Source organism: Lagenorhynchus albirostris, chromosome 2 (genome assembly GCF_949774975.1).
Source record: "Lagenorhynchus albirostris chromosome 2, mLagAlb1.1, whole genome shotgun sequence".
In the NCBI taxonomy this organism is placed as follows: domain Eukaryota; kingdom Metazoa; phylum Chordata; class Mammalia; order Artiodactyla; family Delphinidae; genus Lagenorhynchus; species Lagenorhynchus albirostris.
This window is the reverse complement of record NC_083096.1, coordinates 98,768,249-98,912,427: the sequence shown is the minus strand read 5'-3', so window position 1 is coordinate 98,912,427 and position 144,179 is coordinate 98,768,249.

The following is a 144,179-nucleotide window of genomic DNA, read 5'->3' as shown; positions in this document are numbered from 1 at the left end:
CATATTTGGAGGGAGGTGGAGCAAAGAATTTAATCCACCAAAATCCCATCAAAGGACTTTAGATTGTAAAGTTCCTTATCAATAGCAGAAAAAGTATGGCTTCTTTTGATAATGGACTTTTGAACAGAGGCCTTGTTCTAATATGAGTTCAGTTTATCATTTACTATTTTTTTTTCATTTTAAAAAAAACACTACAATTTATTTAGAATCCCTTAGAAGTAGTCTTAGGGGGAAAAAAAATTAAGGGACTCTTCCAAAATCCCAGACTATCCAGATCAGGATTCCTATCTCTAAACTGAGCTTTTAATCAATTTCTAACTTTTTTGTTAATTGATGGATACCAGGAGCACAGCAGGAGCCTATGCCTTCATATGGTCTCTGAAATGTTCCCAGTAGGTAACCATCACCTTTCAGCTCTGTTATCCCTGCTCTGTCCGCTTCCACACATGCCTTGCAAGACCCTGGAGCATAATCATTGGGTAGCTTCATTACCAAGTCAGAGAAATTCTTTCAGTTCTTGTGGTCTAGATTGTTAGATATATATAAATATGTGGTGTGTGGGTTTGTGCATGCCTGCTCATAGCCTTTAAGAGAAAACATACACCTCGTAGTATGTTAGTTGAAGCTTCTAAGTAGTGGGTGTATGAATATTTCATGTTTCCTCCTGGCTGTTGCTTCTGTAACCTGTTTCTAAAGTGATAAAAAGAGAGAGAGAAGAGTGCAAGAGAGGTCGGTTTCCATAGGAACGAAGGTAACCATGGAAAAAACCGGTTAAAGCTAGAGTATTGCCTGTAGGGAAACTGAACTCGCACCACCAGCGTGTTAGGAACAATACATTTACCTAATTCAATTGCATTTTCAACAGTCATATCTAAAAATCTTCCATAGTGAACTACCATACAAACATGAATTATCTGGCCTCTGAAAATAAAAATATTTTAAATCAGAAAATTAACTATATTTTTATTTGGGCTAGTACCATTTGAATATGGTGTGTGTGGCAGGGAAGCCAGCTGAAGCATAAATATTCTAGGAGAAAATTAAGGCATTACAAAATAATTACTTTTTCTTAAATAATAACTTTGTAGTACATCTAACTATAAAACACACTAGGTACTTGATAGGGAACCTGAAGAATCAAAAATAAGAATAAAGTAATAAATAACTTGTAAAGCTTTTCTAAATTTACAAGATGAATTGATAGGAAAAATTCAATTTAAAAGAAAAATTGGTAACTTACAAATAACTTCTCACAATCAATATAAGAAAACAAATCTGATCTGTAGTATATTTTAAGGGCCCAGAGGAAAAGTTCCATTTTAGAAAAATCTCTAATTTCTCACGTAAACTTTAAAATTTCTGCTTATAGCTTTTGAAGAGTATTTAAGTACTAAAATAATGACAACAGTTAAGTTCTGGAAACCTCAGAATTATCTTTCAATTCTTCTTCTTTCCTCTCTCTCCACGCCCAACTCCTCATAAAATTCTGTGTTCTGTCAATACTCATCCTTAACCCATGACCTCGCTCGAGTACCCCTTTATCCCAGCTACTCTAGTTCCCCACCCGGCAAGCTTCCGCTCCAAGCAGAACCACAATTCTTTCTTGTACTTACTAGCCCACGCTCCCAGTCCAAATTGGCCAGTTTCTCATTTGTTTGCCAGGAGGGACTGATAAAATGATTTTACAATATAATGTAAATGACTGATAGGGCAGTCAGTGTGTTACACTTCCCACCCAGGGTGATCTGAATTTAAAATGGAGATTTATAATCCAAAAAAATTAATTTGTTGATTCAGATCATTTAGAAATGGGAGAAACAATTTTTTATTTAAGTAAGTAAACAAATGAATATTCATAGGAAGAATAAATCAATGATGTTAGAATTTCAGCAATAACACAACTGTAGACTGCAATAGTCTCTTAATTTGCACACTTTTGGCAACTAGCTCTTTACATACAACCAACAGCTCTGCAACAAAATTTTGGAAACTTAGAAGCAACGTGATTTCTTCTTCACCACCTCTCCCACAATGCTGAGCTTGCAGCACTGGGTACATTTTTTTTTTTTCCCGGGGGGGTACCTTTAAAATGGAGACAAGGTGAGGCTGAAAACAAGAAGTTGTTCAAGAATCAGCAAGAGCCACCAAATACTGTTCCTCACAGTCCCTTCCCCACCTCTGCAGAAGACTGAAAATTTGTCCTTGAGATGGTGAGACAGAGGCTTATTTGAGAATAAGAAGTCTGTCCCTTGGACACATCACAGATGGAGGCAGGAATCACGTTAAAAACTCAAAGTTAAGTGAAAGGCTGTTGGTCATATACTGAATTTTGAAAACCCAACTTCTTCCCCCATTGGGATCTCAGAAGGATGGCAAGTAGACTTATAATCTCCAGGTCAAAGACTGAAAAATTCATTTTGAGGAATCTGATTGGCACAAGAAAAAAGAACTAAAGGTACTGATGTTAGACCAGCCAGATGAACCAGGCCAGAGATCAATGGATCAAGAAGATATAATAACAAAAATTAACACTACTAAAGGGAGAAATTAACAAATCCCCATTCACAGGTGGTGATTTTAATATCCATTTCTTTGTAATTGATAGAACAGGCAAAAAAAAATAAGTAACAACATTGAAGTTTTGAATAACACTGCCAAACTTGACCTAACTGATACTTACACATTACACAAAACTGCAGAATATACATTTTTCAGGTGCACCATGAAATGCTCACTAAGACAAATCACATGCTGGGCCATAACACAAGTCATGATAAATTTTTAAAAAACTGAAATCATGTGTTTTCATATCACAACTGAATTTAATTAAAAAAATCAGTAAGATATCTAGAACATCTACAAATACTCAGAAATTAATTAACTTCTAAATAATTAATGGAGCAAAGAAAAAAACACAGGGAAATTAGAAAATATTTCCTATTAAATGATAATAAAAACACAACAGACCCAAACTAGCAGGATGTAGTTAAAGTAGTACTAATGCAGTACTTAGAAAGAAATGTATAGTTTAAAATGTTCATATTTAACCGCAAAGCCAATTATCTGAAACAAGGCACTCTGTTGGACACCAGAATACAATGGGAACAAAAATACAGTCCCTGTCCTGATGGTGAATACAGCCTGTGCGAAGGTTGCCATATATTAGCATGAAAAATCACTACCAGGGGTACTCATTAAAATGTAGAATCATTAACATGTAAACCAAATTACAGATTTCTCTTCTGAAGCAATCACTGTTGTGGCATGCCCTTCACAGCAAGGAGATCCATGTGGCTAACATACATATGCAGAAGTCTTCAATTTCATCACATATTAGGAAGGTGCTAATTAGAAGCAATGAGAATTCACTACATACCCACCAGAATAGCTAGATGAAAAGGACAGGAAATGCCAAGGTTGCAAAGATGTGGAACAACCAGAACTTTCAGCTACTGTTGGTGGGAGTTTAAATTGGTTTAAGCACTTTGAAGAGTTGTTTGGCAGTAACGGCTACAGATGAATATGTGCATAGCCCATGACTCAGCAGTTTACTTCCTTAGTGAACACCCTGCAAAATGTTTACATATGTTGACCAAAAACTGTGTATGTACAATCATATTTGGAGTAGTGCTATTTGTGAAAGCCAAAATAAAAACCACCTAAATGTCTGGCAACAGAAAAATTTAAAAAAAAATATGACATAGCCACACAATTAGATACTATACAACAATAAATATGGATAAAATACAAATGCATGCAAAATTAGATGAATATCGTAAAGGTAATGTTGAGTAAAAGGAACCCCACAGATAAAGTAGTATGGACAGAATGATTCTATTCATATAAATTTCAAAAACAGGTAAAACTATTTCATGGTGGTAGAAGTCAGAGTAATAGTATTAGTAATGTTTAGCCTTGGGAGTTGTGGGTAGTAACTGGTAAGGGGCATAAAGCTAGCTTTGGGATGCTGGCAATGTTCTGTTCCTCAACTTGTGCACTGTTGACATTTGAGTGTCCACTTGGTGAAAATTCACTGGTCTGTACACAGAATTTGTTCACACATACTGTCTATTATATTTCAATTAAAAGCTCAAATAAAAACAAAAGAAATATTTTCCTTTGTCTTTAATTTGATTCATAAAAGTCACCACCAAAACATCTTCATTATCAGGATTTCTTATGCTGAGAATTGCCAGCCACCGTTCTTTTTCTAATTACACTTAGTTAAAATGGCCTCTATTGTTCTATTAGTTCTCATACTTACCATGTACTGTTTGGGTGTTCAAATGAATGGGAGACCTTTACCATTTTCAAATAATAAGTCAAATAATAAGTTTACTATTTCAGTAAGAGAATTTTTTTGAGGTGAACAACTGACTCTGAAATTCCCCTGTCCTCCTATGTAATCCTTTTTGAATTACAGTGTAACGTAGTTTATAGCTCCCTGAGTATGGTGGTAGCTACCTGAGCTATTTCCCTTTGGGAATGGAATGCATTGTTTCTGCAGCTGAACAAGTCTATATTGAGTCATAATCCTACTCTTGACCACTGGAGATAGCTAGTATAATTAAATATCTATTCTTGCACTCTAATCATTTTCCTTTTCCTTTAGTAGACAGATGGGAAAGCAATCACTAGTTGCTGGTTTTTCCAAGTCAACTTTTGTGAAGCCATTCATTAAACAAAAGGATATTCACAGATATATGAATTATCTTATGCTCCTTAGTAAATTATAAACTTTCTTCGCTATTTAGGAAAAAATCCAGGTACTCATATTGGTTTATGTGAGATTCAATTACAAGTTGCCTTGGAGTTTAGGGTAACTGATATTGACTTACTGAATAAAGAATCTCGACTCTCTGACATTCCCTTAATACAACTCCATGTTAAAACACTGAATACCCACAAGTGAGAAAAATCCATTCGTTTAAACATTTATGAATGGAATATTTGCTTTCTTTTCTTTTACCTTTTATAAATTAAAAAATATTTTTAAAAGGGAAAATAAATTCCATTCCTACCAGAATTACCTGTAATTCTTACTGCAGTCTTATCAGTGAGTCACAGTCATGAATTCAGGAATGATTGCATTAGTGCACCAAAAGTGCCCACTGAAAATACAAATGCAGTTAATCTTTATGGGATTTTATCACTTTGGTGGTGGTATATTATGCTTCCTAACCTCTTCTTCAGTTTCAACCAGTGGATTTAACACAAAGTCTGTGTAATGGTAGTTGCAAGTGTGAGTTTGGGTCAAGATATCTCTCCATCAAATCAAAATGATTTGGAAATTGCACTTGAGATAAGTCTAATACTGGAAATTAAGAGAGAAGAATAATAGTGGTTTGTCTTAAGATTTAGGCCTCTCAAAGTACAGTAGAGTTTTACATTTATCCAGTTTCTTAAAATAACTGATTTCTTGACAGCATCTTAAAATGAGAGTATGCCAAACTTCTCTGCAGTTGCACGAATTTACACTAGTGGATAAACCATAATTGTAAACTGTTTTTCCTTCTGTTATCATTCTTTGAAAAAAAATTCTATGTTGCATTTTTTCTAATAATTATGAGGGATTTTGTGTTTTATTGCTTTCTATTCATAATACTCACATCTTTACTTACACTTTTATGGTTTCTAAATTGATTGCTGTTTTAGTTTCTATGGTAACTCTGCCAGTTGCATTTACCTATAAATAGATATTTTATAATAGCAGGCTTATGAAAGTTCATTTCTTGAATACCCTTCTGCAATAAGAAGAATTGCTAGAAAAATAACATATGAATCAAGGTTTAAGGAAACAGATATCTTGTACCTGACAGTGTGTAAAAATAGAAGACTAAAATTAAAAATTCATGTAGATGCAGGCTGGCAAGTTACATGGTGAAAAGAGAGAATACATTGAATATTTTAAAAGAAAAATGTAGAGTTGGGCTATACTTTTTATTTTAGCCCCCACAACAAATTTCACAATACCTTTAAAAAAACATTTATTAACCCCATATAAACTATCTAGACTCCATTTCTTTCATTGGCATCTTAATATGATTTTGTAGAAACTCTCTCGTACGAATATTATCCTTTGAACATATATATATAATCTCCCAATCTATTCTTTATCTTTTAACTTTCTTTGTATTATGGTTTTATTTGCCATATAGTTATCCTAAGTTATGTAGTCAAAATATGTCAGTTTTCTTCTGTGGTCTCTGAGTTTGTGTCTCACTTAGGAAGTCTTTCCTACTTCAAGACTATAAAAAAATCCCCCTATATTTCATTTTTTCTTAAATAGTCTTTAAATTATATTATGCTTTTAATTGATCTGGCATTTTTTGTGTGTTTAGTGTGAGGTAGGAATTTTTTATAGAAAGTCAGCTGGATTTCAGCACTTACCCTTTTCCTGATAATTTTAAATATCTTATTTATCATGAATTAAATTTCAAAGGTACATGGATCTATTTTTAGACCCTGTACTATGGTTCCTTCATTTGTTTTTCTGTTCCCACACTGACAGTCTTTAAATAGCATGTTTTAATATAAATGTTTCAAATGTGTATTAGTATCCTGTTTATTTGCTCATCTATATGAGTTTTAGAAGCAGCTTGAAGTCCCATAAAATCCCCATTACTGTTTGCATTTAGTCTATTATTTAATTAAGGAAAACTTACATCTATAAACCCTTTAGTCTTCCCATTCAGAGACACAGGAAGTATCTACATGTACTCTGCTCAGTTTTATGTTCAACAGTACAGTGACAAGTTATTCAGATAGAATTGTGTAGTTCAGATAGAATTGTGTAGTTTCTGTGCTATTGTACATGAAATATAATAATGCTAGCATGCTTATCTTGCACTGCATCATTCAACTGTACTCTGTTATTAGTTCTGTTGGCTTTTCAGTTTTATATATAAATATTTAAAGGCATGTTAAGATATGCTTTACTTTGCTACCCATATAAGTCATGTAAACCATTTTTATACTCCTCAAGTATTTTGTAAACTTTTAAGAATAATCAAAAGTACCAAAATCTTGAGGAAAAATAAGATTGTACATGTACATAAATGTATATGAGTCTGTATGTACTTGTCCCAATGAATATGTGTGTATCTAGATAGAGTGGGAAATGTAATTCTACAAAATAAGTAACATTATCACTCTTTCTTATAAAAATTATTAACTTCAACTTTTTCCTAGATTTAAAATGCATTATAAATTTTCACATGATATAATCACCAATGGATTGCGAACTCAAGTTCTGTGGATCCACCTAATCTTGTTAGCGTCCCCAAGCACACCCAGTGATCTCATTCAAGGCTGTTGGAAAAATCGACCAGTCCTCACTACCCTAACTACTTTTGGTCAGCAAAGAAAGCCACAGTTTGATCGAAGCCTATGCTTATAAATTTTTCTCTGTTTTGAAAGAATTGTATTTTTGTACCACATTGGGTCTTATTCCTAAATGCTTTTTACATACCAGATAATCGTGCATTCAACTGAAGAAGGGGCTTTTTCACCCTAATCAGAATCGGAGCGCCATCTGTAGGTGTCTCACACGTAAGAGAACAGAAAGATCAAAAATTACTATGCTTGAGCTTCCCTGGTGGCGCAGTGGTTGAGAGTCGGCCTGCCGATGCAGGGGACACCGGTTCGTGCCCCGGTCCGGATCCCACATGCCACGGAGCGGCTGGGCCCGTGAGCCATGGCCGCTGAGCCTGCGCATCCAGAGCCTGTGCTCCGCAATGGGAGAGGCCACAACAGTGAGAGGCCTGCGTACCGCAAAAAAAAAAAAAAAAAAAAGACTACGCTCAAATATGTCTAATTTTCTAGAAAAAAAAGTTTTGAAACAAAACATCAATATCCTTTGAATACTGGTCGTTTTCCTTTTCTTCTGAATTTTGACTGTAACCATCATTAACATTATGCTTTCTGGGTAGATTCATGACACAAATCAATAAATTGTATTTCCTGTGCCCTTTTAATATAAGGAATGCATGTTAGTGTAGACAAATATAAATACTCCTAACAGTTAAAATTCACATTAATCACTCCTTTTGAGGTTTCTTGAAGAACGATTGTAATAGCATGAAGTTGCAAGACAGTAACTTGATTTTATTGCATTCAGTACAATGTTCCATTGATGGATGCATTTTTGTGTTCGTTTCAGGGCAGACTGTGTATTGAAATGTATGCCAGACGTTTAATGTCTATTAGACATTTAAACTGCTTTGTATTTAAAAGCGTAAGTTGACCTTATCAGATGCCTAATAAGTGAAGTAATTGTATCTTGTACTAATCAAAATATCTTCTATTATAATGGAAATGAGATTCAATTACTTCATGAAGCTATTATTTCTGAGGTTCAGTAGCTTATAATTAAATACATATTTCCGGTGCTAAAGAAACTCAGCCATTTCTTCAAACAGTTATATTGGATATGCATACAACAAACAATACTTTTAAAACATATAATTGTTATAAGTATGGGAAGGAAAACATAGAATAAAAAATCAAATATCAGCAATGGCTTCCATTTTCTGATCTGTTCAAACAAGTGGTATGTATCCAAAGCAGAACTTATTCGATCTAAATCCCTGTCAATGGTATTTTGTTTGAATAAATTATCAGAAAAACAGTGATTTTAAAAACAGGTTGTGATACTAAGAAACAGACCTTAATATCTGTGAGGAAATGGCTAGTTCTAGAAACTAGAAATTATAAGACATGTCACTACGGTAAATTAGATTCTCTAGTGCTCTAGTTATATAAATGTTATCTCTGATGCCATATTTGCAATGTTGTCAAGTTCTAGCTAGATCAAAAGCCTCCCATTTGTTCTGTCTCCAATTCACTTTCTGATTGACTCTGCACTGCTCCTGGTCTGTATATACCTGTAAAAACAGCCTTTCCATAACTCTGTGAATTTCTTACAATTCTCTTAGTGTTAGACATACTCTCTTTTGTATATGGTCCAATCCTTTAACTCTCTGAGGGCTTTAAAATATGGAAATATTAAATTCTAAATGAAAAAAAACAGTATTCTCATTGGTACAAAAGTATATTAATTATGGGAATTCTCTTTAAAAATATGTCTTATGAGGTCTTATCTAATATTAAATGATTTACCTCTGATAAGGCTTAGAGGTCTTAGAAAGCTTACAGCATTTTTCTTAAATAGCTTTAATATACCTTATCCTATTTGTCTTTGTCCTAAGGCCAAACTTCAGTTCCAGGATTTGTATTCCAGTATCAGCCTCAGTTCTCTCAACCCCACCCTGGCATTCTTCCTTACAGGACAGCTTTTGCATTTTGACCATCCTACAATACAGGTGACTTTTGACCTTTTTGATGTCCAAGTAGGAAGCACAGATGAGAGGCTACTAGGTCAGTCTCCACCCTTCACCGTGACATGTACAATTTGCCATTATGTTTCCTCCTGCTCTGCATTAGTTATTCCTATCACAATACTCAGACGGGTTCTCACTCACCCACTATCTTTGTAGTTAGGATCCTCTGACTGCTCCCTTCTCTCAAGATGATCCCCAGCCTTCTCTAAAAGAGAAATAGTTTAACTCTGGTTGAGAACCCTGGATTCTGCTTCTGCCAACATGTAGACTCAGCTAGCTTTGCTGAACACATCTTTCAGACCCCAGTTTCCCCATGGAATACAGCATTGGTTACATCGTATGAACTCTGACTCATTCTAAGTTCTATTTTGGACTTCTTCACATGGCTCATACACCTCTGGTTTTTAAGGCTTACTTTACAACCTGTGCATTTCTTTTATCTCTGGTATGCTCTCCTACCCCACTCAAAACCAACAAGTGTTCACTGAGCAACTTACTATGTACCTGGAATGTGCTTAATACAAAGACATGGTCCCTGGTCCAAGAAGCAGACTTTTCAAAACCTGTGTTCCCTCCAAAGCATTCCAAAGTCCAGTTTATGCATGTTTGAAGGATCGGTGTAACAGAAGGGAATGGAGAGATGTGAACCAATAATTTTCTTTTTTTTAAAGTATATCTATCATGTACTCAAGTACTGAAACTTGAGATTGGTGAACCATTCATGTTCATCCAGAACAGTTTGGGGGTAAACTATTTTTAGATTGTATGGAAGAGGCAGAACTTAAATGAAAACTTTGTCTATAAATGTATAATCTAAAATTGTATCTGATTTTACTTAATTTTGAGCTACTGTTTAACCTGAATCTGGATATTGTGCAAGGCTCTAGGAGCACTGAAGTGAATTACATATAAGGGAAAATCAGAACTTGCCTGCATCAGAAAACTCCAGTAATGATAATAATCTGTAAACGCAACAGGAGAGTCTAAAAACAATACAAATTACCATCCAAAGAAAAGACAGAAAACCTACTGGGCAAGAGGTTCACAAAAAAGCAAACAAAATAAGGTAAATCTGCTTCCAACCCTCATCAAGTAGGAGGTGTGAGACAGTCCTAAATTACTGTATAGCTGTTTTTTGAGTGTGGGTGTTCAAGGGTTTTTCACCTGCACAAATGAGAGGCTTTGAAACAAAGAATAACAATATCTCTTTCCATGTCTGAGCACTTTTTTTTTTTTCTTTTTTTTTTTTTTTGCAGTACGTGGGCCTCTCACTGCTGTGGCCTCTCCTGCTGCGGAGCACAGGCTCCGGACGCGCAGGCCTAGCGCCCACGGCCCACGGGCCCAGCTGCTCTGCGGCACGTGGGATCCTCCCGGACCGGGGCATGAACCTGCACCCCCTGCATCGGCAGGCGGACCCCCAACCACCGCGCCACCAGGGAAGCCCTATTGAATTTTTTCTTAAGTCAAATAACCATGAGATTAATTTTCTTAGTGTCACAATAATGAAGTTAATTGAGTCTATATTTTGCATCTTTCTTTCCTTGTGACTAAATTGTTGTTTTGTTATTTAAGCAGCAGTGCTAAAGCAAAGTTAAACAATATATTTAGAATTGACTAAAAATGTCCAATTAATTTGCTAATGATTCTCTCATTTTGGTCTCTCTTCATTATTTGATTATATATTGTCTTTGCCTGGTTTAAAATATAGCCTTTCACTTTCTCCTCTAGAGAGTCCAGCAATTTTTTGTTCCAAAATAGAGTAATGAGGGAACTATGTACATAATCTCTGTCCTGGTCCACACTAAGCTAAGTGACTCCACACTAAGCTATGTGACCCTCATTCCTCTTTAGGAGAACTACTCAGCAGTCAGTAGAAACACCTATTTGGGTCTTTTATTACCTTCCTCCTTATCTTAACAGCCAGTGAGAAAACCTGAGCTTTAATCAACTCATTTAAAGGTGACTGAGAACTAACACAAGCCAAATTACATGACTAACTGATAAACTACAATTATAAATTATAACTTACAATAGAGAACTTCTACTATATGTATACCGGGTTTAGTATTCTTTCTGATGAATGGATTTCAGGGATGAGTCTAAATCCACCCAATTACCCCAAGATTGCAAGAGCCAATGTGCTTAGGTCAAATCCAGAGTTATGTATTTATGGGGTGTTTTTCAAAGTCAAACAAACAGTTTATATATATATATATATATATATATATATGTTTATTTATTTATTTATGGCTGTGTTGGGTCTTTGTTCTGCACGTGGGCTTTCTCTAGGTGCGGTGAGCGGGGGCTGCTCTTTGTTGTGGTGTGCAGGCTTCTCATTGTGGTGACTTCTCTTGTTGCGGAGCACGGGCTCTAGGCGTGCGGGCTTCAGTAGTTGTGGCTCACGGGCTCTAGAGCACAGGCTCAGTAGTTGTGGCTCACTGGCTTAGTTGCTCCGCGGCATGTGGGATCTTCCCTGACCAGGGCTCGAACCCATGTCCCCTGCAACCCCTGCATTGGCAGGTGGATTCTTAACCTCTGTGCCACCAGGGAAGTCCCTCAAACAGCTTTTTATATTTAAGAATCTACCTCCAGTGCTGTTCCTTAACAGTTCCATAGCCATCCAGAGCTTGTCACCCAAGTGACCTTTTTCTGAAATGCACTCAGAAAATTGTTTCTTTTCTTTGGAAATGTGGATTCCTCCCATGGGTAAATGAATAACAAAAATATTGTATTTGAACTTGAACATATTTGAGTGATTGTGTTCATGGAGAGAACTTATTCCCTATACTTTGAACTTAATCCTACATATACTTAGACTAATGTATAAACAACCACATTTCATATTCATTTATTCATTTGAAATGAGGGAATGTGGTTACATTAAGCACTATCAACAAATATCCCCTAATGAATTATATTATTACGTGGTTAAAGGCATCAAAGTACTAAGATGGTAAATTTTGAATAAATGTGTCACTTGGGTAGGAATTTCCAATAATGTACAGAATTGTAGGACATTTATCCATATTTTTTTACATTTCTCTTTACAGCTGTGTTTGAAAGTTGTTTAGCCTGTAACTGAAGTATTAATATGAGTCTAAGCTACCAGATAAGGAAGATCAAGGGGTTTCTCAGACAGGTTATTATTTATAAGATGAAAGAGGTTATTTATCCATTATTTCTTCCTGTACTGGTCTCTAATTCCAATTAATTGATACTATGTTTGATTCCCTAGTAAGCTTAATGTTTCAAATCTACAAATATTTTCTTACCTTTAATTTCTCAGAAAGGCCTTGATGCATAATTAATTTTGCCAAATCTATATAAAAACTCAGACAAGGAAAAGTATTTGTAACTAGGACTAAGAGGTATACCCTTGTCATAATTTACCTTTAATTAATATTTGAAATGAGTTGTTTTTATGTGTTGGATATTAATCCCTTATCAGTCATACCATTTGCAATATTTTCTCCCATTCATTAGGTTGTCTTTGCATTTTGTTGATGGTTTCCTTTGCTGTGCAAAAGCTTTTAAGTTTAATTAGGTCCTATTTGTTTATTTTTGCTTTTATTTCCTTTATTTTAGGAAATGTGATGATGAACTTTTAAAAGCTTCAATAATATCTAATAGCAATGCAAAGCACTATGGGATTAAAATTATTTAAATGGCAGTAGCATACATCAACATATGCAAATAAAAAATAAAAGTTTTCACCCTACCCCTAAACACTAAATAGGATCAATTTAAGATATGAACATATTTTGAAACAATTTGATTTTCAAGAAGTAATTTTTATCATAGGAACTAAATTTCAATTAAATGTCTTCTCATTATTTTTAAAATATCCAACAATAGCTAGATATCTTATAGAATATGAGTGAAAGTCTAGCAGGACCAAAGAAAATGTGGTTGATCAGTGCCACACAGAGTCACACTTAGATTCCCAACTGCTGCAAAGTGCTTTTCTTCTTAGGCCTGGCACATGATTAAGAATCAATAACCTAAAGACTTTAGCAAAAGAAAGACCTTGGAAGTAGAAAGAGCAAGACCCACTTTTCCTTTTCCCCAAAATCCGACCCTGGCCTCCCTCAACTCTCTAGTACAGCATACATAGGTGCCATTCCTATTCTACGTCCTACTGTCTACAGTGTCTGATGAATTATAATGACCAATGATTTTTTTATTTGTAGCCATAGTTTCTCAAGGTAACAATATCAAATACATTAAATTTACTGCTTTAGCACGAACATTCAGAAAGGATAAGGGTCATAAATGCAAAACAGTTCCATGATGAATAATAAAAGGAAAAGTTCATAAGAATGCAAGAGGGGGAATGTTATCATGCATTAATTAGTTCATTTAAGCAGTAAGTTATTCTAATGTACATTTTAGAAACACTTAAAAGTATATTGCTCTTTATTCTGACCAAAATCCAAATGATTTTGAAAAGGGATTATAGTTAATAAAATTAAAAATAAAATTACTTCCCACCCAGCAATGAGAAATGACTTAATTGCCAAACAGGGTAATCATCTCTAGGGTTATTTTATTTCAGCCCTTATCCTCCTTAGGTTTATTTTCCTTTTTTACCATATTCAGGACTTCTTTTCACAATATTGTTATTAATCTAACTCACCCTTTTAGCAAAAGTTTCTAATTATTTAACTTTTGATTCTTTCATGTTGTGTATTCTGTTTTGTTGACATTGACTTAAATTTTAAAATCATCAATAAAACATTTTGAAAGCAATGTTTGTGGAATATATTTTTCTCAGTTAGTTAACATGTCCAAATCATGCCGCTTTCTTTAAAGATATGTAATAACAATCAAAAGGAAGAACTGCAATTTCTTTAAACCCTTGACGATAAGGGCTACTGGAGGTTCCAACCCATTACATCTTTCTGTAAACACAACTATTTATAAATACAAGAGTTGTGACTTACCAGCTTCTCCCCTGGGTGGGGATTAATAAAATGGGTTTACTTGAAACCAAAATTTCTAAGATGAGAAGATGGAGAACAGAATAGAAAAGCCAATTTATCTTATTCTCAAGTACATTACTTTTTTAGTCTGCCAAAGGCAACTCAAAGTCTAAAGAAAAAAATTCAATAAATGTCAATTTAACTCCTACTCTGTGCCAGAATCCTTTCTGGGAAACATGGTATTTAGTTTGGTAATATTAACATGCAAGTGGCAGGTAGTGTAAAGTCAGAAGGAAGCAGGAATTAAAACATCATGGTATTGTTGCAGGAAGAGACGAATGGATTACTGTAATGGCATAGAGTCCAGAAATGGGCCCACATATGAATAAATGTGCAATAATTGATAATGTCAGTAAAACAACTCAGTGGGGAGAGGAAAGACATGTACTGAATTTTTTCTCAAATTTAGAGAAAAAATTAAGTTGAATGTCTATTTTACACCATTGGCAAAAAATAAATTCCACATGAATTAAAGCTATAAAGGTAAAAAAAAACCCTCAAACACATTATAAGAAAAATTATATTATTCATTATAGAAACATATGCTTATACCTTTGGATAGAAGAAGCTTTTAAAAACAATATAGAACCACAGGAGCTACAAAGAAAACATCTGAAATTTTGACTACACCAAAATTTAAACTTCAAAAAGTAAAAAACAAAGCTACCAATTGGGCTTCCTCAACTTGATCAAGAATATTTATTTAAAAACTATAGCTAACATCATACTCAATGAGGAGAAACTTGAAGCATTCACACTAAGATCAGGAACAAAGCAAGGATGTCTCCTTTCACCACCCCATTTTAACATCATACTGGAGATACCAGCTAATGTAAAAGGACAAGAAAAGGATATAAAAGGCATATAGATAGAGAAGAAAGATCGAAGACTTTGTTCACAGATGACATGATGACTCATGTAGAAAACATACAAGGATTAACGAAAAAAAACCTCCTGAAACTAATAAGCAACTATAAGCAAGTTTTCAGGACATAATGTTAACATAGAAAAGTCAAAGTCTTACTTATATACCAGGAATGAAAAAAAGGGATTTGAAATTTAAAAATACAATACCATTCCAACAGATACGTGAAAAGAGTATCAACATCACTAATCATCAGAGCAATGCAAATTAAAACCAACATGAGATAGCACCTCACACCTGTTAGAATGGCCATCTTCAAAAAGACAAGAGATAACAAGTGCTGGTGAGGATGTGGAGAAAAGGGGACACTTGTACACTGTTTGTAGGAATGTAAATTAGTGTAACCACTAGGAAAAAGAGTATGAAGATTCCTCAAAAAATTAAAAATAGTACTACCACATGATCCAGCAATCCTACTTTAGGGAATATATACAATGGAAATGAGAATATAATATTGGAGATACAACTGCACTGCCCTGTTAAATGATGCATTATTTGCAATAGTCAAGGTATGGAAACAACCAAAAGTATCCATCAACAGATGAATGGATAAAGAAGATGTGATAGATGATAGATAGATAAATAGATAGATAGAAAAAGAGATAGATACATAGATAGATAATAAAAAGCTACAGATTGGGAAAATGTACTGTCAACCTATATAACAGAGAGGGGATTAATATCCAGAATAGAAAAGCTAAAGATGAGAATAATACATTTTTCAATCTTTATAATGGGAAAAGGATTATTTCCAACAACAGATACAGAGCTCATACAAATCAATTTAAAAATCATAGAAAATTAGAAAAACACTTAAAAATGTTATACTATCACATATTGGGTTTGTGGGATATTTGCTATTGTCATACATTACTGGTAGGAGTGTATATTGGCACAGCTTTTTAGGAAATAATTCATAAGTACCATTAGAAGTCAAAATATACTTTTAACTATCCTAGGCTATAGCTCAGCAATTGTATTCTTTGATATATTCTCTAAAGAAATACCTATCTGTGTGCAGAAGGCATTTACAATGAAATTCTTAGTGACATTGTCTGTGACACTGAAAATTGAAAACAAACTAAGTCCTATCAACAAAAGAATGATTATGTAAAATCATTCAATGTAGCTCTTGAAAAGGATAAGATATATCAATATTTACAGAATGTGGAGAGGGCAGAGAGCAGAAGTAAGAACTACAATCTTGCAGCCTGTGGAACAAAAACCACATTCACAGAAAGACAGACAAGATGAAAAGGCAGAGGGCTATGTACCAGATGAAGGAACAAGATAAAATCCCTGAAAAACAGCTAAATGAAGTGGAGATTGGCAACCTTCCAGAAAAAGAATTCAGAATAATGATAGTGGAGATGATCCAGGACCTCAGAAAAAGAATGGAGGCAAAGATCGAGAAGATGCAAGAAATGTTTAACAAAAACTTAGAAGAATTAAAGAACAAACAAACAGAGATGAACAATGCAATAACTGAAATGAAAACTACACTAGAAGGAATCAATAGCAGAATAACTGAGGCAAAGAACAGATAAGTGACCTGGAAGACAGAATGGTGGAATTCACTGCTGTGGAACAGAATAAAGAAAAAAGAATGAAAAGAAATGAAGACAGCCTACGAGACTTCTGGGACAATATTAAACGCAATAACATTCGCATTATAGGGGTCCCAGAAGGAGAAGAGAGAGAGAAAGGACCAGAGAAAATATTTGAAGAAATTATAGTCGAAAACTTCCCTAACAGGGGAAAGGAAATAACCACCCAAGTCCAGGAAGCATGGAGAGTCCAATACAGGATAAGCTCAAGGAGAAACTCTCTGAGACATATAGTAATCAAATTGGCAAAAATTAAAGACAAAGAAAAATTATTGAAAGCAGCAAGGAAAAAATGACAAATAATATACAAGGGAACTCCCATAAGGTTAACAGCTGATTTCTCAGCAGAAATTCTACAAGCCAGAAGGGAGTGGTATGATATACTTAAAGTGGTGAAAGGGAAGAACCTACAACCAAGATTACTCTACCTGGCAAGGATCTCATTCAGATTTGATGGAGAAATCAAAAGCTTTACAGACAAGCGAAAGCTAAGAGAATTCAGCACCAACAAACCAGCTCTACGACAAATGCTAAAGGAACTTCTCTAAGTGGGAAACACAAGAGAAGAAAAGAAACTACAAAATCAAACCCAAAACAATTTTAAAAATTGTCATAGGAACATACATATCGATAATTACCTTAAATGTGAATGGATTAAATGCTCCAACCAAAAGACACAGGCTTGCTGAATGGATACAAAAACATGACTCTTATATATGCTGTCTACAAGAGACCCACTTCAGACCTAGGGACATGTTAGGCTGAAAGTGAGGGGATGTAAAAAGATATTCCATGCAAACGGAAATCAAAAGAAAGCTGGAGTAGCAATACTCATATCAGATAAAATAGGCTTTAAAATAAAGAATGTTACAAGAGAAAAGGAAGGACACTACATAATGATCAAGGGATCAACCCAAGAAGATATAACAATTATAAATATATATGCACCCAACATAGGAGCATCTCAATACATAAGGCAACTGCTAACAGCTCTAAAAGAGGAAATCGACAGTAACACAAAAATAGTGGGGGACTTTAACACCTCACTTACACCAATCGAAAGATCATCCAAAATGAAAATAAATAAGGAAAGAGAAGCTTTAAATGACACAATAGAACAGATAGTTTTAATTGATATTTATAGGACATTCCATCCAAAAACAGCAGATTGCACTTTCTTCTGAAGTGCGCACAGAACATTCTCCAGGATAGATCACATCTTGGGTCACAAATCAAGCCTCAGTAAATTTAGGAAAATTGAAATCATATAAAGCATCTTTTCTGACCACAATGCTATGAGATTAGAAATAAATTACAAGAAAAAAAAACCATAAAAAACACAAACACAGGGAGGCTAAACAATACGTTACTAGATAACCAAGAGATCACTGAAGAAATCAAAGAGGAAATCAAAAAATACCTAGAGACAAGTGACAATGAAAACATGACAATCCACAACCTATGGGATGTAGCAAAAGCAGTTCTAAGAGGGAAGTTTATAGCTATACAAGCCTACCTTAAGAAACAAGAAAAATCTCAAATAATCAATCTAACCTTAGACCTAAAGGAACTAGAGAAAGAAGAACCAACAAAACCCAAAGTTAGCAGAAAGAAAGAAATCATCAAGATCAGAGCAGAAATAAATGAAATAGAAACAAAGAAAACAATAGCAAAGATCAATAAAACTAAAAGCTGGTTCTTTGAGAAGATAAACAAAATTGATAAACCATTAGTCAGACTCATCAAGAAAAAGAGGGACAGGACTCAAATCAATAAAATTAGAAATGAAAAAGGATAAGTTACAACAGACACAGCAGAAATACAAAGCAACCTAAGAGACTACTACCAGCAACTCTATGCCAATAAAATGGACAACCTGGAAGAAATGTACAAATTCTTAGAAAGGTATAACCCTCCAAGACTGAACCAGGAAGAAATAGAAACTATGAACAGACCAATCACAAGTAATGAAATTGAAACTGTGATTAAAAATCTTCCAACAAACAAAAGTCCAGGACCAGATGGCTTCACAGGTGAATTCTATCAAACATTTAGAGAAGAGCTAACACCCATCCTTCTCAAACTCTTCCAAAACATTGCGGAGGAAGGAACACTCTCAAACCCATTCTATGAGGCCATCATCACCCTGATAACAAAACCAGACAAAGCTACTACAAAAAAAGAAAATTACAGACGAATATCACTGATGAATATAAATGCAAAAATTTTCAACAAAATACTAGCAAACACAATCCAACAACACATTAAAAGGATCATACACCATGATCAAGTGGGATTTATCCCAGGGATGCAGGGATTCAATATATGCAAATCAAACAATGTGATCCACCATATTAACAAATTGAAGAATAAAAACCATATGATCATCTCAATAGATGCAGAGAAAGCTTTTGACAAAATTCAACACCCATTTATGATAAAAACTCTCCAGAAAGTGGGCATAGAGGGAACCTACCTCAACATAATAAAGGCCATTTATGACAAACCCACAGCAAACATCAATCTCAATGGTGAAAAACTGAAAGCATTTCCTCTAAGATCAGGAACAAGACAAGGATGTCCACTCTCACCACTATTATTCAACATAGTTTTGGAAGTCCTAGCCACGGCAATCAGAGAAGAAGAAATAATAAAAGGAATACAAGTTGGAAAAGAAGAAGTAAAACTGTCACTGTTTGTAGATGACATGATAGTTTACATAGAGATCCTAAAGATGCCACCAGAAAACTACTAGAGCTAATCAATGAATCTGGTAAAGTTGCAAGATACAAAATTAATGCACAGAAATCTCTGGTATCCCCATACACTAATGATGAAAAATCTGAAAGAGAAATTAAGGAAACACTCCCATTTACCATTGCAACAAAAAGAATAAAATACCTAGGAATAAATCTACCTAGGGAGACAAAAAACCTGTATGCAGAAAACTATAAGACACTGATGAAAGAAATTAAAGATGATACCAACAGATGGAGAGATATACCATGTTCTTGGATTGGAAGAATCAATATTGTGAAAATGACTACACTACGCAAAGCAATCTACAGATTCAATGCAATCCCTATCAAACTACCAATGGCAATTTTTACTGAACTAGAACAAAAAATCTTATAATTTGTATGGAGACACAAAAGACCCCAAATAGCCAAAGCAGTCTCGAGGGGAAAAAAACGGAGCAGGAGGAATCAGACTCCCAGACTTAAGACTACACTATAAAGCTACAGTAATCAAGACGATATGGTACTGGCACAGAAACAGAAACATATATCAATGGAACAAGATAGAAAGCCTCAAGATAAACCCATGCACCTATGGTCAACTAATCTATGACAAACAGGCAAAGATATACAATGGAGAAAAGACAGTCTTTTCAAGAAGTGATGCTGGGAAAACTGGATAGCTACATGTAAAAGAATGAAATTAGAACACTCCCTAACACCATACACGAAAATAAACTCTAAGTGGATTAGGGACCTAAATGTAAGACCAGACACTATAAAACTCTTAGAGGAAAACATAGGAAGAACACTCTTTGACATAAATCACAGCAAGATCTTTTTTGATCCACCTCCTAGAGTAATGGAAATAAAACCAAAAATAAACAAATGGGACCTAATGAAACTTCAAAGCTTTTGCACAGCAAAGGAAACCGTAAAGAAGATGAAAAGACAACCCTCTGAATGGGAGAAAATATTTGCAAATGAATCAACGGACAAAGGATTAATCTCCACAATATATAAACAGCTCATGCAGCTCACTATTAAAAAACAAACAACCCAATCCAAAAATGGACAGAAGACTTAAACAGACATTTATCCAAGGATGACATACAGATGGCCAAGAGGCACATGAAAAGCTGCTCAACATCACTAATTATTAGAGATATGTAAATCAAAACTACAATGAGGTGTCACCTCACACCAGTCAGAATGGGCATCATCAGAAAATCTACAAACAACAAATGCTGGAAAAGGTGTGGAGAAAAGGTTACCCTCTTGTACTGTTGGTGAGAATGTAAATTGATACAGTCACTGTGGAGAAAAGTATGGAGGTTCCTTAAAAAACTAAAAATAGAACTCCCATACAACCCAGCATTCCCACTACTGGGCATATACCCAGAGAAAACCATAATTCAAAAAGACACATGCACCCCAGTGTTCATTTCAGCACTATTTACAATAGCCAGGTCATGGAAGCAAGCTAAATTCCCATGACAGACGAATGGATAAAGAAGTTGTGGTACATATATACAATGGAATATTACTCAGCCATAAAAAGGAACGAAATTGGGTCATTTGTTGAGACGTGGATCGATCTAGAGACTGTCATACAGAGTGAAGTAAGTCAGAAAGAGAAAAATAAATATCGTATATTAATGCATATATGTGGAACCTAGAAAAATGGTACAGATGAACCGGTTTGCAGGGCAGAAATTGAGACACAGATGTAGAGAACAAACATGTGGACACCAAGGGGGGAAAGCTGTGGGGGGTGGGGGTGGGGGTGTGATGAATTGGGAGGTTGGGATTGACATGTATACACTGATGTGTATAAAATTGATGACTAATAAGAACCTGCTGTATAAAAAAATAAATTAAATTAAATTTAAAAATTAAATAAAGAAAAGATAATGTAAATCAGTGCTGCCACTACTGAAAACATTATGGAGGGTTCTGAAAAAAAAAAAATTTACACAATGTGGAATGATCTCCAAGGTGTATTATAAAGTAAAAATGCAAGTTGTAGACCAATAGTCACATTACAGTACTGTTTATTTTATAAACTAGTTACACAAAACTATATATTTTTATATATTCTTTATGTACACAAAACTATATATTCTTTATGTACATATATATGTAATAAGTACATAGAAAACAATGACAAATTAAACTATTACTTTATCTGAATTTTAAAAATATTTATGAAAATGCATTTATTTAATATTTCTATAATTAAAATATATAATATTTAATATATTAAAATGATTATAAACACAGGAATTTGAAAATGATATATTAATATGAAGCTATCAGGGCCATCTTGAAATTCATCTTTGGAATAGTTTTATAGTAGAAATAGTTTTATCCACTAAATTAAATAAAACTATTTCTACTCAAATATGGCTTTTATTATACCAACAATTAGAATTCTTTCTACTAATAATACTATTTAGAAGATATTTCAATAGCTAACTTTTCTTATTTTCCATTTAATTTTATTTTTATAATGCTTTTCACACTATGAAATTTTCTAGACTTCTGTCCTGGCTCATCGCCTTCACCATTAAACTAAAGATCTTCTGCACACTATATATAAGAAGGTATATTACTCCACTTTTCAAGGGATCATTTGTGCTTTCTTTGATGTCAAATGAAATTTTTAGATATTTTCCTTAAATAGTATAGTGAGCAGTAAATTAAATCTCTAGAACATAATTCCTAATTATTCCTATTAGCTTTTTTCTCACCCTAGAACAGAAACACTTTTACAACACTTTTTTAGTTCCAGCACTTTTTCAAAATTCCTGGGCTATGATGCATACTTAATAAGTAAGAATGGGTTGATGGATGGATGGATGAATGGATGAACAGATGACTTGGTAACAGGATGCTTTTGAAAACTGGTATAGAGATAAATATATCTTACCTTAGTCTTCCATTCTGAACTGTTCCTTAAATCTTTCACAAGAACCATGAAAGCATCCGCTTCCAATGCAAGAGTTTTATTGCTTCACTAGAAGACGTTATGGACCAGGGTTCAGAGACGCTTGATGAGTACACAATGCTTACGTAGGTTATTCTGTCCCTTTGTACATTCTTTATTACAAAATTACATGTTCCCACCTTGAAAAACAGATGCCTATATTGTGATTCCCCCAACCAATAAAAAAACCCTAGCCTTTGTATGATGTTTTGCCATATAAAAAGTAATCTTACATATACACATATATTACTTGGAAGAACCCTTTTTAAAATTGCAAACCACTTCTCTGCATAGCTCTCATCTCCCAACCTTTCTTTATTTTTCCCCATAACACCTGTCATCTTCTAGCATATCATTTACTTACTTTTTTTTATTGTCTGTCTCTTCCCTATCTTCCTCGGCCCAACCACCCACTTTCATATATACTAAATATAAGCTCTATGAGAGAAAGGTATTTTGTTTATTTTCTTCACTACTGAATTGCCAGTGCCTAAAACAGAGCCTGGTACATAATAGGCACTTAATAAAATGTTGTTGAATAAATGAATGAATATAGTCTTTACACTATTTTTACATTGCTTCAATGGATGAAATTTGAGAATGAGAAAGTTTGGCTTTTTGAATAGTAAGAGGACACCTCCAATTTTCCCTATTTTATTGATGATGTAATTCCTTTGCAAATAAATTAAATGGCATAATAATAATATAATAATCTTCAAGTCCTACACAGACAGACAGTTCTCTCAGATTCTAAGATGAATAGCTCTTTATCATGAATCAGGCTGTTCATTTCACTTTACCTTTGTCTGCATGACTTGGGGCTCATCACAGATTGAAATTGAGGGTGAAATGGGAAACTACATTGTATACAGTGAATAGAACCACCAGTTTTCAAAGAAGAGTTTTTAAAATTAAGGTAAATTTATTTGCAAAGGAATTTATATAACATGACGTATTCAATACTACCACAAAACATGTTCTGCCCAACTTGTTTAATAAAATGCTTTTGTAGCATCTCTGTATAATCAGATCTATATTTTGGCATTATTCCACAGTAAAACTGATTCACATTCTCTAAGTATGTGATGCCTATATAGGAGAGAAATTTGAACTTTCTCTCAGCTTAAGCAGGCTCAGGACAATGTGAAGGAACTAAGGTGAGAAGTAGGCTGGACTTATCTGTCCTGTCTTCTCTGGCCCTCATTCTGTCTCTGCTCCCCTCCAGTTTGCCACTTCCCCCCACATACATACAATTTTGCTTTTTTTACATCTCTAGCAGTGTTAGGGCTGGGTTAAAGTAGGAAACATTAGAGAAAAGGAGACACTTTAAAATATACCTCTGTTACTAAACACCTCTCTTGGCTGTCACTGTCTTCTGTGTGGCAAGTGTCCTAGCATTGCCCCACCGCCCCACATACACCAAGGGGTACATGTGTAGGTTCTTCAGGAAAATGTATAAAAGTCTCCACAAGGTACAGTTTGCTGATATAAAGGACACTCTGCAGCTTCACCTCCCTCTATTTTCTCTCCCCACCTCTTGCTTTTTGGAGCTCTATCTCAGCAGGCAGCTCTCTGCCATCACGTACTCACACGATAGCTGCAGCCCGAATTCCTTCCACAGGGTCTACCTAACCCCTCCATCCTTGCCACACGAAGCATTGAGAATCCACCCTGCCATCTGCTCCCTACTCCTTTCCCCCTGTTCTACTAGGTATGGGGGACAGAACAACAAGCATATGTACTGTCTCAGCAGATATGCAGCCACGAGCTGAGCTAGCTGCTTCCCTTCCTTATGGATGAGGCAGTGTAGTAGTAAAAGAAACAAGCACATTTGCCAGACTGCTTCAGTTCAAATCCCAGTGCCTCTATCAACCAGTCCTGTGATACTGGGCAAGTTTTAAAATTTCTCTGTAACTCAGACTGAGTCTGCAAAACAGAGATAAAATAGCTCCTAACACATAGGGTCATTATGAAGACTGAATAAATTGATACATGTACTACTCTGATAATAGTACCTGATAAAAGTGCCAATCAATATGTGTTGTCTATCATCAACCCAAGTTTCTAGTAGTGGTTGTTTTAAAAATGCTTTTGCGGATCAGGGGAATGTGACTTCCATCCCTGACCACTCTTGTCAAGGGTACGTGGAAAAGGTTCAACACTCTCCTTTCAGGCAGAGGACCACTCTGACACTCCTGCCCATTTCTAAACACCATCTTCTCTTGCCTGGACACCTGCAATAGCACCCTCACCCAACCCCTCACCATCCTACAATCCATTCTCCCTCCTACAATTAGGACAGTTTTCTTAAAACAGAGGTCAGCACAATTTTTTCTATAAAGGGTCAGATAGTAAATATTTCAGGTTTTGCAGGACTAGAGACAAAATCAAGGATATTATGTAGGCACTTTTATAACAAGAGAGATGAAAAAATTTCACAAAATTTTTACTGACAGAATTCAAAATATATTGATAATTGAAAACCATTTGAAAATACAGGTACACTAATGAAAGGAAAGTAGTTATTGGGGAGGGGATAACATTCTCTTAATTGGGATTTAAATTAGTGTTCTCTAACATCAAAATGATTGCAAATGTTTATTTGTTAAAGCTGATCTGAAATGGAATTTTACATGCTTCATCTTGAAAATGTCTTTTCACAGAAATTGATACTGAAATGACTACCCAATAAATTTATATATATTGAAGCTTAAAGATTATCTAAAGAACCCACAGACTTTTTTTTCTTTTAATATTCAGTCATGTCCATAGAATAGACAGATGAGAGAAACTTCACAGTAAAGAAGACTGCTTCTGCACTTACCAGCGCCTCAGGGTAGAATCCGTGACAGTAGTCACAGTGAGACTGATTACCATGGCTCTTCCTCACTCGAGATAAAACATAGTGCCACTAAAAACAAAAATAAACAAATAGGACCTAATGAAACTTCAAAGCTTTTGCACAGCAAAGGAAACCATAAACAAGACCAAAAGACAACCCTCAGAATGGGAGAAAATATTTGCAAATGAAGCAACTGACAAAGGATTAATCTCCAAAATTTACAAGCAGCTCATGCAGCTCAATTACAAAAATCAAACAACCCAATCCAAAAATGGGCAGAAGACCTAAATAGACATTTCTCCAAAGAAGATATACAGACTGCCAACAAACACATGAAAGAATGCTCAACATCATTAATCATTAGAGAAATGCAAATCAAAACTACAATGAGATATCATCTCACACTGGTCAGAATGGCCATCATCAAAAAATCTAGAAACAATAAATGCTGGAGAGGGTGTGGAGAAAAATGGAACACTCTTGCTCTGTTGGTGGGAATGTAAATTGATACAGCCACTATGGAAAACAGTATGGAGGTTCCTTAAAAAACTAAAAATAGAACTACCATACTACCCAGCAATCCCACTACTGGGCATATACCCTGAGAAAACCATAATTCAAAAAGAGTCATGTACCACAGTGTTCACTGCAGCTCTATTTACAATAATCAGGACATGGAAGCAACCTAAGTGTCCATCAACAGATGAATGGATAAAGAAGATGTGGTACATATATACAATGGAATATTACTCAGCCATAAAAAGAAACGAAATTGAATTATTTGTACTGAGGTGGATGGACTTAGAGTCTGTCATACAGAGTGAAGTAAGTCAGAAGGAGAAAAACAAATACCGTATGCTAACGGTATATGAAATCTAAAAAAAAAAAAAGAAAAAGAAAGGTCATGGAGAACCTAGGTGCAAGACGGGAATAAAGATGCAGACCTACTAAAGAATGGACTTGAGGATACGGGGAGGGGGAAAGGTAAGCTGGGCTGGGACAAAGTGAGAGAGTGGCATGGACATATATACAGTACCAAATGTAAAATAGATAGCTGGTGGGAAGCAGCTGCATAGCACAGGGAGATCAGCTCGGTGCTTTGTGACCACCTAGAGGGGTGGGATAGGGAGGGTGGGAGGGAGGGAGACGCAAGAGGGAGGAGATTTGGGGATATATGTATATGTATAGCTGATTCACTTTGTTATAAAGCAGAATCTAACACACCACTGTAAAGCAATTATACTCCAATAAAGATGTTAAAAAAACCAAACAAACATAAAAAACAAGTAAAGCTCTGTAGCTTGATGGGTAGGCCATCAGATAGAATCTGAACTGTAGTATATTAACTTGGTCTCCTATGTCTAATGAGACTGTTTATGAGAGTTCTCATAAAATCTATAATAATTCTAGAAAGAAGTCATAGAAAATATACATTATGACAAAGTACTCAAGAAAGAGACAAAAAAAGACTAATTACTATTAACAAATTTTTCAAACCAAATCAACACTGTAATATCTATGTAAAAATATGCTCTCAGCAAGACTAAAAGCAATAGTTTTTTACTAGTAGGCCCAGTACTTTCTTTAAAATATAATTGTATGAGACAAAGCTATAGTTTCTAAAGATCTTCTAAAATATTCCTATTGCTTCCTCAAATACAGACTGCCTCATTTCCTGCAAATTGTTTTTCTAATTCTGTTCAAGAATATCAACTTCATTAAAACTTTAAAGACTTAAAAAAAATAGTGCCAAAGTGTTTAGGTGTTTCTGAGAGTTGTTACTGTACATTTTACAATAATCAAGCCATTGAAGATTTGGGGTAACACGTAAAGACACAAGGCAAGAACATTAAAGTAAGCATTATGCACACCTGCTACTATTAAAAAATGCAACAATGCTATTTTCAACGTATTTTCAGTAAAGTGTCATCGATAACAGGATGAACAGAGGTTGCAGAAACTATCAAAACATCAAAAGTAGAATCAACGGTTTTAGAAATCTCCTTTCGAAGCTGGAAAGTTGAGTCAAAAATAATAGAAAAATTTCTTAATCAAAATATATTAGGAATATTTTTGTAACATGAACATATGTTAGAATATATGTTAAAATATAATTAAAATATTAGTCAGACTAAATTTTACAATCTTATAACTATTACATATGCCCAGGGTTTTTTTAAATTATTTTTCTCCTTTTACTTTCAAATAATTTTTTACAAAAATGTTAAATCATAGCATTTAATGATTATAGTTTCAATTGCCATTCAGCAATGATTTGTTAAATCAACTTTATTTTAATGGGGTATGTAGGTTCACTTGGAGTTGACCAGAATTCATTGTGGTGGGGAGATGCATCCTCTCCCTCTGTCTTCTGAAGGAGCCATTGTGCATGGAAACAGAGAGATGGTCCAGTCTTTGCAGCTCAAGCCAGGAGAGACACTCAGTTTCACTATGGTCACTTGTGCAGAAACAGCCAGTGAATCCAGCTGTGGTAAGTATCAAGATCCCGAACATCGGACTCTGCAGAAAGTGTCTTATTGTCCTTAGTGAACTTTCTCAGTAATTGACCTTCCTCTGAGGCCATGGCAACATGAGGTCAGGCAAAACCAGGCTGATGTGGAGAACAGTTTTCCCCAAATCAAAGCCCAAATAGGACTGAGGACTTTGTAAAGATATCTGATGGGTTTGCTCCTTGGCTAAAGTCAATGTGATCTAGACCTTGAGGGAACCAGAGTGTATGTTAATTTCCATTAATAAAAGTGAGGAGAAATGTTTACAGAAACAGTACCACCCCCCTCCAAATCCACGTCCTTCTCCCTCCCTGCCTTTCGTCTCCTCTGTTACCTATCAATCACCTGAAAGGAAGATCCTCCTGAGCTGACAGCATCCTCTAGCGAGAAGATAATGGTATTCTCTCTGTAGATTAACGCTCTATTTGAAAAGCAAACCCCACTGTCACCCACTATTAGTGTGTGTCCCTGTGCTTCTGCGTGATGAGTCTTCCCATTCAGTAGGTTGTCTTTTCATTCTGTGGATGGTTTCCTTTGCTGTGCAAAAGCTTTTAAGTTCAATTAGGTCCCATTTCTTTATTTTTGCTTTTATCTCCTTTATTTTAGGAGACAGGTCCAAAAAATATTGCTGCAATTTATGTCAGAGTGTTCTGTCTATGTTTTCCTCTAGGAGCTTTATAGTATCCGGTCTTACATTTAGATTGTTAATCCATTTTGAGTTTATTTTTGTGTATGGTGTCAGAGAATGTTCTAATTTCATTCTTTTACATGTAGCTGTCCAGTTTTCCCAGAACCACTTATTGAAGAGACTGTCTTTTCTCCCTTACATATTCTTGCCTCCTTTATTGTAGATTAATTGACCATAAGTGTGTGGGTTTACTTCTGGGCTCTCTATTCTCTTCCATTGATCTACGTGCCTGTTTTCATGCCAGTACCATTTGGTTTTCTTTTTGTTTGTTTGTCTGTTTTTTGAAGAGAGGTATACTTTTTTATTCTCACAAAGTCTCTATTTCTAAATAGACCTATAATACAGAATCTTACCTTGAGATCCATACATAAACATCAAGAATATTTTATTTTTTAAATTTTTATTGGAGTATAGTTGATTTACTATGTTGTATCAGTTTCAGGTGTATAGCAAAGTAAATCAGTTGTACATATACATATATCTGCTCTTTTTTTTTAGACTCTTTTCCCATATAGGCCATTACAGAGTGTTGAGTAAAGTTCCCTGTGCTCTACAGCAGGTTCTTCTTAGTTATCTATTTTATATATGGTAGTGTGTATATGATAAAGAAGGTGTGGTACATATATACAGTGGAATATTACTCAGCCACAAAAAAGAACAAAATAATGCCATTTGTAGCCACATGGATGGACCTAGAGATTATCATACTGAGTGAAGTAAGTCAGACACAGAAAGACAAATATCATATGATACCACTTATATGTTGAATCTAAAAAAAAAAGGTACAAATAAACTTATTTACAAAGCAGAAATAGAGTCACGGATGTAGAAAACAAACTTATGGTTACCAGGGGATGGGGGGGGAGGGATAAACTGGGAGATTGGGATTGACATATACACTGTACAGTTTTGATTACTGTAGCTTTGTACTATAGTATAGTATGAAGTCAGGGAGTGTGATTCCTCCAGCTCTGTTCTTTATCAAGACTGTTTTGGCTATTCAGGGTCTTTTGTGTTTCCATACAATTTAAAAATTCTTTGTTCTAGGTCTGTGAAAAGTGCCATTGGAATTTTGATAGGGATTGCATTGAATCTGTAGATTGCCTTGGATAATCACATTTATAAGGAAACACTAAGTTATGATACTAAAAGTATTCTAGACTTTCTCTAAGAGCTCTTTCTACAATTATCACCAGGACTTCCCACTGGCCCTTACACAAGTAATCCAAATGTAACCTACTGTAGGATTCTAGGCCCAGTCATTTTAAATAGTTTGAACTTGGGTCCACTTAGTGATATATTACAGCTGCCACTCCTTATTCTTATATCCCTCTTCGAGTCTCTGAAGAGGACAATTAAGCACTGCTTGTGGCTCTGCATTCACTGCTGTCCTCATCAACCTTCTACACTGTTGTCTGCAGCCAAGTAAGCTGCCAGAGTCCTCTAGAGGATGGAGTGTTCCCACAACTTGGTACTTGCTTGCTGGTGAATCCATGGTACCCTTGGAATCAAAGACTCTCTTCCCATATCCTCTAGATCCACCTCTAAGTTCACTTGCAGTTGCATTTCCTGTTCTCTGACACTTCCCTGTATTCTGACAGCTTTCTACATCAAGTATCCACATTTTCTGGCCACTGCCTTAGAACTTTCTCTGGAACCAAGGTAGAGCTTGCTCAGTCCACATGCAGGGTACCCCAGAAGGCCTGGGGATCTTACCCATTAGACTTCTCCTTTATTCATAAGAACCTTATCTAAAAGGCTGTGTTATCTCTGTCTGTTAACTAGGCACCATGCCTTTATCTCCCTTTCCCCACCCTGATGAATAGATGAATAGATCAGTTGTGCCTACATATGCCCAAAGCCAAATTGTAACAATGGATAAGTTTAAGTTCTTTCCCAGCAGTCTGAGTGGTCCTACACCAAAGGCAGGTTAAAACCAAACCTGGGATGTTCTCAGACTATTAAAATAGACTGACTCTGTAGAATGCAAAGAAGATCTAAGGTGGGGTAATGAAGTGGAGTTGTCTAAGCACATAAAATCCTATGCGAGTCTCAGCTTCAGTCCCTGCTATATGCACATTTTTTTCAATTAGCCCTCATAAAAACACTATGGGATAAGTGATATCCTTGTTTATGAATGAAGATGCCAAGACTCCTTGACTTGTCTAAAACAGCACACTTAGTAATGGGAAGACATGGATTTGCATTTCAAAGTGGGGAAAAGAAAGATACCATCTATCTGGTGGCAGTATTATCAAAATTACTAACTAGAAAAGTATCCAAAGCAAGAATTGACTAAGACTTTTAGCAAATGTGTGGATACAGTATAGTTTCATCTTCTTCAGCACTAACCTAATATTGTCAAGATAAATGCATTCCTTCTTCAGTATACTCTTAGGCATGTAGAATATACATCAATATATTCCTAAGCATAGCAATATTTATAGTGGTATCCAGAAAAGTTTTTACTTTTCCCATGGGACAGAAGATGGTAATCTTTTATTCAGGCTGAAGACTTTGTGCACATTTATAACATCATTGCTAGAAGCTGTTTGGGGGAAAGCCCAGATAAAATTAAGTCATCTTTCAAATATTAAAATTAATTCCAATTTCAGTCTTTCAAGACATATGCCCAACAAAAGACCCAATGCTTTCATCATCTGCATTTTTAAAATGTATTTTAAGTGCCACATGCCTTAGCTAACAAGATCCCTAAGTTTAAGACTCTAATCTAAAATTTTTACCTTGTAGTGCTATAAATATTAAACTATTGTTGAGGTTCAGAGGCCCATTAACTCTTATTGCCAGAGATTTCCCATGTGAAAGATGGAATGAATATCATAAGATTACTGTCTACTTCAAAGATACACATGCAAAGATCAATGAAGCTGTTCTGACTCCTTAAATTAGGAAACAAAAATATTCCATTCTTTTTATTCTTGGAATCTTTAACACACTTCAAGGAAACAGACTAAATGCTCTTTGAAATGGTTTGTTTATTCTTTACTTAAAAGAAAATTTCATTTGCAGATTCAAAGGCAGCGTATAAATACAACCCTCTGAGTCCTTTTCAATATAAGGCATGGAATTGGGGAGATCATTTTCCTTGGCATGTGTAGGATCTAAGCTCAAAGAAAGGATCCTGTGTTCACTTCCTTTAATCAAATTATATGTTTCAGTCTGTTTTTGAGCTGTCCTCTGCTATCTTGCACTTGGCAAGGATAAATCTAATATTAACTTTCTGTTTGGGGCAAAATACTAAGTTTTGTTTCTATATTTTTATCTGTGCTTTACTTTCTACACAAACAAGCATGTGGCTTAACTTACATTTACATGTCACCCTTACTAAGTCCAATGCATCATCTGCTGCCCCAGTCTTTGTCCCAGTCTTTCTCTACCTCTGCCAGACCGTGAGCAAAGAGCCTTTGGCCTGGTCTCACGCTCACTAATAATAATCCCTTTCATTGCTGGGTCTGGGCCCTGGGAGCAGTCCTTTGCCTTATCACAGGACTCCCCTGATTTTATTATTTCTCTTTTCATTTTTCAGCAACATGCTACTTTCTCTTTTCAATAATTGATTATATTCATGATTTCTGCCACTGGATTGAACATGAATCTCTTTAAGTAAAGAATGTTAGATTTTGAAAGACTTTAAATTCCCTCAATAAATTCCTAATTAGCATAAACTGCCACTCACCTGCATCTGATACACCAATGTGTCATCCTTAACTGTGACTGAAGGAAGGTGAAAGGTATTGAAGCAAAGCAAGCCTTTTATTTATTTATTTATTTTAACTTTTTATTTTTATGCTATTTATTTATTTTTAAAATGAAGTAGAGTTGAGGCTTCCCTGGTGGCGCAGTGGTTGAGAGTCCGCCTGCCGATGCAGGGGACACGGGTTCGTGCCCCGGTCCGGGAAGATCCCACATGCCGCGGAGCGGCTGGGCCCGTGAGCCATGGCCGCTGAGCCTGCGCGTCCGGAGCCTGTGCTCCGCGGCGGGAGAGGCCAGAGCAGTGAGAGGCCCGCGTACCGCAAAAAAAACCCCATGAAGTATAGTTGATTTACGATTAGTTTCAGGTGTGCAGCATGGCGATTCAGTTTTGTTGTTGTTGGGTGTTTTTTTTTTGGTATTTATCTATCTATCTTTATTTATTTATTTATTTTTACATCTTTATTGGAGTATAATTGCTTTCCAATGTTGTGTTAATTTCTGATGTATAACAAAGTGAATCAGCTATATGTATACATATATCCCCATATCCCCTCCCTCTTGAGCCTCCCTCCCACCCTCCCTATCCCACCCCTTTAACTGGTCACAAAGCACTGAGCTGATCTCCCTGTGCTATGCAGCTGCTTCTCACTAGCTATCTATTTTACATTTGGTAGTGTATATATGTCCATGCCACTCTCTCACTTCGTCCCAGCTTCCCCTAACCACCCGCCATGTCCTTAAGTCCATTCTCTACGTCTGCATCTTTATTCCTGTCTTGCCCCTAAGTTCATCAGAACCTTTTTTTTTTTTTAGATTCCATATATATGTGTTAACATACAGTATTTGCTTTCCTCTTTCTGACTTACTTCACTCTGTATGACAGGCTCTAGGTCCATCCACCTACAAATAACTACAATTCTACAAATAACTCAATTTTGTTTCTTTTTATGGCTGAGGAATATTCCATTGTATATATGTGCCACATCTTCTTTATCCATTCATCTGTTGATGGACACTTAGGTCCATGTCCTGGCTATTGTAAATACAGCTGCAGTGAACATTGTCGTACGTGTCTCTTTTTGAATTATGGTTTTCTCAGGGTATATGCCCAGTAGTGGGATTGCTGGGTCGTATGGGAGTTCTATTTTTAGTTTTTTAAGGAACCTCCATACTGTTCTCCATAGTGGTTGTATCAATTTACATTCCCACCTACAGTGCAAGAGTGTTCCCTTTTCTCCACACCCTCTCCAGCATTTATTGTTTGTCGATTTTTGATGATGGCCATTCTGAACGGTGTGAGGTGATACCTCATTGTGGTTTTGATCTGCATTTTTCTAATGATTAGTGTTCTTGAGCTTTTTAAATATCCCTAGATTGGCATCAAGTTCAGCAGCATTTAACGTTGGCATCCCAAATGAAACATCCCAAGGCTATTTAATGGGAACAGCTATTAGTACTGCACAGAACCCCAGCCTTGACTCTGCTTCTTTCTGAATACTAGACCTTCCATAGTTAACCAGGGACCTCCAGGCATCAGATAAAGCCAAAAGTATTAGAAGTTAGAGTGCTAATTATAGACTAAATTTTCTGCTCTTTTTTGTGACTAAATTTTCTTCAGGATGCTGACCCTGAAGCCATAAAATCTTGGCACCTGTTGTTTCACACTGAAAAGTGTTATGCTTTTCTCTTACATACTGAAGTAGTTCATGATCTTAAAACAGATTTAGTGAAAAGGCCGCAGCTTTCTATTATTTTTTCCCATTGGTTCCAACAAGGTCACAGGAACAGAGCAAGACTAACCTGTATTGTTATACCAATTTGGTTTGCCTTATGTTACATATAAGAGGGCTTTCAGAGACATAAATTGCTTTTTCCTCAACCTTTCTTCTTCTTAGTACTTAATGGAGATTGACAAGCTTAGGCATCGATCTCAGTCTTGCCAAAGTGGTGCTTGGGCCAAAACCTACTTCTTCTTTCTGGGCTTCCTTTGCTCTTTCTAATTCCCAACAGTTTACCAAGAGTATAGTGTAGCAAGATAGTATCTCTCCCCAGAGACTTGGCATTTAACTAGATTAGGATTCCAAGGCAAATAAAATGCTTCATGGCCTGGTGGCTTAATTAAGCTCATGTTAATTAACTAGTCAGTGGATTGATGACAAGAAGTTTAGTTTTACCAGGAAAGAGAAAAAATAGAGACTTCTGTTTTTTTCCCATTTTGTCATATGTGCACTTTAGAAAAATTGATAAACTACTGAACCCAATCTGAATGCTAAGTTCCTAAGATATCTACATTCTAAATAATGAATGTCAAGGTTAGGACTGATGCTGTATATTGGTGGGTTAAGTATATTGTGTGATTACAGGAGCAGCATACATTCTCTCACCAGTCTATAAATCCCCTCTGCCAACCCTCTCCAAGCTTGCCTATTATAGTTAGATTTATATTATAGGCTCTAAATGCCTGACTCTTTGAGTTGTAGCACAAATATGCTGTTTCCTGAAAAGTGATTTTAAGTATCATGAAGGTATAGCCTCTTAAATTAATGGAGTGGTTCATGTCAGTGAATTCCCTTATTGGACGATAGACAGCAACAGGGAGAACATCAACACCCATGCTCTCCACTGTGGTAAACTCACAAGGCTACTCTCAATAACACATTCAGGGGCACTAATCTATTAGTTGGTAAGGAAGAATGACAGAGAGTGAATAATTTCCCCAAAATTTAAGAAGGCAGTTTATGAGTGATAATGAGACTGGGCCACTAAAGGAACTAACATATACATACATAATAGAACAATTGTATTTAACCCCTTCCCCTAAAAAACATTTCTTTTTCATTCATTCAACAAGTATTTCTTGAGTGCCGACTACGTACCAGAAAGTGCTGCAGGCACTGAAGATTCAGCCGTGACGTAGCGTGATTTCCATGTTAGAATTATCACTCTGGATCTCACGAGAAGATACATCAGGGTGACAAAGTCAAAAGCAGGGGAGTGAGTTAGGAACCTATTCCAACAGTCCAGGAGAGAAATGATAATGGCTTGAAGAATGATAGTAGTCATGGAGGTAATTCGGGATATAGATTGAAGGTAGAGCCAACAGGACTTGCTGATAGATTGGAAGAAATGTAGGAGAGACCTGAGCAAATGGAGGAAGAGAAATGACATTTACGAAGAAGGAAAGACTAAGGGAGTTTTGGGACAGAATCAAGAGTTCTGGTTTTTAGATAAGTGTTGATATGGAGTAGATAGCTAAATATATTAGTCAGAAATTCAGAGAAGAGGACTGTCTGGAAATATGAAGGTGGAAAATGTTGGCAGATGGATGGTATTCAAAGCTGGGTGTCTGGATGTGGTCAACTAGAGAGTGAAGAGAGAAAGAAGAAAAATTTCAAATCTTGGGTCCCACCAAAACCTAGAATTCAGGAAGAGAAGAGGAGCTAGAGAAGGAGATTGGAAAAGCCTATCTAGTGAGAACCAGAAGAGTTTAGTGTCCTGTAAGCTGAGTGAAGAAAGGATTTCAAGAAGTAGGGAATGATCAACGGTGTTGAATGAAACAGAAGGTAGAGCAAGATGAGAAATTGGACTTGACTATTGACTTGGCTAAGTAAAGTCAACGGGGAGATTGACTTTGACAATAGCAACTTCAGTAAAAGGCTGGCAGTAAAGGCCTGATTGTGATGAACACTCTGAGTGAGAAGTGAAGTAGTGGAAGCAGGAAATGTAGACACTAGTCTCCCAAAACATTTATTAAAAGAGAACAAAGATATGAGGCAGAAGCTGGAGAGGGACATTTGGCCAAGTGAAGTTTTTGTTGTCTGCTGGTCTGTGTTTAAAGAGGTTGGGATTCTTCAGGCAGAGAGAAGGAGAAATGACCTGGAAGAAGAGGAACAAGAGTACCTACCCTGCCTCTAGCCAGGGCCAGTGCAGAAGAAAACAATCACCTAGTGAGAAGGTTGTGACAGAAGTCGTGTCCTCAGGGAACTGAGAGGTTCTGCTATCTCACCCAGCTGAAGGGAACGTTGAGAGAAGAGGCTGAGGGTACAGATTTTGCTAATGACAGACCATGAGCTCCAAAGAACACAGGGGAAGGAACTGGCAGGTTGGGGTTTTCAGGGGTGAAACTGTGAGCCATAAGATGATGGACAAAGCTTACAGAATAAGATTTGAGAAAGTCTGAGCTTCTTCTGTTGAGTGTGGTCCATAGGAGTATAGAAAATATTGAAAATATATGACATTATGTTCCTTACTTTGCCACTTCCAGGCTGCCTTGAATGTTTACTTTATGATATTTTATATTTTAAATAAACCCAGGTGAGGATGGTAGAGAGAGAAATATGATCTACAATGTGATATGGCCAGGGTACCAGATGGCACTGAGAATTTGGAATATGTTTGTTTCTGGTTTAAAAGAGGGAAAGAGTCAGAAGGGGGACTGAGTTTCTCACGAGGTGAATTTGTAGGGTTCTACCAGGCAGAGGCTGTAGTATATAGGGGTCTGCTTCCTTAGCTACCATTAAGGCAGAAAAAACCTCACACTTTTTTTTTCCTCCTACCCATCTATCTTTTCTAAGATTAGGCAGGGGGGTGGGAAAGTAGACATTAAAGAATCAAGAGAAATCCAGAGAACATAAGAATATAAACTTTAATACTCCCAGTTATTTTAACTCATTTTCCTTTACTGCAAATAATTATCCATTTGAATTTTCCCATGTTTATCCTATTTTCAAGACTTTTTATTTTTATTTTTTAAATGAATTTATTTATTTTTGGCTGTGTCGGGTCTTCGTTTCTGTGCGAGGGCTTTCTCTAGTTGCGGTGAGCGGGGGCCACTCTTCATCACGGTGCTCGGGCCTCTCACTGTCGCGGCCTTCTCTTGTTGCGGAGCACAGGCTCCAGACGCGCAGGCTCAGTAGCTGTGGTGCGCGGGCTTAGTTGCTTCGCGGCATGTGGGATTTTCCCAGACCAGGGCTCGAACCCGTGTCCCCTGCACTGGCAGGCAGATTCTCAACCACTGCGCCACCAGGGAAGCCCAAGACTTTTTATTTTTAGAATATGGAAAAGGAATTGTATTTATACCTGAGACCTTAATGAGTTCTTAAACTTATTTATATTTCTTTTGCCCTTCAACTTATCTTTTTTACTTGCTTCCATTCTTATTTCAAATAGAGTGACTGGAATCTTATAAAGCTGTATCACTGGTTTGCACAGAGAAGTATAGCACATATATGAATAAAGACGAGAAATAGATTACTTGCAAGTAGAACAGTAATATATGGACAGTGAATCTAACACCTAGAAAAATAATCAATGCTAGCTCTTCTAGTTGGAACCTTCTCAAGATTTCATGTATGCTTCATTTCTCTGAGTTTTATCCTGTATAATTTGATGAGAATTTTACTATCCTTTTGGTGCTTGAATATCTCTATAGTCATGCTTACTAGATGTTTAAAAACCCTCAGATTACATTTTTTTCTTGATGTTCTGGTAACTATTTTTTTCTTCCAGTTACTAGCTTGCTCACTGAAATGACATGATAAACCTATGTGCATTTCTCTTAAAGCAAAGGTTAATGTCGAATAAATTGTCATTTTACTCAGACATGCAATTTGTTCCCAGCAGCATCCTGGTGCTATTAGGAGAAACAGCCACACATCATTACCTCAAGCTCATCTCCTTTTCTATGCTACTAAGTGGAGTTGCAACTTGCATACTTTAGATAAATGGCCACTTGCTCTCATGTCAGATTGTTAGTATTTTTTAATTGGGATAAATATCAAAACCACCCCATGTTTAAAAATCATGGGTAAGAAAGAAGGTGAGGTTGGATATTAATTTTTCCATTTCTCCCAAATCTTAGGGACACAGCAACAACAAAACCTGAAAGGAGGAAACTGACATGTCAGCTCCAAATGTTTAAAGAAATGTGTACCAGCTCAGTACAGCCAGAAAGATCAGTATAACTCAGGAGGCTCCTAACCTTACCTCCCATCAGAGAAAAAATTATAAACAAAGAAAGAAGATAAATAGGCCACACCTTAAAGAAAACCTCATTGAAAACACACACCCAACCACTCTGCAAAAAAGCAGATGAGGGGGAGGAACCAAGATGGTGGAGTAAAAGGACGTGCTCTCACTCCCTCTTGCGAGAACACCAGAATCACAACTGGCTGCTGGACAATCACTGACAGGAAGACACTGGAACTCACCAAAAAAATTACCCCACATCCAAAGACAAAGGAAAAGCCACAATGAGATGGTAGGAGGGGCACAATCACAGTAAAATCAAATCCCATAACTGGTGGGTGGGTGACTCACAGACTGGAGAACACTTATACCACAGAAGTCCACCCACTGGAGTGAAGGTTCTGAGCCCCACGTCAGGTTTCCCAACCTGGGGGTCCGGCAATGGGAGGAGGAATTCCTAGAGAATCAGACTTTGAAGCCTAGTGGGAATACATTGCAGGACTTCCACAGGACTGGGGGAAACAGAGACTCCACTCTTAGAGGGCACACACAACGTAGTGTGCACATCGGGACCCAGGGGAAGGAGCAGTGACCCCAGGGGAGACTGAACCAGACCTACCTGCTGGTGTTGGAGGGTCTCCTACAGAGGCGGAGGGTGGCTCTCTTTCACCTTGGGGACAATGACACTGGCAGGAGAAGTTCTGGAAAGTACTCCTTAGCATGAGTCTTCTCAGAGTCTATCATTAGCCCCACCAAAGAGCCCAGGTAGGCTCCAGTGTTGGGTTGCCTCAGGCCAAACAACCAACAAGGAGGGAACCCAGCCCCACAGTCAAGTGGATTAAAGTTTTACTGAGCTGTTTTTTTAAAGTTTTACTGAGTTTTTTTAAAGTTTTACTGAGCTCTGCCCACCACAGCAACAGTCAGCTCTACCTACCACCAGTCCCTCCCATCAAGCCTCTTAGATAGCCTCATCCACCAGAGGGCAGACAGCAGAAGCAAGAAAAACTACAATCCTGCAGCCTGTGGAACAAAACTCACATTCACAGAAATATAGACAAGATGAAAGGGCAGAGGGTTATATACCAGATGAAGGAACAAGAAAAAAACCCAGAAAAACAACTAAATGAAGTGGAGATAGGCAACCTTCCAGAAAAAGAATTCAGAATAATGATAGTGAAGATGATCCAGGACCTTGGAGAAAGAATGGGGGCAAAGATCGAGAAGATGCAAGAAATGTTTAACAAAGACCTAGAAGAATTAAAGAACAAACAGACATGAACAATACAATAACTGAAATGAAAACTACACTAGAAGAAATCAATAGCAGAATAACTGAGGTAGAAGAATGGAGAAGTGACCTGGAAGACAGAATGGTGGAATTCACTGCTGTGGAACAGACTAAAGAAAAAAGAATGAAAAGAAATGAAGACAGCCTAAGAAGACATTAAATGCAACAACATTTGCATTATAGGATTATAGGGGTCCCAGAAGGAGAAGAGAGAGAGAAAGGACCAGAGAAAATATCTGAAGAGATTATAGTCGAAAATTTCCCTAACATGGGAAAGGAAATAGCCACCCAAGTCCAGGAAGCATGGAGAGTCCAATACAGGATAAACCCAAGGAGAAACACTCTGAGACACACAGTAATCAACTTGGCAAAAATTAAAGACAAAGAAAAATTATTGAAAGCAGCAAGGAAAAAATGACAAATAATATACAAGGGAACTCCCAAAAGGTTAACAGCTGATTTCTCAGCAGAAACTCTACAAGCCAGAAGGGAGTGGTATGATATACTTAAAGTGATGAAAGGGAAGAACCTACAACCAAGATTACTCTGCCTGGCAAGGATCTCATTCAGATTTGATGGAGAAATCAAAAGATTTACATACAAGGAAAAGCTAAGAGAATTCATCACCACCAAACTAGCTCCACAACAAATGCTAAAGGAACTTCTTTAAGTGGGAAACACAAGAGAAGAAAAGAACCTACAAAAACAAACTCAAGACGATTAAGAAGATGGTAATAGGAACATACATATTGATAATTACCTTAAACGTGAATGGATTAAATCCTCCAACCAAAAGACACAGGCTTGCTGAATGGATACAAAAACAAGACCCATATATATGCTGTCTACAAGAGATCCACTTCAGACCTTGGGACACAAACAGACTGAAAGTGAGGGGATGGAAAAACATATTCCTTGCAAATGGAAATCAAAAGAAAGCTGGAGTAGCTATACTCATGTAAGATAAAATAGACTTTAAAATAAAGAATGTTACAAGAGACAAGGAAGGACACTACATAATGATCCAGGGATCGATCCAAGAAGAAGATATAACAAGGATCGATCCAAGAAGAAGATATAACAATTATAAATATATATGCACCCAACACAGGAGCACCTCAATACATAAGGCAACTGCTAACAGCTATAAAAGAGGAAATCGACAGTAACACAAAAATAGTAGGGGACTTTAACACCTCACTTACACCAATCGAAAGATCATCCAAAATGAAAATAAATAAGGAAACAGATGCTTTAAATGACACAATAGACCAGATAGATTTAATTGATATTTATAGGACATTCCATCCAAAAACAGCAGATTACACTTTCTTCTGAAGTGCGCATGGAACATAATGAAGGATAGATCACATCTTGGGTCAGAAATCAAGCCTCAGTAAATTTAAGAAAATTGAAATCATATCAAGCATCTTTTCGGACCACAACGCTATGAGATTAGAAATGAATTACAGGGAAAAAACGTAAAAAACATAAACATATGGAGGCTAAACAATACGTTACTAGATAACCAAGAGATCACTGAAGAAATCAAAGAGGAAATCAAAAAATACACAGAGATAAATGACAATGAAAACACGACGATCGAAAACCTATGGGATGCAGCAAAAGCAGTTCTAAGAGGGAAGTTTATATCTATAAAAGCCTACCTCAAGAAACAACAAAAATCTCAAGTAAACAATCTAACATTACACCTAAAGCAACTAGAGAAAGAAGAACAAACAAAACCCAAAGTTAGCAGAAGGAAAGAAATCATCAAGATCAGAGCAGAAATAAATGAAATAGAAACAAAGAAAACAATAGCAAAGATCAATAAAACTAAAAGCTGGTTCTTTGAGAAGATAAACAAAATTGATAAACCATTAGCCAGACTCATCAAGAAAAAGAGGGACAGGACTCAAATCAATGAAATTAGAAATGAAAAAGGAGAAGTTACAACAGACACAGCAGAAATACAAAGCATCCTAAGAGACTACTACCAGCAACTCTATGCCAATAAAATAGATAACCTGAAAGAAATGGACAAATTCTTTGAAAGGTATTATAACCTTCCAAGACTGAACCAGGAAGAAACAGAAAATATGAACAGACCAATCACTAGTAATGAAATTGAAACTGTGATGAAAAATATTCCAACAAATAAAAGTCCAGGACCAGATGGCTTCACAGGTAAATTCTATCAAACATTTAGAGAAGAGCTAACACCCATCCTTCTCAAACTCTTCCAAAAAATTGCAGAGGAAGGAAAACTCCCAAACTCATTCTATGAGGCCACCATCACCCTGATACCAAAACCAGACAAAGCTACTACAAAAAAAGAAAATTACAGACCAATATCACTGATGAATATAGATGCAAAAATCCTCAACAAAATACTAGTAAACAGAATCCAACAACATATTAAAATTATCATATACCACGATCAAGTGGGATTTATCCCAGGGATGCCTGGATTGTTCAATATATGCAAATCAAACAATGTGATACACCATATTAACAAATTGAAGACTAAAACCCGTATGATCATCTCGATAGATGCAGCAAAAGCTTTTGACAAAATTCAACACCCATTTGTGATAAAAACTCTCCAGAAAGTGGGCATAGAGGGAACCTACCTCAACATAATAAAAGCCATATACGACAAACCCACAGCAAACATCAATCTCAGTGGTGAAACACTAAAAACATTTCCTCTAAGATCAGGAACAAGACAAGGATGTCCACTCTCACCACTATTATTCAACATAGTTTTGGAAGTTCTAGCCATGGCAATCAGAGAAGAAAAAGAAATAAAAGGAATACAAGTTGGAAAAGAAGAAGTGACACTGTCACTGTTTGCAGATGACATGATAGTATACAAAGAGAATCCTAAAAATGCCACCAGAAAACTACTAGAGCTAATCAATGAATGTGGTAAAGTAGCAGGATACAAAATTAATGCACAGAAATCTCTTGCATTCCTATACACTAATGATGAAAAATCTGAAAGAGAAATTAAGGAAACACTCCCATTTACCATTGCAACAAAAAGAATAAAATACCTAGGAATAAACCTACCTAGGGAGACAAAAAACCTGTATGCAGAAAACTATAAGACACTTATGAAAGAAATTAAAGATGATACCAACAGATGGAGAAATATACCATGTTCTTGGATTGGAAGAATCAATATTGTGAAAATGACTATACTACGCAAAGCAATCTACAGATTCAATGCAATCCCTTTCAAATTACCAATGGCATTTTTTACAGAACTAGAACAAATAATTTTAAAATTTGTATGCAGAAACAAAGACCCCGAATAGCCAAAGCAATCTTGAGGAAAAACAATGGAGCTGGAGGAATCAGACTCCCTGAGTTCAGACTATACTACAAATCTACAGTCATTAAGACAATATGGAACTGGCACAGAAACAGAATGGAACATATCAATGGAACAAGATAGAAAGATAGAAAGCCTCTAGATAAACCCACACACCTATGGTCAACTAATCTATGACAAAGGAGGCAAAGATATACAATGGAGAAAAGAGAGTATCTTCAGTAAGTGGTGCTGGGGAAACTGGACAGCTACATGCAAAAGATTGAAATTAGAACACTCCCTAACACCATACACAAAAATAAACTCAAAATGGATTAGAGACCTAATTGTAAGACTGGACACTATAAAACTCTTAGAGGAAAACATAGGAAAAACACTCTTTGACATAAATCACAGCAAGATGTTTTTTGATCCACCTCCTAGAGTAATGGACATAAAACCAAAAATAAACAAATGGGATCCAATGAAACTTAAAAGCTTTTGCACAGCAAAGGAAATCATAAACAAGATGAAAAGACAATGCTCAGAATGGGAGAAAATATTTGCAAACAAATCAACGGACAAAGGATTAATCTCCAAAATCTATAAACAGCTCATGCAGCTCACTATTAAAGAAACAAACAACCCAATCCAAAAATGGGCAGAAGACCTAAATAGACATTTCTCCAAAGAAGACATACAGATGGCCAAGAGGCACATGAAAAGCTGCTCAACATCACTAATTATTAGAGAAATGCAAATCAAAACTACAGAGAGGTATCACCTCACACCAGTTAGAATGGGCATCATCAGAAAATCTACAAACAAATGCTGGAGAGGGTGTGGAGAAAAGGGAACCCTCTTGTACTGTTGGTGGGAATGTAAATTGATACAGCCACTATGGAGAACAGTATGGAGGTTCCTTTAAAAACTAAAAATAGATTTACCATATGATCCAGCAATCCCACTACTGGGTACATACCCTGAGAAAACCATAATTCAGAAAGAGTCATGTACCAAAATGTTCATTGCAGCTATATTTACAATCGCCAAGAGATGGAAGCAACCTAAGAGTCCATCATTGGATGAATGGATAAAGAAGATGTGGCACATATATACAATGTAATGTTACTCAGCCATAAAAAGAAAGGAAATTGAGTTATTTGTAGTGAGGTGGATGGACCTAGAGTCTGTCATACAGAGTGAAGTAAGTCAGAAGGAGAAAGACAAATACCGTATGCTAACACATATATATGGAACCTAAGAAAAAAAGTATGTCATGAAGAACCTAGCAGTAAGATGGGAATAAAGACACAGACCTACTAGAGAATGGACTTGAGGATATGGGGAGGGGGAAAGGTAAGCTGTGACAAAGTGAGAGAGCGGCATGGACATATATACACTACCAAACATAAAATAGATAGCTAGTGGGAAGCAGTTGCATAGCACAGGGAGATCAGCTCGGTGCTTTGTGACCACCTAGAGGGGTGGGATAGGGAGGGTGGGAAGGAGGGAGACGCAAGAGGTAAGAGATATGGGAACATATGTATATGTATAACTGATTCACTTTGTTATAAAGCAGAAACTAACACACCATTGTAAAGCAATTATACTCCAATAAAGATGTAAAAAAAAAAACAAAAGACACATGTACCACAATGTTCATTGCAGCAGTATTTACAATAGCCAGGTCATGGAAGCAACCTAAATGCCCATCAACAGACGAATGGATAAAGAAGATGTGGTACATATATACAATGGAATATTACTCAGCCATAAAAAGTAATGAAATTGAGTCATTTGTTGAGACGTGGATGGATTTAGAGACTGTCATACAGAGTGAAGTAAGTCAGAAGGAGAAAAACAGATATCGTATATTAATGCATGTATATGGAACCTAGAAAAATGGTACAGATGAGCCGGTTTGCAGGGCAAAAGTTGAGACACAGATGTAGAGAACAGACATATGGACACCAAGGGGGGGAAACTGTGGTGGGGTGGGGATGGTGGTGTGCTGAATTGGGCGATTGGGATTGACATGTATACACTGATGTGTATAAAATTGATGACTAATAAGAACCTGCAGTATAAAAAAACAAAACAACTAATACTAAACTTTCATTGGGTTATTTGTATGGAAATATGTTAATATAAATGTTTCAGACATTACATGAAATTTCTAAAAATCTTATATGTTCTGGTATAATGTTATAAGTCATAATTCTAGTTATTACTTTAAAATGTATATCTCAGAAATAACTAAATTTCCTTGTCAAGTGCATTATTAAGAACTTTCATCAAATCTTTAACCGTGGTCATTTTTAAGTCTTTTGTCATTTACAGACAGTTCTGGGTGTACTCTGATGCTTTTGCAAATATGTTCCTATAATAGGGTTTCATCTTCAAGGAATTCATGGAAAAGACTCTGACAAGTACAGGTTTCTGGTAACTGACTGTACTGCTGAACTGAATGAATAAGCATATTCAGAACTCTAATGAAAAACTGATGAACTCATAAAAGTGCTATTAAAAGATCAAGATAAAAAAATTAATTACATGGGACTGAGTGAGCTGATGGGGATGATTATAATTTTTGTGACTTTCTGTTTGAATTTAAAAAAAAAATCCCACAAGGACTCAGAGGCAAAAAATATACAAATCAATTTTCACTGCAAAGTAAAGGAGCTGTTACAGTAGAGGATTACTGGACTGAATGTCAATATTATGAAACAATATGAGTGTGTTTCGTGTTTGGTAATTGCAATCATTGTTGCTTTTGTTGTGGTCATCCATTTACAATGCTTGGTGTCAGTCTATTTATCTCCTGTAAAAATAAAATACAGTGTGTGTGTATGCGCGTGTGTGTGTGTAAAAAAAAAATTAATTAATTAATTTAAAAAAGCAGATGAAAAGTTTTGTGAGAAAAGGTTGTGATTTGTAAATGTGTGTGTATGTAATATGTCCAAAGAACTTTCCAGAATTTTTCTCATACTCATGTACAACTTAATTTTATTAAATCTTCCCTTAATAAGTCACCAAAATCTATCAGGGGCTGCCATACTGACCATATTAAATGGGAGAAAAACTGAAGAAAAAAGGCAATTAAGGGCTTCCCTGGTGGCGCAGTGGTTGAGAGTCTGCCTGCCGATGCAGGGGACACGGGTTCGTGCCCCGGTCCAGAAAGATCCCACATGCCGCAGAGCAGCTGGGCCCGTGAGCCATGGCCGCTGAGCCTATGCGTCCGGAGCCTGTGCTCTGCAACGCGAGAGGCCACAACAGTGAGAGGCCCGCGTACCGCAAAAAAAAAAAAAGAAAAAAAGAAAGGCAATTAACAAAGCAAAAGAAAAAAATAAGTATGAGAAAATCTTAACAGGAAGTAAAATTCTGGTAGGTAAGCAGAGGATTATGTGGAGTGGAATACAAAGATCTCCAAGGAAAGTGTCTCCCTGCTACACCCCTTTGCCCGGGAACTTCACAAATAAGACTGACGAAAGTCACTTTAGTATGTTTTCCCCTCTCTGAATTGTAAGGGAGTGAAACAGATTTTAGGGAGAGAGGATGAAGTAAGAGTGAAAATATAGACCTGTTCCTGACTCTCTCGGTAGAAGCTAAGTTTTGGGGCTCCATTCTGCGTTGGGAAAAGACAGGAATCTTGATGCTTTCTGCCAGAGAAAGTGGCTATGAACCTCAAACTGTCAGACAATTGTTGGAAGAGGGACAAATATCCACTTTATATCAAAGCTGAAGGAATATCTTAATTAGACTATTTGTGTTATAAATGAGTAAGAGAAAAAAGAAACGGCAAAGTCTCAATTCTAAGAATGTCAACACACAAACAAAAGAAAAAGAAATAAAGAAACGTATTATTTAAAGAATGAATGTAGAGTCTTATATGGAAGCAATTATAGCCAAAGAAATAGAACTTTTTCTACAAGTGCCTTATACACTAGAAGAATATTTAAAAAGAACAACAACATGAATTCAGTGACAGAAGACTTCAAACATGAGATGAAGAAACAAAAGAATTAGTAAGACTGCAGAACTGAGAGAACCAATTAAAGACCAAAATAATACCCACAGGGAAATGAATGCAATGCAAACAGCAATAAGCCCACTAAGGCAAATCTGAATAGTTAAGAGTACAGAGATTTTTAAGAATCTAGGAAGAAAACACAAGTCATCCCTGAGAATGGGGACAGGATGAAAGCAGAGGCTGTCCCACTTGAAATCACATGGAATGGATTCCCCACAAGGAAGAAGGATTCTTCTTTCTATACAGGAATGTAGAAATGGTGTTTGGGAGGCAGAACATCAGAACACTAAGATAAATACAGAGGGTCACCACACAATGATGAAAGTTTCAATTCACTAAGAAGATATAACAATCAAAAGAAAATAACTTCAAAATATGTAAATTAAAAGTTGGATGAGCTATAGGGAAATTTGACAAATCCATGGTCATAGGGAGAGTTTTCAACATGTTCCTCTCAATTATCTGATATAATCTATAATATAATATAATATAAAAATTCAAAAATATACCATCCACCATATTCTTTAACCACATGCAGTTAATCAGTTTCAAAAAGGTAAATGAAAATCCCCATATACGTGAAGAATTTGTTTTTGGAGGTGATGGTTATGTTCAATTTGGTCATGGTAACATAAGTGTATACATATGTCTAAATTCACCAAATTGTGTACATTAATTATATGCAGTTTCCCCAGCTTTATTGAGAAATAACTGATATACATCACTGTGTAAGTTTAAGGCATATAGCCGGATGATTTGATTTACACATATTGTGAAATTATTACCCCAACAGGTTCAGCTAACATCCATTTTCTCATAAATACACAATAAAAAGAAAAGAAAGAAAAATAAAGGAAAAACAATTTATCCTTGTGATGAGAAGGATTTACTTAGGGTTTACCCTCTTAACAACTTTTCTGTATGTAATACAGCAGTGTTAGCTATAGTCATCATGTTGTCCCCAGTACTTACTTATCCTTTTTCTTGGTTCCTTCTTTTTTTAAACTGGAGTATAGTTGATTTACAATGTTGTGTTAGTTTCAGGCACATAGCAAAGTGAATCAGTTATACATCCACTCTTTTTTAAATTGTTTTCCCATATAGGTCATTACAGAGTATTGAGTAGAGTTCCCTGTGCTATACAGTAGGTCCTTATTATTGCTATTAGTGTTATGAGTTCTTTATATATTTTGGTTATTAACCCCTTATCAGACATATGGTTTGCAAATATTTTTCCCATTCCATATGTTGTCTTTTCACTTTGTTGATGGTTTATTTGCTTTGTGTAGGCTTTTTAATTTGATGTAATGCCACTTGCTTATTTTTAATTTTGTTGCTTGTGCTTTAGATGTCATATTCAAAAAATCATTACCGAGACACTGGAGAATTTTTTAAAAATTACTTCTAAATATCTCATTAGTGAAAAGAAAATCATAGAATTAAAAAAAATACTTTGGGATAAATAATAATGGAAATGTCATATAGCAAAATTTATTTGATTCAAAAAGTGGTATAAAAAAGATTTTATAGATTAAAATGGTAATATTAGAAAAAAAAGGCCAGAAATTCATGAGTAGTAATCTCATTTAAGAATAGCTAGTGTCTTCTATATGGTTTCCTTTGCTGCGCAAAAGCTTTTAAGTTTCATTAGGTCCCATTTGTTTACTTTTGTTTTTATTTCCATTTCTCTAGGAGGTGGGTCAAAAAGGACCTTGCTGTGATTTATGTCATAGAGTGTTCTGCCTATGTTTTCCTCTAAGAGTTTGATAGTTTCTGGCCTTACATTTAGGTCTTTAATCCATTTTGAGCTTATTTTTGTGTATGGTGTTAGGGAGTGATCTAATCTCATACTTTTACTTGTAGTTGTCCAGTTTTCCCAGCACCACTTATTGAATAGGCTGTCCTTTCTCCACTGTACATTTCTGCCTCCTTTGTCAAAGATAAGGTGACCAAAAGACAACCCTCAGAATGGGAGAAAATATTTGCAAATGAAGCAACTGACAAAGGATTAATCTCCAAAATTTATAAGCAGCTCATGCAGCTTAAAAACAAAAAAACAAACAACCCAATCCAAAAATGGGCAGAAGACCTAAATAGACATTTCTCCAAAGAAGATATACAGACTGCCAACAAACACATGAAAGAATGCTCAACATCACTAATCATGAGAGAAATGCAAATCAAAACTACAATGAGATATCATCTCACACCAGTCAGAATGGCCATCATCAAAAAATCTAGAAACAATAAATGCTGGAGAGGGTGTGGAGAAAAGGGAACCCTCTTACACTGTTGGTGGGAATGTAAATTGATACAGCCACTGTGGAGAACAGTATGGAGGTTCCTTAAAAAGCTACAAATAGAACTACCATATGACCCAGCAATCCCACTACTGGGCATATACCCTGAGAAAAACATAATTCAAAAAGAGTCATGTACCAAAATGTTCATTGCAGCTCTATTTACAATAGCCCGGAGATGGAAACAACCTAAGTGTCCATCATCGGATGAATGGATAAAGAAGATGTGGCACATATATACAATGGAATATTACTCAGCCATAAAAAGAGACGAAATTGAGCTATTTGTAATGAGGTGGATAGACCTAGAGTCTGTCATACAGAGTGAAGTAAGTCAGAAAGAGAGAGACAAATACCGTATGCTAACACATATATATGGAATTTAAGAAAAAAAAATGTCGTGAAAAACCTAAGGGTGAAACAGGAATAAAGACACAGACTTACTAGAGAATGGACTTGAGGCTATGGGGAGGGGGAAGGGTAAACGGAGACAAAGCGATAAAGAGGCATGGACATATATACACTACCAAACGTAAGGTAGATAGCTAGTGGGAAGCAGCCGCATAGCACAGGGAGATCAGCTCGGTGCTTTGTGACCGCCTGGAGGGGTGGGATAGGGAGGGTGGGAGGGAGGGAGACGCAAGTGGGAAGAGATATGGGAATATATGTATATATATAACTGATTCATTTTGTTGTGAAGCTGAAACTAACATACCATTGTAAAGCAATTATACTCCAATAAAGATGTTAAAAAAAAAAAAAAAAGAATAGCTAGTGATGGGGCTTCCCTGGTGGTGCAGTGGTTGAGAGTCCGCCTGCTGATGCAGGGGACACGGGTTCATGCCCCGGCCCGGGAAGATCCCTGTGTGTCTGGAGCCTGTGCTCCGCAGCGGGAGAGGCCACAGCAGTGAGAGGCCCACGTACCGCAAAAAACAACAAAAAAAAGAATAGCCAGTGATGAAGGATGTTACATGTAACAGCATAAACTTATGACCAGCTACAAATATTAACTAAAGTCTCATAAAAAGTTGCAGAAATGAGGACTAAGGTACGCAACCCTACTTTCTTCTGAGAGAGAGAGAAAGAGATTGATATTATTTTTCCTATATACCTTTCTCTTGCTAATTTATATAGGAATTACTTGCTAGTAACAATGTAATTTAGTCTACAGCTTACAAAATACCAAGATGTGATTGTAACTACACTAGTTTAGAAATGAACATTACCCAGAAATAGATACAGAAACAGATGAGATTTGGGGCTTCCCCTTTGAGGAGAGAATAGGTAGGTTTTTATTTGCACAAAGGATAGCTGAATTATGTTAAGCGCACCGTTCTTGCTTTCATGTTCTTGTTCTTATTGTTCTTGTTCTTGTTTGAAAGTTTAAGTGTGGGAAGAGTTTGAGTGGTTGCTGAACAACCAAACGAGTTTTTAATTGACTCCTTTAACACCTGTTCCAACTCATGTCTCGTTTGCCCTCCTGGTCCTCTGAAGACTTGAAATCCTTCCATCTGGGCTTCAAGTAAGTGATCTATGCTCTGTATCTATACCAGACTTGGGCTCAGTACTAGTAAGAAAAAAGGAGGAAGAAGCTGATTTTTCTTTAGCAAGTATCATGGTTAATTTTTTGTGTCAACTTGGCTAGGCTATGGTGCCCAGGGTTTGGTCAAACATCAGTCTAGATGTTACTGTGAAGACAGTTTTTAGATGTGATTAAGATTTGTAACCAATAGACTATGTAACCAATAGACAGATTCTTCTCTCCATAATGTGGGTGAGCCTCATTCAATCATTTGAATACCTTAAGAGAAAAAACTGAGGTTTCCCAAGGAAGGAGCAATTTGGCATCAAGACCACAACACAGAAACCCAGCTGCAGATTTCGGATCAATGTTGCAGCATCAACTCTCAACTGAATTTCTAGACTGCCGACGTGCCTTACAGATTTCAGACTCACCAGCTCCTACAATCCCACAATCAGGTGAGCCAATTCCATAAAGTAAACTGAGAGAGAGAGACAGAGAGAGGCAAATCATGGCAGGTGTGGAGTTTTGGCTAAAACAGTCCAAAATGTGTATGAGTGGGTACTGGGACCCTTGACATTTCAGCCACACCAAACTACTTAGAGTCTATAGATGCCTTTGCACACATTATTTCTTCTTTCTGGAATGCCCATCATCTCACACCTCTCCATGACACCTGAAGGACTCCATCTCACACTCAACTATAAATTTCTCTAGAATAATTTTTGAAATTCTAACCAGTTAAACACTCCCTTCTATGTATATCCCTTCTATGTGTGCACAGATTACTTTTTTCCATGCCTCTACTATGGAATGTATCTTATTATTGCAATTATTAACTTATATACCTATTAATTCCTCTCTTGCCATACACACTAGAAGATGAACTTGTAAATGACAGAGAATTTATGCTGTCCTTTTATGTGTTTTTTAAACCTAAAATCTTATTTGGGCTATAATAGTTCTTTACTGCTTTGTTGAATTAACGAGTGACATTTAATTTACTAGCAGCATCAGTGTTCACACATCCCAGTTTCTCTTAGTCTAGGCCTTCTTGTTGGCTCCATAGCAATAAAGCACTTAAGTTATCTCCTCGGCTATTATTCTCTCCCAGTAGCATTCACCAGCAGAAAGGGTCACACCTACATGCATTCAAAGAAAACATACAGGTAAATAGCTTACTAAGTTCATGTTGCTTTTGTTAATCAAATGCTCACAGAAATACATAAAGAATAGTATTACTTAAAAACAATCCTACATTGGACCCCATCAGCTTTCCTCTGCTGATTTCTGACTAGTTGCCAAGATCAAAGGTTTCAGAATAAGTAAACCTGAACTCAAAACATACCTTCATCACAAACTAAGCTGCAGAGATCTTGAGAAAGTCACCTAGCTTCTTCAAGTCTCACTTTCCTCATCTGGGAAACACAGCTTAGAAATACCTACCTTAACAAAATTTTGTGAGAATTAGGTATGTAAAATAATTATCAGAGTATCTGGCATGTAATAAGCACTAAATAATTATTAACCATATGAATTATTATTGTTGTAGTGTATTAATCAAGGAAGAATTTGTAGAAATTAATGCCTGTGAAGAGAGATTTTTACAGCCCACTGATGCATCTTTAAAGTGGATATGTATATAATTTGCATTTGAAAATTATACCTAGTCCTTAACTATGTGTAATAATAAAATAGTGTAATGGATAATAGGAGGTCAAAGGGTAATGCCTTTATCATCTGCTGACTTCATACTTATTACCTCTTCTCTGAGGACAAAGGGGCATTACTTCATTAGTTCTTGTAATATTTTTGATTGGTTGGTGAATAGTCTTATGCTCCCACTTTACAAATAAGTTCATCTGCAACATTTCATAGTCACTTGCTAAAAAGTAGGCATTAGGGGCTTCCCTGGTGGTGCAGTGGTTGAGAGTCCGCCTGCCGATGCAGGGGACACGGGTTCGTGCCCCGGTCCGGGAAGATCCCACATGCCGCGGAGCGGCTGGGCCCGTGAGCCATGGCCGCTGAGCCTGCGCGTCCGGAGCCTGTGCTCCGCAACGGGAGAGGCCACAGCAGTGACAGGCCCGCGTACCGCAAAAAAAATAAAAATAAAATAAATAAATAAAAAGTAGGCATTAAAAGACAATGGTTATTCTTTAAAGAAAAAGAATACAAGAAGGGTAAAGCTCACCAAACTTTGATCTACAAATGTACCTTTGACATACAATACTTTGGAAGAAATGACCCCGACAATCCTTCTGCCAAGGTGATCTACGAACAGTTTTGCCTAAAGATAAGGGGAGCAAAATGGTTGGTTGCATTATTTTTAGCTTTATAATTTGTTAATAAAATGAGGAACCTCAAGAATATCTCAGTCTCCTCACCATCTAAGATCAGCTTCATGCCGTCATTCACCATGTTTGTAATTTTAAACAAAGTATGAGTTAATCTGACTACTATGCTTGCAGTATCCATTTTATCTTCTTTCTGAATGAGGTAAAGTTAAAAGAGTATACTGAAAGGAATTATGGCACAAAACATGAAGATATCCATCTGTTGGTTTGAAAACTCTGGAGATTCCCAGGTGAAGTCTGAAACTGGTATATGCGGAGTGCAAGAAAAGACAGAAGGAAGATGTAGATCACTCCAGATTGACAGGTGGCAGGTTTATTGAGCAAAGGAACTTACTCAAGAGGTTTGTCTTGTGCTGCCACAAGATGAATAGATCTCCGCACTGCCCTCCAGAATCTTAAAAGGGTATGTAGAGGCTTTAACTAGGTTCAGTCATGTACTCAATCCTGTTGATTTCAACCACACATTGTTCTCTCAAGGTTGCATCCTTGAAAATGGCTCCAAGTGCAGGAACAGTGGGTACAAAGCACATTCCAAGGACAGGGAAGGGGAAGAGGAGCCTCCTATCACCCAGGTCCAGCTCACAGGTCAACCAGCGGTCACATCCTCTGGATGTCCTCCTCCAATGCCTTCCCTCTAAGAAGCAGATAAACGCAACTAATTCCTCCCAAAGAAGATATTTTATGAATAACTTGAGCAAATTAAAAGCAATTAGAAGCAACCACTACATCAAAGGCTAATGATGCGTACTTTTTGTTTCTGCTCATCTATCTGGTATGAACCTGGGTGTCCCATAGTGATTGGTTGGCATATTTGTCCTCTTTCTATCCTTTTTCTCTAGCTTCCTTCAGTTAAAGTTCAGTTTTAAACTCTATTCTCCGTTCAAATGGAATAAGCAGAAGGGATGAGAATAATTGGTATGTCTTTCAAACTGTGCAGATTACCTATGAAGAAGGTACAGGGAGCAAGAATAATTTGAAGATCTTTTATTTAGTACATATTAATAGAAACAGTTGTATCAATAATTGTATATGTTAAATTCATAACCCATGAAATAACCTCATGAGGTAGGTATTATAAAACCAGTTTTACAGATGACATAACTAATGCTCAGAGAGATGAACTCATTTGCCCAAATATACACAGCAGAGACAGGAGTCAAACCAAATAGGTCTGATTCGAAATCTCAAGCTCATGCCAGACTGGCTCCCTTTAATGAATCCATTGTACCCGGTGATGGATACAATGAGAATTATCCTTAAAATCTAAGAAATTAGTAATTTGAGGTAGACAAAAAGCATATTTCAAGCCTCACATGTCTTGACATAAGCCAAATATAATCCAAGTGTGTAAGGTCTGCTGAGTGGTTTTGGGGAATGTACGAAGTATATTGAAATTCCCATATATGATACATAATCATACTCAAGACAGCTATATTTAGTGCACTTATGTTAAAATCTACTTGTCTTTCTTTGAATTTTGTCATTACTCAAAAAATAACTCCTCCAATGTCAGTACATGCTAATACGCCCATTGTCATTCAAGAGATATTAATGAGACAGAACAGGCTGATTATTGGGCTAAGCTCTGGAGACACATGAGTGAACAAAACCAGATGTGGTTGTGTCCTCAAAGAGCTTAGAGTCCAATAAAGAGACTGTTTAGTAATAAAACAAATTTAAAATTATACTTATGGTTAGTGCCATAAAAGAGAGTTGCATGGTGCTGAGAGTAGGTAAGAGGTCATGGTCACAGGGGGGTGAGCTGAAATTTAAAGGAAGAATAAAAGTTTATCAGGCGACAAGGAGACAGAGGAGTCTTTCAGACAAGGGACCAAGTGTAAATGTCCAGTGTAGGACGGAGAGAGCTTGGTAAGTAAGAGGGACTGAAAGAAGGTCAATGACACTACAGAAATGAGAGTGGGATGAGGGAATGATTGAAAGGGATATGGGCCAGACCACTCAGGGACTTGTAACTGATGTTTAATAATTTATTTTTAAACTTTAAAGTATTTTTAAAACACTGGAGGTTTTTAAAAGGTAGACTGGCATAATCCAGTTTGCATTTCAGAAAGATAGATCTGGCTGCAGTAGGTACAAGGAATTGGAAAGGGTCCAAAGATAAAGCAGACAACCAGCAAGAAGGCCATTTTATTAGTACTCTCTCCTAGGCAATAGATCATGGGAGCTGGGACTAAGGTGGTGTGGCAGTAGAAGGAGAAAATATTTAAGAGATGTTCAAGAGGTTTTCAGGTGCCAGATTAAATGCGGAGGTAAGAAAGCAGGAAGTATCAAGACTCATAAGTTTTTGGCCAAAAACTGAGTGGATTATGTCCCTTTTAAGATAGGGGATGTGGAAGAGGATCCCTTTGGGGGTTAAACTGTTAGTTTTGGGTGTTAAAATTGAGACATAGAAGAGAGGTCAAGTGATTAAGCTGGACATATGAGTCTTCATCTAAAAGGAAAGAAATAATGAGCCATGATTTCTTGGGAAATTTCTTGGATGCAAAGCTAGAATATTGATGTTTTCACATGTTTTTTGGAAACAAGAAACATTTATTCATGTGTCTAATGTAAAATGAATTCTATCATTTTCAGGTTGGCTTCACTGATGACCCTTCGGGGATGCATTTAGTTCAGGTCCCATGTCTCTTTCTACTGAATCACCTCCATTGCCTTTGGATAAATCTTTCTCCTTAGTGTCCATGTAAACTTCAAGTTATAAATAGTTCAACTTGCTTTGTTCTAAAAAGTTGGCTGAAGAATGAAGATGCACTAACAAAATATGAAATATTTTCTTTAAATTAGAAAGGTATTATTCAAATTATGGTTAAAGGAAACTTTCAGACTTAGGTACCAATTATTAAACATCATGTTTCTCTCTCTCATTTCAGGAATGTTGGTGTAACTTAAGGCCTAACACAAAGTTATCATCCAATATAAAACATTACACAGATGTAATTGTGTCATTTAAAAATGATTGGGCTATATGACACTCTCTTTTACCAGTAACTTTAAATATATCTATTATGCAATCTTCCAATCTCTTTTCATATCTCTCTATATTAATAATATGAATGTATATATATATATGACACATATATATCACATTGATAGGATAATGCATTTGTTATAGTTGAATAGTTGAAATTAGCTTTTAAGATTATTAATTTGAAACTTCTATCTCCCATGTATATTTAAGTTTTAGATTACTCCCTACCATTTTCCCTATTATTCAAATGGAATGCAATTTGGATAGAAGAGGATGAAAAATGTTCTCTTAGATATTCCTCTGGGGAAGAAAAAGGAAAAGGCAGTTCAGAGAGATCTATAAAATCTTGAATAATTTTGGTTTATCTCGAGTTTTTACTACTTCTTAAGAGCCTCAGTGGAAAGGCAGTTTCAAGCATTTGGGCTATCTTCAGAAAAAAGAATTTTTTTAAAATCCTAAGTATTATTTACATAATAAGATGATCTTTCCCTAAAGCTCTCAGGTAAAGAGGGATTAGGTCACATCGTACACTCATTGTCTTTATCATAATAAAGCATTCTTTACACACTTGTAGGCAGAGATATTCCATGAGATAGTCCCTGAGATATTCCATGAATTCAAACACCAAGGACTGTCTACAAACAAGGAAAGGCTGCATTAAAGACTACTAGCTACCTAGCATTTTAAGGAAATCCCAGCAATTTCATTAACTCTCATCAGAGGCTATGGTTGGCAGTTAGATATGCTGCCTCTCTGACTCCTGCACCTTCACCTTCTATTGACGTTTCGCCACTCTCAATCATTCATTTAATATTTTATTAATTTATTTAATATTTTCAGCTAATGTTTTCTTTGCACATATGATGGGACAGCCATACATGAGATTCTGATGCTAAATATTGAAAAAGACATAGTCCCTGAACTCAAACAGCAACATACGATTAAACAAAGAGATGCACATACTGTAGGTAGAGACCACGTGAGAGGTACGTGTGGGGTTCAGTGAACCAGGAAGTGGTCATCTCCTCTTGGGGAGTGAACATTGCCTGAATATTGAAGGATAAGTTTAGTTGCACCAGCTTTAAGCAGGGGGATGAAATGAGATTCTCATTTACAGCAGATCAGCCTATCAGCAGTGTATAGATGTCTGGGGTAGAATAAGATGAAGGGAACACCGTCATGAAGGGAGAAAAATAACCTCATGAAATCACAACTTGGATAATGAGAAAGGAAATACTAATTTTAGCTGGAAACATCTTAACAGAATAGGCTGTTTAATATGTTAATCGAGTCAACTGAAGAAGCAGGATCTGTATCTTAATGTCTTGGCATTCATCTCTCCTTATGAAGTACGACATTGTGGAGGCTCATGGCAGGGAGCATAGAAGATAAAAGGAAAACAGGCAAACTCAAGTGACAAAGCATTTGTGCCTCACATCTTTTCAACTGCAAGACCATTTCCTGGATGAATGAGTTTATTCAACCTGGCAAAAGTTCACCAGGCAGGTAACACAGGGAGCTCATCAAACCCCTACTTGGAAGCTGTCATCAAAATCTAAAACACCTGTGGCATCACAACCAAACTGAATTCCAAATCAGTCCTTTGTAAAGGTGGAAGTAGCTGTTTGGGATAAATACCTTTGTGTGGATTCACATACTGCAGAAAATGAGATTTTTTTTGCCAGCTCAAGAAATACTGCCATATCCAGACAGCTGAGGGCCACAATAGGGAAAAATCAAGGCTTTCAAAGCAGCAAATCTCTACATTCACATCGCAGTATCAATGCCATAAAAGATGGTGAATAGGTCCGTACAGTCTATAACGTTTTCACATGCATGTCTCATTTCCCTTCATTTGTTTTATCTGCATTTGGAGATATTTGGTGATGGTGGTGGTGGTGATAGTGGTCTATGTGGGGATGTGTCTCACTGTTTATTGTAATATGAGAATCAGGTATTTCAGGAAGACTGGGTGGTGTAATGGAAAGAATACAAGTTTGGGGAGTTGGATGAACCTTGACTGAATTCTAGGGTAATTCTGTAGCTTCCATTTTCTCATCTGTAAACTGAGATTAATTAACCTCTTAGGTTTTAAGATATCTATATCACTGAAAAAAATAATCTTGTAATTGTGATTCTGAAACTGTCCAGGTTTCAAGCTCCATTCCTATAATTACTAGTTTTTACACTATGATTTTTAATAATGCATGGGAACACAGTGATAGTATTAGAACTGACTTTATTCCTAGACATGAATTTGCTGTGTAAAGACTATGCTCACTTTAATACTTTCAATACATAAAAATGACTGATCTCTACTGCTACTCTGAGAACCCAGAAATACATGTCAGGCAGCTAAAGAGAGTGTAGTGTCTTAAGTCCACAAACAAAATATGGCAGAAAGGATGTATAAAAGTGGGAAACAAGTCACCTTCAATTGTGGAAGCGAAGACAGCAGCTCTCAGAGAAAAGATAAAATTGTAGGAATAAATTGCAATGTTTTTTAAAGTCCAAATCATTGCTAATTTTCCCCTCTAAGACAGTAATTGTCTGATCATTGGCTATGTTTTAGTTTGGTCAAATATTAAATCATCTCAATATGATACTCTAAGAAACCTCATTTTAGTTTCATTATTTTCAGAGAAGTTATATTCAAGAAAATCTGAAATATACCTTAAATGAGAATAATTGTAGCAGTAAAAGTAGAATATAGTAGGTCACTTGTTTTTCACAGAATCAGTAAAATGAACTGCTGAGGGCACAAAGTTTCTAATTTGCATTTGCTTAGCTTACACTTTAGCCAAACTCCACCTGAGGTGTCAAGTTGAGTATATACCATCCCAAACTGATATTCATTTGCACAATATGTCAGTGATGAGTGCAATAATAGAACATATGGAAATTTCTGTTCCCTCTTTTTATACCTGGGATCAGCTGACATGTTTTTTAAAAATTAGAATAAAATTTCTGTCACTGCTATAGATTTTTATTCAATACTATTTTAAACAATACTCTTCAGTATTGTTTTGAGAATAAATGAGATAACATGTCTCTCTGGCAAAACTTGAGTCAAGCTCCTCAGAGCCCTCTTCTCCACTGGATCTGGACTTTGGCCCCTGTCCTTGCCAGGACTGCATAGCCTAGTTGTAGCAAGAATTCTAAGTCAGTTTAGAGAGAATCACCACCCTCAATATGGGACCACCCTCTATATCTGATCAAATTTCTCATCCTTCACCCTCCCTCAGGTGATATCCGACCCCCTGGCCTGTCTTCAGCAAGAATCTATCAGGATTACTAACAGGGATGAACAGACTTAGCAAGAAACGTCCCCTACCCTTGATGTCTCCTGTTAGTAAATCCATCATCCACCAACTCCCTTCACTGGTTTCTTGGCTATAAATCCCCAACTGTTCTTGTTGAATTCAGAGATAAGGCTGATCTCTCTCTCCTACTGTGACAGTCTTGACAACGGTCGCAATAGCTCTAAATAAAGTCTTCCTGACTGTTTTAAATAGGATCAGAACAACTGTTTTCTTCAACACTGTCCCGCTCAACTTAGAGAGTGGCAGAGGAAAAATATGAGAATATACTCTTTCCGTAGTCAGGCAAAACCCAAAAGGAGAGCCAGGAACAAGCATAATGTGCATGCACATCTTTTTCTTTGATGCACACTGAGGTTTATGAATGTTCTTTCTCCCATCCTACCCTTAATATTCAATTAGGACAAATACTGAACATGCAGCTTCTGTTAGGTGTCCATGTATTCTCATAGGCTTATCAATGTGCCTACCATGGAAAAGAGTGAAAAAACAATGAAAAACATAATCCTTATCACCAAGCAAATCATCAAGCAATCATTTGCCAATAATTAAACAATAATAAGTTAACCTAAAATTAACTTCATGAGCAGCTGCTCTGTGCTGAGAACAGCACTTAAAGACAATTTGGAAGTGTGAGACTCGGTCCCTGGTATCAAAGAGATTAAGCTGTCAAATTTGACCCTCATATGTCTAGAATTCTAGGAGATTCAGTCCTTGATGATAACACCAAGCATCTGAAAATAAGTAAAGTGAGGCTTCAGGGGACAGATAACCATTCCATAGGTCAAGAAATCAAGTGCCTCCTGGTTACACACACTGCAACTCTGTCTTTAGCTCCAAACTGGCTTCACTAGGTCATGCCCTGAAACCTAAGTTATCAATGACCTCTCCCTCCTCTTTCTGATATCAAATCCAGCAGCAAATCCTGCTTCGCATTCCTCCAAAGTCAAATCTGAATCTGCCCACTTTTTGCCCCCTTTACTGCTACCGCTACTGCTATTCCATGGCACCACTGCCCAGACCTCTTAGTCAGCCTACTAACTATTTCAGGGAATTTCTCCCTTACCTGTCCAACCCAAGCAGCCAGATATCTTCTGAAACTGTATGTAAGACTTTCTCACCTTCCTGCTGAAACCTACTTCCAAGTGCACTTGGGAAAAATCTAACTCAATAAAATAGCCAGAGGCATCCCTCCCTGTATCTGGCCCCAGCAACTCCACATTGCCCCCTGATCACTACTGCCTGCTGCAGGCTTCCCTTCTTTTCCTAAATGCTCCAGGCTCTTTTGTCCACTCAGCGCTTTAGCACATGCTGTTCCCTCTGCCTGGATGTTCTTCCTCATTCTTCATCTGGCTAAGATTCATCTATTCTTCAGGTTTCAGCTTGCATGTCGCTTCTCTACAGAAGCCTGCCCTGACAACACCTGTTTAAATCAGCTACCTTTGTCTTACTCTCTCATAATATTTGTATTGGTAGAGAGGGCCTAAGGAATGAATTGTATTCAGGTAGAAGAGAAACAGCAAAGATTCAGAGATGGATGGGAATAAGTACATGTGGGAATTATGGGCGTCTGCATTAAATGGAGCAAAGAGTTCACATGATAGCAATAAGGTTGACTAGACGGGTTTGGACCAGAATATTTGCGAGTATGGGGGTGGGAGGAGCCTGGTGCTCCAAGAATCAGGTTTATGCGTTTCATTGTAATAAGAAACCCAGTAACTTCAAATGAAACTGGAACTATTTCTCACTCCCTGAATTACCCACCCCTCCCAAATGACACAGTTTTGGGCAAGACGTCTTTCCTGATACAAAAAGCTTAATCCCACAATAGGTGCAAATTGGACTATTATGGTTTTGTGGATGTTTTTTCCTCCAACTAATACCAAACTCTTCGGTAAGCATATATAGGCAATAAGATTGTATGCAGCCACTACAGAAATCACCCGGTTTCTAAATTCTCCTGTTGATTCAGATATTTAAAAGGCTAGCACCTTCCCCAGACTCAAATGCAAACTCAGCATCGCCAGACTGCTGGTCAGAACAACGTCAGTGGGAGAGAACCTGCCCATTACAACAAAGGTCTTTAAGTGGGTTTAGCCCAGTTCTTTGGTCCTATGGGTCTGAGAAACATAAATAAACAAAATTCCTTTTCAGACAAAATAGATTATTCTACTTAAAAAAAAATTGTCCAATACAATTAATTAAATAATCATTTAGTGGTAATATGGAGCAAGAAAATGTTTATACAAATGAACAGTATCATCAGTAGCTTCAGTATAAGTTTATTTATGACATTCACAAAACATAAAAACTGTAAAACGAGAACTAACTTAATGTTAGGGTGAATGTTCAGTAAGGTATTAAACTGAAACAATGGGTTAAAAATGAAATTTAATGGGGATAAATGTTAAGGATGAAATGTACAGAGTGAGGATATAGTCAATAATAATGTAATATCTTTGTATGGTGATAGATGATAACTAGCCTTCTTCATGGTGATTACTTTGTAAAACTTAGAAATATCAAATCACTATGCTGTACAGCAGGAACCAACATAGTGTTATAGGTCAAAAAACAAACAAACTCTTAGAAAAAAAGATTATATTTGTGGTTACCTGAGGCAAGGGATTGGGGTGGGGCTTTGGATGTAGGTGATCAAAATGTGGAAACTTTATTTTAATAAGAAAAAAGCATTATCAATGGATGCTAAAACTACAGGATAAAAGTTAAGGGGGTTAACAGGTTATTTACATAATATCAAAGCACACATACACATTAATTCAAAAGGTAAAATAGTAATTTTAAAAAGAAAAAACCTGGCAGACATCACCTTAACAAAATGATCAGTTAATATCTCCAATAATGAGGCTAATTGATGGCATGTGCCTCCTGATATAAGGCACTGAGAAGACCTCATGATCAGATCTATGGTCTTCCCACCAAAAACGCATAAGCTGAATCTAATCCTGAGGTAACACAAACCCAAACTGTGAAACATTCTACTGGATAACTGATCTTATTCTTCAAAACAATCAATTTCATGAGATACAAAGACTCAGGAAGTTGCAAATTAAAGATTTTAGATATATTATCACCAAATGCAACACATGGCTTTGGTTTTTTGTTTTGTCTTGTTTTGTTTTTTGTCCAAATACGACATTACTTGTATAACGTCTGAGTAAAGACGAATGAGTAAATTGTACAGTTTTTATAAAATATAATATAATAGATAATAATAGATAATACAATATAACATAATCATATTGTATTCATATTAATTTCTTGATTTTGATAATTGTACTGTGTAAGAGAAATACACACTAAAATATTTAGAAATAAAGGGGAATTTTCTCTGCAACTTATATGGTTCAGGAAAAAATAATATAGCAGTAGTGATACCGTGTTTGATCATTGAAAGGACTCATCATGCTCCACAGAGTGTAATCACAGAAGACTTAAAAGGGTACAGGAGAGCTTCCCTGGTGGCGCAGTGGTTGAGAGTCCGCCTGCAGATGCACGGGACACGGGTTCATGCCGTGGAGCGGCTAGGCCCGTGAGCCATGGCCGCTGAGCCTGCACGTCTGGGGCCTGTGCTCCGCAACGGGAGAGGCACAACAGTGAGAGGCCCGCGTACCGCAAAAAAAAAAAAAAAAGGCTACAGGATGTGGTGCAGCTGGAGAAAGAAAGCACAGGTCAACATCAGAGAGACCTAAGACCTCCAGTTCTCGCTTCCAGGGTTCCTTCTCAATCTCTAGAACATACTTCATCTTAGATTATGAATCACCAAGATTACATGAGACATCTTGGTCTCAGTGGAGCCACAGTCTCCTTTGAAGAAGAGTTTTTAATATTCCTCTGATCAAAACAACGGGCAAAAGCAGGTTGCATGACCAGTCTCTACAGCAGAAACGAAAGCACATAACTGAAACCAGGTATAAACCATCAATCTGTACATTTTCTAAAACTAGTGCTGATCAAGTGCTAAGGTTACTCCCTGGCATTTTGCAGACCCTAGCACAGATCTATATCAATCACTAGTTAGCACATTTTATTCAGGTTTGGCCAAGAGTCAGCATGCCCCTGCTGTCACAAAGGAAAGCGCAGCATTGAAACAAAGCGACGGAGATTAGACATACTTACACAGCACAAAACCATACTCTTTTTTTTTCTTAAACATCTTTATTGGAGTATAATTGCTTTACAATGGTGTGTTAGTTTCTGCTTTATAACAAAGTGAATCAGCTCTACATATACATATATCCCCATATCTCTTCCCTCTTGCATCTCCCTCTCACCCTCCCTACCCCACCCCTCTAGGTGGTCACAAAGCAGATCTTTGTGTACTCTGTACTTTCTGTGCATAGTACAGATCTCCCTGTGCTATGCGGCTGCTTCGCATTAGCTCTCTATTTTACATTTGGTAGTGTATATATGTCCATGCCACTCTCTCACTTCGTCCCAGCTTACCCTTCCCCCTCCCTGTGTCCTCAAGTCCATTCTCTACGTCTGCATGTTTATTCCTGTCCTGCCCCTAGGTTCTTCAGAACCATTGTTTTTTTGTTTTTTTGTTTTTGTTTTTTTTTTTAGATTCCATATATATGTGTTAGCATATGGTATTTGTTTTTCTCTTTCTGACTTACTTCACTCTGTATGACAGACTCTAGGCCCTGTTAAGCATTCTGAATTACAAACTACTCATCATGGTTCTTTCTGCATCATTCAACATTTATATAACAAAAGAGGTAGAAACATACAGACCAAAGTACAAAGTCATTTGTATTTTCCAATGAGGGGTAGTTATTGATTTAAATAAACATTTCAGGTTACCAAATATTCCAACACAGACTTATTCATAACCACCTACAAACTTGACAGCTCTTTTACTTCCTTCCACCAATAAATGTGAATTTATGAAAAATGTCAATAGACTGATTTAATGTAACAGTTAAGTGACTTATTAACAAAATCTGTTCCTATCTGGCCAATGAGCTTTCATTAGAAGAACAGCTTGTGGTGGTTTTAATTCATTCTCCCAATAAGTTTGATCGCTAATATCAGTATAATGGTAAAATAAAATTAACCTTACCACTTACACCAGTATTTTACCAAAATGAAGTTACATTGTGGGTGAGTCTAAGATCTTTACAAAATTAATCTGTTAGAATTACAGTAGTATTTTCTCAAGCTCAACAAAATCAGTCCTTGCATATTTGTTATGATGGATTGGAGTATAAATTATGAGTCTAGTCCCAGTTAATTCTGGATTCTACATCTCTTGTGAGCAGAATTATGTGCCCTGTTTCATATTAATGTACTCGCATGGATTCCCAATGAGGTTTATCCTTATACAGTATCTATCTTTCCCCATTGGCAAAATCCTAGTCATGTTTAATAGGTTTCCAATCCCAACAAATTGCACTTTTAGGTGGGTCTGATATGATGATTAATTTTAGGTGTCAATTCAAATGTACCAGACATTTGTTAAAACACTATTCTAGGCGCATCTGTGAGGGTGCTCTGGATGAGATTAGTATTAGAATCAGTAGACTGAGTAAAGCAGATTGCCCTCTCTCCTGAGTCTCCGATTTACCATATGTAGACCATGGGACTTGTCAGCCTCTATAATCATGTGAGCCAAATCCTTATGTTATAAATCTATATCATCCCACTGGTCCTGTTTCTTTGGAGAACGCTGAATAAGACATCTGGGTTTTGTTTATGCATGGGGCTTTGGCAGTTAGAGAGACCATTAATATATCCCAAGTTTATTCCTTGGTTTTTGCTGACAAGATCCTGGGACATTTCCCTTGAGCTACCTCTGTTTCCACCTGCAGAAACATACTGAATAGCCCCTCTTAAGTAAGCATGCATACTCGTTCCCATCTATGTCCCCCTAGCAAGTTGTCTAGCTACTGAGTTCGTTTTATCCATTTTTTTCTAAAGCTGCATTATCTTTACAGGCCAGATGCCCTCCTTATACTTCCTTCTGAAATAGCATCACTTCAAAGCACTCAATATGGCAAATAAAAATTTTCCTCAGTATGTCTCTCTTCATTAAAGGTAAATGTGACTTGTCCTAGGACATGGACATGCACCAATTTCTCTTAATTTCTTTTGGAATGTTTTGGCCAGTGTTGGTTTTCCCACTAAATATTTTGTTGTCATTGAGGACTTAGAGTACAATTTCAGTATATATGTGACTCTAAAATGTTGAATTACTCAGGATAGTGTCACATGGTTGGTTGGAGTAGACCATGAAGCTTCCCACAGGTGTTTCTGGTGGAAATCAGGGCTCTCAGTAGTACGCATGTAGACCCACCAAGGCACCATTACACTAACACTGATTTCAGTTTGTTAAGTTTTCTTTACCTTGATCACTGGTCTCCATTTGCAAATACATGTCTACAGGCATGAAGGAACCTGATAAAACATGATGTTTTATGTCCACTGATTCCAGGCACCTTTTTCAACAGATTATTACTTAGGTTAACAGCTACATGTGGCCCATGGCTTTGTTACTCAGCGAAGCTTTTTGCATGCATTCGGGAGGCAACGATTCACACGTTACCTTCTGAAGAGAGTCCTCTGTAAAATGTTTATATATAACTCATGAAATGGAAAACAAAAGACAAAGCAACGTAAGAGTTATTCCAAGTGCTCACCCAGGAGGCCTTAACAAATGTCATTGAGACGCATCACATAACGGACTTCACATAAATGCTTTTTAAATCTACTAGGACCCATCCTGGACCTTCAGCTTCAGCTAAAGCAGTTGTGTTTTGGCGGGCAAATAGCTTCACTCTTACAGGATTCAGAACCAGCTTCCTGAGCTTGAAAACTATGTAGTCACTCAGGGCCCTGGGCTTGGAAGAGACTCACATTTGGTTTAGTGCCAGGCTGACTGGAAATTCTTAATTATTTTTTAACAAGGAGCTCTGCGCTTTAATTTGCACTGTGTTCTGCAAATTATGTAATCTGCCTTGTACATGGGTAAATACAGCTAAGAGATGATTTCATTGTCTTGCTCTCAGCCTCTCACAAGATAGCAAGGTAATGTTAGCTTTTCATTGTAGTTTATCCATTTGTGACTCTCTTTCCATCAACAATTATTTCCCCTTCTTTCCATTTGTCGTTAATTCTAACCCAGACACTCTGCTATGGGGTAGGACAAGCAGGTTCAACAAGAGGAATGACCCATGACACTGGCAGCAATCTAAATCTAGTCAATGCTTCTTCCTTCATCCAGTTCCACTCATAAGGCTGCAAAGTAATGCTTATAGGACTGTTTCATCCAGTAGGCAGGAAAGAGGGAAACACCATTAATTCCAGCTTAGACAGGTGAGAAGGAAACACTCATGCCACCATCCCTCTACAGATTTGAATAGTTGTATTTAGAAATGGTATCAGAGTGTCATGTTTGGCAATTGATCCTTCCTCTGGAACTTATAAATGCAATACAGTTCTCAGCACTATATGATCAGCCAGAAAGAAAGAAAAATACTTAAAGTAAAAAGGTTTATGTAAGCTCTTGTATCACACCCCCAACCCCTCTTCCTTATCTTCTCCAAAATGTCTCAACAATCTATCCAATGGCAATCCCTCTTTACTTTCTTTTTGTTGTTGTTGTTGTTGTTTTAAAATTTTTATTGGAGTATAGTTGATTTACAATGTTGTGTTAGTTTCAGGTGTACATCAAAGTGAATCTGTTATACATATATCCACTATTTTTTAGATTCTTTTCCCATATAGGTCATTACAGAGTATTGAGTAGAGTTCCCTGTGCTATACAGTAGGTCCTTATTAGTTATCTATTTTATATATAGTAGTGTGTATGTGTCAATCCCAATCTGTCAAGTTATCTCTCCCCTGCCTTACCCCCTGGTAACCATAAATTTATTTTCTACATCTGTAACTCTATTTCTGTTTTGTAGATAAGTTCATTTATTAAAAAGCTCTTAGAGGAAAACATAGGCAGAACACTCTCTGACATAAATCGCAGCAAGGTCTTTTTTAATCCACCTCCTAGAGTAATGAAAATAAAAGCAAAAATAAACAAATGAGACCTAATTAAACTTAAAAGCTTTTGCACAGCAATGGAAACTATATACAAAATGAAAAGACAACACTCAGAATGGGAGAAAATAATTGCAAGTGAAGCAACCGACAAGGGATTAATCTCCAAAATATACAAACAGCTCATGCAGCTCAATATCAAAAAAACAAAAAACCCAATCAAAAAATGGGAGGAAGATCTAAACAGACATTTCTCCAAAGAAGACATACAGATGGTTAAAAAGCACATGAAAAGATGCTTAGCATCACTAATTATTAGAGAAATGCAAATCAAAACTACTGTGAGGTATCACCTCACACTGGTCAGAATGGCCATCATCAAAAACTCTACAAACAATAAATCCACTGTACTTTCACCTATATTGAGCTTTAACACACATTTGTTTAATCTTGCAAGCCAGCCATTCATTCTCTTATCATGCCCCAATTTAGTAAGCACATGTTTTCATTGCCCATTTCTACGTTTACTTAGTCCACTACTTTGTGGATGGTAAGACATATAATAACTCTGTTGTATATATATGATACTTTTTCGCCCATGGTTCTATTACAGCTGCAGTAACATGGCTGCTCTGACTATAAAAACAAGATCTCAATAAAACACAGGGAAACTTATGAATACCTGACAAGCTCAACATTTTGATATAAACTGCAAGATAAACTGGTTACAAAATTACAGACCCAAGTACCTGAACATTCTGGAATAAAGTTGTTACATATAAACCAGTTAAACTTTATAAACATGATAGCTTTTCTTTAGAATAATCAATCTACCTCCTTTGTCAAAAAATGTTTCTGGCCTTCAGAAACCTTGGTAACCAAAATAAGTCAAAGTTAGGGGCCCATTGATAACATATACATCTGGCTATTTCAAATTTAAGCAATTAATAAATAATTATATACACTAAATAATTATATATACTATATTGGTGATAAGCTAAATATTATTTATCACGATATACTGTATAAGTTCAACATATCAGTATTTTAATGTAATGAATTACAAGCTAATAACCTTGCTTTTAACTACCTTTTTTTCCCTCTGTCTCATTACATTATTAATTGATTGAATATCACTTTCTAAAAAGAACACCAAAAAAATCACAAATTCTAAAATGTTAAAATTACTACAGATTCTAAATAACACTTTTATTTAAAGGTAGTTTAAAAGATCAAATAAAGTGAACATCACTTTACTACCAAAGAAAATTCTTAACTTTCATTTATGCAACATATTTTTTTGTGATCAAATTCTGGGCTGGGTATTGAGACACCAGAATTAATACGTCCAAGTCACTGATACCTAAGAGATTACACATTTCTGGGTAAATCAAACGTGTAAAATAAACAAGCAGTTACAATGCCAAGGTCTTCTCTTCACCTCAAAAACAAAATAAGAATAAGAAAATTGATTGATATTTGCCCTCAGAAATCAACACGATCTATCAAAGCAGAGATTTGCAAATTGCATCTTAAGAAATAGACTGGTCTCCAGGCCAGTATAATTTAGACTACGATCTTATTTACGTAAAATAAAATCAAAAAAAATGTGCCAATTAGACACAGGGTAGATCAGCCACTTAAATATATAGAGAAAAAGAGAGTCATATATAGAGAAAAAAGAGGCAGGCAAAGGTTGGTAATTCTTGTGCAAATAGTATTCAGGATGAGTTTTATCAGGCTTACAGGTTTATCTGCTCTGCTTGAAGGTACATCCCTGTTGCTGAGATTGTTATGTCCAGTTAAGGGAGCCTAATGCCATAAAATATTGAAATTATACAATGTACATAAATTCCCTTGTTCTGATTCCATGCTTATCAAGCATCTCTCTGATAAGTTGGCTTTCAGCATAGTTTCTCTCCAGGGAGCAAATGTAGTTATTAGACAAATGTGAATGTCAAGTCAGTCTCACAGATTTATCTCATTTTAAATTGACAAAATGGCCTCTGTGAGGTCTCTTAGTGTGAGTTAGCATCTTTATGTCCAATCATTCTTATTGAACTGAGACATAGCTGAGGCTAGTTTCTGAGCACATAAGGCTAAGAGTCTGATCCCGAACTGTGGTGAGGTCACCAGGCAAATAAACAAATACTACCTGGTTTCATGTGGACCTTTCATCATGTACCTTTTCCCTTTGCTGATTTTGCATTGTAATAAATCTTAGCTGTGAGTACCATTATATCCCGAGTCCTGCAAGCCCTCCTAGTAAATCTTCGAAGCTGGATGTGGTTTGGGGATCTCCAACACAGATAGGAGGAGAGAAAGACTGGACATGGGTGGAAATAGAGGGAGCAGTTGATTAGAATGAAATTCAAAAGTAATATTCAGAAATTTTTAATGGGATGGATGGATAGTATTATTATTCAACAATACCCTAGAGGTCCTGTGTGTGACACATGTTGATGGACTAGACATCCCAGTAGAGTGTGTGCTTCCAAGTATAGTAGGAATGAAGACATGTAGATGTGAGCCCTGTCCTATTAGTCAGCCCATTCTAAGCTCATGCATGAGCATGTCTTTTATCAATAAATACATTTATTTTCTCATTAGCTTTCACCCTCCCCAAATTCTCTGGTCTAAAAATTCCCATTGTGCCCATCCACATCAGGTCCTCAATAGCTTCCTTGTCAATATATTAGCAAAAAATAAACATAAGCCTTCAACAAGTACATTCAGAAATTCCCACAAAAACAGATTCTCTGATGAATCTTTCTCTTCATTTCAGTTCTCTTAACTGATTTTTCACCCTAAGATTTTTAGGTGTTGAGCTTTATAATCTAAAAACTATTTTCTCATTTGTATTTTAGGAAATATAGTGGTTTTAGATATAGTTTCTGAAAGCTTAATGGGGTTAATTTCACTAACCTGATTAATCTGATTTATGATTCAGATACATTAATCTGAATAATAAATCCATAAGTACCATGACCACATACATGAGATTTTCCAGAACATAATATATACTTGACATCTCTTTATCCTCTTCCCCAAAATTAAATAAATGTATAATTAAATGTGATTTTATTATTTCTCCTTTACCAGACTAGTCACATAAATAAATGCATAAATTAAAATGTAAAATGCCAGACATTGGGCAGAAAATGAATTTACATTATCTATGAAATACTGATCGTTCTTATTTCTGTCAGAATGGGAAATGTGGAGACAGTAGAGGCCAAGAGATCAAATTCAAATTAAAATGGCCTCAAGCTAAATAACAAAAAAGATTTAAAGAACAAAAAACCTACCCAGCTGCCAATGTTGGCATGAGCTCTTAGAGAAAGTACCACAGGCCCACGGCAAACTGTTAGCCATTTACAGGGAAGAAAAATAACATATTAGTCATCTTCTCAGTATCATATGATATAATTTTGGCTATGATAATAGCAAATTAATAATAATAGCTAAAATTCATAATTCATTGTATACCAGGCACAATACTAACCTCTTTACTGAGCTTCTCATGTATGATTCCTAAATCAAGCTTAAGTAGTGATACAATCCATATCCCAGTTTTACAGATGAGGTAACTGAGGCTTGGAAATGTCGAGTAGCTATCCAAGATCCCACAATTAGTAAGCAAAAAAGTCAGGATCTGAGCCCCCAGGTCTAACTCATTATCACTGTGCCAGACCTCAGGACTGCAGGGTGGGAAGGGTTGAGGTTTGCCCTGGCCTGGCAGCAGTGGGTGGTATTTATAAGAACCTGGCATGAAAGTAAAATTACCGACTTTCCTCAACTTACAGTGGGGTTATGTCCCAATAAACCCTAAGCTGAAAATATGGTAAGTTGAAAATGAATTTAATTACAACTAACCTACCAAACATCATAGCTGCCCCTAGCCTACCTTAAGAGTGCTCAGCATATTTATATTAGCCTGCAGTTGGACAAAGTTACCTAACACAAAGCCTATTTTATAATAACGTGTTGAATATCTGATCTAATTTATTGACTACTGTATTGAAAATGAGAAACAGAATGGCCGTATGGGTATAGAATGGTGGCAAGTGTATCTATAAGTTGTTTCCCCTCGTGACCATGTGCCTGACTGGGAGCTGAGGCTCACTCGCTGCTGCTGCCCAGCACAGAGAAAGAGTACCTGGGCGTATTTCCAGACCAGGAAAAGATCAAAATTCACAATTTGAAGTACCTCTTCTACTGAATGCATATTGCTTTTAAGCCTTCATGAAGTTGAAAAATTGTAAGTCAAACCATCCTAAGTCGGGGACCTCAGGATTTCCCTTCTATGAGGCATACCTGTAGAAAGACGTGGTGAGTTCTTGTTCCGTGATGAGATTTTATAATTACATGTTTATAGTGCTTTATAGTGTACATAACACTCCTATATATCATCCCATTGTCAAACCTCCCAACAATCCTATAAGGTAGAGCAGGCCTTGTTAACCCCATTCCACGGATGAGGAACAGACTTCTGGGACTTGGTCTATTTGTTTGAAGTCATGTTAATAAGAACTGGTAGGATTCAGAGTCTTGTGTCTCCAACACTATGCCATTTCCACTACAACACACCACTTAAGTAGACATCTATGGATAATCACAGTGTACATATGCATTCAGCTCTGAAAGAAAACTTACTGATTAGCCCAAAAGGAAATGTGAAGCTTCAAGGGCAGTTTTTCAGCTGACCTGGAGAAATACAGTATGCACTGATTCTCTGCCCATAACTATTTCAGTTTTTCCTGCAACTCCTTGAAAGGAATCCTAAGCTTGCCACTCTAGGGAAGTGCTGACTTCAGCCCTGCAATTGATAAGAAATGCCTAAAGGATGCTGTACTAGTAAAGAAGATAAAGGAGGAAGGGCTGGCTGGCACACTGAGGCACAGGAGCTGGAAGAAGTTAGGGAAATGATGATGCCTCAGGATTTCTGACAAATCCTTTCCAGGAGTGATGGATAATTAAGAATGGCGCTGGGCTTCCCGGGTGGCACAGTGGTTGAGAGTCCGCCTGCCGATGCAGGGGACACGGGTTCGTGCCCCGGTCTGGGAAGATCCCACATGCCGCAGAGCGGCTGGGCCCGTGAGCCATGGCCGCTGAGCCTGCGCGTCCGGAGCCTGTGCTCCGCAACGGGAGAGGCCACAACAGTGAGAGGCCCGCGTACCGCAAAAAAAAAAAGAATGGCACCTGTAGACAACAAGCCAATCTAAATGAAGTGCTATATTCCCAGTCTATGATGCTCTAGTGGAGTCCAAATTTAAAATATGGCTGTGCAATTGATATCTGGCTTTTCCCCCCAGCATTTGATTTCCAACCAAATGTATGTAAAAATAAATTTTTGCCCATGTGTACTTCTCAAGTTACATTTTAGAAATGAAAGAAAGAGAAAAGCGTGGGGAGAGGACACCTTTGAAGAAAATCAACCAAAAGAATTTTTTCATGTAGCTAGACATAAAATATCCATTTTTTAAAACAGCTAAAATAAAGGTATGGATAAAAAATACCATCTAGATTGTTTCTCTTTTAACTACTGGAAGATGAAAACTGTTTTACTTATTTATGCAAAAAACCAACTGATTTTTCTGGTTTGATAACCAAGACGTCTAGAAACTGGGAAATACACAGGTGTGAGGAAGCCACAATGCTAATTTAAATGACACACAGATGCCACTGAAGAGTGGCAGAAAGCTGTTTCTGGTGTGAATGACATTGGCAGCCTCAGCTATGTGTGTTCCTGGAGCACCCACTGAGTATCCATCGCTATGCTGGGCATCCCTTAGGAGGAAAGGCTTTTCCACCCCTCATGAGAAGAGGTTTGGTCACCCCTCATATTAGGTTTACACCTAGGGTTCAAGTTAATGTAAAATGGGGTCCATGTCATTGTCGGAGGAAAAGGTCTATAAGGGATGACAAGACTGAATTTGAGGGGAAAAACAGAGCCCCAGGTTTTATTTTGTCAGAAAAGCAGGGTTTGTAATGTGGGCAAGTGCCCACATACCTAAGAATACCAAAGTCACCACCATGATGATCTATCAAGCTTTCTAGTAGGTAGTGGCATCCAGAAACCTTATATTGGTTATAAGATGCATTCAGGTATGAATAATTGAAACTACCCCTTACTTCCCCCCAAATGTAACATTGACTTAAACAAGTTTAGGTATGTTTTGCATATATAACAAGAGGATCTGAGTAGGAAATCTAGGGCAGATTTGACAACTCAACAATGCCACTGGGGAACCAAGGTCACTCTATATATTTATATTTACCAATATAAGAAATTTATGTCTAACATTTATTTAGTAGTTACTGTGCCTCAGGCACCATATATATTATCTTACACAATCCTTAAACATTCCAATTAATAAATACTATTTCATTTTTGTCTTTTTTGTTGACTCTTGTATCCCAAAGCACCTATAATACCTAGAAATATCTCAATAAATGCTTGTGAAATGAATAAATCCCCATTTTTCAAACAGAAATTTGAAGCATAAATAAACATAAACTGTGTGACGTCTAAATTTAGTAAATGGCAGAGCTAGAATATAAATCCTCGCAGTCTGACTCCAGAATCTAGGTCCTTATCACTATGACAACTGACCTTAAGTAGGAATAAACAGTTTTGTGGTGGAAGGGACCCTGGTTTACTTGTCAATGAGTACCCTCAGCTTCTAACACAGTGCCTGAAATATCTTAGGTGCCAATAAAGACTTAATGAATTAATGATAGACAGAGGAACAGTGCATGACCAGTAGATCACTTAATTCAGCTCCGGGACAATGGTATGGGCCTGAAAAAGCCAGACAAATCCTTTCAATACTTAAGCACCCTAACCTTAGAAATCTCCAGGGAGAACATTCTTCAGTCTTTTTATACAAAACTTTCCCTTGCTACATTTTGAATTTCACTTAAAAAAAAATAAGTAAATAACATAAAAAATAAAAAAACTCTAATTAAAGATTTAAAAAACAATAAAGGAGTAGGAAATACTACTTGAGCTAGAAGTTTTAAAACAAAGTTGCGACTATTTCAGGCCTTGACATTTGCTGTTTCTTCTGCCTGCATCTTTCTTCCACCAGAAAATATGTATAACTTGTTCTCTTAGTTCAGTTAGATCTCTATTCAAATCACATATCCTCAGAGAGACTAGCCCCGACTCTTCTATTAAAATAGTCCCCCTTCACTCTCCACTTATCTTGAGTTATTTTCCTTCAGAACATATAGACAGTGTATTTTACATTCATTTTTGTTTTGTCCTCTTCCCACTAGATAGTAAGATTCAGGAGCAGGGTCTTTGTTTCATTTGGTTGCCACCATAAGCCTGGAATTTAGAGTAGAACCTAACAAATTATAGGATCTCACTAGTTAATTCAGAGAATAAGTGAATCAATGAAATTAACCCAAGAATGTTATAAAACTGGCACAGATCAGTACAATGTCCTCTTAAGAAAGTGACTAAAGCCATTATACAAAGATGACTATACTATATCTATACAGATATATGTACATATATTATATACATATATGTATATAGATATAGTATAGAGATAGTATATATAATATGTAGGATATATATCTATACATACTGATATTTTGTGCATATATGTGTGTGTATATTTGTGTGTGTGTGTGTATATATATATATATACACACACACACACACACACACACTATAGATCAGCTTCTATACAAATGTAAAGATCAATTACTTCAACTAAAATTAACATACTTTTGGTTCTTATCCTAAAGAAAATTTTTTTGTATGTGCATTTTCTTCCTGTGGAAGAAGAGGTTTATGTAGTTCTGAATTGTATTCTGTGGGTACCATGGAAACAGCATGCTTTATATAATCAGTTATTTAATTTAAGAAAATTTCAAATGGTGCCTAGAAGAAAGAACTGCTAGAGACTCTAACTGGTATTACCAGTGGTTTTAGATAAAGTGCTGGCAATCATAAACATCAATAAACCCAGTGAGGAGAGGAAGCAATGATATGACCGTTCTTCCTTCAAGAAATGAAATTTTGATAACACACTAATCATTCATTTCCTAACTGTACAGAGGTGAGTACAAGTGTTGAATTGAATTAAAAGAGTTAATTTTAACAAATTGAAACTTTATAAGTATACGTAAGCAAGAACCTACTGACTCTAACAGAAATGAATTATTACCACAATGGTTGTCGAATCATCAATTCCAGTAATATTTTAAATAGGCTTTTTGATCCCCTTTGTTAGGAAAATCTAGATGTAGACACATCTTACTTAGGGGTTGAACTGTATTACCTCTTGAGACACTTTTATAGACTAAACTGTGTTCCTCCAAAACTCATATGTTGAAGCCCTAACCTTCAATGTGATCCAGGTTTATTCACATGTCAGTGGTGTGGTGGTATGGTTTCAAGAGCAAAAACATAAGCACGCATGACCCCTGAGGTCTAAGCTCAGAAGTTGTACAGTGCCACTTCTGCCACATTCTATTGGCCAAAGCAAGTCACAAGGCCAGCCCAGACTCATGGAGTAAAGAAATGGACTTACCTCTTGATGGAAGAATCTGCAAAGTTACATTGCAAAGACCAAGGATACAGAGAGGCCAATTGTGGCCTTCAATGCAACTGATTCACATTAGAGTACCTGAGAAAGCAATTTACAAACTGAATGTGTGAGTGGAAATGGAAGTGGGAGAGGAGCACCATATGGGGATAAATCAGGGCTGACATTTCTTAAGCACAATTATCATAATTTGTTATAGTTATAGAGGAGTAAGAGATAGGCTATTCTAATTTTCTTAATGAAAGAAAATTCACTTCTTTAAAGTGTAAAGGAATTTAAATGAGAAGACTCTTCATTACATAACATGGAGATTTTCACTGTCTGAAGTAAATCAATTCATGTTGTGCTGAAATCTGTGAGTTTCATTTTTCCCTTCCTGTTGAATGAATATTTCCTTGTAATAATTCTCTTTGCAGAGCACAATAACTACCCAGCCAGCCTGCCGGTTCTGACTGGGAGCCTGTCCAGTGGTACATGAGAGTCAAGCAAAAATACAGCCATCTTTCTGTAGTGTGACATTAATGAATCAGACCAAAAGCTTTTAGTAATATGGAGACAATATGAGGCCTACGTGTACAGAAACAGAACTGTCATGATTACAGCATGTTCCCAGATAAGGGAGGCAAAAGTCAAAAAAAGTAAGCAGTGTTCAGTTTCTTTTAAACCTTCAACATGATTGGGTTTTCTGCCTTTTTATTTTTTTCTGGTTTGACAATAGTTTAAAAAATAAAAAGTCACATTAATGTTCTTTGTAAGGAGCTTGTTTTATTATTTTTTTAATCTAGAAGAAAGAAGAAATATATCCTTTAACCAAACAAAATTTCTATGAAAAATACAACTGTGATTAGAGTGTACATCATATTGAATATATTCATGAATACTGATTCAAGAATACTGAATCAGAATTCAGTATCACATTCAAGAATACTGAAAAATCCTTTATTTTCTATAATCTAACATAATTTCTATTTTGTGTCCTAACTTCTCCAGAGAGGTGAAAACTTAATCTCAGCCAATTCAGTGGCCCCTCCATTTTCCCTCTAAGTTGCACAGAAGCTCCAGAGAGCATACATAGTGCCAAGGTACTGGGGGCAGAGAGCAGGCATCTGGCCTGTTGTTTGCTGTGGACACTGGAATCCACAGAGATGGTCATCATCTCACTTGAGTCTCAGCTATTGGCCCCTGCACATCCCTGAGCTTTTCCTGGTTTCTGTCAACAAGACCCCATCAGAGCCAGCAACTCTTGCCATTTCTTCCGTGTTCCTGTTAGGTGCACATAAATTGTCAATTTTTCTTTCCACAGAGTGTGGAAATCATAGCTAGTCTCTTTTAAGGTCCTGTCTGCTAAGGTAGGCTGCTCAGTCAATTCAGTTTTCTGGGTTTTCTCAGAGGTTTAACTAGGAAAGGAGACACATGTGTTTTCCCCTCCTGGGCCCCCCAAGGCTAAGTGGGTTTTGTTTTCCTTCCCACTGGGGCTCAGTCCTGGAAGCAAGATGAGGGACATTTCACCCTGCACCACTCACAGTGCACTCAGCGCTTTGCCTGATTCTTTTCTCTCTCACACACTCAGGGAACCTTTCCTAGGTGATGTGTGAGGTGGGAGGGTTGTTCTTGCTCATATTTTCTCTTACACGTTTCAGCAATATTATGAGTAACTTTTGTTCCTCTGAGGAGAGGAAGTGGATACGATACATTTAGTTTAGGGCTTAATGGAAAAAAAACAGCTGGCTTCTCTAAAAGTAGATCTGAACCTCCTATGTTTAGTTCAAGTATAAATATGTTTAGTACTATTTCACTGTCTTCTATATAATTTAATAAAAGTTAGAAACATCACTTTATTTAAAGGCAGACTGATAAGCATAGTCCTCTGAGGAGCAAAAGAAAGAGACTTTTTTCCTCCTTGTTGTTCTACATTTTCCCCATGAAACAGCCTACCTGCTTGAGGGGGGAAAGGTCAAAAAGGAAAAGGAATGTAAGGGGAAAAATTTTCATTAGTAATTAGAAAATAGTACCCTTCCACACAAACTATGGTATCATGTTTGCTTTACACATAAGTAGTTTTCCTTTGGAAAATATTTTATTTTCTCTGACAGCACAGAGTTACATTATGGCAGACTCATCCCAAATGGACATCAGAATTGATTCTATTTCATGAAATACTTGATAGTTTATTTTAAAGCAGTATAGTAAGAGGAGACAGTGGATAGTTTTGGGCTCAGTGGAATAAAGGAGCTGACTTCTCTTTTTTTTGCAGTACGCGGGCTTCTCACTGTTGTGGCCTCTCCCCTTGCAGAGCACAGGCTCTGGACGCGCAGGTTCAGTGGCCATGGCTCACGGGCCCAGCCGCTCCACGGCATGTGGGATCTTCCCAGACCGGGACACGAACCTGCGTCCCCTGCATCGGCAGGCGGACTCTCAACCACTGCACCACCAGGGAAGCCCAGGAGCTGACTTCTTGAAAGAAAGATACAGACCTCCTTCCTTGTTTAATTCTAGTATGTCTAGTAATGGTATTTTAATAAAATTAGAAATATTTTGTTTATAAACAGACAAAAGATAGTCCATCTCTTAACTGTCCATCTACTCACCTAATTTATAAATTTATCTGAGGTGAATAGACTTCTTCCTTGCTGCTATCCTCTAGGATCAAAGAACTAATACCACAAACAAGAATGATCTGGAAATACTTCCCACTGACTGTGTGATAATGTGTGTATGGGTTTGTTTACATGTGTATTTATATATATCAATCTTCATTCTAAAATCAAATAGAAATTTTTGATTATTCCAGTTTAATATAATTGAGTTTATCAAACTAAAATCCTTTGTTTCCTGGGGGTTCATAGTCATATCTGGGGGACCAATGAGTTCTCAAATGTTAGTATTAGCAAATATTAGTATTATCATTGCCTTTTCTCCTTTTGGTTGATTCAGGCAATTAAACATTTACTATGTTATCTTATCCCTGAGTCCCCTGGAAGTAGCATCTGAGATGATGTCATCTGGATTGCAAGTAGCTTATCTGAGACAAGATTGGACCAAGCAGAAGTAAGGGAGCAGGGAGAGTAACATAGGAAGGGGAAAAAGGCAATAAAGTGTGTCTTATTTAGCTGGTTACCACTTAGGATAACCAGGGTTCAAATCCTACTGGGGACTCACTGAGGAACCATGTAGAACCTGTCTCAGATTTATCTCACGGAAGGACAAGGAGATAGGGCATGTATACACCTGCTCAAATCTTCATGGCTTGAGAGTTGCCACCAGGGAAATTAACTCCTCTCTCATTTCCAACCTGTTCCTATTCACAAGAGCTAAGAGCGCTAAGGGCTTAGCTAAGGCTTTGTAAACCCACAGAGAAGCCCACAGCGTGCAACTGAGGTAAGTACTGGCCGTGTTCATAGCACCATCCTACATTGGATTTACTGGATTCTCTAAAGTTGTTTTCTCTTTGAAAAAAACTGTCTTCTGTGTCTTGTCTTCCTTTTGGGATCTAGTGGTTTCTAGGATTTTTTTTTTCAGTTGTATCAATCCAATTAGTCCTTGCCACACATTGTGTGATATGCAAATATTCACTCCATTATGTAGGTCAGAAATCAGAGGCTCAGAGAGGAAAATTAACTTTCTGGACCTTCAAACTTCTTCCCTGTGTTCTTTCCAATATACTAAGCTGCTTCTATTGAAGTAATAGATGTGAAATTTAGACATACTTTTGAAATATGAAAGATCTTTGGATTAAGCCATAATGGTTCAAACTATAAATTCTACACTATAACTTTCAGCCCTCAGGAAAAGAAAAAGAGAATGCTTAGTCAGAACTCTTCTGGCTGTGACTGACAGAAACCAAACTTAGGTAAAGAAGGATTTATTGACTCAGGTAACAAAAGGATGGACAAGGAGTCCTCTAGGTGATTCCGTTTCTGTTTACTGGTTTTCTCTGTATCTGCTATGAAACAGCTTCTTCCCCAGGCTAGAGTATATCTCCATCCTATTCAGAATTGGAGATTCAATCTTGAGATTAAAGGAAACCTGGAATCTAGTCTCTCCAATCCAAAGTTTTAAAACCTCAGAGAAGAGCTCTGATTGGCCCACCTTCAGGTAGGCATGAACACTTACATAGCTAATTGATACCAAAGAAGTAGGATCTGCTTGAACTTCCTGGCCTCCAGACTGTGGGGAGACTCAAAAGTAGAAGCATTTCTTGGAAAATATAGAAGATGCAATTTGGGGCAAAGTAATTGCTATCTATCTATTCTAGAAGGGATAATAATGTGGTATCTACAGACTAAGAAAATATTGGTATTCTTTTAAGAAAAGCTTAAACCCTTTTTCTGTTTTTCCATGTTATTTTTTTCTTAATCAGATTTAATCAAGTGACAAATTGCTCTGGTGTTTTGACACTATTTAGGCACAGTCATTAGCTTAAGGGAAGAAACACCTAAAGAATTGAGATGCAAAATTATTTTTGTGTTAAGTATTGGTTATTATCAGTTAAGGGCTATTGTTATAATTATTCTTCAGGTAAAATAAAAGGAAATTAATATAAAAATATTTGGGAAAAGAAGAGTTATGTGTTGTAAGAAGATATGGCTTTGGAAAAAAACTGAAAATACAGTATTAAAACTAAGAGAGTGGCTAAGGTTAATACAGAAGGAAAGCAGAGAGAGTAGAGGAAGAACAGTGTTTAAAAAATAATGGCACATTTTCTTCCCATCTCTTTCACTTCTTATCTTGCTTTTCTTCTCATACTCACTTTCCTCCCCATTTTCTCTTCCTTTCCTATCTATACTTTCCAAAATGGAAGAGTCATCATGGTGGTTGAGATTACAGAGCAATAAGCAGGTGTTAGGGTGCCACATGGGTTATTTTAAAACTCTAATCTGAAAAGATACATGCACCCCAACGTACATAGCAGCACTATTTATAATAGTCAAGACATGGAAGCAACCTAAGTGTCCATCATTGGATGAATGGATAAAGAAGATGTGGCACATATATACAATGGAATATTACTCAACCATAAAAAGAAACGAAATTGAGCTATTTGTGATGAGGTGGATAGACCTAGAGTCTGTCATACAGAGTGAAGTAAGCCAGAAAGAGAGAGACAAATACCGTATGCTAACACATATATATGGAATTTAAGAAAAAAAAATGTCATGAAGAACCTAGGGGTGAAACAGGAATAAAGACACAGACTTACTAGAGAACGGACTTGAGGATATGGGGAGGGGGAAAAGTAAACTGTGACAAAGCGAGAGAGAGGCATGGACATATATACACTACCAAACGTAAAATAGATAGCTAGTGGGAAGCAGACGCATAGCACAGGGAGATCAGCTTGGTGCTTTGTGACCGCCTGGAGGGGTGGGATAGGGAGGGTGGGAGGGAAGGAGACGCAAGCGGGAAGAGATATGGGAACATATGTATATATATAACTGATTCATTTTGTTGTGAAGCTGAAACTAACATACCATTGTAAAGCAATTATACTCAAATAAAAAAAAAGATCCAAGTCATTTTGGCAATATAAGTTTCTTTGAATCAGCAGAGACCTTCTGGAAAGACCCCAAAACTACTACATAACACCTCCCTATGTGTCGCTGCACCTCCAAGAAGTGCAGCACCTTCACTATATGTCCGCAGCGCTCAGAGCTTCCAAGAGTATTAAGACAGGAGAGTGATGTCCTCCAAAGCTGAGGAGCAAGCAAAGTAGTAAACCTGGTAAGCAGCCAGTTGAAATTATTGACAGGTTAAAGAAGAACTCTGGTATGAGGTTCCTCAAAAAACTAAAAATTGAACTACTGTATCCTGCACTTCCACTTCTGGATATTTATCCGAAGACAACAAAAACGCTCATTTGAAAAGATATATGAACCCTCATATTCGTTGCAGCAATTATTACAACAGCCAAGATATGGAAGTAACCTTAAATGTCCAACAATGGATGAATGGATAAAAAAGACGTGTGTGTATATGCAGAGACTTACCATTCAGCCATTAAGAAAAGAAATCTCAAGGCGGAAGATGGCGGAAGAGTAAGACGCGGAGATCACCTTCCTCCCCACAGATACACCAGAAATACATCTACACGTGGAACAACTCCTACAGAACACCTACTGAAGGCTGGCAGAAGACCTCAGACCTCCCAAAAGGCAAGAAACTCCCCACGTAACTGGGTAGGGCAAAAGAAAAAACAGAGACAAAAGAATAGGGACGGCACCTGCACCAGTGGGAGGGAGCGGTGAAGGAGGAAAAGTTTCCACACTCTAGGAAGCCCCTTCGCGGGCAGAGACTGCGGGAGGCGGAGGGGGGAGCTTCGAAGCTGCGGAGGAGAGTACAGCCACAGGGGTGCGGAGGGCAAAGCGGGGATATTCCCGCACAGAGGATCGGTGCCGACCGGCACTCACCAGCCCGAGAGGCTTGTCTGCTCACCCGCCGGGGCGGGCGGGGCTGCGAGCTGAGGCCGGAGCGCAGGGAGAGGACTGGGGTTGGCGGCTTGAACATAGCCTGAAGGGGTTAGTGCACCACAGCTAGCCGGGAGGGAGTCGGGGAAAAGCCTGCACCTGCAGAAGAGGCAGGAGACTTTTCCTTCCCTCTTTGTTTCCTGGGGCGTGAGGAGAGGGGTTTAAGAACGCTGCCTAAAGGAACTCCAGAGACGGGCGCGAGCCGCGGCTAAAAGCGCGAACCCCAGAGACGGGCGCGAGCCGCGGCTGAAAGCGCGGAATCCAGAGACGGTCGCGAGCCGCGGCTGAAAGCGCGGAATCCAGAGACGGGCGCGAGCCGCGGCTGAAAGCGCGGACCCCAGAGACGGGCGCAAGCCGCGGCTAAAAGCGCGGACCCCAGAGGCGGGCGGGAGACGTTAAGGCTGCTGCTGCCGCCACCGAGGGGCCTGTGTGCGAGCACAGGTCACTCTCCACACCCCTCTTCCGCGGAGCCTGTGCAGCCCGCCACTGCCGGGTTCCCGGGATCCAGGGACAACTTCCCCGGGAGAGCGCACAGCGCGCCTCAGGCTGGTGCAAAGTCACGCCGGCCTTTGCCACCGCAGGCCCGCCCCACACTCTGTGCCCCTCCGTCCCCGCCGGCCTGAGTGCGCCAGAGCCCCCAATCAGCGGCTCTTTTAACCCCATCCTGTCTGAGCAAAAAACAGACGCCCTCCAGCGATCTACACGCAGTGGCAGGGCCAAATCCAAAGCTTAGCCCTGGGAGCTGTGAGAACAAAGAAGAGAAAGGGAAATCTCTCCCAGCAGCCTCAGAAGCAGTGGATTAAAGCTCCACAATCAACTTGATGTACCCTGCATCTGTGGAATACCTGAATAGACAACCAATCATCCCAAATTAAGGAAGTGGACTTTAGGAGCAAGATCTATGATTTTTTCCCCTTTCCTCTTTTTGTGAATGTGAATGTGTATGCTTCTGTGTGAGATCTTGTCTGTATAGTCTTGCTTCCACCATTTGTCCTAGGGTTCTATTCGTCCATGTTTTTTTTTAAATTTTTTTTCTTAATAATTAATTTTAATAATCTTATTATACTTTACCTTCGTTCTTTCTTTCTTTCTTTCCGTCCTTCCTTCCCTCCTTTAGACAACGAATCATCCCAAATTGAGGAGGTGGTCTCTGACAGCAAGATTTAGGATTTTTCCCCATTTACCTCTTTTAGTGAGGGTGTATGTGTATGCTTCTGTGTAAGATTTTGTCTGTATAGCTTTGCTTCCAACATTTGTCCTAAGGTTCTTTCCGTCCCTTTTTTTTTTTTCTAAATAAGAAGTTTTTAATTCAATAACTTTATTATACTTTATTTTATTTTTACTGTATCTTCTTTCTTTCTGTCTTTTTTCCTTCTTTCCCTCCTTCCTTCCTTCCTCCCTTCCTCCCTCCCTCCTTTCTTTCCTTCTTGCCTTCTTGCCTTCTTTGCTTCTTTCTTTCTTTCTTCCTTCCTTCCTACCCTCCTTTCCTTCTTTCTTTCCTCATACTTCTACTAATTCCCTCTACTTTTTCTCCCTTTTATCCTGAGCCTGTGGATGAAAAGCTTTTGGTGCTCCAGCCAGGAGGCAGGGCTCTGCCTCTGAGGTAGGACAGCCAACTTCAGGACACTGATCAACAAGAGACCTCCCAGCTCCACATAATATCAAACGGCGAAAATCTCCCAGAGACCTTCATCTTAACACCAGCACCCAGCTTCACTCAACGACCAGCAAGCCACAGTGCTGGAAAACCTATGCCAAACAACTAGCAAAACAGGAACACAACCCCACCCATTAGCAGAGAGGCTGCCTAAAATCATAATAAGGCCACAGACGCCCCCAAACACACCACCAGACGTGAACCTGCCCACTAGAGAGACAAGATCCAGCCTCATCCACCACAACACGGGCACTAGCCCCCTCCACCAGGAAGCCTACACAACCCACTGAACCAACCTTAGCCACTGGAGACAGACATCAAAAACAGGAGGAACTACAAACCTGCAGCCTGCAAAAAGGAGACCCCAAACACAGTAAGATAAGCAAAATGAGAAGACAGAAAAACACACAGCAGATAAAGGAGCAAGATAAAAATGCACCAGACCTAACAGATGAAGAGGAAATAGGCAGTCTACCTGAAAGAGAATTCAGAATAATGATAGTAAGGTTGATCCGAAATCTTGGAGATAGAATGGACAATAGATTGGACAAAATGCAAGAATCAGTTAACAAGGACCTAGAAGAACTAAAGATGAAACAAGCAACGATGAACAACACAATAAATGAAATTAAAAGTACTCTAGATGGGATCAATAGCAGAATAACTGAGGCAGAAGAACGGATAAGTGACCTGGAAGATAAAATAGTGGAAATAACTACTGCAGAGCAGAATAAAGAAAAAAGAATGAAAAGAACTGAGGACAGTCTCAGAGACCTCTGGGACAACATTAAACGCACGAACATTCGAATTATAGGGGTTCCAGAAGAAGAAGAGAAAAAGAAAGGGACTGAGAAAATATTTGAAGAGATTATAGTTGAAAACTTCCCTAATATGGGAAAGGAAATAGTTAATCAAGTCCAGGAAGCACAGAGAGTCCCATACAAGATAAATACAAGGAGAAATACGCCAAGACACATATTAATCAAACTGTCAAAAATTAAATACAAAGAAAGCATATTAAAAGCAGCAAGGGAAAAACAACAAATAACACATAAGGGAATCCCCATAAGGTTAACAGCTGATCTCTCAGCAGAAACCCTACAAGCCAGAAGGGAGTGGCAGGACATACTGAAAGTGATGAAGGAGAAAAACATGCAGCCAAGACTACTCTACCCAGCAAGGATCTCATTCAGATTTGATGGAGAAATTAAAACCTTTACAGACAAGCAAAAGCTGAGAGAGTTCAGCACCACCAAGCCAGCTTTACAACAAATGCTAAAGGATCTTCTCTAGGCAAGAAACACAAGAGAAGGAAAAGACCTATAATAACGAACCCAAAACAATTTAGAAAATGGGAATAGGAACATACATATCGATAATTACCTTAAATGTAAATGGACTAAATGCTCCCACCAAAAGACACAGATTAGCTGAATGGATACAAAAACAAGACCCTTATATATGCTGTCTACAAGAGACCCACTTCAGACCTAGAGACACATACAGACTGAAAGTAAGGGGATGGAAAAAGATATTCCATGCAAATGGAAGCCAAAAGAAAGCTGGAGTAGCAATTCTCATATCAGACAAAATAGACTTTAAAATAAGGACTATTAAAAGAGACAAAGAAGGACACTACATAATGATCAAGGGATCGATCCAAGAAGAAGATATAACAATTGTAAATATTTATGCACCCAACATAGGAGCACCTCAATACATTAGGCAAATACTAACAGCCATAAAAGGGGAAATCGACAGTAACACATTCATAGTAGGGGACTTAAACACCCCACTTTCACCCATGGACAGATCATCCAAAATGAAAATAAATAAGGAAACACAAGCTTTAAATGATACATTAAACAAGATGGACTTAATTGATATTTATAGGACACTCCATCCAAAAACAACAGAATACACATTTTTCTCAAGTGCTCATGGAACATTCTCCAGGATAGATCATATCTTAGGTCACAAATCAAGCCTTGATAAATTTAAGAAAATTGAAATTGTATCAAGTATCTTTTCTGACCACAACGCCATGAGACTAGATATCAATTACAGGAAAAGATCTGTAAAAAATACAAACACATGGAGGCTAAACAATACACTACTTAATAATGAAGAGATCACTGAAGAAATCAAAGAGGAAATCAAAAAATACCTAGAAACAAATGACAATGGAGATACAACGACCCAAAACCTGTGGGATGCAGCAAAAGCAGTTCTAAGGGGGAAGTTTATAGCAATACAAGCCCACCTTAAGAAGCAGGAAACATCTCGAATAAACAACCTAACCTTGCACCTCAAGCAATTAGAGAAAGAAGAACAAAAAAACCCCAAAGCTAGCAGAGGGAAAGAAATCATAAAAATCAGATCAGAAATAAATGAAAAAGAAATGAAGGAAACAATAGCAAAGATCAATAAAACTAAAAGCTGGTTCTTTGAGAAGATAAACAAAATAGATAAACCACTAGCCAGACTCATCAAGAAAAAAAGGGAGAAGACTCAAATCAATAGAATTAGAAATGAAAAAGGAGAGGTAACAACTGACACTGCAGAGATAAAAGAGATCATGAGAGATTACTACAAGCAACTCTATGCCAATAAAATGGACAATCTGGAAGAAATGGACAAATTCTTAGAAATGCACAACCTGCCAAGACTGAATCAGGAAGAAATAGAAAATATGAACAGACCAATCACAAGCACTGAAATTGAAACTGTGATTAAAAATCTTGCAACAAAGAAAAGCCCAGGACCAGATGGCTTCACAGGCGAATTCTATCAAACATTTAGAGAAGAGCTAACACCTATCCTTCTCAAACTCTTCCAAAATATAGCAGAGGGAGGACCACTCCCTAACTCCTTCTACGAGGCCACCATCACCTTGATACCAAAACCAGACAAGGATGTCACAAAGAAAGAAAACTACAGGCCAATATCACTGATGAACATAGATGCAAAAATCCTCAACAAAATACTAGCAAACAGAATCCAACAGCACATTAAAAGGATCATACACCATGATCAAGTGGGGTTTATTCCAGGAATGCAAGGATTCTTCAATATACGCAAATCTATCAATGTGATAAACCATATTAACAAACTGAAGGAGAAAAACCATATGATCATCTCAATAGATGCAGAGAAAGCTTTTGACAAAATTCAACACCCATTTATGATAAAAACCCTGCAGAAAGTAGGCATAGAGGGAACTTTCCTCAACATAATAAAGGCCATATATGACAAGCCCACAGCAAACATCATCCTCAATGGTGAAAAACTGAAAGCATTTCCACTAAGATCAGGAACAAGACAAGGTTGCCCACTCTCACCACTCTTATTCAACATAGTTTTGGAAGTTTTAGCCACAGCAATCAGAGAAGAAAAGGAAATAAAAGGAATCCAAATTGGAAAAGAAGAAGTAAAGCTGTCACTGTTTGCAGATGACATGATCCTATACATAGAGAACCCTAAAGATGCTACCAGAAAACTACTAGAGCTAATCAATGAATTTGGTAAAGTGGCAGGATACAAAATTAATGCACAGAAATCTCTGGCATTCCTATATACTAATGATGAAAAATCTGAAAGTGAAATCAAGAAAACACTCCCATTTACCATTGCAACAAAAAGAATAAAATATCTAGGAATAAACCTACCTAAGGTGACAAAAGACCTGTATGCAGAAAATTATAAGACACTGATGAAAGAAATTAAAGATGATATAAATAGATGGAGAGATATACCATGTTCTTGGATTGGAAGAATCAACATTGTGAAAATGACTCTACTACCCAAAGCAATCTATAGATTCAATGCAATCCCTACCAAACTACCACTGGCATTTTTCACAGAACTAGAACAAAAAATTTCACAATTTGTATGGAAACACAAAAGACCCCGAATAGCCAAAGCAATCTTGAGAACGAAAGAAGGAACTGGAGGAATCAGGCTCCCTGACTTCAGACTATACTACAAAGCTACAGTCATCAAGACGGTATGGTACTGGCACAAAAACAGAAAGATAGATCAATGGAACAGGATAGAAAGCCCAGAGATAAACCCATGCACATATGGACACCTTATCTTTGATAAAGGTGGCAGTAATGTACAATGGAGAAAGGACAGCCTCTTCAATAAGTGGTGCTGGGAAAAATGGACAGCTACATGTAAAAGTATGAGATTAGATCACTCCCTAACACCATACACAAAAATAAGCTCAAAATGGATTAAAGACCTAAATGTAAGGCCAGAAACTATCAAACTCTTAGAGGAAAACATAGGCAGAACACTCTATGACATAAATCAAAGCAAGATCCTTTCTGACCCACCTCCTAGAGTAATGGGAATAAAAACAAAAATAAACAAATGGGACCTAATGAAACTTCAAAGCTTTTGCACAGCAAAGGAAACCATAAACAAGACCAAAAGACAACCCTCAGAATGGGAGGAAATATTTGCAAATGAAGCAACCGACAAAGGATTAATCTCCAAAATTTACAAGCAGCTCATGCAGCTCAATAACAAGAAAACAAACAACCCAATCCAAAAATGGGCAGAAGACCTAAATAGACATTTCTCCAAAGAAGATATACAGACTGCCAACAAACACATGAAAGAATGCTCAACATCACTAATCATTAGAGAAATGCAAATCAAAACTACAATGAGATATCATCTCACACCAGTCAGAATGGCCATCATCAAAAAATCTAGAAACAATAAATGCTGGAGAGGGTGTGGAGAAAAGGGAACCCTCTTACACTGTTGGTGGGAATGTAAATTGATACAGCCACTGTGGAGAACAGTATGGAGGTTCCTTAAAAAGCTACAAATAGAACTACCATATGACCCAGCAATCCCACTACTGGGCATATACCCTGAGAAAACCATAATTCAAAAAGAGACATGTACCAAAATGTTCATTGCAGCTCTATTTACAATAGCCCGGAGATGGAAACAACCTAAATGCCCGTCATCGGATGAATGGATAAAGAAGATGTGGCACATATATACAATGGAATATTACTCAGCCATAAAAAGAGACGAAATTGAGCTATTTGTAATGAGGTGGATAGACCTAGAGTCTGTCATACAGAGTGAAGTAAGTCAGAAAGAGAGAGACAAATACCGTATGCTAACACATATATATGGAATTTAAGAAAAAAAAATGTCATGAAAAACCTAGGGGTAAAGCAGGAATAAAGACGCAGACCTCTTAGAGAACGGACTTGAGGTTATGGGGAGGGGGAAGGGTGAGCTGTGACAGGGCGAGAGAGAGTCATGGGCATATACACACTAACAAACGCAGTAAGGTAGATAGCTAGTGGGAAGCAGCTGCATGGCACAGGGATATTGGCTCGGTGCTTTGTGACAGCCTGGAGGGGTGGGATGGGGAGGGTGGGAGGGAGGGAGACGCAACAGGGAAGACATATGGGAACATATGTTTATGTATGACTGATTCACTTTGTTATAAAGCAGAAACTAACACACCATTGTAAAGCAATTATACTCCAATAAAGATGTAAAAAAAAAAATAAAAAATAAAATAATAAATAAAAAAAAAAGAAAAGAAATCTCACCATTTGCAACAACACGACTGAATCCTGAGAGCATTATGCTAAGTGAGGGAAGGCAGAGAAAGACATGGTCTCACTATACGTGGAATCCAAAACACCAGCCAGCAAGCAAGCGACCAACCTCAAAGATGCAGAGAACAGACTGCTGGCTGCTGGGGCAGAGGCAGGGGTGGGGTGGGTGTGGCAAAATGGGGGAGGGGGCAGAGGTACAGAAACAAAAAACCATAACTATGTTCTTTGAACATGAATAATGAAGTATTAAAAACATCATGACAAAGCAGACTAAATCTAGGAATTCAAGATTGGATTAACATTTGAAAAGCCAAGGATTTGATTCAGCCTTTGTTTGTATTAACAGAATAAAAGAGGAAAAGAATAAGATCATCTTAATGCTTCTTAGATGAAGAAAATATATTTGACAACTCAAGGCCCACTTAAGCTGAATTCTCTCAGCAAACTAGGAATATAAAGGAACTTTTAAAATTTGATAAAGAATATCTAAAAAAATTTAACATAATGCTACAGTGAAATGTGAATGCTTTCTGAGATAGAGAATAAATGAAGGTTGTCCACTTTGATCACTACTATAAAACATTGTACCAGACGTCCAAGCAAGAATACTGAAGCAGTAAAAACAAATAAATAAATAAATAAAAATTGGAAAGAGAGAAGAAAAACTATAATTATTTACAGATATTCTGTACATTGAAAATCCAAAGGAATCTTAAAAAAATAGTATAATTAGTAAATGAATTTTACAAAATCATAGACAACATTTTTATGGCAGAGTAATATATAGAGAGATATATAGATATATCACATCTTCTTTGTTGATACATCCATTAATGGAAACTTAGGTTGCTTACATATCTTGGTTATTATACATAATGTTGCAATAAGTATTGGGGTGCATATATCTTATGAAATCTTTGTTTTGTTTTCTTTAGGTAAATACCCAGAAGTGAAATTGCTGGATCATATGGCAGTTCTATTCTTAATTTTTTGAGGAACCTCCATACTATTTTCCATAGTGGCTGTACAAATTAACATTCCCACCAACAATGAATGAAGGTTCCCTTTTCTCCACATCTTTGCCAACACTTGTTATTTGTTGTCTTTTTGATAATAGCCCTTCTGGCACGTGTGAGGTGGTATCTCATGTGGTTTTGATCTGCATTTCTCTCATGATTTAGTGATGTTAAGCGTCTTTTCATGTGCCTGTTAGCCATCTGTATGTCATCTATGGAAAATATGGCTATTCAGCTCCTCTCCCTATGTTTTAGTCAGACTGTTGATTTTTTTAATGTTGAGTTGTATGACTGCTTTGTACATATTTTATATTAACACCTTACTGGATATATCATTTGCAAATCTCTTTTTCTGTAGGCTAATTTTTCATTTTGTTGTTTGCAGCAGGCTTCTTTTGGGTCTTTTTGCTTAATGTAGAATGAGGGTCTTTCAGCGAGGTCCTTCAGAAGAATGGCTGGTGTTAAACTAGTTAAACCCAGAGTGGCCTTTTTGAAGTCAGTGTCTCCTAAGATTTGCCTATCAGAGGTACCTTAAAATGGAGTTACACTGTGTTCTGTTTTCTTCTCTTTTAAAAGTGACTCTGTTCTCCAAATACAACATTTCTGGCTGGCCAGTTCCAGGAATGGGTAATTATTATTATAGGTCAGAACACCTCAACAAAGCAAACTCTGCTGCTTCTTGCTCACAAATTCCAAAAATGAACAAACTAACAAAAAGTTGTTAGATTTGGTGGTAATAATTAAGCTAAATTAAATACTTTTTGGCCACTTGTTTAACAAAATGTCACAAAGATTGCACCAAAATGCTCCCTTAAATACCTTCAAACCTGCTTAGTTAATGACAGCTACTCTCCCCTTTAAAGAATGAAACCTCAGATTTCCAATAGTTCACGAAAGCAGTTTTGAAAACTTTCCTCATTAAACATGGGAACACACTGCCCTTGAGCCCTGAAATGTAATTGCTCCAAGTGAAATACCATATAATATTAACCTACTTGGCCATCCCTGAGAACTTTCAAGTGGCTCATTACCTCTGAAAATAGTTAATGTACTTCCTAATGTTTTTAAAATTTACAGGAAACAGGAAATGAAAGTGGAGAGCCAGGTCTTCTAAAATAATCATAATAAGCATGCTGGCCTCCACAGAATCATAACAGTTAATATTCATTGAGTCATCACTAGAGGTCAAGGGCTTCACACATACTAATTCATTTTGTCCTTACAAACAGCATTATTTTCTCATTTTACAAGGAAGAAAGCCAAGGCACAGAGAGAGTAATATGCCTGGTGTAACAAAGCAAGAAATTCGCAAAGTGAAGCTCATAATCTCCATATTCTGTAATGTTACATTATTCTCTCCCTTAAAATAATTCTGGCTTCCTGAGAATGACTCACATGAGTTTTCTCAGCAATTCCTACTCTGTTGAATTGCATCTTTATGTGGCAAGAAGACAGACCAGCTCAGAGCAGCTAATCGGAGTTCTGCATTAAGGAAAGGAAAGATCGTCCAGGACCTGTGTCAACCACAGTATCTCATATGGTGCAGCGCATGCTATGGGTGTTAAGTCTTACCTTTTTACTGTATGTAATACAGCATCTTTGCCTTCCGACTGTAGTTAAAGGTGTGAATGTGTTGAAGGCACCTGGTGATAAAGGGGCATCAACAACATAAAGAGCCCCAGGACCTTAGACTTAGGAGGAGAAACTGCACAGGCTCATTTCCTTTGGTTGTGAAATGGAGCTCAGTTGAGGAGCCCTTTGGGTCCCACTGTGTTATAAAAATATTGCTGATTTATCTCACTGATAATCTTTACAGGCACAATATGGGGCACTTCATGCATTATTTTATTTAATTCTCATGATATGTCTAAAGACTACTGTTGTCTCCATTTTACAGATGACAACTACTGAGCTAGTCAGTAGCAGAGATAGAATTTTAACTTCAGTCTGTTTTAATGCAAAACAGTTCTTCACTGTTACTCTAGTTTTCCACAAAAGGGAGTCTAAATTTATTTTTTTACACAGATGTAGGAATTGCCCAATTTTTGTTGTACTGTGTCCTGGGCAGAGATCCCAGGCAGCACAGTTGCAGACAAATGTATGGTCTCCAAAAGAGGTTGTCAAGAGCCAGAAAAAAAATCAGGGATTTGAAGTCAAGGCAAGGTGGCAGTAGGAAAGAGAATGAAGAGGAGAGGAGAATCAAGGCAGACAATATGGCAGAAACATAATCCTTGAAATTGAAGCCATCTAGACTTTGCTGCAGCTGGCCCTTTATAGCTCCGTGTTACAATAGGATCCAATAACTCTTTTCTTAGCCTCCACCTGGATTTGGTCTCCAAGTTACAGCTAATGTTCTTTCCTGCCACATCTGGATGTTGTTCCTAACAGGACATTGGTAATCAGTCTTTCAGTTCCTCATAAGAGCACATCTGGCTGACAGCCATGACAAGCCTGACTAGTGGTTCTGAGAGATTTCTTGACATAGCCCCTTGTTTCTGTCTCTTTCAACCAATGAAACTCTCCATATTTTAGCAAAATATGTCAACAGTAACAGAAAGTAGGCCCGTTTAAAAACTTTTATGAACAACCCCTTATTTCACAATGGCAAACTACATCAGAAATTTTACCATTTAAAGTGTAACTTCATGCCTTCTCCTTGTACATACAAAATCACTTAACTCAGTAGAAAGTTATAGTAGAATAGACAGTAGATGATTGTTGCTAAATGATCAATGTATTCATTAGGACTCTTCCCACTGCAAGTGTAGAAACTCATCTGAAACACGATTACATTTAAAAGGGGAAATTTTTGACTCGCATAAGTGTAAAGTAGATGCTGGCCTTGGGAACATCTGGTTTCAAGTAATGTCATCAGTGTTTGCCTCCAAGTGTCACCTCGACACATCTATGTGTGTTGTTCTCATCCTCATTTCCTTTGGACATCGTCCTCCATGAGGTGTGTGTTCAGTGGAAGAAGTGATGATTTAGATCTGTCTGTAAACACAGCAAAATGCAAGCTATCCTTTTCCTGCTTTAGAAGAGATCCAGAGAAGTACTGGGTTTGACTCAGACAATCATTTGCATAATCCTTTGGACAATTATTATTAGAGGGGGATGGGTGCCATAGTCTGAAGTTACCCTGTTCCCTGTGTGGTAGAGCAGGGTGATCAACAGCTTCACGATATTCACATGGTAGGAATCCCCCCCAAGAATGGAAATGATTTTGCCAGAAGAAGAGAAAAGAGATGGTAGCGTGACTAATAAAAAAGGAGGAAAACAAATAAAAATAGATATCTACTGAATCAATTCAGAGAGAGAGAAAGATCTTATTTAATTTAATCAAATATCCTTTCTAGTTGTGTCTGGAAGCCCCAAATATTTTTACATGCAAGAATATTCAGCAAATGGGGTTCAAGATGGTGGAGTAGAAGGATGTGCACTCACTCCTTCTTGCGAAAACACTGGAATCACAGCTAACTGCTGAACAGTCATTGACAGGAAGACACTGGAACTCACCAAAAAAGATACCCAACATCCAAAGACAAAGGAGAAGCTGCAATGGGACAATAGGAGGGGCGCAATCACAATAAAATAAAATCCCATAACCGCTGGGTGGGTGACTCACAAACTGGAGAACAATTATACCACAGAAGTCCACCCACTGGTGAAGGTTCTGAGCCCCATGTCAGACTTCCCAAACTGGGGGTCCAGCAATGGGAGGAGGAATTCCCAGAGAATCAGACTTTGAAGGCAAGCAGGATTTGATTGCAGGACTTTGACAGGACTAGGGGAAACAGAGACTCCACACTTGGAGGGCACACACAATGTAGTGTGCACATCAGGACCCAGGGGAAGGAGCAGTGACCCCATAGGAGACTGAACCAGACCTATCTGCTAGTGTGGGAGGGTCTCCTGCACAGGCGGGGGGTGGCTGTGGCTCACCATGAGGACAAGGACACTGTGAGCAGAAGTTCTGAGAAGTACTCCTTGGTGTGAGCGTTCCTGGAGTCCACCATTAGCCCCACCAAAGAGCAGCATAGGCTCCAGTGCTGGGCCGCCTCAGTCCAAACAACCAACGGGGAGGGAACCCAGCTGTACCTATCAGCAGACAAGCAGATTAAAGTTATACTGAGCTCTGCTCACCAGGGCAACACCCAGCTCTACCCACCACCAGTCCCTCCCATCAGGAAGCTTGCACAAGCCTCTTAGATAGCCCCATCCACCAGTGGGCAGACAGCAGAAGCAAGAAGAACTACAAACCTGCAGCCTGTGGAATGAAAACCACATTCACAGAAAGACAGACAAAATGAAAAGACAGAGGACTATGAACCAGATGAAGGAACAAGATAAAACCACAGAAAAAGAACTAAATGAAGTGGAGATAGGCAAACTTCCAGAAAAAGAATTCAGAATAATGATAGTGAAGATGATCCAGAACCTCAGAAAAAGAATGGAGGCAAAGATCGAGAAGATGCAAGAAATGTTTAACAAAGGCCTAGAAGAATTAAAGAACAAACACATAGAAGGATTAAAGAACAAACAAACAGAGATGAGCAATACAATAACTGAAGAAAAATACACTAGAAAGAATCAATTGCAGAATAACTGAGGCAGAAGAATGAGTAAGTGACCTGTAAGACAGAATGGCAGAATACACTGCCATGGAACAGAATAAAGAAGAAAGAATGGGGCTTCCCTGGTGGCGCAGTGGTTGAGAGTCCGCATGCCAATGCAGGGGACACGGGTTCATGCCCCGGTCTGGGAGGATCCCACATGCCACGGAGCAGCTGGGCCCATGAGCCATGGCTGCTGAGCCTGCGCGTCCGGAGCCTGTGCTCCACAACAGGAGAGGCCACAGCAGTGAGAGGCCCACATACCACAAAAACAAAAAAAGAAGAAAGAATGAAAAGAAATGAAGACAGACTAAGAGACCTCTGGGACAACATTAAACGCACCAACATTGCATTATAGGGGTCCCAGAAGGAGAAGAGAGAGAGAAAGGACCAGAGAAAGTATTTGAAGAGATTATAGTCAAAAAATTCCCTAGCATGGGAAAGGAAAGAGCCACCCAAGTCAAGGAAGTGCAGAGAGTCCCAGGCAGGATAAACTCAAGGAGAAACATGTTGAGGAACAGAGTAATCAAACTGACAAAAAGCAACAAATAACATATAAGGGAAGCCCCATAAGGTTAACAGCTGATCTTTCAGCAGAAACTCTGCAAGCCAGAAGGGAGTGGGAGGACATATTTTAAGTGATGAAAGGGAAAAACGTACAACCAAGATTATTCTACCCAGCAAGGATCTCATTCGGATTCGATGGAGAAATTAAAACCTTTACAAACAAGCAAAAGTTAAGAGAATTCATCACCACAAAACCAGCTCTACAACAATGCTAAAGGAACTTCTCTAGGTGGGAAACACAAGGGAAGGAAAAGTTCTACAAAAACAAACCCAAAACAATTAAGAAAATGGTAATAGGAATATACATATTGATAATTACCTTAAATGTAAATGGATTAAATGCTCCAACCCAAAGATGTAGACTGGCTGAATGGATTAAAAAAAAGACCCATATATATGTTGTCTACAAGAGACCCACTTCAGACCTAGGTACACATACAGACTGAAGGTGAGGGGATGGAAAAAGTTATTCCATGCAAACAGCAATCAAAAGAAAGCTGGAGTAGGAATTCTCATATAAGACAAAATAGGCTTTAAAATAAAGACAAGAGACAAAGAAGGACACTATGTAATGATCAAGAGGTCAGTCAAACAAGAAGATATACCAACTGTAAAAATTTATGCACCCAAAATAAGAGCACCTCAATACATAAGGCAAATGCTAACAGACATAAAAGTCAAAATTGACAGTAACACAATAATAGTAGGGGACGTTAAAACCTCACATTCACCAATGAAAAGATCATCAAAAATGAAAATAAATAAGGAAACACAAGCTTTAAATGACACATTAGACAACATGGGCTTACTTGATATTTACAGGACTGTCCATCCAAAAACAACAGAATACACTTTCTTCTCAAGTGCTCATGAAACATACTCCAGGATAGATCATATCATGGGTCAAAAACCAAGCTTTGGTGAATTTAAGAAAATAGAAATCATATCAAGTATCTTTTCTGACCACAACATTATGAGACTAGAGATCAACTAAAGGAAAAAAAAACTGTAAAAACTACAAACACATGGAGGCTAAACAATATGCTACTAAATAACCAAGGGATCATTGAAGAAATCAAAGAGGAAATCAAAATATACCTAGAAACAAATGACAATGAAAACATGATGACCCAAAGCCTATGGGATGCAACAAAAGCAGTTCTAAGAGGGAAGTTTATAGCAATACAATCCTACCTCAAGAAACAAGAAAAATCTCAAATAAACAACCTAATCTTACACCTAAAGCAATTAGAGAAAGAAGAACAACAAAACCCCAAAGATAGAAGAAGGAAAGAAATCATAAAGATCAGATCAGAAATAAATGAAAATGAAATGAAGGAAACAATAGCAAAGATGAATAAAACTAAAAGATGATTCTTTGAGAATATAAACAAAATTCATGAACCATTAGCCAGGCTCATCAAGAAAAAAGGGGAGAAGACTCAAATCAACAGAATTAGATATGAAAAAGGAGAAGTAACAGCTGACACTACAAAAATAAAGGATCATGAGAGATTACTACAAGCAATTATATGCCAATAAAATGGACAACCTGGAAGAAATGGACAAATTCTTAGAAAAGCACAACCTTCCAAGAATGAACCAGGAAGAAACAAAATATAAACAGACCAATCACAAGCACTGAAATTTAAACTGTGATTAAATATCTTCCAATAAACAAAAAAGCCCAGGACCAGATGGCTTCACAGGTGAATTCTATCAAACATTTAGAGAAGAGCTAACACCTAACATTCTCAAACTCTTCCAAAATATAGCAGAGGGAGGAACCCTCCCAAACTCATTCTACAAGGCCACCATCACCCTGATACCAAAACCAGAGATACTACAAAAAAAGAAAATTACAGACCAATATCACTGATGAACATAGATGCAAAAATCCTCAGCAAAATACTAGCAAACAAAATCCAGCAACACACTAAAAGGATCATACAGCATGATTAAATGGGGTTTATCCCAGGAAAGCAAGGGTTCTTCAATATATGCAAAACAATCAATGTGATATCCCAGGGAGAAGAATGGGGTTGGCTGTGTGAACACAGCCTGAAGGGGGCTAGTGTGCCAAGGCTAGCTGGGAGGGAGTCTAGGAAAAGGTCTGGAACTCCTGAAGAGGCAAGAGACTTTTTCTTGCCCCTGTTTCCTGGTGCGCAAGGAGAGGGGATTAAGAGCCCTGCTTAAAGGAGCTCCAGAGATTGCGCAAGCTGCGGCTATCAGCGCAGACCTCAGAGACGGGCATAAGATGCTAAGGCTGCTACTGCAGCCACCAAGAAGCCTGTGTGCAGCACAGGTCACTGTCCACACCTCACCTCCCGGGAGCCTCTGCAATCCGCCAACGTCAGCGTCCCATGATTCAGGGACAACTTCCCCAGTAGAACACACAGCGCCCCTCATGCTGCTGCAACCTCATGCTGGCCTCTGCCACCGCAGGCTCGCCCCTCCTTCTGTACCCCTCCCTCCCCCGGGCCTGAGTGAGCCAGAGCCCCCGAATGAGCTGCTCCTTTAACCCTATCCTGTCTGAGCGAAGAACAGACACCCTCAGGCAACCTCCAGGCAGAGGCAGGGCCAAACCCAAAGCTGAACCCCAGGAGCTGTGCAAACAAAGAAGAGAAAGGGAAATCTCTCCCAGCAGCCTCAGGAGCAGTGGATTAAATATCCACAGTCAAGTTGATGTACCCTGCATCTGTGGAATACCCAAATAGACAACGAATCACCCCAAATTGAGGAAGTGGATTTTGGGAGCAACGATACATGTATTTTTTTCCCTGTTCCTCTTTTTGTGAGTGTGCATGCATATGTTTCTGTGTGTGGATTTTGTCTCTATAGCTTTACTTTTACCATTTGTCTTAGGGTTCTGTCTGTCCGTTGTTGTTTTTCGTTTTTTAGTATAGTTTTCAGTGCTTGTTATCATTGGTTGATTTGTTTTTTGGTTTGGTTGTTCTCTTCTTTCTCTCTTTTTAATTACTTTAAAAAAATTTTTTAATAATTATTTTTTGGTTTTTATTTCAATAACCTTCTATTTTATTTTCTTTTATTTTAGTTCTTCCTTCCTCCCTACCTCCCTTCCTTCCTTTCTTCCTTCCTTTCTTTCTTTCTCTCTTTCTCTCTTTCTTTTTTTCTCCCTTTTATTCTGAGCCATGTGGATGACAGGCTCTTGGTGCTCCAGCCAGGCATCAGGGCTGTGCCTCTGAGGTGGGAGAGCCAACTTCAGGACACTGGTCCACAAGAGACCTCCCAGCTCCACGTAATATCAAATGGTGAAAATCTCCCAGAGATCTCCATCTCAATGCCAAGACCCAGCTCCACTCAACGACCAGCAAGCTAAAGTGCTGGACACCCTATGCCAAACAACTAGCAAGACAGAAACACAACCCCACCCATGAGCAGAGAGGCTGCCTAAAATATTAAGGCCACAGACAGCCCAAAACACACCACCAGACATGGACCTGTCCACCAGAACGACACGATCCAGCCTCACCCACCAGAACACAGGCACTAGTCCCCTCCACCAGGAAGCCTACACAACCCACTGAACCAACCTTAGCCACTAGGGGCAAAACCCCAAAACAAGAGGAACTACAAACCTGCAGCCTGTGAAAAGGAGACCCCAAACATAGTAAGTTAAGCAAAATGAGAAGAAAGAGAAACATAGCAAATGACAGAGCAAGGCAAAAACCCACCAGACCTAATAAATGAAGAGGAAATACACAGTCTACGTGAAAAAGAATTCAGAATAACAATAGTAAAGATGATCCAAAATCTTGGAAATAGAATGAAGAAAATACAAGAAACGTTTAACAAGGACCTAGAAGAACAAAAGAGCAAACAAAAAATCATGAAAAACACAAAAAGTGAAATTAAAAATTCTCTAGAAAGAAATAGTAGCAGAATAACTGAGGCAGAAGAACAGACAAGTGAACTGGAAGATCAAATAGTGGAAACAACTACCGCAGAGCAGAATAAAGAAAAAAGAATGAAAAGAATTGAGGACAGTCTTGGAGCCCTCTGGGACAATATTAAATGCACCAACATTCGAATTATAGGGGTCCCAGAAGAAGAAGAGAAAAAGAAAGGGACTCAAAAAATATTTGAAGAGATTATAGTTGAAAACTTCCCTAATATGGGTAAGGAAATAGTTAATCAAGTCCAGGAAGAACAGAGAGTCCCATACAGGATAAATCCAAGGTGAAATACGCCAAGACACATATTAATCAAGCTATCAAAAATTAAATACAAAGAAACAATATTAAAACCAGCAAGGGTAAAACAGCAAATAACATATAGGGGAATCCCCATAAGGTTAACAGCTGATCTTTCAGCAGAAACTCTGCAAGCCAGAAGGGAGTGGGAGGGCATATTTTAAGTGATGAAAGGGAAAAACCTACAACCAAGATTACTCTACCCAGCAAGGATCTCATTCAGATTCGACAGAGAAATTAAAACATTTATAGACAAGCAAAAGCTAAGAGAATTCAGCACAACCAAAGCAGCTTTACAACAAATGATAAAGGGCTTTCTCTAGGCAGGAAACACAAGAGAAGGAAAAGACCTAAAATAACATACCCAAAACAATTAAGAAAACAGTAATAGGAATATACATAGCGATAATTACCTTAAATGTAAATGGACTAAATGCTCCAACCAAAAGGCACAGACTGGCTGAATGGATACAAAAACAAGACCCATATATATGCTGTCTACAAGAGACTCACTTCAGAGCTAGGGACACATACAGACTGAAAGTGAGGGGATGGAAAAAGATATTCCATGCAATGGAAACCAAAAGAAAGCTGGAGTCGCAATTCTCATATCAGACAAAATAGACTTTAAAACAAAGACTATTACAAGAGACAAAGAAAGACACTAACTGATGATCAAGGGATCAATCCAAGAAGAAGATATAACAATTGTAAATATTAATGCACCCAACATAGGAGCACCTCAATACATAAGGCAAATACTAAAAGCCATAAAAGGGGAAATCAACAGTTACACAATCATTGTAGAGGACTATAACACCCCACTTTCACCAAAGGACAGATCATCCAAAATGAAAGTAAATAAGGAAACAGAAGCTTTAAATAATACTTAAACAAGATGGACTTAATTTTTATAGGATATTCCATTCAAAAACAACAGAATTCCATTCAAAAACAACACTTTCTTCCAAGTGCTCATAGAACATTCTCCAGGATAGATCATATCTTGGGTCACAAGTCAAGCCTTGGTAAGTTTAAGAAAATTGAAATCATATCAAGTATCTTTTCTGACCAAAACGCTATGAGACTAGATATTAATTGAAGGAAAAATAAAATACAAACACATGGAGGCTAAACGATACACTACTTAATAACCAAGAGATCACTGAAGTAATCAAGAAGAAATCAAAAAATACCTAGAAACAAATGACAATGAAAACATGATGACCCAAAACCTACTGGATGCAGCAAAAGCAGTTCTAAGAGGGAAGTTTATAGCAATACAATCCTACCTTAAGAAACAGGAAACATCTCGAATAAACAACCTAACCTTGCACCTAAAGCAATTAGAGAAAGAAGAACAAAAACACCCCAAAGTTAGCAAAAGGAAAGAAATCATGAAAATCAGATCAGAAATAAATGAAAAAGAAATGAAGGAAATAATAGCAAAGATCAATAAAACTAAAAGCTGGTTCTTTGAGAAGATAAACAAAATTGATAAACCATTAGCCAGACTCATCAAGAAAAAAAGGGAGAAGACTCAAATCAACAGAATTAGAAATGAAAAAGTGGAAGTAACAAGTGAGACTGCAGAAATACAAAGGATCATGAGAGATTACTACAAGCAAATCTATGCCAATAAAATGGACAACCTGGAAGAAATGGACAAATTCTTAGAAATGCACAACCTGCCGAGACTCAAACAGGAAGAAATAGAAAATATGAACAGACCAATCACAAGCACTGAAATTGAAACTGTGATTAAAAATCTTCCAACAAACAAAAGCCCAGGACCAGACGGCTTCACAGGCGAATTCTATCAAACATTTAGAGAAGAGCTAACACCAATCCTTCTCAAACTCTTCCAAAATATAGCAGAGGGAAGAATACTCCCAAACTCATTCTACGAGGCCACCATCACCCTGATAGCAAAACTAGACAAAGATGTCACAAAGAAAGAAAACTACAGGCCAATATCACTGATGAATACAGATGCAAAAATCCTCAACAAAATACTAGCAAACAGAATCCAACAGCACATTAAAAGGATCATACACTATGATCAAGTGGAGTTTATTCCAGGAATGTAAGGATTCTTCAATATATGCCAATCAATCAACGTGATACACCATATAAACAAACTGAAGTAGAAAAACCACATGATCATCTCAATAGATGCAGAGAAGGCTTTTGACAAAAATCAACACCCATTTATGATAAAAACCCTGCAGAAAGTGGGCATAGAGGGAACTTTCCTCAAGATAATAAGGGCCATATATGACAAACACACAGCCAACATCATCCTCAATGGTGAAAAACTGAAACCATTTCCACTAAAATCAGGAACAAGACAAGGTTGCCCACTCTCACCACTCTTATTCTACATAGTTTTGGAAGTTTTAGCCACAGCAATCAGAGAAGAAAAGGAAATAAAAGGAATCCAAATCGGAAAAGAATTAAAGCTGTCACTGTTTGCAGATGACATGACACTATACATAGAGAATCCTAAAGATTCTACCAGAAAACTACTAGAGCTAATCAATGAATGCGGTAAAGTAGCAGGATACAAAATTAATGCACAGAAATCTCTGGCATTCTTATACACTAATGATAAAAAATCTGAAAATGAAATCAAGAAAACACTCCCATTTACCATTGCAACAAAAAGAAAAAAATATCTAGGAATAAACCTAACTAAGGAGACAAAAGACCTGTATGCAGAAAATTATAAGACACTGATGAAAGAAATTAAAGATGATACACATAGATGGAGAGATATACCATGTTCTTAGATTGGAAGAATCAACATTGTGAAAATGACTCTGCTACCCAAAGCAATCTATAGATTCAATGCAATCCCTATCAAACTACCACTGGCATTTTTCACAGAACTAGAACAAAAAATTTCACAATTTGTATGGAAACACTAAAGACCTTGAATAGCCAAAGCAATCTTGAGAACGAAAAATGGAGCTGGAGGAATAAGACTCCCTGACTTCAGACTATACTACAAAGCTACAGTCATCAAGACAGTATGGTACCAGCACAAAAACAGAAATATAGATCAATGGAACAGGATAGAAAGCCCAGAGATAAAACCACACACTTATGGTCACCTTATCTTTGATACAGAAGGCAAGAATATACAGTGGAGAAAAGACAGCCTCTTCAATAAGTGGTGCTGGGAAAACTGGACAGGTACATGTAAAAGAATGAAATTAGAGCACTCCCTAACACCATACACAAAAATAAACTCAAAATGGATTAACGACCTAAATGTAAGGTCAGACACTATCAAACTCTTAGAGGAACACATAGGCAGAACACTCTACGACATAAATCACAGCAAGATCCTTTTTGACCCACCTCCTAGAGAAATGGAAATAAAAACAAAAATAAACAAATGGGACCTAATGAAACTTCAAAGCTTTTGCACAGCAAAGGAAACCATAAACAAGACCAAAAGACAACCTTCAGAATGGGAGAAAATATTTGCAAATGAAGCAACTGACAAAGGATTAATCTCCAAAATTTACAAGCAGCTCATGCAACTCAATAACAAAAAAGCAAACAACCCAATCCAAAAATGGGCAGAAGACCTAAATAGACATTTGTCCAAAGAAGATATACAGACTGCCAACAAACACATGAAATAATGCTCAACATCATGAATCATTAGAGAACTGCAAATCAAAACTACAATGAGATATTATCTCTCACTGGTCAGAATGGCCATCATTAAAAAATCTAGAAACAATAAAATGCTGGAGAGGGTGTGGAGAAAAGGGAACACTCTTGCACTGTTGGTGGGAATGTAAATTGATACAGCCACTATGGAGAACAGTATGGAGGTTTCTTAAAAAACTAAAAATAGAGCTAACATACGACCCACCAATCCCACTACTGGGCATATACCCTGAGAAAACCATAATTCAAAAATAGTCATGTACCAAAATATTCATTGCAGCTCTATTTACAATAGCCAAGACATGGAAGCAACCTAAGTGTCCATCAACAGATGAATGGATAAAGAAGATGTGGCACATATATAGAATGGAATATTACTCAGCCATGAAAAGAAACGAAATTGAGTTATTTGTAGTGAGGTGTATGGACCTAGATTTGTCATATAGAGTGAAGTAAGTCAGAAAGAGAAAAACAAATATCGTATATTAATGCATGTATGTGGAATCTAGAAAAATGGTACAGATGAACCAGTTTGCAAGGCAAAATTAAGACACAGATGTAGAGAACCAAGGTATGGACACCAAGGTGGAAAGCTGGTTAGGGGGGAAAGGTGGGATGAATTGGGAAATTGGGATTGACATATATACACACATTTTACACATAATATGTGTAAAATAGATAAGTAATAAGAACCTGCTGTATAAAAAACCCATTAATTAAATTTAAAGAAAAAGAATATTCTATGCACTAGACCTCATAATTTGGAAAAAGAAAACAGAAACACAGTTGGACTAGAAACTGATGAGTTATCTTTTGGTCAGAGTCAAATGGAACAAAAGTTACAACCAAGTGCTACCAGGGATTTATCCATCTTTTTATGAGTTTGGGTGTTTTTTTTTTTCCTTAAGCCCTGAACACTTTAGAATCTAAAGTGAGTTAATAATCATCGAATAAAAGTTAGTCGGTAGGCTAAATTTGAAGGGTCATTTCAGAAATCCTTTCTAAACATTCCTCATTGTACGATCAAGATCAATTCCCACAAAAACATTAGATTTATTTCTCATATGGTTTCTATAAGTTATTCACTGAAGGTGGTTAATGACTAATTTCTTTTATTAATTTATCAACCTTAAAATCTCTTTTTTATCCTCTTTCAAGTCCTCCCTCTTCAAAAGAAGGACATTTATATGGAAATAATATTCCCCATAAGTTTCATTTCCTTTCAGCTTTATGCATTTAGCATTCTGAAAAATATAAATCACAGAGACTAAAGAGGAAAATCTTCCTTTTATTGTCTCACACACATAGCTGCTTGTACAAGTATGGTCATACCATCCTTTCAAAATACACGAGAATGTAGGAGAACTTTGCTGAACTATGGAGTCTTTCACGATTAACATGGAAATTTTTGCTGGGGAAAGAGAGACAGTTGAAATATTTTTCCTATACAAGCTGGTAGTAATATTTGGACAAGAATTTACTTTATACGCTCATATTGTAGAATCTCAAAGCATAGCAATCCACATTAAATATGTAATGTCAATTTGTTTTCTTCCAGAGTATTTATTTCCATGAACAATAATATTCTGGGAGGTGTTGGGTTTTTTGTTTGAGTTTAGTTTTTTGTTTTGTTTTGTTTTGTTTTGTTTTGAGGCATTTGTTTGAAAAAATGTGTGGGTGGCTCACTGCTAAGTGGAAATTCTACCACACTTTAAAGCTCTGCAATCTTAGTAATGTTGGTAATTTTCAAAAGCAGATGTTCTTTTTGACATCTACAATAATATTTAGCATATACAAAAGTGCTGAATACATTAGGATGACCAAATGATAGGCTTGACTGTCTTTGTAGTCTATTTAATGCTTGGAGAGGAAAAAAAAACTAAAGGGAAATATTATTTATTTAAAGCTTATAAAAAACAAGAGCGCAAGTAAAATTTATTGGCCTTTAGACTTAGAATTCCTTTGCCACCTTCATCTCACAGTAATTCTAGAAATGGTAACCATCACTAAAGTCTTTCCCCGAATTGTTTCTTTGTAGATGTTCTCAACAGGGTCAATGTTGGGGGGGAAAAAAGAAACTTGAGTCATCATTTTTCTTGTCTTTTGATTTTTCTTTTAATGGATTACAAAACAAGCTTCATCCACACATACAAATGAAAGATTCCCAATTTAAAAAAGATATATCTTTGATTTGAGAACAGAAGAATATAATACAATGACTCATAAATTTAGAAGATTTATTCAGTAACTAGTTTCTGAACTCCTATTATACGTCAAGCACTCTTCTAAGCTCTGGGGGAAAGTATGACGAATAGGACAAAATCACTGCCTTGCATGAGCTTTCAGTGTTATTCAACTGTCATTGACCCCCTTTGTCCAATAACTTATTCAATGACTTTAATAAAATTCCATCAACAAAGTATCTTACTGGTTGAGTAAGAAGGGTATTATATATGAAAGAAAACTCCTTGGTCTTTAAGTAGAAAAAAATTCAAAAGCCAAGATATCCAATGCAAACTGAATAATCATATGTGGCATACCAGCTTGATTAAAACTCTAATTGCTATCTTTGATGTGCTTCCTCTAGGTTGAGGATCCCTTGGGAATGCCTTGTGGAAGGATCAAAGAAAAGAAGTTTGAGGAAATCAATTCTTTTCATCTTGACTTTCAATAAGTTTAAAAGGAAATCATGGTTAGATCCTCTCTAAATGTCCTTACATAGATCATTCACATAAACCTAACTATCAAAATATCAAGGAAATCTTTCTCATGTTGTATTGGGTGGGCAGTCATATCCCTGAATTTTATTTCACCAAGCTTCTGTCTCATAAGATTAATAGATTAATGTGTATTTGGCAAGTAGGACATTTCATAAGGAATTCTAAGTTTCCCATTTGAGACACTAGTATTTTCTAAATCAGACACCATATATTAAGACCAAAATGTGCTGGCCAACAAGTTTTATAGAACTCTAACGTGTTCCAGTGGATAATTCCTCTGCTAATATCTCTGAAGTTCATTGAAAGAGGGATGCTATTATTTCCCAGTTTCAAAAACTATTTCCTGTCCTAATAGTGTCACAGAATATGATGGCTGCCCCTTATTTCTCCACTCTCTCATCAATCAACCCATCTGTGCCAGGTCAGCAACAACATCCCATTTCTGCAGCAATGATCCTGCAGGGATTGGTGAGAGATGCTAACTCACACTGTTGCCTGAACACCCAATCCCTCCAAAGAGCTATATGCAAAGCAGGAACAAATGAGATCATTAGAAGGAGAACTCAGTCAGACTTCTTTAGTCAACAATGTCTGAGATAACTCCTTTGTCAGTAATGGAGATATGAAGAAAAAAAATGTTTTCCAATTCCAGTAAAAAGTTTCATTTATATTTCATATCATGCCCCCCCTTACATCATTATGAAATAAATTTTTAGCTGCATGACGCCAGGCAAGAAGTTTTAAGAACTAAGTACTATCTCAAAACACTTATTGGAAGGACTGTTGTGAGAATTAAATGAGATAATGTATAAAAAAGAACAGTTCCTGGTAAACAGAGCAACCATACTGTTCCCTCCAAAGGGCACAATTCACATTGATTTCTATATATGGAGACCCCTGGAATTAGGCAATGACATGGTATGCTTACAAATAGGAATATTTAAAAAAAATAAGCACATGGCCAGGTATAAAGTGTGCATTATATAGATTTACTTTTCTCTGTGCATCAGGAAATAATAATATTGATGAAGCTACTATCAGTTAAAGCTCCCATCTCTATCAACACATCTACCTTGTGTAAAGAATCCTTTCTGAGAAATCATAGAGTGAATTAAATCAAGTGATGTGTTGTGTTCTTACAGCATGGCTTCTATGGAAGTGTGCTCTGGGTATCCTAGTCTGGACATTTCTCTTCCACCCTCTTCAAATTCTCTCAAGTCATAGCATGCCACCAACAACAGCCCTTTTCAGCTGTTATTGATACATGTTTTGCCAGTACTTCCAGGGTGCTGAGATGTTTCTGCTGCCCTTCAGAGTGTTATCCCTAATTGTTTGCTGGTATGTACTTTTTGTTTTCTTTGAAGGAGACTACAGACTCCAAAAAAAGAAAAAGCATAATAGTCTTTCAGGTTTTTTTTTCCCAGCAGATGTAGGTAGCAATATTATTTACATATCTTTTTGCCAGCCTTTATAGGTCAAGTCTATTCACTGTATCACAATAAATGGAAGAAAGAGAGATGGCAAAAAGGAAAAAAATCATTGCAGAAAACAAACTCAGGATTGCACATTAGAGTGCTCATGACTAGAAACTGCAAAGAGAACCATACTAATGCTCAGAGAATGGAAACTTATATAAAGTAACCATGTCCTAGCACTGTTGGGAGTGAAAATTAGTCAAGCACTTTGCAGAGAAAATTGACCACACTTACTAAAATTGAATTTAAACATGCCCTACAATTCAGCAAGTTCACTCAGTTATGTACCTCAGAGAAACTAACACATATGCACAAGGAGAAATCATCAGAATATATATTTCAGCATTGTTTCTATTAGTGAAAAACTGGAAAGAACCCAAATATCTATCAAACAAGAATGATAAATCGACATGTATTCATACAACAAAATACTACAACACATTTAAAATAAATTAACCAACACACAAGTAAACATGGATAAATTGCAAACATATATTCTTGGGCAAAAAAGCAAGTTGCAGTATTCATTCATTTAGTTTTGAATTTATTAAGCATTTTCTATGCATCCAATATGCAAGATTGTTCTAAGTAGCAGAAATTCATCAGGGGAGAAAATAGACAAAGTCTGTGACCTTAAGGAGCTCACATCCTCATGACAGAAAAGATATAAGAATCAAATAAATAAATATATACTATATCAAGGATGAAAATTGAGTGAAGAAAATTAAAACAGAGTGAGGGCATTGAGACTGAAGGGACTGTTTTTGTATAGGGTACTTGGGGAGAGATTCTAATAAAATATTGTTTGAGCAGAGACCTGAAGGAGTTAGGAAGGAAAATAGAGAAAGTTCTGTCTACATTGAGAAAACAAGCACAAGCCCTGGGCTAGGACGTTGGTATGTTCCAGGGCTAGTAAGAGGCCAGTGCCACAAAGGAAATAGTGGTAGACAATGAGTCCAGAGGCAAGAGCACGTGGTGGGCGGGGGGGCGGGGAGGGCAGAGTAAAGATTTTGCTTTTGTTCTGCGTAAAATAGAAAGTCATTAGAGGATTTTTAAAAGAGGAGTTACAAAAATGACAGTTTTCAAATACTCACTCTGGGTCAAAAAGGATCTTGCTGTGATTTATGTCATAGAGTGTTCTGCCTACGTTTTCCTCTAAGACTTTGATAGTGTCTGGCTTTATATTTAGGTCTTTAAACCATTTTGAGTTTATTTTTGTGTATGGTGTTAGGGAGTGTTCTAATTTCATTATTTACATGTAGCTGTCCTGTTTTCACAGCACCACTTATTGAAGAGACTGTCTTTTCTCCATTGTATATTCTGGCCTCCTTTATCAAAGATAAGGTGACCATACGTGTATGGGTTTATCTCTGGGCTTTCTACCCTGCTCCATTGATCTATATTTCTGTTTTTGTGCCAGTACCATACTGTCTTGATGACTGTAGCTTTGTAGTATAGTCTGAAGTCAGGGAGCCTGATTCCTCCAGCTCCATTTTTCGTTCTCAAGATTGCTTTGGCTATTCGAGGTCTTTTGTGTTTCCATACAAATTGTGAAATTTTTGTTCTAGTTCTGTGAAAAATGCCAGTGGTAGTTTGATAGGCATTGCATTGAATCTGTAGATTGCTTTGGGTAGTAGAGTCGTTTTCACGATATTGATTCTTCCAATCCAAGAACATGGTATATCCCTCCATCTGTTTGTATCATCTTTAATTTCTTTCATCAGTGTAGTTTTCTGCATACAGGTCTTTTGTCTCCTTAGGTAGGTTTATTACTAGGTATTTTATTCTTTTTTTGCAGTGGTGAGACTGTTTCATTAATTTCACCTTCAGATTTTTTTATCATTAGTGTATAAGAATGCAAGAGATTTCTGTGCATTAATTTTGTACCCTGCTACTTTACCAAATTCATGATTAGCTCGTAGTTTTCTAGAGAAATGGAAATGAAAACAAGAATAGACAAACAGGACCTAATGAAACTTAAAAGCTTTTGCACAGCAAAGGAAAACATAAACAAGATGAAAAGACAACCCTCAGAATGGGAGAAAATATTTGCAAGTGAAGCAAGTGACAAAAGATTAATCTCCAAAATTTACAAGCAGCTCATGCAGCTCAATATCAAAAACCAAACAACCCAATTCAAAAATGGGCAGAAGATTTAAACAGACATTTCTTCAAAGAAGATATACAGATTGCCAACAAACACATGAAAGGATGCTCAACATAACTATTCATTAGAGAAATACAAATCAAAACTACCATTAGGTATCACCTCACACCAGTCAGAATGGCCATCATCAAAAAAATCTACAGGGCTTCCCTGGTGGCGCAGTGGTTGAGAGTCCGCCTGCCAATGCAGGGGACACGGGTTCGTGCCCCGGTCCGGGAGGATCCCACAGGTCGCAGAGCGGCTGGGCCCGTGAGCCATGGCCGCTGAGCCTGCACGTCCGGAGCCTGTGCTCCGCAACGGGAGAGGCCACGACAGTGAGAGGCCCGCGTACCGCAAAAAAAAAAAAAAAAAAAAAAGAGAAAAAATGAAAGCACAGGGTCTTATACATGACTTTCAGAGTAACTTTATGTGCAATAACCAAAAACTGGAAACAGCTGAAATGTTCATGAACCGGTAAATGGATACGCAAATTTTAGTATATCCATGCAATGGACTAATCCTCAACAATTCAAAGAACAGACTATTGATACACACAGATATGGGTGCATCTCCAAATAATTAGGCAAAGTGAAAGATGCCAAGCAAATAAGAGTGCACACCATATGATTCAACTTATATAAAATTCCAGAAACAGAAAATTAATCTGTAGTGACAAAGAGCAGATCAGTGGTTGTCTGAAGTTGAGGGTGGAGACAGAGAAGCATGAGGAATAAGGATTACAAAAGGGTATGAAGAGACATTTGGGAATGATGGATACCTTTAAACACTTGACTTTAATCACAGTTTCATGAGTGTAGACAGATATCAAAACCTATCAAATTGTAACACTTTAAGTGAGCGCAAAAACAACTGTGACAGAGATAAAAAAGTAATGGTACAGAGAAATTATTTCTTTCAAAGGGCACTATGGGTGAAGCTACATCTGATCCCTTTCTGTGTAGTCTATGGCTTATAGTTAGGCATCTCTACTCAACAACAAAGATATGTGTTCAGATGTAATTTTTTAAAGTTATTAAATTCATAAGCAAACATGAATTAAACAGGATCTTAGTAACTAATTTCTTGTACATAGTCTCATATAAGGAGATTCCAGCAAAGTTGATGAGCAAAATTTGTATTATAACAAAATTTTTCTATTTAATATCAACTTGGCTGCAATAGTAGGCTGAATTCTTTGCGAGCTTTAACTAGTAGCAACGGTGACTCATAATTTAGGAGATAAAGCCAATGTTATAACTATGCTGAGGGATTAAAGAGGTCCATCATCATCAAGATGATCATAAAAATTCAGTCACGCAGACCTAAGGAGACTTCAGAAAGTGAATTTATTTGTTTTATTAGAAGTGTGATATCCTAGCACAGCAGATTTTAGGGGTCTCCTGCACTTTGTGTCAGAGTTCCCATAGTTTTTGAAATATGAACATTGAAAACTGATCATGTGGCTTTATATCAAAAACAACAGAAATCATCGTCTTCTTGAGGAAGCAACTAGGCTGTGGTCAGACGTCAGGCTCCACTGCTCCCCCTCTGGGGCCTGGCACAGTGCCTGATGATACACAGAGGGTGCTCAATACACCCTGTAGGGGGTGTCCCCTACAGCTGTCACTTAAGAACTGAACTTGTAAACTAATACTACCTTAAGGAAGCTTTAAGAAATATTAAATTATGCTTACTAAGAGCAATCAATAGTGCATAATCTTTGAAAACCAGTAGCTTTGAAGCAAGTTTTAAGCCTAAATAATAACAATAATAGCGATAAGATCACTACAGTAATAACACTCATAATGATAAGAAGAATATTGGACACATTTTATGCCAGGCACTGGCGAAGCACTTTGCAATTGTGATTTCTTTTACTCCTCACGACAATCATGTGAGATGCATATTACTGTTATCATCACTTTGGACGGTACTGATCCATTTACTGCATCTTTGTGTGGGGAATGGACCATATCTTTCTTATGCTCCACGGCATACCCAGCACCAAGTCTGGTTTCTAACACAACAGATATTTGTGAGTATGTTCATCCCTGTATAGATAAATAGCAAAGTCAGGACTCAGACATAGGTGACCCAGACTCCAATTTCTATTTTGCTTATTGCTCTTTATTTATGTCAGTAAAATCTTAAAACAACCTAAATGTTCAGTGGTATAGAAATGATTAAATGCATTTTGCTACAGTGACTCTATGCAGTAAAATACAGCCAGGAAAATGTTAATTCAAAAAACTAAATAGCTATATGGAAAAATACTCATAATTAATGAGAAAAAAGAAAACAAAATTACACCTCTGCTTTGATTACAATTATGTAAAAATGATGTATACATATTAATAAGAACTGTAAAGGAATAAAATATTAAGCAATCTATTTTATGGTGGTTGCAGGTAATGTATTTAATTTCCATTATTGTTATTTAATATAGCCTTCTAAAAATTACACTAAAAAATAAGAAAAGCTGTAGCATGGTATGTGCCTATATTACATGAAAATTGCATTTTAACCCGTGAGTTTACATTTAAACACCACGTCAGTCATCCGCATTTCAAAACGAATGTGATAAGTTAGTGCTGAACAAGTAAGAATTAAGTTAGAGTCCTGGCAGAGGGTAAATGTGAAGTATGGGGGAGACAGGGGGATTATAACATACCTAATGAAGAAAAGAGGGGCTAAGAAGCCTTCTCTGCTTCTTAAGAGGTCATCCTCATAACTGTCTTCTATTTCTACTGTTCACAGAGTATTAGTTATGTTGACAAGCCTTCGTAAGACAGGGAAATTCTAGTAACTAAATTCCCCTCATGTCTCCATCTTCTGCAGCAAGTTTAACCCCAAAATGATGGTCCCTTCATTAATTATCTTCAGGTGAAGGCATTCAGGCTTTCCTAGGACATTATTGCTGTGTATTTCTGCATCTTTCTTCCTCCCCAATTTAAGAGCGTTCATTCCCATTCCAATCACTGCAGGCATAGATTACTGCAGCCTCCACCAGGACACATCGCTACCAACAGGTACGTATTTGGCATGGGGTTAAGAACATTTAAATCTCAGTTCCACCACTTACCAGCTTTGGATCAGAATTGAGACAAATTACTTCACTTTTCTAAACTCCAGTGTTCTTGATTGTAAAATGGGAACCATAATAGCATTCAACTCTTAAGATTATAGAAAGAATAAATTGAGAAAATGTAAATAAAGTGCCTAGCCCATAATAAGTGCTCATTAATGTTAAGTATTACTATAATAAATACTCCTTAGCAGTATTATCTTTCCTTATCAAGACCCTCCAGCAACTCCTACGTACTTTGTATAGTTCTTCTACTGACTTCTAAAGCTCTTCCCTGTATCTTCACCTTATTTTCATTTACTTAATCTCTATTTATATCTTCTTATATATATTTTCAGGTTACTTTGTTGCTTTCTCACCTCTAAGTATTATCCATACACTTCACCAGCTCTAATAGGTATACAAAAATGATTTGTTTAATGAATGGAGAAATTTGACATTTTCTGCTCAGTCTTTAAATTTTAAGTTAATATTTAAGAATTTTCCACTAAAATACAGCCTCTTGGAGTGTTTCACATCAGAAGTTGACATCCAGTTGGAGTACTGAAACTCCCTCAAAAATCTGATCTGTTATTGGGTAGAATGGATTATTGCCACAGTCAGACTTAAAGGATGCAGGAGTGGTGATTCCCATTTATCCCCATTTAATTCGTTAGTCTGGCTTGTGCAAAAACCAGATGGATCCTGGTGGATGACAGTGGACCAACACAAACATAACCAGTGTTAGCCCCAGTTACAGCTGCTGTACCAGATCTATTTACTAGAGCATTATTAATACAGCCCCAGGTATGTCATATGTGCCCATTGATTTGGTGAATGTGTTCATTTCAATATCCATCAGTAAAGGAGATCAGAAGGACTTCGAATTCACTTGATATGGACAAGTAAATATTAACAGTCTTGCTGCAGGGCTATGTTAACTCTACTGTCCTCTATCACAGTATAATCTGAAGGGACTTGAACCATCTGAACACTCTGCAGCATATCACATTAATACACTATATTGATGACATCATGTCAATCAGACATAATGCATGGAAAGTACTCTATATGCCTCAATAGGAAACATGGCCCAAAGGGAGGGATATAAACCATACAAAGATATTGGAGCCTGCTACACCCATGAAGTTCTTTGGGGTTCACTGATTTAAGGCCTGTCAGGACATCTTCAAAATAAAAGATGAGTTATTATATCACACATTAATTATCACTAGGAAATTCAATGCATGTAAGGCATCTAAATGTTTTGGAAGCAGCAAATTCCATACTTGGCAATACTGATCAGCCCATTTATTAAGTGACACAGAAACTATAATATTTATTACAGTGGGATAACAGAGGCTAGGTAGACATACTGTTGTCTTTTAAAAGGCAGTAGAATATAGGGGTTGAAAACACAGACTTTATCCATATTCAGAACCCAGCTCTACCACTTAGTAGCTATGTGACCCTGAACAAGTTCCTTTTCTCTCTCGTCTTCAGCTTCTCATCTGTAAACTGAGAATTATAATAACCTCTCAGAGTGTTGTAAGTACTGTTATGTCTGGCACAGATAAATTTAGCTATTCTTTTTATTAAATTGGAAGTGCCTCCAAAACAATGTGCTGCATATTTTGAGACGTAGGAGAGAAGGAGAAGACCAGGAGAGGGTTATAAACATTTATGTTCATGAGCTCTTTTTAGTGAATGGGATGAAAATGTGAAGGACTAGTTTGACAAAAGTGAAAGGTTAATTCTTAAGTTTAATGCATAGAAAAGTAAGGTCAGAGTATGGTGGAAAGAAGGAGATACCTGAAGATGAGGAAGGATAGCCACATGGAGAAGAGGTGCAGGTGACTGGAAAAGATGGAATGAGTAATCCCAGAGGACAGGCAGAAAGGACAAATTAGAAAGGTCTTCAAGCTGGAAGGAGAAAGTTAGGAAGGCTTGAGAAGGCCAGAAATATATTTCAGGTTGCAGAGACTCTGTGTCAGTGAAGAATAAATATCAGGGCTTTTTCCAGTTGACAGAAAAAAGAGAATATTCAGATAGTCCCCATATTGGGAGAATTATAATTTAGAAGAGCAGTCAGGGCATTCTGTTCTTGCAGCTACAACTGTCAGCACTCTGGTAAGTTCATGTGAATTGGAGAAGGCGATTAACAGAGAGAAGAGGTAATCAGAGTCACTGAGGAAATAATTGCAAAAACAGCCTGCAAAAGCACGTCCAAATGATTAAGAAATTGGTGGGAACCAAAGAAAACCAGAGATATTAATGCCCCAACACACCCAGTCAGAGAATATAACCTTCCTCGTGTCATTTGTTTAATGATTCCCATTGGTGTGGATTTCAACAAGGAAATGCACAGCTGATTTATGTAAACCAGAGAACTGTATCAAGGCCTGAGCCCACCATGACTGAATATCTACCACCATCTAAATAGGCCCTAGAATAAGTCTCTCTGGGTTGGCCTTCAGCTCCAGCTTTGTGTGTGCAATTCAGACCTTACTTAACTTCTCCAAGCCTCAATTCCCTCATCTGTAAAATTAAAATAAGGGTACCTATTTCATATGATGGCTATAAAAATTAGATGAATAAATATATGTAAAGTGCTTAGACAAGTACCAGGCACAAAGTAAATGTATGTAAGTGTCCACTAGTGTAATCTTTGTAGGGGAGGCCATCTCCCTTTCAAATTCACTGGTTAGATCCATTCTATTAACCTTAGTTTTGAGATAATATATTTAAAGACGAAAGGTTTAAATTATTTCAAAGTGTTCTTTTTCTTAGTAACCATTTTGTTTACAAAAATAGATAAAAATGAGGGGAGAAGAGGCAGAGCCGTCAAAACTGTTCCCAGTAGTGGTTGGGTGTGGTCATCACTCCTAAGTCATCAAATACAAAGCATTTCAACACACACAATCACATATGCCATATTCCCCATCCATGGCAGTTATAAAGACCTAAAGCTCTTCACATAGAAGTCTTAAAGATTTGTGTTGGTCTTACAAGGGCTAACACACATTAACTGCATCTCTGAACTCTATTTTTAATTTGGATGAAATGAGCTTCTGGAAGAGAAAGCCTTGAAAAGCTGTGCTTTTATTTCCAGTGAAGTTCTGAACAATAAACCAAGGACCCACCCTTCAGTGCAATAGAGACTCCAAGAGTCATTTTTTTCAAAATAACAGGGACTGCACAAGCAGAATATTTTCTCCAAAGTGGTAGAGATCGAGGTTCTTGCAATGTCTGCTCAGTTGGGAAAAGCCTCCAGCCAAACTCTCTCTCCTGACAAACACACACCTCAGAGACATAGCCCTGTGCTACATGCAGTCAAGCAGAGGTTATGGCTAGAGACTTTCCCATCAACAAACACTCCCCAAACCCTAATGGCCATAATGCCATTACCTCTGAACAAGATAGAAACTGCTATTCCAAGGATAGAAAATACTCAAGCAAAATTTTCCAAAATTGTTCATTTATAACATCAAAAAGTAAAAACTTGAAATATTGCTTTTCCTGGCCTAAGGCAGTCTCAATTTTTCTTTCTCTAACATAGCAATTATCATCTTAGACTATTTCTCTCTGTTAGTTGCACCATCATTAAATAATTAGTCAAGATCTAGCCTTAGAGAAAAAAAACTCATCCAAACAGATATTCCCTAAGGACTCAAAATCAATCTAGATACAGGCCAATAACAGAACTATATCTAGACGAGACAGGAGTCAGAGTACTGGCTGGATAAAGAGTACCTGCAATAATTTTATAATTGTTAAGGAGACTTTTCTGTTTCCTTACAGGAAGACTACTTGTCAGGGATGTGCAGGGTATAGCAATAGATCTGCCTGTTAGATCAAGTCAGTGTTCATTGCATCTCATCCTCTTTACATTTAACAAGCCTCACAAATCAGAGCCATCCCAGGGTAAGTGCTACAGTGTGTGTCTGCTCACCCACCTCCCAAAGCCCCTCCCAGGTGTCTCCATTAAGAGTCCCACCTTCCTTGGACTTCCCTGGTGGTGCAGTGGTTAGGAATCCACCTGCCAACGTAGGGCACACGGGTTCGAGCCCTGGTCCGGGAAAATCCCACATGCCGCATAGCAACTAAGCCCGTGCACCACAACTACTGAGCCTGCGCTCTAGAGCCCATGAGCCACAACTACTGAAGCCTGCGCGCCTAGAGCTCATGCACCGCAAGGAAGCTCCTGCTCACTGCAACTAGGGAAAGTCCATACACAGCAACGAAGAACCAACACAGCCAAAAATAAATAAATTAATTTATTTATTTTTTAAAAAAAGAGTCCCACCTTCCTTATTCCACTGCTTCCTGAGCCCCCAGCTCCCATTTTGCTTCTATACATTGGGTCTGCTCCTCCATTAAGCCCCTTGGGTTGATGTCCCAGTCACTGACCTTCAGATGCCCACCAGGACACCACTTCCTGTTTTCTGAGCTGAAGCTTCCCACTGCTGTGTACCCAGCCTTGTGGCATCTGCCCAGGTTTAGTTTGACACAAACCTACGTCCTTCTGACCAGGAAAATGAGAGGGGAGTTGCAAACAAATGCTGGAATTGCATCAGGTGAGATACAATCTAGTGTCAGAGCAATAGACCCATGTCCAACAAGATTGCAGTCAAATTATCTGTAACCGTCAGGGCTCTGCCAATAAAAACATTGTGCCTCAGTCCTAGGTTGGGGGAAGTAAGAGACAAGACATTTATAATCACTGTAACTGGAGCACTGGCATTGAGGCTCTAATCCCAATTGTAAGAATTGGAGTACACAGGTCTGGGGTCATTGGGTGCTTGAACATGTCAGTGACCACGATCTGTTACTACATTAAGGAAAGAGCAATCTGGTTGCAGTGGAGGTGACAGTAGAGACGAGATGAGCTGTTCCCAAGTCTGGCTGTGCCAAGATGCTTTCCCTCTAGCCCCATCCTGTTTCCTCCCACTCCTGATTCTAACGGTAACATGTAAAGGGATGAAAGATTCACTCAGACCTGCCGTCAAACTCCCACCCGAGCGTAGGTTGCCAGTAGGCAGATAGGCTCAGCACTTATGCAGTTCCCATGAAAAGAGAAGCTTCTGTCTGTTTTATTGTTTGCTTTAGTCAGACAGATAGAAATCTCAGATGATGCTGATATGAGTAATGAAGTAATTTATAAACTGTTGGCCAGCAAATTGATCTCCCTGTAATCTGTCACATCACATACACAGGCATGCTCTAAGCAATCAGCACACAGATAATAAGTGCAAAGGGAAAAATTCTTCATCTTGTATTACCTTTTTACTTAGTTTTAAATAAGGGTTTGAAATTCTCCACCATGGTGACCAACACTTTCTGTTTTGCCTGAGGCCTTCTTGGTTTGAGCACTGAAGGTCCCATGGCCCTGGAGAACTCCTGATCCCATGTAAACTGGGATGGTTGATCACCTCGTGGGAATTCAGGAACTTGGATTGGGGCCTTCCGGTAGTACAGATTAGATGTGTGGTTTGGGGCACATCAGTTGATATAGCTTACCCTCAGATATAATCTAAGACAGTATTAAGACCTACACAAAGCATTTCATTCTGTTGATCTTTTTATTCTACCCAAGGTTCTCAAAAGGGAATAGGCATCTAAGCAAAACAAACCCAGAGTAATGTCAAAATTTCCCCTCTTCTCTGCCCTTTGTTAAGAACCACAGAGAGCAAGGTGAAGAACAGGTGTCAGCAACAATTGAGTAACTTCAAATATTTCAGTATTTATTAGGAAATTTATTCACTTTTAGTGTGAATTCAGTATGCATTCAAAGAATAATCATTTTCTTATTGACAAATATACTTGCCCTGGAGCAAGGCATTTCTCCTACTCCAGCCCCTTCTGGCCTTCTTGTCTTACCCAAAGGGGTAAAAAAGCTAAGAAACACTTATTAAGTCATAGCCCAGGAATGCAGGCCCACTAAAAGACAGAGGTTGAATGAAAAATAGCAGAATACTTCCCCTACCAATGCCTTATGGATGGTTAATTTTATGTGTCAACTTGACTAGGCTAAGGGCCCAGAGAGCTGGTAAAATTATTTCTGTGAGGAGGTCTCTAGAAGGGGTTAGCATTTGAATCAACAAACTGAGTAAAGATTGCCTTTCCTAATGTGGGTGGGCAGCATCCCACCTGTTGAGGGCCTGAATAGACCAAAAATGTGGAGGAAGGGTGAATTCGCTCTCTCTGCTTGAGATGAGACATCCCTCTTCTCCTGCCCTGGAATGTTGGCGCTCCTGGTTCTGGGCTTTCGGACTCAGATGAGGACTTAACACCATCGCCTCCTTCCCACGTAAGTACATCTGCAAAGACCCTAATTCCAAGTAAGACCACATTGAGAGGTACCAGGGGTTAGGATTTGAACTTATCTTTTAGAAGGACATACTACAATCCACAACAGACACTATAAGAAAGAAGTCTAGCCACAAACTAAGAACTGATATTTTCAACAGAAGCTTAATACTAGATTACACAAAGCCTCTCCTCTCCCCCTTCTCTTCTCTCTCTCATTCAGGTCTGGCATTAACAGCAGAGTTCCCTTTGATTTGAAAATATGTATTCAGAGAAAGAAAAAATAGTAGTTGTTGAGAATAGTGAAGTATCAGGGACATACAGTTCTGGAAGTAGCTCTAAAAACTAGCTTAAGGGCTAAAAAGTGTCTGTATTTTCCATTAAAATGTTTTTGAGATTTTCTGAGTTAACACTAGAGTAGGTTGTTTTCTTACCATCCTATTTGCATCATGATTTTAAAGTATGGGTTCCAAAATATTTTTCTACACAAAGGGCTTATTTAAAAACACAAATGCGGACAGCTTTACTATATTATTCCCCATTTGGATGTGGCTCCTATACAAAGACTTGAGACAAATGAAAATCATCATATCTTATAAAAATCAAAACAAGCAAAGGCAGTTAGAAGAAAAAATCTGCCACAAAAAAAAGAAAGTGTGTATGTTATTATGACAGAGTAATTTAAGGGAAAAAAACTATTTCTTTGGACTTTCTGTCTTGTGTCTTTTTTCTCTTTTTCTTTCTTTCTTTCTTTCTTGTTTTTTGACATGTTCAAATGGTGAAGACTGTTTACAGAAAAAAGTCCCAACTGCTTCTGTTTGTACAAACTTATTTTGACCTGTCTAATATGAAAACTGTATAAATATAAAATAAATGTGACTGTATAATATAAAATAATGAGTGACTATGTATTTGATCACTAAAATATTTATTCCTGTTATAATTAATAGCCAGTAAAAAGTGTTGCCTAAATGTTCATACATTGATAGAAATCAAAGACTAAAGTTACCGTGTGTCTTCAAGGTAAACAGTTAAATAGTTTAGTATAAATAGCTTATATGTACTTGATATTTCATGATCTGACTCAGTTACCTCTAAAAAAATCACCTTCATCTGCCTGCCAGGTCGTTCACTCCACTCCAGCCACGCTGGGCTCCTTGTTATTCCTCTACTATCACAGGCGTATTTCTGCCTCCGGACCTTTGCACTTTCTGTTTCCACTGCCTAGAATGCTCTTGCTCCAGATAGCCACATGGTGAGCTCCTTCACTAACATTAGGTTTTTATTCAAAAGTAGCCCCTGTGAGGTCTTCTCTGGACTAGCTGAAATCTCATGCCTCCACACAATACTTCTTATCCCCTTTTCCTTATTTATGTTTTTATTTTTAGTTAATAGTAATGGTGAGGATTCTAAAGATACAAAGTAATAACAGGTTATCTTTTCACTTTGGCCACTAGGCAACTCAGTGCCAAAGTTATTGTTCAATTATAACAATTTTGTTCATCTGCAGGTCCTGCATTTCTTAATAACTTTTCCTAATCTTGACCTCCTATTCAATCTGCTTTTTTATTCTATTTTTGTCTTTTAATTCTAAATTATTATATGTATTTCATATGTCTCCTTAAGCTGTTTCAAATTATGGACTAGGATGTATATAAATAAATAGCAAATGAAATACTAAGACCTGATATGGAGAGAAGATGAATAGTTCTTAACCAGGTTCTCATGGTTTATAAAACGGAGATTAAATGACTTAAATTTACCAAAAAAAAAAAAAAGAAAATGTTTTTATTTTGTCCAACTTACACGAGAAAAAAATGATCGTTAGTAGTCATTGTGGCTTTTTTTCCCCCAAAATTCACCTGTCTCACAGAGTGTGTATCACACAATGGACATAGTCCTGGAAAGTTGGCAGACAGTTTGAATCAGGGGAAGCATTTTGCCTCATTTTTTTTCTCTGAATAGTTAAGTAAAGACCATTCAGGAGGAGAATGCATATAGTCTAGAGCCTATCACATTCCAAACACTTGAAAAATATTTGTGAATAATTTTATTAATCACTGAATTAATTAGCAGCTGAATGAATATTGTCTTCCTTGATGAATACGGTATGCCCTTTGGGGTAAATTATACAATATTAATTGATGACAATTCTTCCTTCCTTCTCTGCTCTTGGCAGGGTTTACTGTAGGTAAATTTTGATAAAGTTATCAAAATTCACAAGCATGTTTATATATACATATATACCTATATCATACATACAAATAATTTGTATACTTATTAAGTGGATTACATTGTGTGTGTGTGTGTGTGTGTGTGTGTGTGTGTGTGTGTGTGAGTGTGTGTGTGTGAGCTGAAGCCAGGTTTGCTGCTGAGGATATGGAATCAGGGACAGTCTTCAGTGACATGATCTACAGGAGAAGGACTGGACAGACTATGTCAAAAAGGCTCAAGTGGAGCTTCCCTGGTGGCGCAGTGTTTGAGAGTCCGCCTGCCAATGCAGTGGACACGGTTCGTGCCCTGGTCCGGGAAAATCCCACATGCCACGGAGTGGCTGGGCCTGTGAGCCATGGCCGCTGAGCCTGCGCGTCTAGAGCCTGTGCTCTGCAATGGGAGAGGCCACAGCGGTGAGAGGCCCGTGTACCACAAAAAAAAAAAAAAAAAGGCTCAAGTGTCTGGGAATCAGTAGTCACCCACCAGCTTGTGAAGTGCTAACTCCTCTTCCTGCACTGCCAGATAATCTTCTGGTCTGCTCCCTTGCTGTTGGTGGGGGTGCAGCCTTCCAATCAAGGGAGCCAGTATATAAGCTCTTCCATATGCTAAGTCGGCCTCTATACTTCCTGTAGCTCCCCCCACTGGTCTTAGTTTGTCCCTACTGTGGCTATACTTAAGTGTTCTTCTTTCCCTGACAGCCCTTTGGAGATGTGAAGACAACAGACAAGGCCCTCTAAGTCTCATGGACTTGGTTCTTGGGTCTGAAGATTCCCCCAGGCGGTGACAGAGTTATTCCGTGCAGAGCTCAGTCATTGGCAGAAGCTCATGGCTTCACACTGGTGAATCCACCGTTTGAAAAACCTGCTGCCAAGGACCTTATTTCTCCACTATCCTGATGGAGACTGGAATTCTTTGGAAATAAAAATCAGTATCCTAAGACAAATAAAATAAAAACATCAATAAGTGAAAGGGGATAAGAAGTATTGGGTGGAGACATGAAATCTTATTGAGGCCAGAGAAGGCCTCACAGGCACACTTTCGAGTAAAAACCTAATGTGAGTGAAGGAGCTCACCATGTGGACCTCTGAGGGACGAGCACTGCAGGCAACAGAAACAGAAAACACAGAGGTCCTGAGGCAGGAATATGCCTGTGACAGTAGAGGGAATAACAAGGGTGCCAGTGTGGCTGGAGTGGAGTGAACAACATGGCAAGTAGACACAGATTTTTTTTTTTTTTTTTGCGGTACGCAGGCCTCTCACTGCTGTGGCCTCTCCCGTTGCAGAGCACAGGCTCCAGACGCACAGGCTCAGCAGCCATGGCTCACGGGCCCAGCCGCTCCGCGGCATGTGGGATCTTCCCGGACCGGGGCACGAACCCGTGTCCCCTGCATCGGCAGGCGGACTCTCAACCACTGCGCCACCAGGGAAGCCCAACACAGATGATTTTTTAGATCGTGGGTCAGGTTCATGAAATTTCGAGGACACCTGCTTCTCCTCTGAGATGGGAGCCACTGGAGGATTCTGAGAAGACGAGGGGCAAGACCTGACGTCTGTCAGATCACTTTGGCTGAGTGTTGTGAATACTAAAGGACAGTGGCAGAAGCCCAGTGACAATTACGTAGCTATTCATAATCCAGGTGAGAGATGGTGGTTTGCACTAGGGGGAGAGAGTGAGAGTGTTGCTAAGTGGTCAAATACTGGATGCAGTTTGAAGAGTTGACAGGACGGACTGGACAAGAGAGAGGAGAGGAAGTGATGTGTCGAGGATGACACCGAGACCTTGGACTGAGCATCTAGAAGATTGAAGAGGACTTACTTTGATGAGGACGTTTCAGGAGGACATGACTGGAGGGAAATATCAGAAGCCCTACTTTGGACATGGTAAATTTAAGGCACCTGTTAGACATTGAAGTGAAGCTGGATACAGGGATCCCCAGTTTCAGGGGAAATCCTACCTGGAGATAGAAATTGGGTTGTCACTAGTGTATAGAGTATTAGCCATTGGTCTGGATGGAACTGTCCATGGGAAGAAAGAGTAGATTGAAGAAAAAAGGGGACTCAGCCCTGGGGCACTTCCAACATTTAGGGATTGAAGAGATAAGAAGGAAAAATAAAGAGACTGTGGGTGTATGCTGGTGATGAAATGAAGTGAAGGAGAGAATAACTTGCCAACAACTGCTGATCCATCAAACAAGATAAAGACTGAGAAATGAGATGATCGTGGGGTTCAGTCCAAGGAGGTTACTTACAGTCATGATAAGTGCAGCCTTTGGCTTGTATTAGAACTTTGTTTGCAACTTAACCCAGTGTGTTTCAAGGGCACTAAAATAATGATCTGTTTTGAGCTTCCTACAATGATGTCAGGTAGCAGTATTATGACCCCACATTGACAAGTGAGCTCAAGATCACCCAGTTTCAAAGAGGTTAAACCAGACTCATAACTCCATGAGTCATGAGGGTCTTTCCACTCCCCCTGGGCACTTTGTGGACATTAAATATTAGACAGTGTTTCCCAAGTTGCCCTCTATCCTTCAAAAAGTGACTATTTATCTCACAACAATACATTTATCTAAGCCTCTCCACATTACTAATTTAGCTTATAAAACCCCTGGGATAACAAATTCCATTAATTTGTTGTCCACTTGGCACAGAGATGTGTCTTCTTACTGCTGCCTTCCCAGCAGAGAGGGATGCCTCCAGTATGGACAGCCAGTACTGTTCAAGTCCATGTTGGAATTATCAAGTCAACATGGTTTTTTTACTCTAATGATCATTTCTGTTAACTATTTCCCCTTTGCAGACAACTTTTACCCTGACTTTCTTTTGTCTATCCCTTAAGGAACATGTTTTCCTGGGTTCCAAAACATGCATTTCTCTCTGTAAGTGCCACACTTAGACAACTACAGTGATCTCTTCTAGTGGAGATGCATAATTATTTTTACATGCTTCAGATGATGTTCTCTGTATTGTTTCTTTCTTCATGATGTACAACCACTCGGGGCTTCTTGCAATATATGGACCATCTAAAGAAAAAGGTTTGCAAGTAAAAAATGAAAAATAAATCTTACCCAAATTTAGACGTTGCTTCCCACCCCTACAGTTGATCTCCACCCTTGGAGGTGTTAATTAAAACCCTTTCAGTTGAAAGTGTCAGTTTCAAAAATAAAGCAAAACATAGTTTCTTGACTCATTTGATGAAAAATCCAGGGCACACTGGGTTTAGCTTTGGGCACGTGTGCTTAAAGAGCTCAAATAAAGTCATTGAGACCAGACGTTGGCTCTCCTTTCCTTCATGGACTTCATGGTCAGGCTCCTCAGAGAGGAGAGATGCTTTTGGGCTGTCATCATCTTGCCTGCCTGCAGCTTTGGCTGAAAGACCAAATCAGGTCGTTTGAACCCAACACTGTAGCCAAAGGAACTATGTATGTGATGTTCTTAGGCCTGGATCCATGGCACCTGATAGCAGTAAGTAGGGAGTCATTTCCTCAAGGGAAAGAACAGTAACTGGAATAGTAAGATATAACAGTAGCAGAGTGCTGTTACTAAGAAAAAGAGACAAGGGGGGAAATAGGAGTCAATTCAATTTAGGTACCAATTCAGAAGAGGCGATTATATTACTCCCGTTGTTATTTTTTGGTAAAGGATGATATGTTTAGCTAACTGATGGGAAAGGGTGACAGGAGTTGGCAAGACTGAGCATCTTATATAATTTTTACAACTGTTAGCCGATTCTGTCCTTGTTCTTTAAGTGAGAAACCTGAGGTATGTAGATGTTCAGTAACTTGCCATCAACCTCATAACTAATGAGGGATAAAGGCAGCCCTTCAAGCTCTGAAGTTCATGTTAATTTTTCTCACCACAAGGCTCAGCAAGATGGTAATTGAACGTGGGCAAGATTGGTTGCAGTGACACTGAATGCAGGCAACATGGGAAAAGTGGAAAGCTGTTTGTGAGAAAGGGGCAGTTGTACTGTCTGTCACACACAAAACCATGCCTGCTGGACGAGGATGCTGTTCCAAAAGATAAAAATATTCCTTTACACTGAATAGAAGGGAAGCCCCTTTATAATCCAGGGAGTTCACTGAAAATGGTATTATGTTAGGTTATTTTTGTATCGCATAATTTCCCTTTGATTTCTGAAAAAACGGTATTTCCTTCCTTATCAACTCGTTTTAGAAACATGTATGTAAAGGATACAAAATAAGACGAAAATTTTAAATTGAAAGAATATGTTGTCTTCTCTCCCCAGCCAGCTTCCTGGATGCCTTTCTAAGAAGAGCAAATGCAGATGTGCATGTAACCCAAAATGTTTTATTCAAAGATGCAGACCCTTCTTGCTTTGTTTCTCTGCTTAGGTGATTCGAAAACATGCAGTCTCCCTTGGTACTTTGAACTCCCTTTTGGCATTAAATAATTTCCATGGGAACTGGGGCTAAAAAGAACATCTCAGAACTCATTAAGTATTATGCTACTTAAATAAGATTTTTAATTTCCCTTGTTCTCCCTTTTGTTACATAATCAATAACTACCAACACATATTTCTTTTTTTTTTTTTTTTGCGCTACACGGGCCTCTCACTGCTGTGGCCTCTCCCGTTGCGGAGCACAGGCTCCGGACGCGCAGGCTCAGCGGCCATGGCTCACAGGCCCAGCCGCTCCGCGGCATGTGGGATCTTCCCGGGCTGGGGCACGAACCCGTGTCCCCTGCATCGGCAGGCGGACTCTCAACCACTGTGCCACCAGGGAAGCTCCAACACATATTTCTTAATGAGGCAACTCCTGGACAAGTCTGGAAAATGGTGTCTGAACCACAAAGGTTCCTATTTACAGAGAATGCAACATCTATGTTTTTTAAAAGATGCTTTGCATCTCAGTTGAAGCAGAAAACGAACCTAAATATTTCCAATGTAGCTCAGCCTTTTAGCCACACAAGGAAAATCCTATGCCGAGATTCCAGGATTGTTCTTTGTCTTGGAAATCTTCCATCATGTGCTTTTACTCTTCCAAATGCCACATCAGAGTCACAGATGGCAGCATGATTTGAGCAGGTTGGAGCTTCTCTGTTTTTTAATCCAAATCCTAAATTAGATGGAAGTCGGTATTAAACTCTCAGCCTCCTCCACCCCTGTCTCCCCCTTCCTACTCCTCGTTGTTTTCATCTCATCGAGCTTTCAATTTTTGACCTGTTAGTATTTTTTTACCAGCACAATTAAAACACCAGAGTTGCAGAAATGTCAATACCACTTCCCAGCACCTCAAACATTTCCTTTCTTGTTTCAATTTGTACTCTCAAAATCTAAACTAATTGAGGTTATCAGGTGAATGCTGGATGCTAGTTTTGCCCATTTATAAAGGTAGATATAATGTTGATAGTAGGTTTGGGCTTGGCATTTAAAAATGAAAATATTACATTTTAGGCTGTTTCTACATAGCACAAATATTCCTCCAATATCCAAACATTTGGTTTAGGATTTGTTCTTCCATTTTTCACTTTTCATCCAGATGCTTGATATGATTTAGATGTGACTTTAAATCTTAAAACTACAAATTGCATATACATTTCATGTATTAAGATTCAAAGTTGTTAACGCATCAAATTTCAATGACATGGAAATATTAACTCCTGCCCAAAAATATGAAAATCATGTATGATTTTAAACTGTTAACTTCTTCTAGAATTTGATGAAAATTTATTGACTGTCTACTACATGAAATGCATTGGTCTGAGAATGTGAGGGATACAGTGATGAGAATGAAGGGGTCTGCCCTCAAGTTAATGTGCATAACAACACTCTGTTTAACAGGTTGAGCCAAACATATTATTACAGGACACATTACTTTGCTGTAAAAAGATCTCTGCTTACAGATGCCATTGATTTTGCTTGTGTATTGCTACCTGTTTCCATACATTGGTGTGCTGTAACATGAAATTCCGGGCTTGGTTTAATGAATCAATTCATTCAACAAATATACGAGCACCTACTATGTTCTAGACTTTGAACATGGCACAGAGGATGGAGAGAAAGTCATCTCCCTTCTCAGGAGATGCATGCAGTCTAGTCAATGAGGCCATCCAAATAAATCCACAGATTACAGTATGGAACGAGCCGTGGAGGCATGCACATGGTCTGGGAGCACTGTGCTGACATTTTTATGTTCCTCTCTACTTAGTTTCCAAATTTCATACCTTCTCCTTGCTAGCTCCCTTTGCTCTAACCCAGATCTCCTTGAAACATACTGTAAAAAACAGATCCTTGGAAGAAGCCCGTAATCAGATAGACTTTTATATCTGGCTCCACCATTGACAAACTGTGTGTCCTTGGACAAATTGTTTTAACTTCTCTGAGTCAGAATTTCTCCTTCTGTAATATGGAGATGTTAATACTCTCACATATTTGATGTGAGAATAAAGGGAAAGGACCTACATCAGGTGCCTAGCAAAGTGCCTAAGCATCATACATATGAGTACTCTCCCCCCGACTGCCACAGTTTAAATGACCTTAGAGGTCACATCTCATGTCTGGCCTTGTTAACCAGCCTGACTAATAATGATGATAGCCAACATTTATGGAGCATATGCAACGAGCCAAGCATCCCTGATGTGTCATCTCATTTCATCCTCACAACCACCCATTGAGTAGATGGCCTCTTGCTCCATGAGTGTTATATGGGAAGGAAAAATTTCCAGGCACAAGGCTACAAGGAAGACTGTATTGCTGAGAACAACAGGCTTCCTTCTCCATAGTCTTTTCCTCTTTCCTTTTCAAAATGTCCCCCAGCCAAATGCTCCCCAACTGTTGCAACCTGCCTTGTAATCAAATTCTGCCCAAATGCTGCTTGGCTGTGTTAGGCACCTTGAAACCCTTTAGCACTTTCTTGTCTGCTATTTGTAGTTTATTCTTATCTCAGAAGAAGAAAACTTGCCATTTAACTATATACTACAAAGTAGGGTAAGATCAATGTCATTAAGATCAATGTCTTATTGGTTATCCACCTATTTTGTTTTCTGAAGCACCTATTCTACTTTCATTTTCCCTTTCCTTTGAGGAAAATCTATGATTCTGTGAACACACACGGTCTCTACTGTGAGCCCCTGTATGCAGGAAAGAAAAGACTGGCTAGAAACTACCTGGATTCTTCAATCTGTGGCAAGCTTTATGATGAACTTGTGCCAGAAGCCAAATGGATAGTTTTGTAATGAAAGTTCTTAGCAGGTAGAGGGCAGAGAAGTGACAAGCTTAGCAACCAATCACCATCGTTACAATTCAATGGTGTAAAGACCTTTCTGACCGAAAACCACATATTTATCCATTCGGTTCATGGTTCCTGGAGGTGATTCACCCAGGCGAGTCAATGTATATATACTGTGTATATACTGTGAAAGTATACAGACAGGCTGTCCTCGTAGTTACTTGATGGAATGTCCACTGTTTATACTAATAATTTGCAAGCCCAATATATTTGAACTTAAGGGAGAGCTTAATATCTTCTCAGTCCTTCTGTTTCAGGGTGTTGTGTTAGCCAGTTCATAACCTTTCTTTTATCACCTTCTTGCTGTCATCTGGAAATCTGAAGAAACTTTATTTGTGCCACAGTCTATCTTTGGAAAGTTTCTTGGTCATGGTTGTTAATTTTGTCAGTAACAGCTCATCCCCATTTTAATTTCTTTTTAAATTTATTTTTAACGTAGCTAATGAAATAAAATCATCTACTTTTAATTTAGCACTATTACAGTACACATTACACTCACCTTTAGTCTACTAATGAATTATTATTAAGTTCAATAATATAGTTGTTGTGCATATAAAATTGCATATAGAATTCTGTATGTTGTGCATATAGAATTCGCCAAAGCAGATCAAACACATTGTGCTCAAAAAACCTGAAATGTTTTCTTCAACTGGTATTTCTTAAATCCATAATTTTACCTCCTCTGTCTTGTTGCTCAAACCAGAAACACAGGCAACTTTCTCTCTCTTTACCCCCCCCACCTCATCAGGGTCTATTGATTCAATCTCCTAAAAATCTGTTTTTATCAACTTCTCTCCATCCTTCTTGCTACAACCTAGTCCAACCTACCATAATCCTAAGACCTATTAACTGTTACTCCATATCCTCTTTTTCAGTTTGTTTAATTTATTTTCCAAGGTGCAGCCAAAGTTAATCTTAGAAAATCTCATAGCTTTGATGTCATTCACCTACTTAGAATCCTTCAGTGGCTTTCCATGTCGCTCACGATTATTGTTTAATATGGTCTAGTAGACCTCACACAACCTGAGGCCTGGCTCCACTTCGTCCTCTGTCCCAGCCATTCTCTCTCTTATTTTCATGTCTCAGTCACACTGGCTGATACAAGCTCTTTTCTGCCTCAGGACATTTCCACGTATTGTTCACTGCCTGGAACACTCTCCAACCCTCCTTCCTATGTCCCCTTAACCAAGCTAACTCATATTTATCCTGCAGATAACAACTAAAAGAATCTTTCAAGGAATAATTTCCTCCTCTCCACCTTACCCACAAACACACTCCCAACTAGGCCCCCAGTTCTGTGTCCAAACTACCCTGAATCCCTCCATTATATTTACAATACAATTTACAATAATCACTTGTTTAAAATTTATGTTCTCTGCGATTGTGATAACAGGTAGGAAAATTAATCAACAGATCCAGCTGTGCAAATCCCACCCTGCTTAACTGACTTAAAATCCAAGTTCCAGTAATCTGAGAGAATTTTAATCCCAATAATTAATGCTGGGGTTTGTCCTTCTTTCCTTAGTATTATAAAAAAATCTAAGTGGGGTGTCTTACTCTGTCCCAAGGCACTTCAGAGGCCTATCCAGCCTTTGCTATACACTGACTACTGAAGAAAAGCCCATTTTTTTCTTCTCACATTGTGTCACATGGCCTCCATCTGTTCTGTGCTACACATGAGGCCCTGGGAATCTTTACTGGGAGTGGTGAGAACTCTGTGGCCTGGGGCCAGCCTCTCTGGGTACCCTTCGAGTCTTGCCATTGCCAAGGGTACTGCCAAGGAAAAGGGGCAGGACCGTTCTGCTGGCAGACCCAGAAGCCTCTGCTCCCACCATCGTCTGAGAAATCTCTGTCCTTTCTCAGTGGGGAAGGTATTTCTCTCTCTCCACTTCTCCACTCTTTGTGAGCACAGTCTTTTAGAAAAGCAAAAAGAGGGCTGCTTCCAAAGAGTTTCTACTTTCTGCTTTGCAAAACAAACCTTTGAGGCAAGAAACAAAAGTTATCTGCTTAAAATAAGAAAGAGAATAAAAAAATACAGGAGGAAAGAACACACAAAATAATGTTTGGAGACAATTCATGAGGTCAGTTCTTGCTCATAGAATGTGCTCAACATACATAGTTACTGAAAGAATGAATGGATTTGAACTATTAACTCAATCCTAATAGGTGTTTTGTATGTATCTGAGCATGTTAACAGACCTACCTGCATGTATATGGAAAGAAAAATGTGAGCTGACTTTTATGGGCAGCAAGGAGGGTAACATTTCTAGTCTCTGTATTACTTATCACAGCGCCACATGCAGCTCCAGCTCCATGGCCAACTGTGTACTTGGTAAAAGAAGAGAAAAATGAATATGTGTTATAAGAGAGTTCCCTATAATACATGAAACCCAGGGTGTGTTTTCCGTAGGCTGACAGCAGCCTGTCTTCCCCTACAAAGTGGGCGGGGAGTGTGAATGACTGAGAGGTAGAATGAACTGCAGGAGGCCTTTTAGCACACGTGAAGCAGAACAGAGTGCTTTGGGTATAGTCAGAGTTTAAATCAAGTAGACTCTAACAAATTTTGTACTATGGTACTTAGCTAACCTCACCCTCAAGTGGGCAAAACATTTTCACTTCCCTTTCCCAAAGCTGAGATAAGTTTTGGGAAAGGAGATTTATCATCCTCATTTATAAAGGTCACACATACACAGAGAGAAAGAGAGAGGGAGGGAGAGAAATTGCTTCTGACACAGTTCTTCAGCTGGATTTCTTCTTATTTTTCCAGAAGAAATTCAGCAATTGGGCTATGTTTGCAGAAATTCCATTCAACTTTCTAAAGCTACATATCATCTAATATATGGTTGATGCTTAAGAATATCAAATAAAGAACAATCATTTCCTGGGAATTGAGCTCTTCCCTAGCTATGAATATTTGTGTTCATAATGTGAACACAAATATGTGTCTGTTCCTAGCTATGTCTTCCCTAGCTATGAATATTTGTGTTCATAATGTGAACACAAATATGTGTCTGTTCCTGCAGCAGTGAAGCCAACCTGAACTTTGGCAAGACGCCTGTCCTACAGGACTGGTTCTTTTAAGAACAAATCCCCCAGCTCCAGGAAGCACATTTGCTCAAACGTAAGTGGGATCCAATTCAGGTAATTTGCTCCCTCACCACCTTGTGACAATCTTGTTTCTGTTTCGGTGTTTCTTCTGCAGCTCCCCTTCTCCTCTGGACCTGAAAATTGATGCACCATTTCATCTGCACTTTCAGAAATCCAGTTTCCTTTTCATATCCTGTTTTTGGCTCACATGCTGCCTCTTAGCCACTATCTCCATGGACTGATACTCTTATAAAGAGTCTCCTCTCTTGCATCAGATTCATATTTGGACCTCAGAGATATCCCCGACCATTCATAGCCCCACTCGAAACAGGTTAGGTCATATTACCCTGTCTCAGAATTTGAATCTTTATCAAAGAATTCTAATACTGGATTTCTAGTTTTAAAAGAATCTCAGCAAGATATAGGGCTAGCTTGATATAGATACTCTGGTCATCATTCATATCTAATTCATTTCAATCATTGGGAAAGCCAGTTCTTCAACAAAGGTATTCAGCCTTCTTTAAATAAATTCCTTTATTTAATATTCAAACTAGTGCCCAATCAAGCTTTTGTGGCACCCACTCTAAAGACCAGCCAGGAAAATGCTGTTATCCTTTTATTCTAAGAATACAGGATACATTTTCCACAAGGTGATTTAGGTTCTCATGAAAATACATATACCCGGAGGCACTAGATCTAAAGATACAGTCAGCAAGTAGAGGCGTGACTCCGTCCTCCTCACCATAAGGAAGCACAGTTTCTGGTGTTACAGAAATTGTTTCTCTACACAATTATAACAGGGAAGTGCCCTGACTCACACTTACCAGATGAATGCCATTGCATTGCATAAGCTATATGATGAATGAGGATGAAATCAGGTCACAGAGCATTATTAAAGAGAAAAGTAACATCAATGTATCCAACCATAAAATTACAGCCAAGGATGCTGTCATAAGTCAGCAACTCTTATGGAAATAGCAAGTCTAGTTTGTCGCCCATGTACCTGAGGGCCAGTATTCTATGAGACTGATGTTCACCCAGAAGTGCTCTCCATTGGTGCCCGCCTCTGCCCTGGCCTCACCATCCTTCGACCCAGCCAGGACCACCTGACCCACCTTTAGCTTCAACCCTGTTACATCATTAGAAACCAGCTCCAGCCTTAGTGACAAGGAATTTAAGAAGTTCTAGACCAAAATGGTACAGATGAACTTATTTGCAAAGCAGAAATAGTGTCACAGATGGAGAAAACAAACTTATGGTTACCAAGGGGAGAAGATGGGGGGTAGAATGAACTGGGAGATTGGGACTGACATATATACACTACTATGTATAAATAGATAACTAATGAGGACCTACTGTATAGCACAGGGAATTCTACTCAATGCTCTGTGGTGACCTAAATGGGAAGGAAATCTAAAAAAGAGTGGATGGGTGTATTCATACAACTGATTCATTTTGCTGTGCAGCAGAAACTATTGTAAAATTGTAAAGCAACTATACTCCAATAAAAATTGTAAAGCAACTATACTCCAATAAAAATTAATTTTAAAGAAGTTCTAGACCAATATTTGGATGTGACACTCAATCCAGCCCTGACCTCACCTCATAGACACGCATTCACAATTGCACCTTGGTAGTTTTCTTCTGCTCACTCAAATTTTACAAAAGCATGGCTTTTGAAACCAGATGGCTATTAAGTTCTAATCCTATTTCCACGAAGAAGTTTTCGCATCTGACTTCTTGCCTGTAAAATGAAAATAAAACCTGTACTTGTAGGGTTGTTATAAGCTTTCCCTGAGATGGTAAATATGCAATTGCCTAGCAGAGTGTAGCACATGGGAGATGCTTAACTTGTTGCTTTTTAAAATTCCCATACTACAATTTTGAAGTTTTCCTCTGGTGGGTCTGTGATCTTGTTGGTCGAAAATTTCAATATCTCATTTCAAAAATTTCAGCACTCTAATTAGGCATTTATTCTTCTAGGCCTCCACTATCCAAATATAGTACCGTATATTTAAATATGGCTACTTAAATATAAATTTTATGTACTTATTGTAAAGAAAATTAAGTATTTAGTTCCTCAGTTGCAGTAGCCACATTTCAAGTGCCCAATGGCCACATATAGCTAGTGGCTACTGTATTGAACAACACAAATAGAGAACATTGCCATTATAGCAAAAAGTTCTATTAGACAGCACTGACATAGACAATATCTAAGGAACTAATATATTTAGTTACTTAGCTCTGAAGCATTTCATAACCTTTTTCCTTAACATGTCAAAATATGACAGATGGGGCTCCCCTGGTGGTGCAGTGGTTGAGAGTCTGCCTGCCGATGCAGGGGACACGGGTTCGTGCCCCGGTCCAGGAAGATCCCACATGCCGCGGAGCGGCTGGGCCCATGAGCCACGGCCGCTAAGCCTGCGTGTCCGGAGCCTGTGCTCCGCAACGGGAGAGGCCACAACAGTGAGAGGCCTGCGTACCACAAAAAAAAAAAAAAAAAGACAGATGGCCCAGAGGCCATTTGCTTCTATGACACGTTATTAAACTTAAAAATTGTTTATGCTTATTTTGGTCACATGAATAACAAGATTCTCAGTTTTGAGCCTTCTATTCTTAAGTTAGGACAGCAGTGCTTAAAAGGAATTAACCTGGGACTTAACTGACCTTTAGAAATAGAAATCACATTAAAGGTCCTTGAAAGATGTTGAAATATTTCCCCTCAAAAAATTGAGTTGAACTAAATATTTTGAGAGATGGGGTCTCAGAGGAGTATCAATATCTAATATTTCATGTCCAATTTAATAGTATCCATATCGACTCATGAGAAATCTTCATTTGTTCCAAAGTCTTCCAAATGATTCTTTGATGATTTGAAATGAAACAGAATAAATAAGGCATTCAACAGGTTTCCCAGCTTTTACTGCTGGTATCTTCCTGTTGCTAGCTTCCAAAAGGCCACGGGTTACCCTTCAAGAAAACTCTCTCTTTTACTTCTCCAGGAACCTTTCTTCAGATTACTCACCAGCTTAGAGTGAAAAACTACCTCATTAAATGGGGAAAATCATGTGGCATAAAACACCATTCACTCATTCACTCATCATGTATTATTGAGTCCTTGGTATACGTCAGACCTTGGCTAGATGCTGCAGATACAGTGAAGAACAAAATAAACCTGTCCCTTTTGTATGGTGCTTATGGATGAATATTCTAATTCAGACTGACTTAGATTAATACAATTATAAGAATTTTTAGTTGCTTTTATTTTCTCACCCTCAGGCTAAATGGTTTATTCTTCTGTTGCCATGTGTATGGAAGAAGGAACATTCTGTTCAACAAACATTTTCATAGTCAAGTCAAAATTATTTTCTCCAAAACCACCCAATCCTGGTCTGAGTTAACCAGCTACAAATTTGGGCTAAGTCACCAAGATGGAAAGTATGTTTCACCTCATAAACCAACTGTAATTAATTGGTATTGGTATCTGAGCTATTCTGAGAAGCTGTACTGAGAAAGGTATTAAGGCCAGATTTAGTGGGATCGGGGAGTGTTGTGATCTATTAGCAATGTCTTCCATGAGTTCAAGGGATTAGAGTATGACAGGTATGCCCAGTTACTTGCACGGCCTGGGGGAAAATGAGAGGGGTGGTGGGACGAAGTATTATCCCAGAGCAAGGCAAGCAAGGGCAGACACAGAAGCCTGGAAAAGCATCAAGTTTAGATGACTTGTCTTCAAACGGCCCATGTGTTCTTTGGTGGCTCCCAATCTGAATCAAAGTCTTATTCTTTCTGCTATTAGCTTCTCTAAAAAAACCTCCTTCTCTTCTAAACTTTCTCCAACCAATTTGTTCACATACAAATCATCTTGTTATCATTAACATTAAACTTGACAGTCTTAAAATTCAACTCTAAATTTGATGGGTTCTTCATTTACAGAGAACTAAATTTTGAAATTACCAATTAAATGAAATTAGTCATGTACTTAGATCACCAAACTGTTTAGGAGAATTCTGTCAAGAAATTCTGTCATATATCTCAGGATGTGTTTTTCTCCATTAAAGTGAACAAGAGGATGAATATGTGTTTAGTGCACAAAAGATAGAACAATAAAGCAAACTATACTGTGATATCCTATTCCCCCTAAAATGTTCAATTTCTCATTTCTATGCCATAAATACTTAAGTACTCCCTAAAATGTTTATTCAAAAAAAAAAAGCATGAAATCTCCTTTTCCCTCCACCAACATATATGTGTGTATGTGTATGTGTAGGCTAATGATAAAACAGAAGAAGAGAAACTATGAAATTACCAATGACTAAGTCACTGCAATGTCTGGCATATCATCCTTATAACTCTGTAAAGTTACTTAATGTAGTGAAGAGATGAGTTGTTTCATGCCTATAATTTGTGTAGTAGAAGTCTGTTCATCTTTTAAGATGTATACTGTATGAAAAGGGTAATAGTACTTATATATTTTAAACTAAATGGCAAATAAAAAAAAGAAACTCATGCAAAAAAGAAAATAATGGCCCAAATATACTCAAATAACAAACACAAATAACCTCATGATACAGAACTCTGAGTCAAAAGAACTGAATATTTGTCTATCCCTGCCCCCTTGTGGTAATATGTACCTCTCAGGTAAGATAAGCACATTTTTAGAGGAGGGAAACAAACACTTGAGGTTTGAAAACAGACAAGAAAAACGTGAAAGCAGAAAGGAATTCTTATACTTAATACATGACAGAATAATTTTATTTCCATCAGCGTGTGTATACTTAATGTAACATCTGTGCTTAATTTTTAAGAGCTACGGTACAAGAACAGTTATAAATGCAGACTCTAAATTAGTCTGAGACAGAAACAAATAGCAAAATTACAGTTCATTTTTAGTTTAGGTTTTCAAAGTTCTGAAATGGTAATTATGCAGCGCTGTGTTTTACCCAGAGACTATATAGGATTAAATGATATATGACACTCAATCACAATGATGAATGTTTATTGAAGACCTTCTTACTACATGCCAGGCTCTGGATCAGATCTTGGGAAGTACATGATAAGCAATCATAAATATAGTCTTTGCCCTCATGGGGTTTATGCCTTGCAAAGAAAAGAGACAAGCAACAAATAATCACAATAAAAAATTACAGTCTCAAAGTGGTGTTTGAAGAAGAGGATATGGTTGTATGAAAGCCAATGAAATGCATCTAGTGGTGGGGAGTCTGCAGAGAAGGAAGGTCGGGAAGGCTGTGCCTGTGGAGAGGTTAAAGAGTATATGAGAACTCTCTGTACTTTCTGCTCAATTTTACACTTTTCCACACTCTTCCATTAAGCTTTATAAACCTAAAACTGATCTAAAAAATAAAGTCTACTAAAAAAAAAAAAAGAGAGGAAGAGGAGCTTCATAGCAAAGGGTACTGGGGTAGGTAGAAAGAGGCATGCACAGAAAAGTACACAAAAAAATCCCAGGGTCTTAAAAGGTCAATGCCTGAAGCCCAAAGAAGGAGCAAGGTCTCCAAGGAACATGGAAAGATATTCAGGGGCTAAAACTTGCATGATCATGTGAGCCATGTTATGAATTTAGGTCTTTAGGAGTAATGTGGAGCTATTAAAACGTTTTAAAGAGGATAGCGATAAAATCTGATTTTTATTTTAGAAATATATTGAATATTTTAAAATAAAGCTTAAGAAAAGAGAAGATGAGGGAGACAAAATAACATACTACCTTTGTTAAGTTGTCATACATTTAGTGGGTGCTTACTAGGTGTCAAACTTTGTTCTAAGCTTTTAGGTGTAAAAATTTAGTTCATACAACCCCATAAGGTAGGTAACAGACTGTGATAGTACTTTCAACAAGAGGTGATGGAAGCTTAGACTAAAATAGTGGCAATGGAAAGGAATGATGAAAATATATTTGACAAATATATGGAAGAATCAATGATGCGTTGAATTTGGAGACTGACAAGGAGAGGGTGGCATGAATAACTCCTTAGTTTCTGGCTTATGCCACTGGAGGGAAATTTGGTGCTATGTCCTAAAATATGAAACTTCAAGGAAGATCAGAGCGTTGGAGTGGTGGGAAAGAAGAGAGGAATATACCTCTGGTCTTGGAAACATTGAGTCTAAAGAGTTTCTGAGACATCCAAGTGCACGTGGGGTATGCCCATGGAGATCTGGGTCACGTCTAGAGCCATGGACTGGTAAATTATTTCCTCAAAGAAAGATAGTGACTGAAGCCATGGCAAGATGAAATTGCCTAGGGATAGAACAGAGAAAAAAAGTATAGAACTAAGCCTTGGCCAGGGAAAAGAAGGTGAACCTGAAAAGAGGAAAACAAACAACAAACCTCTGACCAGAGAAGCTTAAAATAGCTTGGTTGTAAAAGGGTTAGCAGACATCCCTTAAGAAGAATGTCACGAGGAAGAGAGGCTTCAATGAACACAAGAAAGTTGTAGAAATTGGAGAAAGGTGCAGAGTACAGGCAAATTTGCTGGTGGCAAACAGTAGACAAAGTCACTAAAAATCAGTTCACCAAATGGCTGGTTCACTGACAACCAACCCAATAAATATTTTGACTTGACAAAAGATAATCTTATAGGTTTTAAAAACAGTATTTGATTTGATGACTGAATATGAAGTAGTTCATATGTAATAAGCAAAATCTTAGTTTTCATACGGGAATTCTCAACTTACACTGATTTTTACTCCTTTATAAAATGTCATTTTATATTGAGCCAACCTTTTAGCATTCATCTGTTAGCTTTCATAGTATTTTTACTCAATTTATTTTTTACCTTTCTTTACCATCTTTTTATTTGGTCCATTGTGGTCATTTATTTTCATTGTTTTTTGCGTTTTCAAGAATCATTTTTCAAATTGCTACCAACCAAGTCACGATACTCTAATTTTTCCTTAATAGAAGTTACATTTTTAGTTTTATGGAAATGTGATTTTTAAACTGATTCTGATTCTTTTAGATAAATTTAAATTTAATTCTAAAGTTAACTTAAATATTTCATTTAATTAAAATTTAATTTAATTTAAAATTCTGATTTATTTTAGTGCCTGTGAGTTTAAATTTAAAGTTTACTCTTAATTAAAGTTTAATTTAATCTTAAACTTTAAATGCTAGAGATATAAAAGGAAAGCTGGTATGCCATTTGAGGAAATGGCAAAAGAAATAGGAGAATTCTTAAAGTTTACTAAAATAGAAAATGACATTCAAAGATAGCTGAAAATATTTCAGAGGTAGACAAATGGTCTCATTAAATATAAAACAGGGCGAAAAGGGGGTAGGTTGGAAAACAGCTTCTCCTTTGAGAATTTTGTTTTTATTAATACTGATGCTGTTTTTCTAACCTTTAGCATTTATAGTTTTTTTTTTTTGGTCAGGTTCTCAGATGATATATCAACATTAAAAAGTTAATATGCAGAAAATCATATTTCATCACTGGGAATCAAACTTAAACAGCCAAACTGCTTTAACTACGAAAACCATTTGGAATAAATTGATGAATGTGGTAACTCTGATGAACCCAGTCATTTGGCAAATGGCCTTTCAGTGAACTGGACTATTAGCAAATATATTTTCAAATTAGGAAGTGTCCAATTCACTGTAACAAAGACAAGCTTCCTTTTTTAAAAACTCTCACAATCTAGAAGGAGAGGTGAATCCTCAAATAGTTGCAAACCTTCTGACAAATATTTTTATGAGAATGGCAAATAATGTACCTTCAGCATTCAATCCTCAGGAGGCATGGAAAATGGCAAATGGTAGGTAATGATGAATGAACAAAAGCCTATCAAGTTGAATTATATTTAGGAAATGGAATTTCTTGTTAATTAGCAAGACTTAGAACTTGATTGGGTATAGGGGATGACTGAAGGAGCAGATCCAAAGATGAGGGGCCACTTCCAACTTGGACAAATGGGCAAATTGCCAAAACAGGGAAATTTAGAGGGAGAACTGCTAGAAGGACAGATATTTAGCGAGGAAGAGAGGTTATACATTCAGTTTTAGAAATGTTAAGTTTGAGCTGCCTGTGCAGCACCTAAATTGGGAATGTTAAATAGAACTTGATTAAATGGCTACAGAAATCAAAAACAACGGGTAGACTAGATAAGGTAGGAATACGTGGCATATATTTTGTAATTGAAACCACAGGAGTGATTGATATTAACAGCAGAATATTTAGAGTAAAAAATAATAATAATTTGGGGTAAGAACCCTGAGGAATACCAACATGTAAGAAATAGAGGAAAATGAACCCCCAAAGTTAGGCTGAGAAAGAGTGGCTACAAGAGTAGTGTGGAGTGAAAAGTTTGCTAAGGAAAAGAGAGCATGTTTCAGGAAAGAGAGAGTAGTCAACAGAACTAAATATTTCAGAAAGGTTGAGTGATATAAGAAGAAGGCAGTCTCCATTGGACGTGTTACCAGAAAATACGGGCAAACTATTTGAGTGGTGAGGATGTAAGCCAGGTTTCTTGAAGGGTGAGAGTGAGGAAGTAAAGACAGCAAATGAAGGTAATGAAGGAGGGAACAGTAGTTTCAGGGAATGGCTTTTCTCAAGACTGTGGGGATATAAGCATGTTTAAACACAGACAGAAAGTGAAAATAGAGTGAGAGAGTTTAAAGATATATGGAGGTTCTACCATGCTTGCTTTTTGAACAAATTGCTTAAATTTTTCTGCTCTTAATTCTTCTGCCTGCAACATGGAGATACGAAATCGTGCCTACTTCATGAGGTCTAATGATATAATCCATGCAGAGCTTCACATATTGCCTGGCACACACTAATCAGTAAATACTGGCTAATACTCAATAGCAAGAGTATGACTGGAGCAGGAGGAAAGGAGAGAAATGGGATTTGGATCCACATTTATGTGTAGATTTGGCAATAGGAAGTTAACAAAGTTTCAGTCTCATAACTACTGTTTTCTCTGCCAGGTAGAGAATGGAAAAAATGGTAGTGGAATCAGTGGCTTAGAAAGCAAGAAAAAGGATTGTTTTCTCGCATCTAAAGGAGGATGGAAGGAGGTAAAGAAACTAAAATTTATCACGTGTCTTCTACGGACATACATGAAAATAAATGTTTTGTTTACATTATCTCATTTAGTTCTCGAAATAAAGTATCTATTATTCCCATTTCATAGATGAGCAAATTGAGGTTTCTAAACCTCAGTCCAAAAGGGTGATAGGGGTCTTTCCCTATAGTCATTTAAGAACTCAGGCTGATAAAATCTCTGCCGTTTTCAACAATATGGCTTCCAAGTTTGGCATAGTCATCTCCAGTCAAGAAAAAACTTAGAAGGAAATTTTTTTGTTAATCTGTTGTTGCTGTTGTTGTTGTTGTTTCTTTGTTTGCTGGTTTATTTGTTGTGGGCCAGGAAGATGGTATGGACCAGACTCAGAAGGGATACCCATAACTTGAATTCCTATGCCATTGACTAGAAGTCAGCCATACATTACAGCCAGCGGTCTCTGCCACTGTTTGTTTATTTGTTTGAGGAGTTTTGGGAGCAGGCAGGAAGATTATGAATTTTTTTAGAACCATTGCATTTAAGAATAATTTATGTATATTTAAGTGGAATTTCACTTGTAGAAGTAGAGCTTAAGGGAGAATCTCCATGGAGTTTTGAGGAGAACCCTGAGTATTGTATAAAGTAAACAAGACCACCAAGCTTTGAAATAAGTAAGATTGCCCCAAAAAGATATTAGAGTAGCCATAGAATCTTAATATTTTCTTAGATAAAACAGCACTGAGAGAATCCCTACCTACTGATTTAAAAATTAGTAAGGATAAAATGGGAAAATAGGTCCCAAATTGCTAGGCAAATACATAGAATTATTATTTCATAAAATACAGTAAAGAACTAAAGAAGTAAGAATAGGTAACAGTCTATGATACTGTGGTTCTCTTTTCAACCTTTTTTTCTGCTAATAAACGTATTTGCTATGCAATTAAAAATCATGTAACAAAGGAGAAATTCCAGTCAAACATATATGGGCTATTTAGGAGCCAGAAATAGTTATTGGTGTTTCCTGGAAACCAGCTGAGAATCTGTACTTAGTTTTTTTCGATTGTATTTGAATCAGTTGCATGATATAGTTCATGCCATATCTCTGGTAACTGTGTAAGCAAAAATTTAAAGCAAGCAATAAAACAAACAAACTCACAGTCTTAATGGAGATAATGCTCAACTTCACAAAATCATATAATTCTTCCAGAACAAATTCCTCTATGAACAGCAAGTGTAGTAAAAAGAGCAATAGACTTATACTTTTGTTCTAGTTCTGCTAATATCTACTTGAGTAATTTGGGGAAAGTTACTTTCCTTTGGGGGACTCTGCTTTCCCATCTGTAAAATGACTCAAGTTTTAGCTAGATTAGATTCAGTTTATGAAACATTTATTTGATGTTTATTGCCAAACTCTCTGCCAAGTACTAGAGATATAAAGACGATTGCGATATAATTCCGGTGCTAAACTGTTTATGGACGTTCCTCTTTCTTTCCTGGGTACATGGAAGACTAATTTTCCCAGTTCCACTCTCATTAGACAAAACCCTATGATTAGTTATGGTCAATGAAATATGAACAGCAAAGACCTGTGCCAGTCCCGTATGAGGCAGTTTCTAACCTCTCTCTTCTGCCATACAAGTCATAGAAAGCCCTCGTACTGGGAAGGTGAAGGTTCAAATTTGAGTGTTGGGAAAACTGGACAGCTACATGCAAAAGAATCAAATGGAGGACTTTCTCACACCGTATACAAAAATATACTCATCGATCAAATACCTAAATATAAGACCTGAAACCATAAAACTCTTAGAAGAAAACATAGTATGCTATTTGCCATTGATCTTAGCAATAGTTTGTTCAATATATTTCCTCAGGCAAGGGGAACAAAATCAAAAATAACAAATGGGACAACATCAAACTAAAAAGCTTTTGCAAAACGAAGGAAACTATCAACAAAACAAAAAGGCAGCCTACAAATGGGAGAAGATATTTGCAGATGATATATCCGCTAAGGGGTTAATATTCAAAATATACAAAGAACTAATACAACTCAATATCAAAAAAAACAAACAAATTGAAAAATGGGCAGAAGACCTGAACAAACAGTTTTCTAAAGAAGAAATACAGATTGCCAACAGATCATGAAAGGATGTTCAACATCACAAATCATCAGGGAAATGCAAATCAAAACCACAATAAGATATCACTTCACACCTGTCAGAATGGCTATTATCAAAAAAGACAATAAATAACAAATGTTGGCAAACATGTGGACAAAAGGGAACCCTTATGCCCTGTTGGTGGGAATGTCAATTGGTACAATCACTATGGACAACAGTATAGAGGTTCCTCAAAAATTAAAAATAAAGCTACAATATAATCCAGCAATCTCACTTCTGGGATTTTCCCAAAGAATACAAAAACACTATTTTGAAACGATATTGCACCTAGATGTTCATTGCAGCACTATTTACAAGAGCCAAGGTATGGAAACAACCTAAGCGTCCATCAACAGATAAATGGACAAAGAAGTTGTGATACACACACACACACACACACACACACACATATACATACACACGCACATACATATATACAATGGAATACTACTCAGCCATAAAAAAGAATGAAATCTTGCCATCTCTGGTAACATGGATGGATCTACAGGATACTATGCAAAGTGAAATAAGTCACACAGAGAAAGACAAATATTGTATGATAGCACTTACATGTGGAATCTAAAAAACCAAACAAATGAACAAACAGAACAGAAACAGAGTCATCGATACAGAGAACAAATAAGTGGCCAGAGGGGGGGGGGCATGGGGAGTGGAGAAATAGGTCAGGGAGATTAAGATCTACAAGCTTTTAGTTAAAATATAAATGAGTCACAGGGATGACATGTAAAGCATGGGGAATATAGTCAATTATATTGTAATAATTTTGTGTGGTGACATATGGTAACTACACTTATTGTGGTGATCGTGTTGTAATATATAGGGATATTGAATCACTATGTTGTGCACCTGGAACTAACATAGTGTTGTAGATCAATTATACTTCAATTTTT